General features: G+C 39.4%; 2 protein-coding genes across 10 annotated transcripts; one reads left to right on the top strand and one right to left on the bottom strand.

The window, feature by feature from the left end:
* Positions 1 to 4093: 4093 nt before the first annotated feature.
* GJA3 (gap junction protein alpha 3) lies at positions 4094 to 11949 on the top strand. 2 transcript variants are annotated; one of them, XM_084536190.1, is made up of 3 exons: positions 4094 to 5843; positions 6350 to 6527; positions 10953 to 11949. In XM_084536190.1, the coding sequence occupies exons 1-3, from the start codon at positions 4355 to 4357 to the stop codon at positions 10996 to 10998; spliced, it is 1713 nt and encodes a 570-aa protein (XP_084392316.1). In that variant the 5' UTR covers positions 4094 to 4354; the 3' UTR covers positions 10999 to 11949. The 2 variants fall into 2 exon arrangements, with proteins under 2 accessions (XP_084392316.1, XP_084392317.1); XM_084536191.1 differs by lacking the exon at positions 6350 to 6527.
* A 35837-nt stretch (positions 11950 to 47786) lies between these two features.
* ZMYM2 (zinc finger MYM-type containing 2) lies at positions 47787 to 138488 on the bottom strand. 8 transcript variants are annotated; one of them, XM_084503526.1, is made up of 26 exons: positions 138364 to 138488; positions 137366 to 137425; positions 118741 to 118862; positions 116954 to 117455; positions 116596 to 116689; positions 110549 to 110834; positions 106746 to 106911; positions 105721 to 105933; positions 92536 to 92686; positions 91639 to 91754; positions 85735 to 85851; positions 85213 to 85363; positions 73772 to 73944; positions 67772 to 67937; positions 66766 to 66800; positions 64916 to 65045; positions 64641 to 64756; positions 63625 to 63796; positions 62381 to 62488; positions 60017 to 60111; positions 58711 to 58879; positions 57627 to 57778; positions 53316 to 53430; positions 51994 to 52245; positions 51493 to 51613; positions 47787 to 49528 (listed from the first exon to the last, which is right to left on the bottom strand). In XM_084503526.1, exons 4-26 carry the CDS (start codon positions 117443 to 117445, stop codon positions 49336 to 49338), a joined length of 3783 nt encoding a protein of 1260 aa, XP_084359652.1. In that variant the 5' UTR covers positions 117446 to 117455; positions 118741 to 118862; positions 137366 to 137425; positions 138364 to 138488; the 3' UTR covers positions 47787 to 49335. The 8 variants fall into 8 exon arrangements, with proteins under 8 accessions (XP_084359652.1, XP_084359653.1, XP_084359648.1 ...); XM_084503527.1 differs by having other exon boundaries at positions 116954 to 117452; XM_084503522.1 differs by having other exon boundaries at positions 116596 to 117455.
* Positions 138489 to 144179: the final 5691 nt, after the last annotated feature.

Below are 144179 nucleotides of genomic sequence, written 5' to 3'. Positions count from 1 at the left end.
TTTGTTGGATATGAATTGCCAGAGATACTTGATCTTTTAGTGTAAAAACAAGGAAGTATGGCAAGTTGTGTTCTCTTTTAACAGCATTTTTTTTCTCATACTGGTTTGTAAAGCCTAGATAATTTTGAAGATGAAAACCCAAATTCCAAGATATTACTGACTACCACAAGAAATGAAAGAAAATGTGGGCTGAATTCATATTCTGACAGAGACTTGTTAGGTCTCAAATAATTACTAAAGGACTTTTTTTAGATATATCAGTATTACAAAATCATAAACACTCCAGCTGTCATAATCTGGTAGTATATGCAGCCTAGCTGTGTAATTATTTGTGTGTATGTCTGTATATATATATGCCTATATAAACATACATGTATGAGTAGAATTATAAATAAAATATCATATTTCATACACGTGACAGTGATAAACATCTTCTGTGACAGGGGCAGAAACACAACGAGAAGTAGTAACTGGCAAGTTATAAATGCCAGATGAGAATTATTTCTCTCCTGTAGAGGGGTATATTTGACATCATGGCTTTTAAAATTTATTCTCTGTCTTGCTCATTCTCTTTGTCACACACACAAACAAATGCAACATCCACAAAGCCTGTTTGTACTTGTATTAAACTTGGTAACCAATGGCAGAACATTGATTTTTAAAGATAATTCCATGCCATTTTTTATGAACAGACTATTTTTCAGTTTCTGTCCCAGCAGAATGATTTTTTTAAGTGACACAAACAATATACAGCTCCCAGTTCTTATGACACAAACCCAAGGTGCATGAAATCCTAGCTTTTCATACTATTGAATCAAGTTGCTTTCTGAGACAGATTCTCTGTCATTCTTTTGCAAGTATTTCCCCAATAATTTCATGAAATACAGATAAAGATGTTTCATTTTTTAAACTGTATTTTTTTCCAATCACAGAAAGAAAGAACGTCTCCCTTCACAAACCATATATGAGAATAGGGCTAAGCAATTTCCTGTCTTTTTATTTGAAATTGTGATCAACAGTGCTGGAAGCAGCACTGTACAGCTAAAGTTTAATACTACAAAAGCAAGCTTGAAAATGTTCTCATCTAAAATACTGAGTAGTGTCTGTTTAAATTTAAATGTAGGTGTTTTGTTGTTGAACTCAGTGGTGACTACTCAAATATTCCGTGAGGTCTGTGAGCTCTTGGATTTAGTCTGATGTCATTTAATCATTATTTATATCAAAGCACCCCTTTAAAATGGTTGGTGTTATTTTTGGAAGCATTACATTGGCTTTACGAATTACTCACTGGAGTATTTGTTAATGATGAAGGGAGATAACGGACCTGGATTTCTTCAAATCCTCTAGCCATTGGAACTAAGTATTTTCGCATTGTCTTTGGAAATTGTGTCCTTCCCATATTTTGGTATAGGCGATACAGATCTGTGGTGAAGGCAATGATTGCTGCAGTTGGTACCAAGATGAACACTGAGGTTTTCACCTCTGTGCAGTTTAGATGCTATGAAGTATCCGCTCCCTTCTTAAGGACTTTTTCTCTGTGTACTGCATGGATTTTCAGACTTTGATATAAATCTTTTATTAATGTAAGCAATTAGAATCCCTTTTAAGCGTATCCTTTGAGAAGTGCATCATTGTGTCATACCTTTGGTGTCCTGAATTATCTCAGACTGGGCATTGCTGGCCTGTAGCAAAAAGGGAAAAAAACATCTTCAATAGTATTAGTGGATGGAGAAAGACTGAGAATAAATTTGATTCCTTTGCTTTTTACAAGCTATTATTTTTGTTCTTCCACTAGTCAGTAGATAATTCTTCCAAAAAAAAATCACAAAAAATCCTACTTTAATTGTAGTGAACATTACTTATTGATGTGTCTATATTAAAAAAAAAGGCAATTGCTGTCTGTTCACCTTACACTGCAGGGGTTATATTTTTTTAGGATGGCAGCTTGACTTCATTTTGGGGAAAGTAGTATCTGTTTTTGTCAAGAACAGTTTGCAGCGCCTAGCCCAATGGAAGCAAGGGTGACCATGCTGAAAATGGACCAAATTTTTGAAGATAAAGAAAATTTGGTGTGCTAACTTTTGCCAAACCAGAAGCTTTCTATTACAAATATTACTAACAAAAGAACAAAACTTAATTTTGACTACTTTTTACTTGAGCCATCCACTTTGCTTATCTGGACAGAAAACAAAGAGCGAGACAAATTGAAATGATAGACACAGAATAATGCAAAGGATAGGAGAAAAATGAAGTGCTGAATTTGGTATTATGCTAAATTTCCTTAATCTATCCAATATCACATTATTCCTTTTGTTGTTGCTACACAACAACTTTTGCAGTCAAAATAAGAAAATTGCTGAACAACACTAAGATAGAACTAAAATGATAAACTTTAGATTGAGGATAAAACATAAAAATCATATAAGGATACTAAATTAGTGTTAAAGAAATAGAATATCCTAACAAAGTTTATGCAGCCTTGGGTTAATATTTTGAGGGAGAAAAATACATTCTTTAGAAACACTTTGAATATACTTCCAAAAAAAAAAGAAAGATTAAAAATTGTTTGGGGACCAGAAGCATTCCTGCACAAAGTCAGTGTTTCAGAATCAGTATATTAATACCATAATTTACAATTTATCATGCTGTGGTGGAAAAGGAATTCTATAACATTAAAAGCGATGAGTTTTTGTAGGATATCAAAAGCTATTGTTAGGGAAGTTTATGCTGAATTAACTTTCTGAAGATAAAAAGTGTATTAGCATTCCAGGTTTTCCAAAAATGTTGCTTTTTGCGTGGAAGAATACTGCTCTGCAACTACAGGTACCTCAGTTCCTTGTTGTAAAATCAAGTTATACAAAAAGAACAGTATAGAAAATTAACAAAATGACTACCTTAACTGAGAGCTTCAAACGAGTTCAGTACTGACTTTGGAAATGCTTCCTCTTGAAATTCAGCAACACTGTTGCTGGAAATCACAATAAATTAAATACCAAAAATGATCAGTTTTCTCACTGGTAATTTCCTACATGTAATGATGAACTCTTTTTGGGAATTGTAACACATGCGGGTATCTAGACAAAAAAAAAGATAAGTATAAAGCTAAAAAGAGCAAAGTGCAATTCAGTTATACCAATAAAAGTAAGCTAAAATTTTTAAAGGAGGATAGCAGGATAAGTTTTTTATAGTGATTTTTCTTGCATGTTGATTGTTGCATCTGATTTGTAATTACAATTAATTATTCCTGAAAATATTGAAGACAGATGAAAGTAAAGTTTTGTGGTTTGTTTTCATTTGAAGGTTGACATCTAAAAGGTAGAAGTGTGTTTGTTAGGAGAATGAAATGTACTTCTTATGTATATTCCAGCATGTTCCAACTGAAAACAAGCCAGGGATAACAGAAGCGGTGCTAGCAAATTATAGCTTGTTTCTCAGTTGAAGACAGCTGACAAGGAATCTAATTAAATTAAATTAAAATAAAATAAAATCTTTAAGCCTTTCCAAATCAGAATTGTGTCACTGCCTAGAACTGAACATGGGAAGCCCATCATATATGAATTATTGGAAGCCACTGAAAATATATGCCAGTTTCTCACAGAAGTAAGAAAATGTCGTTTTATTTTTCTTGCACAATTGCTGAAGTGCCCTGAGCTGTGGTGGTTTTTTGAGAAATAATTTTATTGACTTTGCAGTACATTAACCACAAGTGGCAGGACATTAGGGAAAACAGTATAGAAACCTTTCCACTGTTCCTCTCAGAATTTGTCATTTTCTCCAATATTTTTAGAGACTCCAATAATTCTCTTTCCAGAAATAAACAGACTCAAACATGAGTAAGCTTGGAGGACATCAGTGTTGATGGTGTGCTCATAGAATTAAACTGTACTTTGATAGTTTTTGAATAATCATCTGTTTGTATAGGGTTAAAATAGCAGAGACATGAGACGTTACTTGTCCCCTGAATGCTATAACAAATAAATCCTGATAACAAAAAGAGATTGTTAGCCAAACTTTGTATCACACTGTGATACAAGTGCAGTCACTTTACAAGTAAGAATATTCTAATTAATTGAACTAATTTCCATCTGTTCCTTTCTAAAAATAGGCAAGAACAGCTAGAGGCATCTCAGGTGGAAGAAACAGAGAAATGGCATTGTTCAAAGATTTAAATGTAGCAGAAATTCTAGTTCTGAGTGTGCCTTGCCTGCCATTGTGTGTAGACACACCTGCAGTGACTAGTGAGAGCATCCTGTGCTCTCCCAGACCCCTGGCTGCCTGGGACGCAGGGTTTGTAAAGACGAGATGCTTTAACATTGCTCTGCTTGCTCTTATTGTAGGTTAGAAATCTGGAACGATGGGTGACTGGAGCTTTCTGGGGAGGCTGTTGGAGAACGCGCAGGAGCACTCCACGGTTATCGGCAAGGTTTGGCTGACGGTGCTGTTTATCTTCAGGATACTGGTGCTGGGGGCCGCCGCTGAGGAGGTCTGGGGAGACGAGCAGTCAGACTTTACGTGCAACACTCAGCAACCTGGTTGCGAAAACGTGTGCTATGACAAAGCCTTCCCCATCTCTCACATCCGCTTCTGGGTGCTGCAGATCATTTTTGTCTCCACTCCAACCCTCATCTACCTGGGCCATGTGCTGCACATTGTACGCATGGAGGAGAAGAGGAAAGAGAAAGAAGAGGAACTGAAAAAGAAGGGAAGCGTCAAGGACAGCAACTACCCAGGAGCAGCGATGCCTGGCAGTGGTGGTGGAGGCAGCAATAACTCCAAGGATCCTCCTGCCAAAAGGGGGAAGGAGAAGCTCCCAGTCCGTGACGAGCGTGGTAGAATCCGTATGGGGGGCGCCCTGCTCCGTACCTATGTCTTCAACATCATTTTCAAGACACTCTTTGAGGTGGGCTTCATTGTGGGCCAGTACTTCCTATATGGCTTCGAACTAAAGCCAGTCTACCAGTGCAGCCGCCCGCCTTGCCCACACACCGTGGACTGCTTCATCTCGCGGCCCACCGAGAAGACCATCTTCATCATCTTCATGTTGGTGGTGGCCTCTGTCTCCCTGCTGCTCAACATGCTTGAGATATATCACCTGGGGTGGAAGAAGCTCAAGCAGGGCATGACGAGCCAGTACAGCCTGGAGATGCCCATCACAACGCTGACGCCGGTCATGGTCACAGGGGAGACCAAACCCGTGTCCCTGCCGCCGCCGGCACCACCCGTGGTGGTGACGACCACCGCACCCCCTCCCGTTCTGCCGGACACCCGCGCTGTCACGCCGCTGCTGGCCCCGGTGACCATGGCACCGTACTACGCCGCGGCTGCTCCCAGAGCGCGGCCCCCCTCCAACACGGCCTCGGTGGCAAGCTACCCCGTGGCTCCACCAGTTCCCGAGGAGAGGCACCGTGCCGTCACCCCCACGCCCGTCTCCACTCCCGTCACCATCCCGACGCCCATCCCCACGCCTACGCCGGCCGTCGTCAACTACTTCAACAGCAAAAACCACGCGCTGGCGGCCGAGCAGAACTGGGTCAACATGGCAGCCGAGCAGCAGGGGAAGGCTCCCTCCAGCTCGCCGGGCTCCTCCACCCCCAGCAGCATCCGGCGTCCCCTCCCCGAGCAAGAAGAGCCCCTGGAGCAGCTTCTCCCACCCTCCACCGGGCCCCCCGTGGCGGCGGCCAGCAGCGGCAGCAGCACCAGCCTGAGCGGGGCGAGCGGCACCAAGTGGGACGTGGAGGGCGAGGAGGAGCTGGCGGAGGAGCGGCCCGTCTCGGCCGCCTGCACCACGGTGGAGATGCACGAGCCGCCGCTGCTGGTCGACACGCGGCGCTTGAGCAGGGCCAGTAAGTCGAGCAGCAGCAGAGCCAGGTCAGACGACCTGGCCGTGTAGCGCGGTGGCCTCAGCGCAGCGGGGCCGGTGGCTGGAGGCAGAGTGGGCAGGGGAGCTGCCCCCATGGGGGCCAGGCCCGGCGCGGGCGGGGTAAAGGCTTGGGTTTCACACTTTGACGCTTGCTGGTTTTTTTGCACTCTGTTGAGTTGTAGTGGGGAAAAATAGCAACATTTTCTGATAGGTCAGGGGTGGCCGAAGCGCCAGGGGACCAACCCCGCTCTCTTTAATGCCCGTGGCGGATCTCCCAAGGGCAGCCGTAGTGGAGGCCCGCGCAGGTAGCAGGCGGCGATGGGAGCTGGTCTTGTGCCCCGAGGCTGACTTTGATTTGAGAACATTGATACCCTTAGCGCCCATGTGCCCGCCCATCATCTCCTTCACGCCCTTGCCTTCCAGCCTTTTCACACAAGCTGTTCGTGAGCAGACACCATGACTTATTTTCTTCCTCTTAAATCCTAATAGAGCCCGATGGCAAACCCCAGGATGGCATATTGCCTGTTGGCACCCGTCACCTCTATGGAACAACTTGCCATGTTAAAGACCAAGGCGACGGCAGTCTCTTCCGTATAACACAGCTTAATGAAGCCTTTGTGCTCATGGCAAGTTGCCAGTGTGATCCTCTTGGCTGGGCAAAGTTTAGGTAACCCCTGTAATAGATTTTATCATTTTGAAGTTCATCTTTCTCCTTTTTTTTTTTTTTTATTTTTTTTTTCACTCTTGACCTGTTAGGAAGTGTTCGGTTTGACCTTCTATCCAGTGTTTGCCGACCATGATCACACCTTTTTTTTTTAAGCCCACAAACACGTTTCAGCATGTTTGATTACAATTTTAGATGGCTTCTGACATTGCTTAGAAGAGGACAGGAATGTAAACCACACACCTCAGAAATGATTACACAGAACAATTTCTCTTCAGAAAGCAAGGATTATGATTTCAAGACATTGTGGCCCCATACGTTGCCCGTGGACAAACATTAGGATAAAGTACAGCTCTGCATTTTAGACTATTAGATACCAGCTTAAGTTTGTTGGAAAAAAAGCTTTTTAGAAGTAAACTTGAGTGCATATTTTTAAGTATTTAAACATTTTTAGAGTAATTTTGATCTGTAGGTTTAAACTTACTTGGATGTGTACTTACTCATTTTAGTTTGATTTTTGATCTTACAAGAAAATGTAAGGGGAAAGAAACTTAACTAATGGTGAAAGTCCCAAAGCAACATTATTTCCTGTTATGATCTACCCTGTCCTTTAACAGCAATCTGTAGTGTCTGACAAGTCCCTAAAAACAGATTTAGACAACATTGTATTGCAGAAAAGGTGGCTAAAATATCTGGGCAACATGCTAGTGGCTAAAGGGTCTGTTTTGATCCGACTGAAGTCACTTGCAGAATATCCATTCATTTTACCAAGGAGCAAGATTTGGGGATGGATCTTGCAGGCCTTATTCAATCGAAACTAAAATTCACATGGAGTTTTGGGAGCCAGAAGGAGCATAGATTTGGGGCCTTAGATAAAGACATTAAAATCCTGCTTTTGAAAATTGTGCATTTCCCTTAAAAACAGATGGAGGAAACTGCTGGGTACTTTTTTCTAAGGTGCAGCTTTCCTTTTCACTGACTTAGTCCTCCTTTCCTTTGTAACAAGCACTCTCGCAGAAATCAGTCGGAATTTTGCGTGTCTGATGAGGCTGGTGAGAGTTTGGGTACAAAGCAACACGGGATTAGGCCCAACTTCTGTTCTAAGCAAAATCCAAAGGAATTGAAGCTCAGAGTCGGTCCTATGGCTGCTGTCCACTGGAAGCACTGTAACTGGAGCAGAGCAGTCAAACACACTGGGATAGCCCCTCGCGTGGTCAGAGTATTTGGCCTGGCACTGCAGCCCTTCCTCAGGCAAGCAGGGTCACCCTGTAGCAAACACTTACAGTTGCCAGTTACTCTGCTGTTAAATGTTTTCCTCGATGTGTTGATTTTATTCAACAACTAAAATATGTTCCCACCACTCAAGATGAAAGATTTTTTTTTACTCCTTTCGAATAGACAGAAAGAGTTTCTCGTGGTCAGAGGCACTGTTCTGCAACCCTTAGGTGTGCTGTCCCGTGACTTCTTGACCTGCTTCTAGTCAAGTAAACGAGAAGCCTTTCTGCTGCCACTCATCTTGGGGCAGACACTGCATTAAAAGTCAATGTACAGCAGTACAATAAAGATTCCTACTATTAGGTGTTCAGCTTCGGGCATGCTCTTGTGAATTTTCTGTGTTATAAGCCATAAAACCCCTTTCTGCAAGAAAGCTAAAAGCTAAATCCTGCTCTGTGTTGGATCCCTGCAACTGTGCTGAACGTAGAGGTGATGCAGTTGCCTAGACGTAAACAAAGGCAGAATTTAGCTCTCACAAATTTTAGCCTTATTAGCAGCTGTAGTAGCGGTTTTTAAGTTTTGGTAAATGCCAAATAATTCAATTGCTGCAAGAATGCAATATGCATCTCCGTGTTGTAGTACACCAGAACCCATGGGCTGCATTTTCCTTTCCTTTATGCTTCTGAAGAATGAAGCCAAAGTCTCTCTGGAGTGTGTTTCTATAAACCAAACCACCTGCAATATGTGCTTTTTTATATGGAGGCCTGAGAGCAAACCTGACTTTTTGTTTGATGGAGCCCTGCATCTTGCAGTCTGTAACTTACTACAGCCTGTAGCGAGTGTCCCTTGCAGGACTGCATCCATATTGTATATAAAGAATTAAGAGAGAGAGTTTTAACTTAGGATCCATTGATACCTAGTCTGCCTGTTTGAATTAATGTGTGTGGTTAGGCCTGCAGAGAGTTTGGGTGCTTTTGTGGAATATATGGTATTTTCAGGCAGAGTAACTACTGCCAGAAGGCTGTAAAAGTTTTTTTTTTTTCCTTTTTTTTCTTTTCTTTCTTTTTTTTTTTTTTCTTTCTGTTCTGTAAGGTTCAGGGGGAGAAATGCAAGTCTTTTGCAGTCCCTAAGAGAAATCTGACAGGGCAGCCCCCACATCAAAGCGATACTAGTCTGAGAAAGCAAAGCTACAACTCACAGGTTGTGCTTTTAGGATCACCTTGTTTAAGTTCCACCAAATAACTCTACAGTGTCAAGCTTCTTGGTTGCCTACAATTTCATTTGGAGTCCAGTAACTGTTTCTTCGTTTAAGCCCAGGTAACTGTTTTGGCTGAAATCCCCTTTCGTGCTTACCACTCCTTTTAGTTCCTGTGTCACATTTGGGATCTGTTGGAAAAAAATCCCATTGATGTGGCAGATTTTGAATAATTAATCTTTATTCATGAATTATCGCTGAATTCAACATATGTGAGTAAAGCATGAAGACCAAACTCTGGATTTGTCCTAATGCATAGTGTTCCAATAACACTACAGATCTTAATTGGAACTAATGGAAAAATTATGATGAGGCCTAACCCTTTTCACTTTTTTCCTGAGTAAGAATTACAGATAGAAATTATTTAGTGTCTAATAAGATATTTTCAGTACATAGGTATTAGTTAGTACATCAAAAGGTGAGTGTTTCAGTTTCAAAGGTATTTGCCCTGTTTTGGTATTAAAAAAGATTAGTTTGCTATCTTCTGTAATTCTGGAAAAACTGTACAAACACCAACTAACTTGCAGAACAGAGTCTGTTGGCAAAAAGAGCTGTTAATTTTCAAGTTGTTTACTCTTATACATTAGTTAATTCCAAAGAGGGGGCTGGTAGCAAATAGTACTTTGATTTAGCCTGCTCACGTGGCCATTCAAGCCACAGTCCTGAAAGATTGTATTCACACCCCTAACCTGAAGCCAGTTATTGCAGAAGAGGCACAGAATCATGCCTGATCAATCAACTAAACAAAACAACTCTTTTTTTTTTTTTTTTTTTTCTCTTTTAATAGAATGTGGGAAGATTGTCTTAACTAAAGTTAAAAAAAATAATAATCTAAGGTAAACTATGAAGAAGAGAAAAAGAAAGAAACAAAACAAAACAAAAAAAAGAGATATTCTTTGAACAGGCTACCAGGTGTATGATGTGCTACTCTTTTCGCAGTAAGTCATCTCCCTGTTATTAGTTGACCTTGCTTTGAGCAAGGGGGTTGGACTAGATGACTTCCAGAGGTCCCTTCCAATCACAGGGATTCTATGAAACACATTTTCCAAATCACTGATGGCAACATTACATTCTTCATAATAGTTTTACACAGTATACAATATATATCTATATTGCACATAAATACATAGTTTCTTGGCCATGGGCACGTTGATCTGTTTTCTGTCACTGAGCTTTTTTAATTAGTGCAGCTGTCAGTTAATAGAAAAGAAAACCAAGTACAGATGATTTAAAACCACACATTTCTTCCCTTTCTATTTTGATTAAATGAAAACAGCCTGCTAGAACCTTCCCTTTATAAAAGTGGTATATTTTGCCTATGAAAATCAATCTCTTGGTTTTTCATAGATCAAATAAGTGCTCCTTGAATCTGTTGGTCCATGCTGGCATTGAAAAATCCTAAATTCTTGACAATAGGTAGTATCCACTGATGAAGCAGATGAGCTGTGTTCTTCTCTGGTGTAATTTGGAAGCCAGTTGTGTGCAAAGTGGTACCAGGGATTGATTTGGCTCAGTGTATTTGTCACTTACAAAGGCACATGGAGCTAATTAAATGTCTGACATTTTGCAGCTCTTGAGATTATTTTCTGGTATGAATACATAAGTGTAGGATCGGTAAAATAATTAAGGCAAGCTTTAAAACTCAGATGAATACTTGGGTCCTTTTTCGGTGATTCATGGGACCACCCCCTCTGCCGATGCGAATTGTTGCATTCCACTGAGCTCATGTGAGTGATAACAGTCTGCGAAAGGTTGTCTGCAAAAGCAGAGCATTGAGCCCCCAGCTCGTTTTATTTATTTATTTTTGACACATACACTAACACCATGGATTAGAACAGGCTGGCTTTTTTTTTTTTTTTCCCAGTTGTTTTTGTTTCATTTACTTTGATTTTTCTTGTGAAAAGTGTGCTCTTGTAATTTTTGATTTTCTGAAGTTTACATTCAGTTTTTGATTTCAGATTGCACATTTGGATGAAATTGTTTTCCAAGTTTACATTTGTATGAGAAGTAAAAGAACGACTCTGCCAAAATCTTAAACCTAAAAGCGAAATGTCAGAAATGTCTTACTCTAACACAGGAACTTTTCAGACATAAGGCAGTACCATTAAAGAAAAGGAAACCTGATCACTGATCTATAGCATCAGTTTCTCTGTATATTTAAACAATGGGAGCTGGATATATAGGGAGCACACTATGGAAAAAGATGCTTTTCACCATAAACTTAATTATTACCCAGTAAATTCATTATTATTGAATTAAGTTCATTATTATTGATACGCCTTCTTGTGTGTGTAGAGGTTTAATGACAAAAACTAGCTGTGGCATATGTCTTTTAAGAGCTAAATTTACAGCCTGCTTTAAAATCCCAAACAAACTACTCGTGGAGAAACACTGCACTGTTACCTGTAGAAGATTTTTGAAAAAGGTAAATGTTTTGTTTTCCAGCCAACAATATGGTTCTGAGCCTGCAAATGCAATTTCATCCAAGTTATTTTTACTCTTGCAAATAAGATCATTAAAGGTAATGGGACTATTTGCATAAGCAAAAAACACTGATGTGGAAAAGAAATTGTAGATTTGCATTTTAAGTTCATTGTGAGATGCCAATCAAATTCCAGAAGTTTTAGTCCTTGAAGAGTTATGCAAGAAATGTGACCGTACTTTAAGATGGAGAATATATTCCTGTTCCCATTGACGCTGTTTCTCACAATTAAAGGGTTGTAAAGCATTAGAAAGCTTACTCAGAGCTTTCTTGTTGCTTACTGGGTGTTTGTCTTTTACATGACAGAACCTGACAACAAACATAGCAAGTTTTCTGGGCCATCAGGGACTTGTAATAACCATAAAAGCAGTAAACGGTTAAAAAGTGCTGTCTTCAAAGAAGTGCCTTGTGTATTAAACTCTGTAAGAAACAAGTTGATGTAAATGTTAATTTACCTCAAATGTTTACAAAATCTTGACTAAATAAACTTTTTGTACCACGGTATTGTCTCTTCTAGATTAAATTTTCACGGCTGTGTAGATGGTCTTAAAATACTGGGATGACTGAACAGTTAAGCTAGGTCAGTTAGCTCTCTCCCTTTATTTACTTACCTTGCTGCTTCCCTTCTTCATGTGGCGTGCTTGCTGACTTGCAGCTGTCGGAGAACTGGATGTTTGAAACCCACCTCCATGCAGAGCTCCCCGTGCCTTCAAAGGAAGCTCACGGTCCAGAAGACACGGCTGGTCAGGACCCGCACTGGCAAGTGCAAGGGGTGGAAAGCTGGCTGCCTTGAAATTAGCAGGAGGTCTTCCTCTGCCTTCTGCCAGATGCATGTTTACACTTGGCTCTTATTTTGACACACACATTTATCCCATGTTGTTATGGTGTTAGTAGTGACTCCCATCTTTTCCTCAATGACTTTCACTTTTATTATGCATCTAGCTGGTTTGTCTAGCAAGACTCTTACTATAAATGCACAGTGGATTTTAGTGTCCTTACTAGGGATATGCCAGGTACCCACTGTGTTTGAGATTTGCCCCTTGTAGGCAAAGTTCATAGTTTATCACACAGGAGTGTAACCCAGTTTGGTACTGAAAACATATGTACTTGAGTCCAGGCCCAAGTTTCCAAAAAATTTGGTTTGTGAAGAGCAGCAATGTGGGCTAGATTAAGTGACTCTTGTAGAAATGTTATTGCCATGGCAGGAGTGTCTCTATCCTGTGGTATTGGGTGTTTCTCTTGTGTTAGTCCAGTCTAGTGAATTTTTGATGCCTCCTGTGCTCAGGCACTGTGTCTGCTCTACCTGATGTATCCGTATGGTAAAGCAGATTTATCCGCCGTCTTTGAAGATTGGGCAAAGGTGAAACAAACGGACAAGGCTGTAATATGGATAGTTCTAAGATAACGCGCAGCAGTGGGAAGAAGCCAAGGAAGAATGTGAATGAAGTGATAATAGTGATACCAGCTGCATGGGTAAAGAGGACTCCCTTGTCCCTGATGAAGAGCACTTTTTACTACAAATTTATGTGGCCAGAATATGTTGCATTCTTTTTATTTAGATGCAGATTTCACTGCAAAGTTCCACAACCATGCAGTCTGAAGAATGGGCAGAGTACTCCCAAAAGAGCCGAGAGCCCCAGCTGGTACAGAGCGTGGCTGTGCACTGGGCTCTCCCTCCCTTGGGAGGCAGCCACACCGCCTTCACGGGGCAGCCAGGCTCCTAAAGAACTGCTGACAGAAGCACGAAACACGGATGTTGCTGCTTTTAACCTCCCGAGGCCTGTGTGATGGTGGGGATAATGTTTGCTCCTGGGGCTGCCTTGCTACATTGAGCAAGGCGGCTTGATGAGAACTTGTGGAGGGATAACCAAAAACGCCTTTGTTTGTAGGAACAAAAATCTCTATTTGGAAATGGCAAAAAAAAAAAAAACCAACCAACCAACCAACCAACCAACCAACCAACCAACTCCCCCCAAAAAAAAACAAAACACAGAAATAACCACAGAAATTTAATGTTCCCACTGAGCCTCACAGAGTTTAAAAATGAAGTAACACCATGCAATTCTCTACCTCCGTGCAAGGTTTTATAACAAAGATGTGAAAATCTCTTCAGAAGTATCTGTCCTTATTGTCCCTCAGCGACATCTGTGTGAAATGATGTAGATTCAGTCTGCTTCCAAAGCTCTGAATTTGACCTGAGTCCAATTTGGGCTGTGTTCTCACCTCTGGGGCATCAGTCCTGATGCTAACTACAAGCTTCAATCAAGGTGAAAGCCGCACAACAGTACAGTTTCTCCCCCAAAACCGTGGCTGGGCAAAGCAAAGCTTGTGGCAATGAGTGGAGGAGGTGTGTTGGGGGCAGCTCTCCAACCTTCTCCTGTGACCCTGCATTGTACAGCTGTGCTGGAAGCCAAATGAGGAGCAGCATTTTTGGCAACTGGATGTGTCTCAGGTCTAACCATCTTTGTGTCTGTTTTCAGTTGACGATGAAATAAGCAGATGTTTATCCAAAATCATGAAACTGAAGAGAAGCCCTTCTCATAGAGATGGTCTAGGAAGAATTCACTATTCCTGAAGAATCCTAGTCCAGGAAAACAGTGTTTGAGGAAGTGCACATTTTAGAGCTTACAGGTATGTGCAAGAATTTACTGTGCCAGAATTACTGGTGACTTAAAGTACTGCTACTGCGTTAGTAGAGCAGTTGGTTTGCACCACCTGCACTTCATTGTGTAACTGTGGTGGTTGGTTGTTGTTTTTTTCCTTCATATAAAGGAATTAGTGACAGATAGCAACAAAATGCTGCCTGTCATAGTAGTTACCTCCCTTTTTCTCGAAGTAGCTGATCTGCATACCTCTGTGTCACTACTGGTAGTATAAGGTCTACCAGAACTTTTTTCAGGATCAAGAGGAGGGTCTTCAATGAGAGGAACTTTTGCCATACCCCATTTTCAAGGGTGACACTCGGCACTTATGACAGTAGCTACAGGTGTTAAGGTGCCTGGGCTGCAGAGAGCAGGGACAAGTACATTAGCACCAAAATCATGAGATCATGCACAGCTGCAGAGGGGAAAAATAAAATAAAATATCTGCAATTCTTTGTCTTCAGTCCTATTTATTTGTCCTGTGAAAGCATGATAAAACATATACAAATGTCCAGGCTTTGGCTGTTCTGAGTAATGTGAAGCATGGCTTTTTAAAGAGTTCCTGTACTATTTAGAGACTATTTCTAAAAATACAAAGTGCTTAACAAATTCCTGCTCTCTATTCTGTGGTACAGATTTCTCCTGTGTTTATACAAGATCCACCATAGTCAGTGAGTAGCTGGTGGGAAAGTGAAATAAAAACCTTATTTTCCACACTAAAATATGTCTTGTATTTCTGTACTCCTAAATTGAGAACTGAACAGGAGAAAGCAGTTAGCAGCCAGTGTATATTCTCACTTCCAATTTGGCAAGATGAAACTTTCTAAAGACTTTGGCTGTAAGGAATGTTGTGGTCTTCTGAGCAGATATTAAGGGATAAATATGGTTGGGTTATCCAGCCCCACAGGGGAACCTACTGTTTGCTTTGCATGGCTTATCCAGTGCGGTCTGTTATGAAAATTCAGCACAAAATGCAGAAGTAAGCAGCTGAGAATGGTTTGCCTAAGCAAACTTGTTCTTGTTTGAATTAGTCACAGATAATCTGAGAAAGCAGCTTCTTCATTATGAGCGGTGGAAGATGAGGAAAGGCAGAATCACAGAGTAGAGTAGTCACATTTCTTCCTATTTCTTTGTTAAGGGGAGTTTCATGCTGAATATAAATACATTGTACCAGGTCTCTAAAACAGAGGTAGTTTTCATACCCCCATTCACCATCCCTCCTTTCTGTCTCTCTGCTCTCTAGCAGGGATTTAATTTTTTTCTTCAATCATGAAGTTCCTTCTGTCTTTCAGACTGCCTGTACCCGCTGTAGGGCCTGGTATGTATCTTTAAACAGTCCTGTGACTGAGATTGGAATACAGTAAAAACAACAAAATCAGACAACGGAATGAGCAGTAAGGACTGACAGCATCAGTTAAAGTTATTTAAATTAACCACGGTTTAGTGTGGCTGAAGTTTTATCACAAATAGCTATCACAGTGCTGAGCCTGATTTGTCCTAATGTACGTATGACCGTGAAGCAATACTCAGCACTGTCACAGTTAGCAGAAGTGCTTGTGTGTGGTTTGTTCAAACAGAACAGTGATTTTTTTGTAAACCAAACCATCTATTTTCTTGACAAGACGGGCAATACTGGCATGACCTGGACAGGATGGAGAAAATCCTGCAGCAAACCCAGCCTGGCTGGGATACCAGAAACACGCACCACTAACTGTCCTGCTTTGCAGCATCCCGGAGTCTTACTAACTCTCTGCTCCACGTAGTAAAGCCCAATGCTTTGAGAGAGAAATTCTTGGCCAAGAATCTACCAAATGATCCCTGCATTACATTTGCCTGCTCACACAGGTCAGCCCTGCCAGCAGTGCCAGGCAAGCGTCAGGGATCTGCCCGAGGGCCACAGGCTGCCTGTCACTTCCCTGCTATGGAAACCCAAATGTCCAGAGGTCCCAGTTAGTGCAAGGTCCTCTGCAGTGTGCTGCAACCACAGCTTCTGGCCACAGCATAACCAACATTTATTCAAAGGAAAAATACCTGAGCAGTCCTCAGAATGCCAGCAATTTCCTAGAGTTTTGGACTTCTGGGGCTGAAGAGTAAAAACCAAGATTGCTGCCCACCAATCACACTGCTTTTATTAAGTAGCATCTAAAACATTCCCTGTTTGTCATTTATATGTGTATAGGACAACTAAAATACCCAGCATATCTTTCCAAGCCTGTAAAACTTCAGGTACTGATATGGCTATTCCTGTAGTGTGCTTGAACAAATTCGTTTTGAACCCAGAAAAACCTTTGCGCAGTGCACTCAGCTCACTAGATGAGTTCTTTTTCGTTTGGAGCTTGCGTGTCAGGATGATGTGAGAGGAGGCAAGCTGGAGACAAAACCAGTTGTGAGAAGGCAGTAGAGGCAAGCTCCAGGCATATTTTAGGGCTAAAGATCTAGTGCTGAAACCACTCAATGGCTCTTTGGGATTTTTTCAGCTTCCAGCACAGACTGCTGTTCCCTGCCTGGCTTTGTCCTGACACCCATTACTTTTTAAAAGCTTCTTTCTCTTACAGAAAGTTTCTAGTCACCAGAAAAAAAAAATGCTTTCAGGAGAGGACTGTGCCTGCTTCTGTTGGCTTAGTCTGTGAAAGAGGAGCTCATCACTTCAAGATGTAAGTTGCAACTACAGCCAGTTAACATTCAGAATTTCTATTTCATAAGAAAGCCTGAGATTTCAAATCAAGAAGCAATATGTTTTCATGTATCTTTTGTGAATGAAACTCTAAGAAATTCTCTCTAAAGGTTTTTGTATTAGGGAAAAAATCAGATGATCATTTTAGAAGCAAAGTATCATTCTGGAATTCATCTCTTTTTTCCTTCTTTCTTTTTTTTTTTTTTCTTTTTTTTTTTTTTCCTGTTTTGCATTATTTTAAGGTTATTTTGCAACATGTGAAGGGTAACTGCACCTCACGTAGTGTCAAGCCAAACAAAGCAGAGGTGGTGATGACGGGGTGATTTCTGAGCTCTTCCCTGAAGGCACCTCAATTCCATCTATAGTTATTTTAGACACCTAGTTGTTTTGAATCTTATATCTTCATCCTTGAGTTCAAAGCTTTCATATCCAGAGTGCTGAAGAGCCATCTCCATAGAGGATACAGATGGGATAATAATCCCATTGCTGCTGAATAAACTGGAGAGAAGATGGACTGCTCGTCATCCATGTGTAATGGGAAAGCCTAAATGTATTTGCTTAGGTGTGAAAATCTGTTACAAATAAAGCCATGACCCAACTTTCTAACAGTTTTGTGTACCCCTCTGAATTCCTTTTCCCTACGGCTGCTATAGCAAGTCATGCATGACACTGAAATGTGCATTACAAGTTTTTTGGTGTATAGGAGAAGTGCAGTGATCTGCATGTAATGTGGGTAGCTGTCTTTATTTTCAGCTGAAAGAATTCTCTCAGTTGCAACAACGTAAATCCAGTATAACTCCATCACATTGGTGAAACACAGATAAGACTTCCTTTGTGTTTAAATGACTGCCGTGGACAAGATCAATTGCAGAAAGAATAGTTCTTTTTTAAAGAAAGATCTGCAAGTTTAGTACATAATGGGCCAAATTAATCTCCGCTGTAAGTACACTCATTGGTGTTGCAGCAGGAATGAATTAAGCCCAAAGCAACTTTACAATAACTCATATATAACCATGCACAACTAGAAGTGTAATCACTTTGAACAAACTCAGCATTGTCTGGAGCATAGTTGGTCTGCTGAACCTCTGAGGCTAGGAACTGGCCATTGTGTGTTGAGTTTGTTTAGACAGTACCATTTTTGTTCAATTGGCTACGTCTGTGGTATTTTAGTGACAGCAGAAATGTTCACCCTCACTACAGAGTGACATTATAGCTGCTGGACAGGATTTTTTTTTTTTTTCTAGAACATGTATGCTGTAACTCATTTGTACACTTTGAAAGAAAATTATAACCAAATATAGAGAAACAGTGTGTTTGTTTCACCAGTTCTAAAATGTATGACTCTTTGAGTTACATCCTTAATTCAAAAGGGGTTGACATACTCTTACAGAATAGCCTTCAAAAGTGATAAAAGCAGCTGAAGAGAGTGAAGACTGAAACAAATCAGATCCAGAATGTATTAATTCTGCTTTAGAGAAGATAATGTAACAATTTTTCTCTGGCTTCAGGCTTGATTTCTGTGTAGTTTTCAGTTCCAAATGCTGTGTTATAAGTGATACAGCCACTGCTATACCCACGGAGTTCCTCAGCCTTCATCAATGCGGCTCTTTTAGAGATCACCAGCTGTTCAGACCCCATCAGAGGAACACATGGGCTGTGCATTTTAGGCCATCAGTATCAATGTCAGAAACCTCTATGGATGGCAATCCCACAACCTATATCCTCTGTTTTTCTAAATGTCCACTGTGAACATCCCAAACCGCAACCTCTGGCCATTGCCACTTTTTTACACCATCTGCCACAAGCAAGAAGCATTAGGCTCTCTTGTGTTTGTAACTTCCTTCCAAGTGTGTTAGGCTCCTGTTACATCCTCATTTAGCCTTCTATTTGCCATACTAAATAAGCCCATCTCCCACAACATCCCCTTGGGGCTCCAGGCCCCTGGCCATCCTGACTGACCCTTGCTGGATCCTCTCCAGCTTCTCCACATCCCTCTTGAACTGAAACTGGACACACTACCCCAGGTGAGGCCTCACAGGCACTGAGTAAAATCAAGCAAGTTGCCCTCATTTTCCTCCTTGAGAGGATGACTCCCAGGACTTCCACAGTGTGACAGTGAGCAGTCAGAGAGGTACACAGCTAGCTGGGCAGGAGTGAGGTTTCTGATCTGCAGGTAAGTTTGCAATAGCTCTTTTAAAAACTTCAGCAACAAAAAGAGATCAAACAGAGTTGAACAAAGAAGGGAGTAAACTGAAAGCATTGTGAAATGTATTTTGGAAGAACTAGGCAAGAAATTCTCCTGTGCAAGGTGAAGTTAGGATTTTGTTGTGTATTTTGTTTGTTTGTTCATTTAATCTTTGGTATGACCAGATCTGAAGATATTTGACATATTCCTAGCAAGAATCTTTGCAGTTAGAAGAATATCTTCTACATTGTATAACATCTATTTTCTTGCTTTGTCTACCAAATGTCCCATGTCTCCTGTTGGGTTTATTAGCCGTGTGGTGGTCAAAAGCCCAGCTGTCACCTCATCAAATACAGAGATCCAGATCTGGCTGGTGATGTGAGGTCAGGTCCAGCCCTGACAATTTTGTTGTTGTATTGATGGGGTGGGGTGGGAACAGAGGAGGTGGATGAGGAAGTTTCAGCAAGACAAAAGTGATTTCCCTTTTTTCTTAGTTGGCCACTGTTGGAGGAATAAGGGCACACTTATCACTCAGGATATTTATAGAGTTTCCTACAAGAAGATGGTTTATAAATAACTACAGATCTCAGGGCAACTTTCAATTTCTTTATGGAATAGAGGCCTTAGCAGAGAGTAGGAAAGTTTAGTTTTACTCAGAGTTTAAAAAGCTGCTGCTTGTGATACTTACAATTAGAGCTCCAGCCAGTGTGTGTGGTTCAGAAGAGCTGTCGAGGCAACTCACTTATGCTCTCCCCCCTGCATTATCTTTTTTTGTTGTTTTTATGGACTTTCCAGCATCCTAAGGCAATCTTATAGTATCATAGAATCACAGAATCACTTAGGTCTGAGTAGACCTCTAAGATCATCAAGTCCAACCATTAACCTAGCAATACCACGTCTATCACTAAACCTTGCCTCTAAGCACCACATCTACACGTCTTCTGAATCCCTCCAGGGATGGTGACTCAACCACTTCCCTGGGCAGCCTGTTCCAATGCCTCACAACTCTTTCAGTGAATAAATGCTTCCTAATACCCAACCTGAACCTCCCCTGGCGCAGCTTGAGGCCATTCCCTCTGGTCCTATCACTGGTTACCTGTGAGCAGAGGCCGACCCCCAGCTCCCCACAGCTCCTTTCAGGCAGTTGCAGAGAGCAATGAGGTCTCCCCTGAGCCTCCTCTTCCCCAGCCCAAACCCCCCCAGCTCCCTCAGCCGCTCCTCACAGAACTTGTGCTCCAGGCCCTTCACCAGCTCCGTAGCCCTGTTCTGGACACGCTCCAGCACCTCCATGTCCTTCTTGTGCTGAGGGGCCCAAAGCTGAACACAGCACTCAAGGTGCGGCCTCGCCAGAGCCAAGTACAAGGGGACGATCACCTCCCTGCTCCTGCTGGCCGCACCATTCCTGACACAGGCCAGGATGCCGTTGGCCTTCTTGGCCACCTGAGCACACAGCTGGCACACATTCAGCTGGCCAGCAACCAATACCCCAAGATCCCTTTCTGCCGGGCAGCTTTCCAGCCACTCTTCCCCCACCCTACAGTGCAGCACTGGGATTTTCATGCCCCAAGTGCCCCCGGCACTTAGCCCTGTTCATCATCATACAGTTGGCCTTGGCTCATCAGTCCAGCCTGTCCAGATCCCTTTGTAAGCCTTCCTGCACCCAAGCAGATCAACATTCCTGCCCAACCTGATGTTGTCTGTGACAATCTTGTTCATCCTTGCAACATCAGGCAGTATTGCCTTGCACTTTTCAGCCCCTGCTTGCAGCAAGGCTCATGGCCCCACTGACCTGACCTGTTTCAGCTGAACTGCCTCCAGCCTGTGGCACATCTGCAGCTTGACAGACTTCCTCCCATACGGCTGCTGTGACAGCCTGGAGTTCAGGCAGGAATTAAAGTGCTGATGATTCTTGGGAGCTTGGCTGGGTGATGGGGTTTGCTAAAGAGCGCTGGTATTTTGGGGACGGTCTCTTCAATGGAAAGGACCCTGCTGGCAGGGACAGAGGCAACATGCCATTAGAGCTTGGGGCACTGGTCTTAGTGACTGTGATCCTGGCAGCCATGGGAGTCAGGGTTAGTTGGTCTTTCACCTATGGAAGTGGCAGAGCGTTCTGGAGACTGTGTCGACTCTTTTGTCTTGGTCCTATCTCTGGGTGCTAGCATTAGCAGTCTAGGCAGTGAGGTCATTGGGAAAGCACAAAGGCCTCACTGCCAGTATCAGAGCTCTTCGGGATCTCTGGACAGCAAGAAATCTCTTGATTGGATTCCTTAATGGATTTATTTCTACCTAACTTGAAATCACAGGTACAGATGTGACAATTCGGGTGACAAAGCACTGGAACAGGCTGCCCAGAGAAGATATGGAGTCTCCTTCTTTGGAGATATTCAGAACCTGCCTGGATGTCATCCTGTGTAATATGCTCTTGAGCAGGGGGGTTGGACTAGATGATGTCTGGAGGCCCCTTCCAACCTCAGCCATTCTGTGAGTCTGTGATTTGGGGATAACTTCTTATGAATTTACCTGTCATCTTGAGGCACACATTTCCAGAAGAATTTCCAAGCTACAATTGTTCTTTGTCTGACACTTCATCTCGAAGATGTTTATCAGTTCCAGCCCAACACAGACAAGAGACAGTCCATACCCTTCACTTCCAAACATTTTTTGCTTACTAAATGCTGCCATCCTGTTGGTCACTCATGGGCATCACCTTGATGCCATTTCCTATGGATGTCTCTCCACACATTCTTACATCTAGGCTCTGTCTACACCATGGGATATTCAATGACTGCTTAGAGTCTTTCTGTGTAAATATTTCTAATGCATGAGCTGTGTGGAGTGGTAGTGCATTAGTGCTGATTCTCAGGTCTTTCTGTGCCACCATGTAGGATACTGTTAATGGTACTTCCCCTTTCCTCAGAGTCTGGTTGAATGTTGTGCCGGCAGCTGACACTGTTGAGCCATGTCAGCTCCTGGCACCAGCCAGCCCACGTCCCCTGCAGGCCCGGGCACTGTCAGATGGTGTGTAGAACAGATTAACCAGCTGGAGAAGACAGAACCAAATCCCAAGAGTATCTCACCAGGGATGGTCTTCTCAGGACCTTGGGGCCCAGCAGCAGGATGTACCTAAGCTTCAGAAAGGACTCTGGAAATCACTACCTGTGCCAGATGCTGGTGCCTGTATGTCATGAACATTGTACCTACCTGACAGGCAGGAGAACTGTGCCAGCTCCTGGGGCTTGCTCACATAGGCAGGTTGGCAGCATTAACCCTGTAAAAAAAAAAAAAAGTTAAGCAACCTCTTCCACAGACTTTATTTTTTTAAGGAGTTTATAGGATAATAAGGAATTACAGGCTCTGGTGAAAGTCAGTGTTAATTTGTGCTTATGAATCATCTACAGTTGAAATCCCTGTTTTTAAATCTGCTCATCGACACCTAAAAACTGTTTACTTACAAAATTCAGAGACCAGTTTCACTTAGGATCAGGTACTACTCAGAATTTTCCTGAAAATAACCCTAATATGAATGTGCCTATATATTGATTTAGTTTAACTCTATTATGAAACTTCCCTTAGCTTAAGTCTAAGCAGATTCATAAGTGATTTCCTGAGACAGACTTAAAAGATAGCTTAAAAGATAACAGTCTTTAAAGAAACAAAGTTGGAAGGTACATGGGTTGTGCTGTAAAGTTGGTCATGAAAAATTAAACAGGCTCATGCAAATTAAATATCTCACAGATAAATACACATGAAGAGAGCCAGACATAGAAATCTGCATAGTTCTGGGAAAAGTTCCAAGGACAAACAGAGAGTCCTGCCCATTATTTATCATTTTATTATTATTTTTATTTTTATTTTTTTCTGATAGGTTAGCTAGTGTCACCTAGAAATGACAGGCTGAAAGTGTATTTTCCCTTCTTCACAGCTCAGAAATATATATACATTTTTTTCCTTTTATGAACTGTTCTATCAATCCCTTGGTCCTTGGTTTGACTCTTATTGTGGTTCTTGACCCCGGATTATTCATTTTAATGTTCTCAGGCATCTCTGCACTGTGCTACAGTCAACAGCGTTGACATATCTGCACACATTGGAATCTGCTCACTTCAGGATTCTTATCTGCCTGTGGCAGGAGCCCAGTTGCATGGAGACCCTGTACGACAGTCTCTGGTTTTGTTTTCTGCTGACTGTATAATGGGTCTTTCTGCATCTTCCCCCCAGAGCAGCCACCTGTGGAGTGGGTCAGCTGAGATCTTCCTGCCTCCCTGGAGCAAAAAGGGGCTGCTCACAGAATACATCCAAGCTTGACTTATAAACATTTTGTCCTAGAAAAATAACAAATTAATATCTGTGATATGCAAAGGGAACTTGGTTGTGCTTACAGCTATTAGCCAAGAAAGATAACTTTTGGCTACAGAGAGTCCCAGCTGGGCTCCTCACAAGGAACATTCCTCTTCAGCATTGCAGAGACCTTTGTTGTGCATTGTCACCAGCACCTCCACTGTCTGGCTGCTCTTTTGTCCAAGAGTGGTCAAACAAAATTTTAGGGCTCTGCTTTTCAGGCTAAGATGCAAAATATTTACATGTAAGCAACTAACATAAAATTCTGTCTACTGGTGTAAAAGTAGGATGGTCCTTAAGTAGACACCAGACATGGATAACCCTGATGAGTAAAGAGTTAAGTCCAAAATGTAGAGTAGTTACCAAGCAACTATTTTCCCTTCTGTATACAACACTGTGTTATCATTACAGTGCTCAGAGATAGGCATGACTGACACAGTGAAGTGGGCCCAGTAGGCGTAATCAGCTTCATGTCCTGTACTCCTGCAAGCTCGGCTGGTTTGTTTCGAAGAATAATTGCAAAGGGCAGGTCACCAAGCCTGAAAAGCACATACTGAGTTTTCAAAACACAACTGATCTGTCAGCTTGACTGAACATTTTTCAGTATCTCTGAATTTATGTCAGAAAGGTGAGGAATTGCAAACCACGTATGTCAGCCCAGCATCTCTGAGGTGGGCTAGCTGGCTGGACTAACCTTTTATAAAAGTGACCTCCTGCCAAGACAGATTTACAGAGCAGGCAAGCTTTGGCACTCACTGCCCTTCTTGTGTAGTGGCTTACTTTTGTACTGACTCTTCTCCAAAATGTTCCCGCAGCATTTTAGAGCATACTCTTTTTGCTCACTGTTGGTCCAACAGCCAGGAAACCTCAAGTCTCTTAGCGGTGCCTTCGCATTAACCTTGAGAAAGTCCTGCAAGCTCCCAGTACCTCCCTTTCTCCACCTCCAAAAGGGGCACACGACTTTCACCTGCTTTAAGAAGTGCTTTCACTTCTGCAGGTGAGAAGCTTTAAGTTGTACAGATATACTGTCAGCCACTGGAAGGGAGGTACATTTTCAAGAACAGGCTATAGTAATTTGTACAAGCAATACACAATAATAGTTAAAATTCAGCAACCATGATTTAGAAGTTTGTGTATAATAGCCAAACTATGAGTGTTCCAGAAAACAACCTATTTATAATTATTTATTTATAATTATAACACTGTTTATTCTGCATATCATTTTGTTCTTTACTACAGCTCTAAAAATCCCTGCCCTTTCTTAATAGCTTCACTAACTAGCTAAGGACGTTTCAAGCCATCCCATACAGTTCCATGACATTTACCGTGGTCTTCTTTCATCTGAATTCTATGCCACCAAAGCCCTAAAACACAAGCAAGCGTAATTTTAGAGGGAAGCCCCAAAATGAGGAGGAATTTGAAGATCTGCCATTAGTGATGGGGCTTCAGTGTTACATGGCAAGCTCTGATGCATGACTGATGGAAATGTAAATAGTGTCACATGGGGAAACGATCTGAGAGAGGCAAACCATGTACATCTCCAGGCTCTTTTTTGTCTGTCATGAGAAGGCAACTGCACTGTGTTCACTGGTTTTCCATGCACTGGACAACAACAAGAAACTTCCCAAATTTTGAGACGTTACATTTTGTGGGATCCTTCAAGCAGCGATTTTATTTTTGAGGAAGCACATTGTTAGTGGCTAAACCCAAATGCAATGTCTTCACAACACTAGGACAGCTAACAGGCTGGAGGAGCTTACAGTCTTGTCTCGGGAGGCAGCAACTGGAAGTATATTGTGGGATTTCTGCTGCACTAATTAGACAACCATTTTTATAATGCCAAGTAGATCTTAGGAAGTGAAGAGCATGTTTCGGAGTAGGCCTAGATGTGAACTAGACCTTGGCCTGGTGGTGAGGAGGAGCCTCTGTGCTGTGGACGTGACTCCCTCCAGCTTGCAGGACGGAAATGGTGCCTGGCTCTTCGTCTTCCCGTCCTGCGCCGATGTTTACACACTCAAAGCCACTGTCACAAGAGGCAACTTGCTGACAGGGCTAGTGATGGGGTCAAGCACAGACAGTGCACCAGCACTCAGTCCTTCGCCCTTTCTCCTCTGGTACACCAGCACTTGAGATCCCAGCTGGAAGTGCTCAGGACTAGTGTGGAGGCAGCAGGGTGTCTCTGATCTGTTGAAGAAGAGGATTTCAGCATTATCAAACTGATGTTTTCCAAAGACAGTAACTTTCGTCTGTTACACAAAACTTGAAGTAAAATGGTTAATACAAAGAGAGAAATGCTTTTCAGTGTATTGTTAGGGAACTAATTTGGCATTGGATTTGGGTGACAAAAAATCACATTTCCCTTGATGCTGTGCCACACAGAGGGAATTGGAGATGATTTCTGCTAGAATAGTCTTGCTGTAGATATGCAACAGGTATGACATTTGTGTGCTTCAGCTACACGTCAATGTTAAAAATAAAATATGATAATACAAAGAGATAGTGGGAGATGCAAGGACTGATGATGCAAAGACTGAGAGATGCAAAGATTATCGCAGGTGCAATAATGACAGATGCAAAGACAGAGCCAACGACAAATGGGATGTCAGCACATGATGTTGGGAAGTTATGCTGTGGTTACTGCTCAGAAGAGAATATGCTGCTTTCAGTTTTATTTTGAGAGAAAGGGAAAAAACAATCTCAGTGAGGTAAATATAGGATGGATGCTGTAGCATTTTGTCATTTCCTTACCTGAATCTCATTTAAAATTACTGTTTTACTGACATCGCCATCATGCAGGCTGTGAAATATATGTTTAAATCTGATAGAGGCAGTGCAGGCAATGTAATTAGAGAATTTAGCTCAGGCTGCCTGTGGTATTTTGAACTGATTTACTTATGCATCAACACCACCATCTTTTTGTGACTTACCTAACACAGGATATTTACTTCCAGGAAGATACTAAGATGCTCTAAGATGGAACAAGTTACAGCTGCCTTACATACAGTTAGTGGCAAACAAAAGAAAACTGCAATCCATGAGTTTCTGGGTGTAGTGGGTTTACATGGAGAGGTTTTGGTGGTGAAGGGCTGCAGGGGCGGTTTCTGTGAGAAGAGTCCAGGAGCTGCCCCATGGTTACACAAGGGCTAGTTTCAACTGGCTCCAAAGGGACCTGCTGCTGGCCAGAGCTGAGCCAGTAAGTGATGTTGTTTGCACCTCTGTGAAATCAGATTGAGGAAAGGGGGAAAACAAATGCTGTGCTACAGCAGCTGGGAGAGCGAGGAGTGAGAAGCAGCCCTGCAGCCCTCAAGGGGAGTGCAGCAGGAGGGCAGGAGGTGCTCCAGGCACAAGGCAGCACAAGTTCCCCTGCGGCCCCTGGAGAGGCCCCTGGTGGAGCAGGCTGTCCCCCTGCAGCCCATGGGTCCCACGTGGAGCAGATCTCCACGCTGCAGCCCCCCCATGGGTGGAGGAGCCCCCGGTGGAGCAGGTGGATGTGGCCTGGAGGAGGCTGCGGCCCATGGAGAGCCCCCGCAGGAGCAGGCCCCGGGCCGGAGCTGCAGCCCGTGGAGAGGAGCCCACACAGGAGCAGGGGGTCTAGGGGGAGCTGCCGCCCACCCGTGGGGGACCCGTGCTGGAGCAGTTTGGGACTGGGGGATGGACGGAGCCGTGTGGGAGCAGTTCCTGAAGAGCTGCAGCCTGTGGGCAGCCCCCGCAGGCTCAGTTCAGGAAGGACGGCATCCATGGGAGGGACCCCACGGGGAGCAGGGGCAGAGAGGGACCCTGAGCAAGCGGCGGAGGGAAAGCGCTAGGGACTGACCGCAGCCCCCATTCCCCCAAATTTAATTCTGAAAGGGCTTTGGCTTTCCTAACTTGATCCCTCTGGCTTTCCTAACTTGATCCCTGGCCGTTTGGACAATGTTTCTGTATCCCTCCCAGTCTATCTGCACTTGCTTCCACTCTCTGTAGGCTACAGAAAATGGGCCTATTTAAATAGGAAATAACTTACAGCTTAATGGTTTGATATAGAAGTCTCAAAACCTTTTCTCCCATTTCTACAAGCCTGGGCTCAAACCTAATAGTGACATCCTAAAGAACGAAACTCCTTTTAATATACAGCCAGAAGATGCTATTCCACACTCTGATTTCAACTTCTATAGACACTGTTCTGATGCTATGTATTTATTCATATCACTAGTAAAAAAAAAAAGATTCTTAATTTCAGAAGTGCCTACCTGCTGGAGAACTGAACAAGCCTTCCTCTGGTGGGAAAATAAGACAGTTCTGTCTGGTTTGATCCTACCTGACTATTTTGTATGCACATACCAGAAGTGTGTGTTGTTCATATTTTCAGACCTCAGAAATACAGTTATGAATTTTCTGATATTTCAGTTTCTGTATGCCTGTATTCCCACGTGGACTGTTTATGCTGCTGCTTTTCTCAGAAAATGGCAAGGAAAAACAATAGTCTTTCTCCTGGAAGTTTTTGTGCGCTCTGCTCCTCCCTTCCCCACATTGCTGATAACCCCTGCTGTGACTTCTAAAGGGCTCACTCAGCAGTCCAAGGGTACTTAATGGTAAAGCCTGGAGCAGCTCACCAAATGCAAAGGCTGCCTGGATCAGGGAATGGAAATTCCCTTTCTAAATGGCCCAGCTATGACAGACAAAACAAGTGCTGCACAGCTGGTCCATCCCATCAACGTAAACTCAACCAGTAGGCAATGAGGTGACAGTGGTGTCTCCGGGCAGTGATTTACCCCCTAGTCCTCAGGTGTGTTTCTTCTAGGAGTATTTTCCATGGGGAAAGGCTTGTCTCTCTGCAGAGACAGCCAAGGCAGCTACCTTAGATACATCATCCTACATCATCCTACACATGATTACTTAGCTGGATCAGAGAATAAATGAAGATATTTAGCTGTGTCCCATGGAGACACAGTACTCCTCCATGTCCCAGTGGGATCGCCACACTCGTGTCTAGTGTTGGACTTTGCCATTAAACACCATGACCCTGGGAGGGATAGACTCAACCCAGCCAACTCGGGTTGAGTCCTGTTGTCCATCCTGTGGTTTCTGGGACCTGGAACAAATTAAGGCACATGAAAAATCAAGGAAAGACTGTCTGCAATGAGGAAGACAGGTGCAGAAACAAGAACAGTTGTCTCTGCTGACATAAATTATCACAGTGTCATACAATCATAGAATGGTTTGGATAGGAAGGGACCTTTTAAGATTATCTAGTCCAAACCCCCTGCCGCAGGCAGGGACTTCTTTCATGAGACCAGGTTGCTCAAAGCCACATCCAACCTGGCCTTAAACACTTTCACGGATGGGGCATCCACAACTTCAGGAGGAGGGGGCTCAGACCAGGGGCTGAGTAGGTTGCTTCAAGTCTGTGGCTGTGCATCTTTCCATGGGGAAGGACCTCTGACTTCTCAGTGCTTGACAAACTCTGTTTCTCCCATGTTTTATTCTGGTGAGTGCTTTTGTAAAGGCAGGGCAGAGGTGGGCAGGGAAGTCCTGGGGTTGGTGAGCCACAGGCAGGAACTTACCTGGCTCCCAGCACAAGGGTGTGGGATCTCAGCATCCTACAGGAGAATTGAAATGCTTTTCTAAGGACAAATTTGTGCAACTAAAAAAATCACTTTTCTGGTGTGCTTGTTTGCTTACAGTGACCCCTGTTTTAGTGCTTTGTTTTTTCACAAGTTTTTATGAAAAGGTGTTCTTCCTGCCATTTAAGCTGTTGATAAAGATTTTGTTAATTGCTGTTCTACAAATGTCAAGGTTGAAAAGACACTGAGGTCATGTAATGTCCACACCCAACATAAGCAAAACAGAGCTAGCAGGAGAGATCTAGCTGGATGTGGAAACCATGGCCACCTTACAGACATACTTGTGAAGTTACCTATGGAAAAATGAGAGGTTTTTCTCTAAGAACAGCCAAGAAAATGCCAGTGTTAAATAACCAGGCCAGGCTCTACTGGTTTCCTAGGGAGGATCTGGGTATGTGAACTTCTGAATCCTGTGATTCTACTCACATGAAAAACATAACCCTGGAGAAGGTAGCAAGGATAAATAGCCAGGTGTCCTCTGACATTTCTCTTCCTGCAGCTTCAGAGGGCAACATCCTGCCTTGAACATTAATTCTCCTGGGAATGCTGGAGAAAGACAATACACTGTGCTCATTACCTGGTGAAGAACAAACTGTTGCTGTGATCTGAATGAATTTTGAGTTGATTAGGGATGTTTTTCTGTTGCTGACAACTGGTCCTTCTAATGTTGTGCTGCAGTCCCAGCCTAAATCTTTTCCAGCATGCTTTTCCTTGACTGATCTTCTCTTTAGCAGACAGTCCTTTTTAACTTTGTATATTAAAATATAAAAAAATCCATGCTGATCATTTAGATGACGCACTGTATTGCAATGTTCTAGCATTATTGTGTTAGTTCAGCAGTAAATCATGCAGCTCCAGGACATGGGAAATTTTGGACATGATTTCTGATAACACCCAGTGGCATTTCTTTCTTGTTGACCTTAATTTCCCTTTCCTTCCAGCAAAGCTGTGTGAAAGGGTTTCTGATCCAATGGCCACTTTTTGAACTCCTGTTACTTTCGTCAGTAAAGGAAGACAGAAACCGACTGAGCAGAGAAAGTACTGTGGCCACGGCAGTCAGCAGCTGCCTTCGTCATTTCACCTGTGATTTTTGCAGTGCCTTGCCCTGTTCCTTAAGCACAGAGCAGTTCATTGGGCTCTTGCCAGATATTCAGGGACAGAAATAATGGTAGAAAAGGGTTCAAATCAAGAAAAAGTCTGTCTGACAAAGCAAATGATGCATAGCTGATGTGTGAATCTTACTTCCTGGCTGCAGTCACCCCACTGGTGTCAGGACTACAGAAAAAATGGCTTTCTGACATACAGCCAAGTCTACATCCATCTTCTCCAGTATTTAATTTATTATAAATTAAATTTAATATATATATTTATATATAAATAATTTATATATTTATATATATAATATATATATTTAATATAAATTTCTGTTTCCCCATGGACATTAGCAACTCCCTGTCTCCATGGAAGACAGTTTTTGCCTTGGGCTACAGAGATTTCATATGCTAACCAAAGAGGTGATATAGTGATTTCTCTGTGAATTTTGGCACACGTGAATTCTAATGAGATGCAAACTTTGTAACATATAGAGATAATTTGATTCTAATCAAATAATTTGATTCTAATCAACATCAGAGACATCCTTTACCAAGAAATTAAGGGAGATCTTCCACATATATTAAAAAAAAATAGTAATGATTTTATGGTTGAGGAACCAGAAAAAAAACTAAGACACAGCTTTATATTCCAACTCTGCTGCAGATTTCCTATCCAACCTGGGCTGAGCCATTCACTCTCTGCTTGTGGTTTGGAAATAAGCAGTTCCTTCCTTCCTTCCTTCCTTCCTTCCTTCCTTCCTTCCTTCCTTCCTTCCTTCCTTCCTTCCTTCCTTCCTTCCTTCCTTCCTTCCTTCCTTCCTTCCTTCCTTCCTTCCTTCCTTCCTTCCTTCCTTTCTTTTTTTCTTTCTTTCTTTCTTATCCTTTTGTAAGCCTTGAACATGACTGGACATGGGTGCAGCTGTGTTACTCATAGTTACTTTGTCACCCTTACGCTTCATTTGAAGAGGGAGTTAGTGCTGCAGAATGCCCAATTATACACTTCTTTAATTTGTTTTATTTATAACTCTTCACCAGGCCTGGAACAGAGTGATTCAGCAGCAGCATGCAGGCAATCTCTTTTTCTGAAGTTGTCTACCCATGCACCACGTCCGAAGGAGCGTGCCTGCTGCACTAAAAAGTTCTTAGTTTCAAGGGGAAGTCATGCTTCACCAACTTAATCTGCGATGACATGACTGGCCTGGTAGGTGAGAGGAGAACAGTGGATATTGTCTGGGCTGCCACAACTTTTAATACATGATGAGCAGTGGCTTAGCAACTACATCCGCCAGTTCTCTCAGGACCTGTGGGTGTATCTCATCAGGTCCCATGCATTTGTGCACATTGAGGTTCCTTAGCTGGTCATCCAGTTCAAGAAAGTTGAAGAATCAGAGTTGCCATGCAGCCTGGAGGGCAGCATGACAGCCTGTTTTGGGTTGGCAGAAGGCACCAGAAAGCCCAGCAGTACCTTCATGCTTCTGACAGGGACTTACAAGCAATTTAAAAGGCCACTCAGAGAGATTGTGTCTCCAGTTTTAGGATCAAACAAGCTTACCTGGCTGCTGGCAGCTTAAGTGGCTGCTTCCCCCTGATAGTCTCAGTACACCCTGCCTGGATTTACTGCCCTGTCCTGGCTCTGTGAATTAAACTAGATAAAGAATTAACTCAATTACTCATATATAGCAGAATATATTCAACAGGTCAACTCTAGGATCTGGAGCGAGCAGGGATGTCTGCACAGGCTGGCTCCTAGGTCATAGAGGTCCCTGTTGTCCCTTCAGGTGCAACACCTCTTGATTGTCTTGAGCACTAGAAATATTTTGTGATATTTTTACCTAGAAGATTGGATGGAGAGTTGTTGATGTGTCAAAATGGATGGTATTAATTTCAGAGTTTTTCTACATCTTGGCATGAACCAAAGTCTTAAGAAATGATAATAAAGCAAGAAATAAAAGTAATTTTAGAACAGAATTGCACTTGAACTTCTCGTATTTACATTTTTAATAACACATCATGAATTCATTAAATATTTAATTAATATTTTTTCTTAATGACAAATTTTAATTTCCACTTGAGTTGAGAGAAGGAGGTGGATACTGGCTGCACATGAGAGTCATAAAGAGTACTGAATCCTCATCCCCTGAAAAGATACTTGTTCTAACTGAAACAGGCTGGAAATGCAATTACTTTAACTTCAGTTTTTCCTAGTTGCCTAAAAAGATCACATTGTACTTGCTTAAACAAAGCATTTAAAAATGCAGTTGTCATCCATTCTATTCCTCCTGTAGCTGGACACTTTGTTGTTTTATAATAAACGGTGACATTTGTTCATATCATGTGATTAAAAAGGATTCATCACACATTAGAGCCCATAATCGCAGCCTATAGTCTCATTTTAACATTTCTCACTGGCATATCCTACTTGACCCCGCTTACTGCAGCACTTCTATTATGCTGTCTAAAAGGACAAGAGGATTGAACAGAAACAAAAATGCAGGGGTGAAAATTGCTTTCACACTCACAGCTATGTGTTCAGTACTGTTATAGCTCTAGATGAATAGAAGAAATCTGGAGTCTGGCCAACATCGCTTGATAAAAATCTCCATCTTCCAAAAAAAACGTCCTGATGCATTTAAAATAAATTGGAACAGCTAGAACAGTGAGCAAGAACCTTCTTTCACAGAAATACAGGACATCACTCAAGACAACCTGATTTAACATGATATCAGCTTCATACTTCATGCACTAACACTACTTTGTGGTGTTTTTTTTTGTTTTTTTTTTTTTTGTTTGTTTGTTTTTTGTTTGTTTGTTTGTTTTTGTTTTTTTTTTGTTTTTTTTTTTCTTGGCATGCTGGCAATATATGATGAGTATTCATATCAAAAGGTTGAAGGATAGTGATTAGATAGGTTTATGATAGGTAATGCAGTGTTGGCATATTCCTTATGAAATAAATCAAGCTATAACAGAGCAAAAGTATTTTATTCCAAAAAATTTGCGGTTGAAATTTGTTGCAGACTGCTTACTGATAACACCATGTAAATAGCTTTCATGTTTAGAATGAGTGACAAAGCCAGCCCAAAATCTTGCTTTTCTGTTTCTTTCCCTTTCTCTTACTTTAAAGAGCTCTGCGTATAAAAATGATGTGAAATTAAAAGGTAGCGAGGCACTGCCTGAAGCTGAGCCAAAGAAGAGCACACTGTGCTTGAGCTGGGCAGCGGGTGGGAGGGAGGACATCCCTTCCAGCCCATAGGGGTTGGGCACTTGGTGGTGCAGTGCCGGGGTAAGCTTGTCTTGTGTTTTGCCCCTGGGCCAGGATTTGGTCTGGACCTTATTTTATTTATCAGTTTAAGTAGCGTTGTGGAGAGCAGCAGGGCCAAATGAAAGCTCTTGGGCTGGTGCTTGGTGTCGTTGGGGTGAGGCTGGAAACATCCCTGTGCTTGTAACCCTGCTCCTGGGCCCCACACACATACACCTGCACACTTCTAAGGTACACCCATAACTAAGCCATTTTACCTCATCTCCTAAACCAAATTTTCTCCAGCTTTGCTGAAACCCAGGTGTGGAATGAGGAGAGGTTTCCACCCAGTAGCAGCCCTTTCCTTCTGGGGGAAACAAGCAGACAAACAAACACACACACACACACACACACACACACACACAAATATATGACAGTATGACTAAAGCAACCTGTTTCTCCATTTTAAAGCCCTCTTCCACAGTGCGTATAGCTCTTCTTTTGGTTTCTCATGTTGTCTTCTCAGACACAATCTGTTCCAGTAGACTCTTCTGTTCACAAAATAGCCTTAAGAAATATCTTCCCATGTCTCAGCTGTTCTATCTCCCCAGTACTCAAAGGGCTATTGTGCATGTCATTAAATGAAGCTGATAAAACACTCTGAAGAGCTGCAGTGGTATATGTATATTCTAAGAGAAATTATTATGGTAGTGTTAGTACTATATGAAATCTGAAACAAATCTGTGAACTACAGCATCAGTTACAATTCTTTAGAATAAACAATAAAGATACTAAGTGTTATAAATAGTTGACTACTTTAGAACATAGTTCTGTAAAAACTTTATTCAGGAACAATGCACTCCAACAAAGATGAAGTTGGGCCTGCATGGATGAACAAGGAGCTCCTGGCCAAACTCAGAAAAAGGAGGCTGACAGAGGGTAGAAGCAAGGACAGATAGCCTGGGAGGGATACAGAGAAATTGTCCAAGCAGACAGGGATCAGGTTAGGAAAGCCAAAGCCCATTTAGAATTAAATTTGGTCAGGCCAGATTGTGCCTGACAGAGCTGGTGGCCTGCTATGACAAGGTTACAGCATTGGTGGATAGGGGAAGATCAACTGATATCATCTACTTGGACATGTGCGAAGCATTTGAATTTGTCATGCATGACATCCGTGTATCTAAATTGGAGAGACAAGGATTTGATGAATGAACCATTCAGTGGGTAAGGAATTGGCTGGATGTTCACACTGAAAGAGTTGCAGTCAGTGGCTCAGTGTCCAGGTGGAGATCAGTGACAGGTGGTGTTCCTCAGGGACCAGCCCTGTTTAACACCTTTGTTGGTGACATGGACAGTGGGATCGGGTGCACCCTCAGAAAGTTTGCTGATGACACCAAGCTGAATGGTGTGGTCAATACGCTGGACGGAAGGGCTGCCATCCAGAGAGAACTCAACAGGGAACCACATGAACCTCACAAAGCTGATGATCTTTTAGGTCCCTTCCAGCCCAAAGCATTCTGTATGTGACTCTGTGTGATCTTTCTTCCAGTGTGATGTCCTGATCTTCTTCAAGATCTTCTTGATGATGTCCTGTCTTTTCAGAGCTGTCCTCCTAGCTGGGTTCAGCCCTGTGGACACCAGTCTGCTCCTGTCCCTTCCTGTTTGCAGTCTTGCTGTACATCTCTAACATGTGAACGGGGTCCAGTATGGGAACTGGTATGACCGTTCCTGCAGCTGTCTGAGGCTATCTTCCCACAGGATGGGAGTATCCAGACCAGACCCTTTTGCTGGCTCCCACAGTCTTCCATTTCTTCCAGAATCCACTGCATGGTGGTGTTACTTTGCCATTAAATCTGGATTTACTCAGCAAAAATAGTAGTTAAATAGCCAAATGACTATTTCAAGCAGTTTCTAAGCACATATGTGGTGGTAGTTATGGTAGTATCCAACCTCCTCATACTCTGTAGCAGCTGGGTGAGGAAGGGAAATTTCATCACTTGCTTTCCAGCTGTGGGTTTGCCCACAGACAGCTCAGGGCTCCCGAGTGCGTGCAGGCTATGAAAATACCCAGATGTAATAAGGCTATTAACACGGAAATGTTCCTCTAACAGCTCTCTGCCATAGCTTCTTGATTTTTGACGGGTCGGGATATTGCACCTTTACATCTAGAAAATTAAATAGAGAATGTAAAAGACCCTGAGAGTTATTTGGGTTACTAATAGTATGTGGGATGTGATTCACCTCGTGCAAGTTTAGATGAGATTAAATTTGTGTTGCCTTAGAGGCAATGGTGGGAAGCAGTCACTTGTGCAATGTGATTCTCCAGTTTTGCTTTATGTCACACTGGGATTTCCATAAGGAGTTGTGCCCTAAAGCTGCCTGTACTCGTACTGAATGTGGAGGTACCAAGGGGAGTTCTAACAGGAAAAGCTGCAATAATGTTTTTGTGTATCTTCAGGTCAAGGAAAATGTCTGTAATCCCTGCATCTGACCACAGGACGCATGGAGCACATGAGGCAGAAAACAGTCTGGAGTTAGAGACGCTTTATAACCTCCTCCCATATAATTTTATTTTTTTTCTGGAAAGACCCAGTTATGCTGGCTGTGGGGCTCAGAGCAGAAATGACCGAAGACACCGAACACCACACAGCTCCAGGAGGGATCCCAGCAGCAGGCATGTCATTTTTATAGTGATAAAGCTTATTTTTCTTGATGAAAAGCATTCCCCAACAAGGTTTGCTCTCCATAAAACATAGAAGGAAACATGGATAAGGCCTCTGTTGGCCTGCAAATGTTACCTGCTGTCAGCCCCAGGCCTTTGGGCATCCGTGGCATGGCTGGCTTAGGCCGGTGCTTTCTCTCAGAAATAATCCAATAGCTTTCTATGTGAAGGAGGATGTGGTGACCTTGTGCACAGCTCATCCTGACTCACCTCCAAACATTTCCCAAAACTGCCACAAAAACTGCAGCTGCCATCTAAACCCAAGGAGTGTGATCTTCACTTATATGTGGCACGTGGCCCTCCTGTGTACATAGTGCATGGTCTTCACTGCATTGCTCTGCTGTACATGCTGCATGGTCCTCAGCGTGGTGCTCCTGCATACGTGGTGCATGGTCTTCAGTGCTGAGCTCCTGTGTGCATGGTGCGAGGTCTTCAGCATGGTGCTGCTCACAAAGCAGGTGTCAGGATAAGCGCAGGTACTTTCACTGGAGGTGGGACAGGAGGACCCTGTGAGGCTGCAGCCTCTCTCCTCTCAGACCCAGCCACCTCTCCCAGGCTGCCCGGTCACAGTGCTGTCTCCTAACACCTCTCCTTCCATTCTGAGAGAATCAGATGTTAAATCATTGCTGTCTGGGGCAGCTCTCCTCCAGGCCTTGTACCTACACACCCAGGGTTACATCTCCTCTCTGTCAGCCAAAGGGCCACAGGACCCCTCTATTGTCCTGGGAGAGTAAATCCCATCTGTCATCATACCCTCAGGGAGGACCCATCACTGATGGTGTCTCTCACTCTGCCCTGAGCATCCAGGAGCCCAGAGGACTATTCTTGTTGCATGCTTGATGGTTGTGACTGGGCTGGATTTAAATCAGCACATCCCAAAGATGCCAGGAAGGCCGTGACTGATTTGACAGCCCTTCACTTCAAGAAAGACATCAAGGCCCTGGAACGTGTCCAGAGAATGGCTATGAAGCTGGTGAAGGGCCTGGAGCACAAGTCCTGTGAGGAGCAGCCAAGCGAACTGGGGTTGTTGTGTCTGGGGAAGAGGAGGCTCAGGGGAGACCTCATTGCTCTCTGCAACGACCTGAAAAGAAAATGTAGGGAGCTGGGGGTCAGCCTCTTCTCACAGGTAACTAATGATAGGACTAGAGGGAAAGGCCTCAAGTTGCACCAGGGGAGTTTTAGGTTAGAAATGAGGAGACATTTCTGCTCAGAAAGAGCAGTCAGGCACTGGGACGGGTTGCCCAGGGAGGTGGTGGAGTCACCGTCCCTGGGGGTGTTCAAGGAGAGGTTGGACGCGGTGCTTAGGGACGTGGGTTAGTGGGTGACAGTGGTGGTAGGGGATGGTTGGACCAGATGATCTTAGAGGGCTTTTCCAACCTTAATGATTCTACGATTGTATGCTTCTGTGACATCTATATCTTGCTTCCTCTTCCAAGAGCAGAAGATACCCTGAGGCAGCATTTGATCTGTTTTGCTGGCCAAGATGTCACAACCACAGCAGTGGCATTTTGCAGCAGGCAGCCCCCCAATGATGAATTAGAGCCAGTAAGAAAATGAGACTGCACAGAAGTCTGCTTTTCTCCATCTTTTCAGTCTTCAAATGCCATCTGTGGGTGGCAATCACAAGACATCCCAGTCTGCATGGTTAAGAGAGTTTTTTGTGTGTGTGTGTGTGTGTTTTGTTTTTGTTTTGTTTTTGTTTTTGTTTTTGTTTCTCAGATATGTTAAGATAAGCTTCCCTGCAGATGTTGATGTCTACCACAGACTTGATGCCTACTGGGCACTTACACTAGCAGTTGGCCAGTGAGTTCAGCATGTCCCAGAAATGGTGTGGTGTTCTTGTTTCTGTCATCCCAAAGTTTCACATGGCTGTGGTGCTCTCCTGAGGGGAACAAGGAGAATAGACTGTCCTAAAGACACCTGTGGGGATATTTTTGTCCTCCCCACGAGGTGTCATCCTGGCTGGGCAGATGGCTGGATGCCATCTGGTTGTGTATGGAGTGAGTGAGATTGGCTCTGCAGGCACATCTGGGCTGGAAGGGTGGAAACATCTGCATTGAGGGGCTTGGGAGGTGTGGGTCTGCTGCTGTGCTCTGTGGCCTCACTTAATTTATCCCTGGTCTATCAAATAATGACAAAATAATGTGCACTGTGAAATTTCTTCTGACTGTTTTTTAACTGTACATTTTTGTTTGAATGTTTCTGGTTAGCAGTGGCTCTTTCTTGCCCTGCTTCGCTGTAGCACATCTTTCCCAGGTACGTAGCACATATTCCCCAAACCCAGCGGTAAGAGCACACTATTTACCATATAGCAGGAGCAAGTCAATGCTTCAGTAATGCCAGCTTGCTGCTGTTTGGACGCATAGCACACTGAAATGGAAGCTCAGGAAAAAAAAAAGAGAATTGAAACTAGGGTACTGTTTTCCATATCATTCTTTAAAAAAAAATAAATAATAAAATGGAATTATGAAAATCCTTTTGCTTGTTAACAGTAATGTGTAATTAATGTGTTTCATTTCACCCTAACACAAAACCCTGTGAAACCCACATTGCTAATGTGCCTGATTTTTCACAGAGTTAACAGAAATGTGGTTACATCAACCTTTCATTGTATGTGGTGTCAGTTATGCACGGCACTCTTTGTTATGCATTGACTGCGCTCTCGCGCACGTGATCGTCTCAGAAACCTCGCACAATGGCATAAAAAGGCTCTCTTCTTGTCAGCAACACCAAATTTGGAGAAAAAAAAAAAAAGAAAGAAAGAAAGAAAGAAAAAGATTTCAAATGATTACATCCTGTTGCAAGAGGACGTATTTTAGTAGAAATAGCTCTGATGTATCATTTATCTTTGCTTGCCATTAATACAACGTTAATTTATGGGCTGACATCATTGGGTACTATTTAAGGAACTGATTTTGATCACCTATTTTAAAATAAATTAATCACCAATTACCACAGACTTCTGTAATTCTGAAATTTTTCCAATCTGCTCTTGATCGTACTTTTTTGCCCCATTGGGAAGTGTGCAATAGCTGCACTGTGGTCTGCCTTCACTTATATATACACGAGTTGTTTTACCCAGCACAGCTAGTGAGATTTCTGTTTAGCCAGAAAGCTTTTTACAGCACCTACAAGATGGAACAGTTGAAAATTATATTGAAAATGAGTACAAGTAATGGATTAGGGTAATATATAAGGTACTTGCCTGCAGACATGTATTGTTCCTTCCATGAGGATGACTGTTGTACTCCTTCTGACTCAAACCATGTGGAAGTCAAACTGGGCAGGTATTACAGCAATATACAGTAAATGGAGTTAACGATCCCATTTACAGGGAAAAAAAAAAAAAAAAGAAAAAAAAGAAAAAAAAAAAAAAAAAGAAAACACTAATTTAAGTCTTATTGTAATTGAGAAATGTAATCACCGTAACATGTCCACTGATCTGTGTCCAAAGCTCCCTGAAAGCAATGTCACCACTTTCATTTCCTGCAGCCACTACTGGATCAGGCCCTACTAGCGGCAGGTAGTACAGCAGCTATGAGATGAGATTTTTGCAAAGATTAAAATGCAAGTAGCATTTTTGTGTTAAGGAAATATTGCTTGATACTCGGGAAAAATAGCAGGAAAATGCTTAGTATTGAATGAACATTTTCTGTTAAAAGAAGTTATTTGTGTCCAGTGTCTTACATGTGCTCAGAGATCACTGATGAATGTAAACCCAATGGGAGACACTGCTTGTACAGAGATTTCCTTTGTGCCTTTTGCTGGATTCATGTATGCAGTCATCACAAGCTCTTCTTGTAACTAGCAAATGATCAGCGTTGTGGCAAGAACAGACCTCTGTTTCCTCTATCTTGCAAATAATCCCTGCCTTGCCCAATAAGCAAAGGCAATTTGAGGAATTTGTACTGCTGTTCAAGCAAAAGCTCCCTGCTTCTCCCTTGTGAAATGTTTTCTTTTGCCAGGTTTCCACCACTTGTATCACACATTTGGTAATCTGCAAAAGGGACCTGTTCCATATTCCCAGTGTTCATAGCTATTACTATCAGGTGATTTTTTGTGCTGTCTTTTTTAATCAGACAGAGAAACAGATCTTTTACAGAGTCCAAACAGTGACTTGTTATAGCTTGCACTGTGTCATGATATCAATTTATGAAAACATTAAAGCTGTTTCAAAGGTGTTCGCTACTGTGCGGTTACATTCCTGAAACAACAAGCTTGGCTCTATTGATTCCTCTAGCAACTGTTCAACAAAGTGATTGTCATGAACTAGAAGTGTTGTGCTATAAAAGCTCACCTTCAAAATCTCTCCAAAGAAAAAGCTCTGCAAGGCAGTCTAAGTTTTTGGAAGATTCCTGACATTCTCCTTGGTACCTGCATTTTCTGTAAGGTACAGTTTGGGCACCCGAGTGCTGATTTCCCATGGAAGTTGAGAATCAAATAAAAATAGATTTTAGCAGAGCTTCAAACAAGCCAGCTTACATCTAATTCCCTATCCCTCACATCACATCACAGAATGCTGGAGGTGGGAAGGCACCTCTGGGTCCATCTGGTGCCAGCTCTGCTCAAGCAGGGACACCCAGAGCAGGCTGCCCAGGACCACGTCCAGGTGTCTTTTGGAGATCCCCAACGAGGAAACCCCACAGCCTCTCTGGGCAGCCTGTGCCAGTGTTCACATGCACCTCTACAGTCTACCAGGAACACCACAGCAGGGAAAGTTTATGTTGGAAATTTTAAAGATCAAAAAAGGAGTTTTGGTGTGATACCAATCCACCATAAACCCTGCAAGATCTGTAGTGAGGTGAGTCTCCTGGTGGATGCTTCCACCACATGAACCCTGCACAGCACTGGGGTGATACTAGACACCTTTTGCTCATGGTTCTTCACAATAACATTTTTTTTTTTTTTTGAAACTAAACTCAGATTTAATTTTTCAGTCTGAAGTCTTGCTGCAGTCATACTCCTTTTTCATCATCTGGTCACTTTTGCTTGGATCTTTAAATCCTAGCAGACATCCTCTTCTATTTCTATGAAATGTTACACACATTGAAAAATGTTTCTACAAAAACAAAAGACAAAACGACAAAAAACACACAAACAACTGAGTACATCCATCTTTCGTTTTCTTTTTTTTTTTTTTTTCTTTTTCCCACATATGTAATTTCATAACTTGTCCTAGTTTTGTAGGGAGGAGGTCTGTATTAAGAGAAAACATACATATCTGATACTACCACATCTTCTGAAACATATATTCTAAAAATGTGAAAACATTTTTATGTTCTGCAGCAGAACTGCCACTGCTTTGCTCCTTGTGACTGATGAACTTCTCCAGCAGGTCAACTGAATTTCTCCATTAGTGAGAAGGAAAGGAGAGACAGGAGCAGCCAAACACAAGAGTGAACACAAGAGTGGGCTGGAGATGCTTTTCCCAGGAACAGCACCTCCATTGCCACCAGCAGCTCCAGGCCTCACTCCTCAGACCAAATGCATCCCACACCAGTGCACCTCTGTCCTGCAGTGGCTATGGGCACGTTGCTGGGACCAGGAAACCTTTTTCCTCCTGGTAACTCATCTCAGACGACAGTAGCATGAGGCAGCTCCCCTCTAACTCAGGAACGTCTTCCCTTGTGTTGGGAACTGCTGTGCCTCTGGGAAGGCAGGGCATAATACAGCCCATAAGTGGTCTTATTTCTCTGAGGCTTTTTTGTTCACCTGTTTCTCCCTGTACTGCAGCCATCTGTCCCAGGGTGCTGCTGAAGGAACAGGAGGAGCAAGGATACTTCCTTAAATATACAGGCCAGAGAATTCACTTTCTAATATTTGAAAAAAAAAAATATATATATATATATATATATATATAAAACTATAAACCGTTCTTGTGATTGCTCTCAAAAATACAAGTCTTGCTCTCAAAAAATAAGTCTTACCTGGGAGACTTAGCACTGCTCCCGCCCTGAGATCACACCCCAGTGGGTTTATGTGGACTAACAATGTGCTGTGAACGGGTGGCTCTTTTCATGTTAAATTTTAATTATTTTGCTTGACACTTTATATTGACATCCCATTATTCACTTCCTCCCTTCTGAGCTTAAACAGTCTGAATATTTTAGTCCTTCTCCCATAAAAATCATTTTTACATCGTTGCCAGGCTTCCATTCCCCAGAAAGGTCAATGATTGCACCACAGATTCTGGTCCCTTGTTAAACTCTTGACCACATTGTTACTAAGGAATTTTATAGGATCCTCTTTTATTTTGGCAAAGTACCAAAACCTAACTAACCCAAGCTGTTCCTCATGGTTCAGGGGATTTAGCTGATGTGAAGAGTTAGCTTGCTGCTCTGTACCTCCTCTCCAGGGGGTTTCCTTTATGGGATTCTCCAGTCAAGCTGGAGGAGAAATCACATTATTTTGCCATGATGATGACACCAACAAGAATGTCCTCCTTGGGGAGTTAGCAGACAGTGTTTTTTTAAATGTGACAATGAATGTTGGACCTTGTCCTTGTGGATGAGGTGAGACTTTAGAATAAAAAACACTTATTACCTGAGGGTCAGAGGAAATAATGGCTGCAGTGCAACATGGTCACTTCTCCAGGTGAACATACATACACACACATATAAATATACATTAACAGACAGTGCAATCCATAGTTATTTCTCTGAAGTATACCCTTTCAAGAACATTGTCTATAGAAACTACTCAAGATATAAGAAAATGTATATGAACAAGTCTGTACATTGCAAGACACCTGGGTTTTTGTCCTCCAACAAACCTGAAGGACACACTCATAGAGAATTTATTTATTTTTTAGCTGCCTCAGCTGATGTTAAGCCCATCAAATAACGCTCTTCCTCCCGCTCTCTTTTAAAACTTTTTTTAAACAACTTTCACCTTCCGCTTTAATCTTAATAAATAAATAAACAAATAAAATAAGGCTTTATTTTTTAAGTTAATGGAAATAAGACTGTAGATCTTTCGGTATCTATTATTTTGATTACGATCATTGATTTGTTATGTACTAGCATAGATTTCCTTTCTGGCATTAGAGAAAAAACAAATAGAAGATGTTTTCAGATGTAATGAGGAGGGAAGACCTTCCGGAATTATTTTTGTCCAGGTCGATCATTTGGCAGTGGTGGTGGGTACCTTTGTTTGCCACGGTGACACAGCTTTGTCCTGAGCTGAAAAACTTCCTTTCAGCTTCAAGTAGGGTATTCCAACAATTCTTAATTAAAGACTAGAAATGCAAATACTACATTTACATCACCTGCATAATGTATGCTGAAAACAGAAAACATCATCTTGATGACAGTTGGAAGCATATTGCTTACTCAGAAACATAACAAGAAATAAAATACATCTTTTTTTTTTTTTTTTTTTTAAACCAGAAAAGCACTTTTAGTGATTTGTCACAAAAGAAACAACAGCAGTTTAAATTATACAGATGACAAGGATGTTCCTGTTCATTTCTAAGACAGAACATGGGGGTTTAATATTTTATGAAACAAAATTTTAGTGCAATAGCAAAATAGAGGACTTAAACTATCTAGGCACAGGCTTTCAAGACTTAGCTGTACATGACACAACCAATAATGCCCTGAGCACTTCCCTCCCCTGTGACTGAACCAAAGCACTAATAAAAAAGGAAAAAGGGAAAACAAATGCTAACAAACCTAACCTCTCCTTGTACCTGGCAGAACACCCATTCTTGAGGACCTCTTCTGAGAGAAACCAAACCAGCCTGCTTGTGCTGGGGAAACGGCAGGTCAGAATGAGCCACCAATTCATCATTTGCTTATTTTCCTCAAAGTAAGGCAACAGCTGAAAAAGTGGAGGCAGTTCAATGCTAGGTCTTGTTCTCTCCAGACCTCTTGAACACAAACCGCTGGCTCCTCTTCCTGGCACACCTGGGCCTTGTTGCAAATAGCTTTCACCTCCTGCACAACCTGCACGCACCACTGAGGGAGATTCATTTTCAGCATTTGCCCTCCAGTCACATTGTCATTTTCATAGTTTTGGGCCAAGATGGGTACAACCAGTAAAGTAAAGACTTCAGCTTGGCACGCAGTTCTGGGAAGCTCTCAGCACTGATGTGACTGGCTTTGATAGTGCAAAACTGGATGGCAGGCAGGAGCAGGCCTCGTCCAGGGCCACGTGCCACTTCTCCAAAAATCTCCACGCCATGGGGAAAGCAAAACTCAGGTCCTGTCCAAGTCCCACTTACACTCACATCCACAAAGTCTGAGAGTACACAAATCGCTTGAATTAGAAATGAAAGTTCAGATCCACCTTCTTGTTTTCTTTCTGTATTTGTTTTTAGTTTGCAGAAATTTGCTTCCAGGACTGCCACTGGTTTGCCTGGATAATGCTGTGGTTCATGAGGGGAGCAGAGTCTGGGCTGCTTTTCCTAGCTGTGACAAACGTGAGGACCACCTCAGCCAGCTCGCACATCTGACTGCCAGCAGCAGAGGAAACCCAACTGACGCTGTCCTTAAGAGCTGATTCCAAGGACTCAACTTTCTTTACAGATTTTCTCAAAAGAAAAAAAAAATAAAGAGGGTAGAGATAGAAAAATATTTGATTTAACACTTAAAGTTTTGTGACTTCTTGCTGGTACCTGGTACACCATACAGTGATTTAACAGCATCCTTCCCTGCTTAAATTATGCAGAAGCAAATATGCCATGACTGCTATATCAATGGCTTTACTCTATGAAAACAAATGATTCTTAGGTGACAAAATACAAAAATTTTCCAGTTGTATGAAATAAATGCATTTTGAAACACCAAGATACTGATATCCTGAAAACAGAATTTGTTATGAAAAATGATTTTAATTATCTACCTCGTTTCTATGCCCACTAGCAGCATAGAGCAGTAGCTGGGCGAAATCCTTTGAGACAGGCTATGCAGCAAGTTTGAATAGGGATGGAAGCCTGGAAGGGACTGTGGGAACACAAATTAAGCCTACACTTCTAAACCCTGTAATCTGTTCAACATGGATACAACCAATCTTTTCTGTCCCTTCTCTGCATTTGCTCACTCTTCTCACCCACCAACACCAGCTTCTCCACCCACTGCCGCATACCCCTGAAGATGCTTACCACAGAAGTGTCTCACTCAAATCCTTTCTGGTATTCTGCCTGTGAGAATTGCCTTGAGGACGGTGAGGACTTTAGTAAAGCTAACAAGAGGTGAAATTATGCCTTACTGAAGAATAAGGAAGAAGTGGAATTATCATTACAGCTCTCTCTCCGGCCATGGCCTAATTCGGGGCCACCCACAGCAAGCTGGGGCCCTGCCAAGGCAGAGCCGCTCTCCCAGGGCTGCCAGCTCCGGTTGGAGCAGTGCAAAGAACACACACACAACCCCACATCATCTTTTTATGCCTGTGAGATGCCTGCTGTGCTTGCGGATGTCCAAAGAGACAGGCAATTACCACTACTAACACTAGCATGAGCCTAGATGTTGAAACACTTGTCCCATTACATTGTGGTTTCAAGCACCTGTGCTGTGGCTCATGTTCTAGGGCTTTCAGATTTCAACATTTCAAATTAAAAAGCTGCTACAGGAAAGATTTCTGACTTGACAAATCCCCAAGGCCATGGGCAGAGTACAGTCTGTGCTGTTGGCCATGATCAGGCTCTTCAGGAGACACACGCAAACCCTACGGCTTCGATCTAGCCCTAAACGGAGGGTAAGTCAAACTTCAAGGTAAACTTCAAAACATTTCCAAAACATCATTAGCATTTGTTGTTGTAACCCAGACAGTCTTGTTTCACTTATGAGGGTCTCATACTATTTTAAATCTTGGTAACTCCTTGGCTTTAAAATATTCTGAATTTCAGTTTCATTGAAAGTCCTGGTGCCCTCGGTGCAAGAGGAAGTTGAAAAGCTCCCACTCAGCTTACTCCAGGCCATACTCCCTTCTACTTGTAATGGAAAGAAAATACTTAATTGCCCTTCCTAACAGCAACAGACCAAAATGGGAAAGTGAGTATTAGAACAAGAAGGAACTTCTATACACCCTCCCCCAAAAGAACAAAGTCTGCTGAAATGGCAATATGGTGTGCATGCCCATTACCACTCCCATCTTTTCTCTTCTATCCCAAAGACATTTCTGCCAGCTTTCAGGGCTGCCAGCTTTGTTGGCCACCTCTCCTATTTTACACAGCCTCTCATAGGACAAAGTCGTAGATAATAAGAAAACAAATTTTGTTACATTATAGATTCACACAGTGGCATTTTAAAGGCAAATAACATTGTACACTTTAAAATTACTCCACAATAACCACCTTTTTTTCAGTAATTTATGCTTAGTTCAGTAATTACAAAAATACCTAGGCTGCATTTTTCTCATACTCCCAAAATTACTGCACAATTATACACGGAAAAAATGTGACTGACAAAGCAAATTACTTTTCTGAAGATTGCATGAGTTTTTCAGTTTTTCATAATGAGGCATATTTTCTATGTAATTTGCTTACAACTGCCTTCTCATTTTCCCAGTATCTTGAGGCTACAACTTCACCAATGAATTGTTCAAGACAAGGTCTCCAGCTGAGGAGAAGTAGAGCACTTCCCACATGCACTTTGCAGGTGAGCTGTGCCAGAGCTTACAGAGATGGCCAGAATATCCAGGTTACCACTTCACAATTCCTTCTCAAGGGGGAAAGAGAGGGTAGGATTCAGATGCATATCGTTAGGTTGGGAGCTCTGTGTAGGACACAGCATTGCACATTTTGCTGTACAACAATCATTACCACTCAAATTTAGGAAAAGCACGTTTACATTGAGCCTTGATGCAATCTTGACCACAGTATCTCAGAAGTTTACAATGTTTGGCCTTGACACACTACACCCATGAAAAACATTATGGTTGATGATGGAATAGCTCCATCTTCTGGAATAAAACTTACTTTTTTGTCAAACCTTTTTGCTTCCAATGTGGATCTGTACATAAAAGTTATTTCAAATCCTAACTTTAATATTTTTACTGATGAAAGGTGACTCCTGTGTAGTAAATGTGATGAATTCAGGATAATATGATTTCTGATAAAATTAAAGAGAGCATTCATTATTTTCTAATGACATTGAAAATGTACATGCATTGTTCAGTATACCATGTTACAAACTAACCTTATTATTTAATAGGCATAATCTGATTTTGCTAATACCAATTCAGATTCTGTTTGAGACTAACACTCAACATACACACACCTTAGTCCTGATTCAGGGTACTTCAGTTTCGTGATAAAAGTCTGTAGTTTTACAAAAGTGTGTTTGCAGTTAAATACTTGTCTGAAACTCAGTGAGACTGAAGCCCATGCTGAAGTAACTGAAGTCTGAAACTATACAGAAGGGTGATTCTTATTACCATTTTTCAAAGCATTTGAATGAATGTTTTAAATAAATATTTCATGTTAAGCACAACACATTTTAGGTGGGTAAATAGCAGTGAAGGCTTAAAATTTAACACATGGTCAAGTCAGGTGTTCAACCAGAGTGGCCAGAATAAAACTGTGGTTACGATTCCCAATTTCATCTTTCACATACCACGGACAAATCGTATTGCTGTTGCTTGAAAAACAAACAAAACAACAAAAAACTGTTAGAGAACTAGAGCACTGAAGCTATAAGTTACCTACTGGGTGTTGCTGTGTATTATTTCTTGATTTCACGGGAAGGATAGAGCCACGAGAAAAAAATGAAAAAAATATATGAATATATACACTACATCTACTTTTGAAATAGTGATATCTAAAGTTAATATGTAATCATGGACACACAAGAATAGCAGAAATTTAAATAAACTTGCTTACCAAAACAAAGCAACTGAAGCTTTATTTCTCTATATAGAAAGATGAGTCCTTATGTGCATTCTTTTAATCTAAGGAAAATGAAAAAGCCATGCAGCCCTTGCAAGAAATGAGTCCTAAGGTGGTGTATATATATACGTACATACACGCACACAATGTTTCCCTTTAACAGATGATTCCTCTCAACATATTTCAAGTCACTTAAGAAAGCAAAAGTCATGACTATTACTTCATAGTAGAATATTCTACTACAATTTTTTCAGTACAATAGCAAAATCATTGTATCAGCCACCATATTGCTCACATCAGTTAAACAAGAGCAAGGAACAAAACTTGAGCAGATAAACATGTATCTGGAAATCAGACTCCTTATGCAAAATACGCACAATGAAAAGATATAGAACACATGAAAGGAGTTTTCTTCAAAAAAATTATCTTTCAACTTTCTGCAACATCATGTGTCATATGGCTTTTGAATGGAGGCATTAGTTAAAAGAATTTTCCCACCCATAGTCAAGTATTCACTGTATTTAAGTACAGCAATGCAAGGACAAACAAGTTCAGATTTAGTAAACTGTATTACTTTATGTAATACAGTATTAAAATTCCTTTCTCTAAGGCTACAAAGACAGATTTACAGTAATATGAGGTACCAGCATTTATGGCAGGAAAAGTAATGGAAAAGAATTATACAGCATTGTCATCAGACATTTTTTTTAATCTTTCCCTTTTCTTTGTTTTTGCCTTTTTTTTTTTGCTTTTTTTTTTTTTTATTTAAACAAAATACATGTCTTGATGATCACATGCTTTAAGCTTATGCTCATTTATTTATTTATATATATATATATATATATATATTATTTGTAGGGGCAATTGAGAGAGAGTCACAAATAAGGAAAGGACACTAAGGTTTTAATAAGGGCAACAAAAAAAATGTTTTCACCAGAATAGATTCACATTACAGTACACCAATATTGACAGCATTCTCTTTTGTCTATTTTTGGTACATAAGATGGAATCTCTCTACATAACCTCATAAGGCTTCAGTAACTAAAAAGTAAAAAACCTATTAGTTTACAATTTATTTAAAAATTCTGAAAGACACAGCAAGTTCTAAACTTTAGTAGTGCTACCCATACACAACCATCTGGTTTAAGAACCCAGTAAAAGAGTGTCCTTTCAAGGGAGCTTGCAACAGCAGAGTTGTGCAATATGGATGTCTCTTACTACAAGAAAAAAAAATTACACATGGCACATTCTCATTCATATTTTTGCAATGTAAAAAGTTACAAACATACCTAATCAAATAAATAATAATAAAAAAAAAAGAATCTGAAATGTGTTTGTTATGTGTCCTAAAATCACTATGCAGAATAATGGAAACTTTCACTCACAGATTATTTACATGGTAATACCCAGGTGAGGGTACACACTGCTACAAAACTCATAAAACAAAGGGTAAACTTGAAATGTTCTCCATAATAAAGGTCTAGCAGCATGACTATATCTAATGCTGTTTGTTTTCTTGAATGTTTTTGGAAGTTTGTTTTAATCAATGTCCTCATCCAGTTCATAATTGTCCTTTTCATAAATATCTTTTACTAAAAGAACCCGTACGAGCATATTTTCCAAAGTGTTGCGGTCCAGTGAGGTGGAAGTGTACCAGATAGGACTATCCGAGGAGACAGAGCATTCTGGTTGCAAATAGAACATGTCCGTCCTCTGATTCAGATTCTGTGGGCTACAAGGTGGAAAACAAGGGGAGTTAGAATAACAGTTTCACAGAACGTATTAATACATTAATATTTCTGACATTGTGTTAACGAAATCCTACGTGTATTTAGGCAAGTTATTAAATGAAGATTAATGTGGAAAAATACTAAAATTCCTTCTATTTTACTCAGAGGGTTGGTCACTAAGCCTTAAAATCCCTTAACACCTGACCTGATATATTTTGGAGTTCACACACATGCTTAATCCAACTCAGATATACCCTCTAAACCACTAGGAAATTCTAGTATTTTGTTCTTTTAAGCAAGTCTTCGGAAATAATTTTCAATCCTGCATATACAAGTGCTCATTCATGCTCTATCCTTCATAAATGGATGCCCCACTTCTACAGGCATTCAAGACCAGGCTGGACTTGGCCAACCTGATCTAGTGGGTGGCATCCCTGTCTATGGCAGGGGGTTGGAGTTAGATGATCTTTAAGGCTTCCCACTTCTCCTTCCCACTTTCTGGAAAAGCCAGCATTTTTATAGGAACAAGCAATGGTATATTGTGCACAACTGTGAATGAGAGTATCCCTCAGGTATCAGTTGCAATTGTCAACTGTTTAGCAAGTATATTTCAACCACAGTTTGGCAAATATATTTCAAAAAGCTGACATTACCTTAAATTTTGCAATATTTCACGTACAATAGATTTTAAAGTGTTAAATATGTTAATTACATGATTTCATCAAAGATGCAAAGTACATGTTGTTAGAATTGGAACCAGGAAAAGCAGCCTGCTGCTCTAGATAGCAGTGGTGACCAATATTTCAATATCTGCAAGACAGTGGGACCCTAAACAATGTTCCAAATGGACGTACTTGAGTTCTTTTTCACAAACTTGAGAGTTTTCTATAGAAAAGTGATTTGATCCCCACTAACCCACTACTAGAAGTTGAGTATCAGTTTTTTTTTTAAAAAAAAAAAAAAACAACAACAACAACAAACATGTTCCACAGTGTAATAATACACCCTCTTCAGATCATGACAGTAGATAGTGGAAAGGTGAAAAAAACAACAATACACCTCACAACACTCACAACTGAATTAATGAAAAATGAGGTGCTTGCATTAACAGACAACCACAAGTTTCTCTTTATAACATCATATACTTTACTTCTGTCTACATCTTTCTTCAGTTTTAAGAGTAAAACATTGTTTCCAAACACGTCAAGTGTTACATTTCCTTTGATCTACTGTGTACTTTTTCTTCTCCTGTATCACTTGCCTATTCCACTTACAGTTACATAAAAACTCCACTAAAATCCATTGCTGTGGTGGCTGGTCCAATTAATGAAAAATATTTTCCATGAAATCCTGTTTTCAAACACTTCCAAAACATTCAGCTGCTAAATTAATTTATTTTTTTTTTAATTTTCCGTATTTCTTTTAATGTATTAATTTCTGAGTGGACTGGAAGGAAACAAGCTATTTATAAATAATGGGTCACTGTCAGTAATATTTTTTCTACTACAAAAATACTTTAACTTACTTTAAGGTACCTCAGAAGTATCTACATTTCAAATTTCTGATGATTTAACATGAAGCAAATCCATTGTCTTGACCAACTTCTTACTGAAGAGACACTGACCTCACAAACACCCTCAGCAGCAAAACCTATCAGATTCCTTGTTGAATCTGCAGAGATGCTTGATGTTGCTTGGTTAAGAAGACAATCATATTATCATTCCCAGATGGAGCCCTTAACAACCAATACTGAAGTACTCCACTGCTCTTTTGCAGGTATTGTCTGTTTACAGGAGTGGAAATTTCCATGCCTTCATTTCATATTTTTTAGAAGAATTCAATTCATTTCTTTTGCTTGAGCATATTTCATCATCAAAAAGTATCCCTTTTCTACTCTGGTATTACCATTCATTTCTACTCTGGTATTACCACTCAGATCTACTCTGCATTACCATTTCATACATACCTTTTAGACAAATAGCACTCAAACATTTTCACAGGGCACCTAGCTGGATCAGACGTGTTTTCAATTTGTTCAAATATTGGTTCGTCGTCTTCATGTTTCCTTTTTCCAGTAGTAATTTTATCTTTAAGAAGAAAACAAAGAACATCTAAGCCATAACTTGAGGTTACTGCACATTTTTCAATAAAACCCACCAGGTACTGCAATTCAATCACCAGACCTATGTATATCTGCACACTGGAAATGCAACCCATAGCCACAACAATGTCCCAGATGTAGCATGTAGACCAGTGAGCTGAAAGGCATCATTTACTGCAGATTACTACTGTAGTCTCCACAGACAACACACTCCCATTAAAGATCCAGGAGCCAAGAGCTGCTAAACTCTACGCAATGGCAGACCTCTGGCTCCTGGCAAGGTGCCCAGATGTCCCTCAGATGAGCAAAACGTGGATGCAATACTTATATACTCGTACAATACTTATTCTGAAACTGTCATAGTACCTTCACTATCAGCTCTGCATAGGGAAGACACTTGATATCGAAGACAAGCTTTGCTTTCCATTGTTAAAGGATTTTTCTTCCACTGTCTAAAAACAGTGCCAAAAGAAAGTCTTAAGTGCTGCTCCACTGTTTTCAGACCAAAATACTTGGTGTTAAAGTAGAACAGTGTATTCAGAAGAGCAACTGGTGAATGTGATCCTAGCTGTTTAATCCTCCATAGATAATCTTCTTCAACTCGAGAGAATATCGACCCTTCAGGAAAAAAAAATATTAGAGAAAATGGATTAGCCCATAAACTGTCCAGATGTAAAAGAATAAAGTTCTTGTTTGATGTAAAATTTAATAAAATGCTCATGAGAGAAGCCTCTCATATTTCATCATACACCCAAGCCCACAAAAACCACCCAGTAAGCACACAAGCATCCATTGTTTCAGGAAGAGACAGTTGATAAGGAATATAAGTATATGCAATTTTATACAGAATACATTTCTTTAATTATTTCAACAGTATTTCTTACATGTGACTCCCTCACGTTATCATATAAAAGCAGATGTTCAAGGGGCTAATCTTAGTCCCTTCAAAAAAAACATATTTTTTAGTTCTCTATATTCTGCTCATACATGGTTTCTGAATAGCTGCACCTTCATTCTTATTGCTCATGGATATCTCACTTGGAAATTACTTCCAGGGCATATGTTTGCATAGGGAGGGCCAGAAACAGAGCCCTCCAAATCTATACAGAAAAAGAAGACAATGTCAAGTAGAGAGAGGAAAGGGGTTGGTAAGGAGGAGCCCTCACTCACAAGAAGATTGTGGCAGAGATGGAAGAATGGATTCTGCAGTTCAGCACCAAAATTGATCTGCTGGGAAAATTTTCCTAGAATACCACACTTCTGTTTCCTCCATGAACCAACAATCTTCCTGAGCAAAAGGCTCAAAACTGAGAGTTCTCCCAGTCTAGTTAATCCTTAATATATAGTTCATTAGCCCAGTGCCCACCTGCCTGTTTCCCATTTGAGAACTCACTTGGGCAAAAATAAATCCAGCTCATGTAAAAAGTCGAAAACAAGCTGCTTTTTCTGGTTTCTCTCTCCTGAAGATGGATAGCCAATTTAAAATTAACAGGTGGTGGCAAAATCAACTCTTGCAACATGGATTACCAAGAAAAAAGATAAGAATTACAGGCACAGTCTTAACTGAAATCTTAGATGAAATCTTGGTGATTTTTAATCAATGCACAAAATGTTTCTATGTAACTACATGCTTAAGAAAATAGAGCTATTAAGAGAGAAAAAACATACATGACCAAAAAGAAAATTACCATCTGGAAGTATGCTTGGTTGCCAACTTCTAAGGATTTTACTCAATTCCTGTTCAAACGTCTGGTAGACTGGATCAATAAATATGTTGTCTTTTCGATTACTTCCATATAAATACTACAGAGAAGAGAGTAACAGACAATATTTACAATGTCAGATTAGGCCAAATCCTGTGCACTACAGGGTTGTTTGTCAGTACAATATTTGCACTCTTAAAAAAAAAAAAAAAAACAGTATCTGAAAATAAAATGAAAACCTACTAAATACTGGAAAAGTTTTAAACTCCAGTGCAATGTATATTGTAAATTTTTAACTAGATATGAATCATAGATTAATTACAACTCTAACATTTTTCTCTAAAATGTTCTTGTATTCAACATTGTATCAGTGAACGGTGAGTCACTGAAAAAAAAATAATAATAATAATTTATCTTTTCCTCCAGCTATGTCTTCAAAGAAAAAACACATTTAGCAAGAAACTGCCATTTTATTCATGAAGTCTGGTCAACCACAAAAGCATCTCCAACACAGACATCAGAGAAAAAAAAAAAATCAGCAGTGCAAGAAAAATGATAGGTTGATGCAAGGCACCTGCCTATTCTGCTGTCTATCTTCACCCTCCTGACCTTACAAACAGAAACTCTTTTGAACCTTTACCAAGAACTCATGGCTGAAGGCTATGCTAGTGTTTGACATTATCCTCTCTGGAGACATTTCTAAGAAATAGAGGATTGGATTCTTAAAATTTCCACTCCAGTGTTATCTTTGTGTGAACAAGCCTGTTAGTGAACACAATAAACGTGACAGACAAAAAATGTACTCAGTTCTGGCAATGGCATCTATTTCTGTACACATACTTGAGATAATATTAAACAGCACTCATTTTTATTAAACAGTTCAGCATATCTTGATTTGCTTATCTTTGCACTTTACTTTTATAATAAGGAAAAATGAATTAACACACTTCTTAGAAGCTTCCAGCACATCTTCCTTCAGGTAGGTATTCTTCAAAGTACAATATTCCCCAAAATGTGATTGTTTCTATACACATTGGTTTTGATTTTATAATGCAGTTCCAAAGCAGACAGTACTGCTTACTATAAGCATCACAGGGTTTGCTCCTCTCTCCCTTGAACATTTTTCCTCCATGAGTTTCCCTTTTCTCTGTATTAAACACTCCCATAGGTCTCTATCAAACACTGGCAGCAATACTGAAATCAGAGCGAAAACTCATTTGAAACCAACTCCCACTCAAACCCAGTGACAGTTCAACTAAAAATGTTTCTGTTTTCTGTTTCAGAATATGTTTGGCTAAACCCTGACATCCCCTGTAAAAATCAGTGAGACCATTAATGCTGCAGGGTCTATGCAATAATGCCACATTAGGGTCTTCCCTGCTACACAACTACCAAATGCACATCATCACACCTTCATTTCTATACTATAGTGCTGTGCTCTGCTACACTGCAAGCTCTGGAGGGGGCAGGATTAGCATTAGCAGCTTCCAAGTGAGATGGTGGTAAGGTGATGGTTGGACCAGATGATCTTGAAGGTCTTTTCCAACCCTTATGATTTTATGAGCTCTAAGGAAACCAGAGCCACCAGGAAGGCACTATGGGGCATGCTGCTTTCTGCAATGGAAAACAGCCTTAATTACAGCCCAAAGCACATTCAAATACCTGCTTAGCAATATCAGCCTGAATTTTGCCCAAACCACCCCATTATTAGACTTACTATTAGATTATGTACTCTTGTTTCACTAGCATTTTGCTGAGAGTATGCAGACATAGATTTATTAAGGGGTGGAAGAAAAGGTGACCAACTGAACTGGCTTTAATTCCACCTCTCCCAGTGCACATTTTTATGCATCTGCTGCAAATACCACACGCTTCCCCTCAGTGCCACACGTGCAAAAAATCATCTTACACTGGGACAAAGAATGAGGGCCATGATGCAGCAGGAGTGCAAGGCAGGCTAACACCTTTTCCACAGGACTCCTTTCTGCAAGATGCCCACCCCATCACGTGACAACCTTTACTTTGAAGTGTTGTATTTTTCAAGAACGGTACTTCAAAGATGCCAAAACCTCACTGAACCAGCTCTGACCATAAGCAGAACAACTTCAGCTGCAAATGAACCAGAACTGAGAAAATGTACTGGTTTGATTCAAGGACTAGTACACTGTGACAGATTTTTCAAGTGCTTCCTTTAAGAAAATAAATAAATAAATTACACAGTCAGAAAGACAGCTGAAGACTTGATGGACTCCTTAGCACTTCCACTGTGCTACAACCATGCCACTGCCAAGAGGAAAAGCTCCAGCCTGAGCCAGTGCCTCACCATAGTGAGTTTGGTAACTTTGATGGAGGAGGAGAGTGCTCTATTTCTGACTCACGTCTTCCCCATTCTCTTTCTTTGATGTATTACTCCAAGTTAGTAAACTATTGCTGGTCTCTGGCATAATTTTATCCTTATCTGGCATCATTTAATGTTCTGAGCCCCTTCTGAGTTAAACAGAGCAAATAACTTTTACACAGTAACAGGCAATTTCTCCAGTCTTTCATGGGTAACCATAAAGGGGTTGTCAGATGGAAAGAAGGGGTAAGGACATACTAGAAGGCAATGTGTTTTGTGGTAACTACACTGCATTTAGAGTACTACTAACTTGTTTAAACGTCTTTCTTCAAAAGGCTAATGCATACCCACATACATAAAATTTGCATTAGCACACAAATGTTGGCTGCAACCTTTGCCAGATCACATGCTTACATGTTTCTGCTCCTCTTGCCTCTGTGAAATGCAAACTCTTCAGAAAAAGGGCAAATATGCCTATCATTCTGAATACCAGTGGCACAATTGGGCCAGACAATGAAATGGGGCTGTTAACACCACCTATATTAAATACTGGATGCTAAATATAAGCAATAATTACATAGTCGTATGAGTACTAGTTATTCCTTTAATGTTTCAGCATTGTACGTGTGTTAGAGCTCCTGATATTTGTGTTGTACAACACAAGCAACTGGTTCTGATGAACTAAAAAAGAAAAAAACTTATTCTACGTATAATTAGCTTTCACAATAGGCAAAATAAACATTGTCAGTGGCACAAAGACAAATTGAAAAAGATAAAAGCTATTAGTCAAGTTCCATTTTATAAACACATCGCTCCTCTATGTTTATCAGCTCAATATGAGTATTTTCTATTCAACAGAAAGATACAGAGAGACAGTAGATCATGCAAGTGCAGTGGCAGAAAGCTAGCTGAATTTGAAACATGCTTTGTAGCAATATTGACTAAAATGCCAATGAAGGCTCACTTCTGAAATTTCAACCATGAGGGAACGATATCAACTAACTCTTTAATTTTGTATAGTCTTAATATGGAAAAGTTACTGGAAGCACTAGTTCTTTTAAAAGATTTTGATTAAAATATTTGATTGAAAGATTTGTTGAATATTTGTTATTCAAGTACTTTGCTTTAAATGTAAAAAAAAGTTTAAGCAGGATGACAAAGTTTGTGAACATCTTGCTTTCTACATCATATGCATTTTTATTGCCTTTTAAATTAAATGAAATTTTCTGTGTTCTCAGCTCTGAACATGGTTTATTTTATCTATGATTTGACTTATATACCAAAAAAATAAGACATTCTCTGCTTAAATGATAAGCTGTGGAATAGTTTTTTTTCCATATCTAGTGATGTGTTATTGCCTTCACATAAAATACATCTAAACTGACTCCCTTTTGCTTTGAAATATGATGTAATTGCAATTTGGGGGTGGAAGGCAAAAAAATACAGCACAGTTTCTTGCATTCCAGAAAAGAAAACTGCCTGCCCCCATCTTCAATATTCAGTAAATTAGGCTCTCCCAGAACAACACTTCAAATAGCTTGTTTCCACTATCTGCCAAGTAACTGAATTAGTAAAACCTTTACAGCTCATTCCTAAATTTCATTCTTCTTTTACATTAAGCCATCTTTAACAGTCAAATGAAGCACAGCATTTGGAAAAATTATGTCATTTTAGATTGCAAATTCCTTGCTTCACCCCAGCAAAAAGCTTAAAATTATACCATACCAGCTTACATTTGAGTTTTCTGCATGGGTCTGCAAACTCATTTTCTATACAGACAGCTTTCTATAATGTGATATATACGGCAGCCTCTCTGTGTTCCAGATCATAGCCATTATATTAAGAATAGCTCCTAGCCTCTTCTCAGCCAATAAATCCACATTATCTCCATTCTCCCACTGAAATGGATTAGAGTGAAATCAACAGCTCCATTTCCCATCTCTACAGCCTCTACTAACCTCCTGAATCCCAAGACACAGATAATAGATGCTGTCAGGTGCATAGTTCTCTCCATTTGGCCTTCGAATTTCATTGACAAAATGTGCCAACCCATAGTTTAACTCAGCTGAAGTATGTGATAATAGATCTTCCTTTAATTTCACAGACTTTGCTGTAAAATAAAGAAAAAACGCTACATTATACAACAGTATTATTACATGCTTGGGGTGGGATGGGGTATTTTTGGACTGAAGGGGGGAAAACTGGCTTGTTGTCCTCTACACTAACAAATGAATGAGTCTGGATGTAACAAGTAGTTCAAGTGTTAGGTCTATATTGAAATAGGCAAGGCTACCAGAGTAAAGTCTAATTAACTAAGTGCAGCATCACCCACTGAAGAATTTACAGTCATGCACAGCTGAGGATGACACAGAAGCAGAAGTAGCCCAAGATGCTGAAGTGAACACAGTGTTGTAGAGGGAGACCTTCAGGGGAAATGACAGTTTCAAAAGATCCAACAGCATAACACAACAGTGCTAAGATGCATGTAGGAACTGAAGAACAGCAAGAGTACCAGCAGTCCCTCTTTCTCCCCTCAATGTAAATAAATGTCCATACAGCAGAGCTTTGCAGAAAGAGAAGCAGCACTCCACAGGAGTGAAGGCCACACCATGTCAGAACTCCAAAACCTTGTAATGTCAGCCTCTGATGAAGATCTCTTCATCCTACAAAAAGTAGGATGCCCCCCCCTTGCAACTCAGAAGAAGCACAGAAAAGGTACAAACTCTAAAGCAAGTTAGAATACAGGGAAAATCAGGATGCAAACAAAAAATCTAAATGGTCACAAAGAAAAGGTGAAAGGTTCTAGAAAGGTTCTGTCCTGGCTTGCACTAGAAGTGTAAGTCACAGAACATTGAGCCAAGTAGGGAAAATTTCTTTACTAAAAAGAGTGTGGCAACTCTGTGGTAAAATAATCCCAGTTATTGTAGGAACATTAGGGACATGTGAAAATTTCTAATAATAATTCCAGCTGAAAATCGGACATTATCAACAGTTCTCACTACCACATTAAAATCTGGATGCCAGATTTTTGGAAATACTTACTTGATTTCAGTTCCTCTAATTCTGGCAGCTCTTCGTTTAAGTGCCGAGACTTCACCCAGTGCTTCCACGCGTTTACACCATATGCATATTTAAATGGAAAACTACACTCTGAGTTTTCAGAGCTATCATCATGAGACTGGTACTCTGACACCGCTTTCCTCTTCACTCCCTGCCATTGAAACAAAGTGGTTAATGCTACTAATAGCTTCTAACAGGAATAACAGAAGCTGGGCAGAATAAGCAAGCTGCAGGCCAAATTATAAACTAAAGGTTCAGTATAAAGGAACATACGTTTCCTTCAGCTAGAGCCAGCAGGTAGTTTCTGTGTTGAATATACTTCTAAGAGGAGTGTTTACTTAAGCTGACAGTCATTTCTAATTCACCTTTCAAACTGATTTCTAAAACAGACAAAAGATTTTTGATAATGGATTTGCTGCATTGGTTATATCATATTAAGCAACAAACATAAGGCACCCAATAATTCAGTGTGTTTTTAGGATTTCATTTTGTCAATGCATAGGATGTTAAAAGATACTATCAATCTGTCAGGTCAACTTTTAGGCTTAGCTGAACTCATCAATAGGGCCAACACGGGCCCAAAATTAAAGCATGCCTAACAGTTAAAGGGATAGTACCGTTAGTACAGACTCCAAATCTAAAACCAGATCCATTCATTCTTAGTAAGTTTTATTATCAGCTTTGCGCCAGGCATCAGAAACTCTATTGCCTCTTGGCTTCCTTCTAAATAAAAGAATAGGGCTAATTCGTTTGCAATGTCTAAACTAGGATTTTAACTGAAAATAAAATCTAGGAAAATTACAAGCAAATAAAAAAGTAACTTCTTTTAACCATTTTATACAGTAGGTGCTACTGTCTCGCTATAAGCCATGGTAATGCCAACATTCTTCTATTTGACTATCAAATTAAATCATGAGAGTTTTGTTTAAATTCAAGGTAGAAAAACATTGAGAATACAGTAAGTATATAAAACAACAGGTGAAGCACTAACTATATCCACAGATCTATCGATGTGAATCCTTTATAGCAAAATTTAGAAAGCAATTTTAAATTCTTTACAGCAGAATATAGAAACTGCACCCCTATTAAATCTAATAGTTAACTGTAACAGTCGAGGACTAAAATAAAATGCTTACTTTCAGTATCAATTTACATCAAAAAGATAGGGTACTACATACCCTAGGTACATACGCAGTAAAAGCCTACAAGCAGTATGAAAATTGAAAAAATCATGGCATATTTTTGCCCACTAAAATTTTGTGCCTTTTTAATAGTATTATATGATTACCTTCTTTTTGGAGCGCGGCCTTGGCTGTTCCTCATATTCTTCCCCAAAAACGGGAGGCAGTAAAAATTCATTTTCTGTATCAAGCTCCTCAGTTGCTGAAAATATATTAACAGAAACTTAATTTTTAACTCCTTTTGGAAAATACTGGTTTGAAAAGACAATTACCTATACCAGCATGCATTAATATATGGGGTCTACAAAAGGCCACATGAAACGTTAACAAGGACAGGATTTTACTAAGAAGGAATAAGCCTATTCTTACTTTAAAGGTAAGGCAAAACTACCAAAATGCTTTTTCTAAATAAATTGCAAAGTACACAATGCTGAATATTTTTCAAAAACTATCTCACATCACTATGTCAGCATTTCTTCATACTCTGGTCTTTCACACAATTTTTCCTGCCTAGGCAGTCTTTGGTATTAAGAAGTTTAAGTTATGGTGAAAATGAGCAACTATGAATGGAAAAATACAAATTAACTTAATACAAGCGCTATGTTCATTGACTGCTGTCTTTTGTATTCATGTTTTGTATTTTATATAGCTACTGTATGTGATTAAAAATGCGTCAAGAATGTCAGTTCTTTCAGAGAAACTGGTTTTAGTCTATATTTACAAGGTGGAGGCCTAGCTTGTGACAGATGATATTATAATACATGTAAACAGATAAAAATGCATTACAGTATAATACTACTTATTTAACGTTTCTGGGTTAGGATGAAGGTCTATTATTTCAGGCAACACAGCACAATGAGAGAACATACAAATAGATTTAATGGTGTAAGTTCCAAATTTATTTACTTTACTGAAGATGGTTCGTCTCTCATGCAACTATCAGACAATGACTTCATTCAAAGCAATGTTCTTCTGAGAATTATTCCAATTTTACCACCTTACTAGTCAAGAACTTATTCAAACTATCACCAAATGTATCACCACAATTAGGAAAACTGGTCCAAATTAAAATATCATTGGCATTCAAAGATTTAAGAACTCTACCCCCACACTAAACACCAGCCTTTCTCCTGCTATCAAAAATAATTGAATATCAGAAGCACTCCAAGAAGATTAACATCTACTATAAACTGCTATTGTTTACTATTCCACTTTGGTTTTTACTTCCATGATTTTTTCCTTCCTTATGTAAAAAAAGCCTTTCTTGTACGGAGGGTTAAAAAATAAAGAGGGTACATATTGCTAATAATACTTCCTCAGATTAATGTCAATCTGTTTTCCTTACTCCAAGACTTGATCTTCAAATCAGACATGTAGCAAACTGAGAAATTCAGTTTGGGCAAGTAGCGTGGATATCTACGGCACAAGGCAGAAGGAGACTTTCAACAGCAGATATAGAAACTCCCCAGGGAAGGTATGAGTTATATGCCCTAAGAAGCTACATCTAAGGAGTTCTACCTATAACCAGGAGCTTTCTTGGATTGAATAGTACACAGTGTAAGGAAATAAAGACTGTTTGCCTGCATTCTGTAGAAAACAGTAGAAATTGTAAAATTTAAAACCAAGACCTTCTTTCAAGAAAGGTCTCAAATTAGTGATTTTCCTGTTAATTCAAATTTAAACTTTTTCAAATATACGTATGGATATGAATAAGATACTAAAAGGTAACATTAAAAGGATATTTGTCCTTTTGTCATAGAATCATGGAATGGCCTGGATTGGAAGGGACTTCAAGCATCATCTAGTTCCAACCCCCCTGCCATAGGCAAGGACACCACCCACTAGATCAGGTTGATCAGGGCCTCATCTAACCTGGTCTTAAACATCTCCAGGGATGGGGCATCCACAACCTCTCTGGGCAACTTGTGCCAGTGCCTCACCACCCTGAGGGAAAAACTTCCTTCTAACCTCTAATCTAAATCTCCCCTCTTTAGTTTAAAACCATTCCCCCTTGTCCTATCGTTATCTATCCGAGTAAAGTATCTACTTGTCATCTCCACTCTAAACCAGCATTTCACTTCACATGTAAATATCTGGTGATTCAGGATGAATTCATTATTGTTTTCCACGATCCATGCTATTTGAAACTTCAAGCCTTCAAAGTATCCTTCCAAAATCCATGTCCAAAAAAAAAAAAACATACATCCATATAAGCCATAACCTTATGAAAGATTAACTCCTTAATTAATTCCTTATCTTTGCATGTTGCTTAAAATACCATGTTTAGAAAGATGGTTAAAGTCCTTTGGAAGTCCCCAGTCCTGCAACAGCATGGCAAAGTTTTACTAAGAGAGTCAGCCAAGTAGATTTTGCAATCAAATTAAGCTCCCATGAAAGGATGATAAAACAAATTGTAATAGCTGTCCATAATGTCTGTTTCACAATATATATTAAAATTACAGAAAAAATACCTCTTGGAAAGTCTATTTCAATATCAAGGTCTCGTTCATATGGAACATCTGGCAAGCTTCTCTGTGCCTCTGTTTCTGAGTTTAGTATATTTGACTCAACTATCATACCTGTAAATAAACAAAAATGGAAAAAAAAAAAAAAACATTTTAACTAACATGGATTAGTCAAAACTGGACAGATTTAGACTGTTATAACCTGCTTGGTTCTAAAACTGCTTTTTCTGCTCATCACAAAGTCCTAGATTTTGTTGGTTTGGGGATCTTAGATTTACGTCTTCAATCTGATTTCCTTTAAACAGGAAAGATACTTATGATCCCATCTGTCCCTCTTCATTAAGATGAGTCTCAGTGTATAGAATACCAGATACTGGGGAATCTGGATCTTATCAACCAATCACAGAACACAGATAGGCTTGAAATATGTAACTACTTTTCTACATACTTTGGCCAGCAAACAGAACAGACTTTCAAGTCTGTGAAAGATATCCTTCAAAAGCAAACAAGGAAGGCAGGCTGAGAGAAACAAAAGCTTGACACAGAAGTGCTGTCTGGTGCTGATGTGCCACTATCTTCAGAGAGGTGATACTTGCATGTGAGGATCAATCAAGAGCCAAACCATCATTAGGTAATCTGGTTTTGTTGACGACAGTTCCACCTCTGAAATGTATGTTTCTTTAAGTTTTAGCAGCCCCCTGCTTCCCCACACACAACGTAAAATGTGCCTAGTAAAGTATTACCACAAAGAGAATGGGCCCCTGCTGTATCCCACCATGTTCAGAGGAAGCTGTTCACACCCGTGTGAGGTGTGAACCTCAAAGACACAAGTATGGAGAACACTTCCCCTGAAGCTTTGACTTGAGCGTGTCTGGAAGGAAGAGTGGTCTGGTTATGACTTGTTTTGAGTTACACTGAGAAGAAAGCCTGTGAGTGCAAACATAGATGACTGCTTGCTATCAGCTGGGATGTTGGCATAAGCAAAGAGAATGTTTATATTTTTAAAGACAAAAGTAAGACAAATGACTTTGTCCACCAAAGTCACGCAAGAGACTTCAGAAAGTTTTTTGTACTTTACATGTATTAAATGTTCTAAAGTATTTAAATAATTAAGATTTCAATTTAATATAAGAACTCAATAATAGCACTGTTGCAGTGAAAGTATGTTCCCCTACCATCAAAAAAACCCTCCTCTTTATTTAAATATACCCCATCACTCCAAAGAGTCAAATATATGGTAACTAACTCACTGGCCATGTCAGAAACTTCTGTTTTTCCATCATGTTCAGGCAACATCCCCGACAAAGTCAGTAGCTCAGATTCCAGAGGATTTGAGGGCACTTTTCCCCTCAGCTCTTCTATTGCTGCAAGGATTTTCTCTGTGCTATCCAGAGTAGTGGGCAAGAAAACTGGAACTGGCACCTGTGTAGACAGGAAGGAAGAGATGACTAGAAAAAAAATTCCTGCAACAAAGCAACAGCAGCAACCAGCACAGGAACGCCAACTCTACACCCTTCTAGAAGACCGAATTAAAGTGGATTAGAAAAATATCATTTCAGTGTGAGATAAAAAAAAATTGCTGACAGGTTAAAAAAAATTAATACAAATGATTCAGAATGGAAGGGCGAACAGGAAAGGACACAAAAGTAGATACAACAAACTATAGTGTGTCAAAATCTGAACAGAAGGAATTTTGGAGCTCTACACCTCATTCTGACTGTAACTTCAGACTAACCGTTTGGACAAATCAACATCCTCTTTTCATGACTTGTTTGTGAAAGATGGAATTTCAGGAATTCCTTTTTTTTTTTTTTAACCACTGTTTGGATGAGATTTGGTACATAAATGATAACAAATTTAACTTACAGTTATTTTCTTTTCCCAGTACAAGATTCTTTTTTTGTTGTTGTTTTCTTTCTTGCTTATCCTGCTCTGCCATCCCTCCCTAACACAATCTTTCAGTTTCTCTATCACAAACAACAAATCTAGTTGTTTAATGGTTATTCAGCAAACAAAAACATCACTCAGAATTGTTTCTAAAATGTTCAGCAGTGCAAGATTTTTACACAAGCAGGCAGATGGGTCCTAAAGAACAATCAGGAAATTACATGCCACTGTCAGATTTCTGATCCCAATTCAATAAATAGTGCAGCAATATCCTGCAGTCATTTAGATGGAGCAGAATGATAACAGTCAGCAGTACAAAGTGGTCCCTTGCATGCATGTGAATGGATGCCAATTTAAACGTAAAGCTGGTCTGACTTACCGGAACAGGAACTGTTGTAGGAACAGGAACATTTTGACTATACATGTTCATAGGCACCGGAACATAGACAGGTACAGGAATAGGCACTGGGACATACTCTTTTTTCCAATCATCTTCTATTAAAAGAAAAAAGAAAAAGGCAAACACTGCCAGGTACTTAAATATATTTTACACCTGCAGGTTAGGGAAAAAAATCAAAATATTTGCCATATGTTCCAAGAGAATAACATTTTTTTAAAAGCCTGTAACAAAGAAAAGAGAGGTTCAAGAGTTACCTGTCTGACAAGATTTTGTCTGCATATGAGGTTTACAGTATGTGGCTTTTGTCATTGTCAAAGGTTTGCAAAGAACTGCCTTGTTCTTCATTTCTCTGTTAGGCGTTGGAGAAGGTGGTGGTGCTGAGCCCTACAGGCAAGCAAATACAAGAAAACATATTGAAGTCAACATAGTGCAACAACACGAAGTTTTTTGATGTAATCTATCAGTTGATGCTTTCCATGCACAAGATACTGAAGAGAAAGCTCAAGCACACAACAGCATTAATTATTATTCTTTAACTGTGTGTTATTCTGCATTTGTAGTAATGAGCTGCCACTAAAATGGATGTAACACAGCAGTGTTTTGCTCATTCTGGGCTAGCACTTCAACTTTTTTTTTTTTCTTTCTTGTATACATGGAAGTAAAATGTAAGCTATTTTATAACTTTAAAATAATTTTAGCTGTTAAAAATAATTCAAAATGAATAGCAAAACTATTTTTTGGCGCAAGGTCTGATCTTCTTGAAGTATGCTATAATCCAAAAATCACTTTAAAAATGAGCATTTCTAGATAAAACATTATCTCTAAACAATTTTAATACTTAAAGTATAAACTTTGAGCTCCCCCTGCTGGCTCTATAATAGCGTCAACAAATACTTGGGCATATCACAATGCTCAAATTGCATTCTTACAGTCAACAAGGAAAAAAAAATCTTGCTCCAAACATGTTTTTTTTTTGTCCCCTGGCACCTGTTTTAGAACCTGATTTAAGAAACAGAGACTGTCACTTTTACTTGGCCGTATGTTGTAAGACTAGCCCCACATGTCCTTTTAGATATGGAAAGAAGGTAAAATCATAACAGAAGAAGGCAGAACACCTTCTAAAGTGTAAAAACTAATTGTATCACATTTATTTATTATTATCATAGCTTTTATATGATCTTTTAAAAAGTTATAGACCATATTAATATATTTGGAAGCTATTAAACATAAAATACCAGATGTTTTTAATGCGATGGTTTAGCTTGCTGGTATCTCCAGTTACCCAAGCTCCAGTTAATTATTCCAATTATTATTACCCAGATATTCAGTTATTTTCTGTGTTTTTCATTAATGTGTTTTATAATGCCATCAAAGTACTTTCAATTAAAACTAAGAATTGCCTTACATAACCATATTTTCATTAAGTTACTTCTTTCACAGAAAAGTGAGAACTTCTGACAAAGCAAAACCACGTTTCAAATCAAATACACTAAGTTCAATGAAAAAAATATTATTAATAATGGTATTTAAGACTAGTTGACAAAAAGTGATAAACTCAAAGTAAAGGCTACTGCTCTGCTCATGATGTCCACCCTCACAGACAGCAATCCTGCAAAAGGTGGTGCTTCCATACTCTACCACTTGTAGCAAAGTCAGTCAGGCCCTGTGTACCAATTATTCTACTCTTAGCACTTAGAATTTAAGAACTGATGCTTTGTTTTCAGCCCTTCAAAGCTGAAATAAAACCTTAATATTCTAACTGATCAAGGAAATGCTCTACCCATTCTGTACTCAATAATACACCTAATCAGTCTAAACACAAAAAAATAAGACACACTTATGGAGTAACTACACTTTCATGCAGCACAGATGTGAAATCAAAGGTTTCAATGTCAGAAGACATTGAAAAGATAAAATACGAATATTTAAAAGTTAGTTTCAACTACTGATGTGACAAAGACTAAAAAATAACCACAAATTTAGATTGGTGTCATTCAAAGATACTAGTTTGTGGTATTTTTAACATTATCATCTTTAGCCACCAGGATCTCACATTTTAAATGCCTCCAATTAGGTTACATGTATGTTAAAAATATGTACTTACTGTTATTTTTGTTCGAGGAGTTTGACAGCCCTGATCTAAAAATGCAAAAAAACATTTTTAGATATTTTCGCCCTTTTTCATGATTATAACAGATTTCAGTAAGCAATGCAGACAACACATATCATCAGGGTAATGTCAAATTAACAGCACTGCTTAGCGCTGTACCACAGGTGAGAACTGTACTAAACTCTGCTTCGTCACAAACACTGCACAACTCTGGCATCAAACCTTACACAAAGCCAAAAGCCAAATCAGTCTGCTGCAGTCAGATGTGACTACGACCTCATTCATAAAAGTATATATTGAAAAGTTCAAATATGAAAACGGCCATACAAAGAAGCTGTGTTGGTATAGTTACATTAATTGAAAAGGTGATTCACTTGCATGCTGATGTGCAATTTAGATCACTATAAACCATGTGAACATGCATTCTGCCCCCATCAGAAAACATATAAGGTACCTATTGCCAACAGGGGAAAAAAAAAAAAAAAAGCAGTGCATTGCTCACATCTGCATACTTCTCATTTTCTTTGAGTTTCCATCTCATTTGTTTCCTTTTAATTCAATTTCTTCATTTCCTTTTAATTCTGAATGCATTTATCTGGTCTCTTTGACCAAAACATGTTTTGAAAAGAAATGCTTCCACAGAGCCAGTAACAAAACACTGGAGCACAATGAAAGAGGAAGCCACTTTCTATCCCCGTAAAGGCAAAACACTAAAATTATGCTTAACCTAAAAAGATTTAGTTTTTGAAAAAAAGTGATTGCAAAAGCATTTGATTAGCTGAAAATGTTTCAGCTCTCAAAAGAGCATTAAAATACAGAGTTAAGATTAAAAAAAATACCTAGCAACTCAATAAATTATGTATCTGGTGATAAAATAAAAAAGGGCAGTCTCTAACACAAGCCAGTTTATTACAACAAATAAATAATTCAAGTAGCTTTGAATTTTTCACTTAAAAGCAACATTTTGTTTGCCATTTAGCAAGGGTAAGGCAGCACGTACCGTATTGTAAGTTCTCAGGTCCTTTTTGGGTTGCCAGATTTGGTTCATTTTGTTGACAGTAGAAACGGAGCAAACAGTGCTGATCACAGAAGTGTTTCATTTCTCCACGCCACTGCACCTTCTCTTTGAGATTTCCTTGAGACTTACAACAGTCACATCGCGCAGCCTTAATGCAAAGAAAGATTGTGACATTTTAAATAAGCCTTGGAAAAAAATTACTTTTACATTTTAAAAGGTTACATTTTTGAAAGTACTGAAAAATCGTTACTGCTACACAGTTAAGTCTCACTCATGTAGGCTCTATATTTATACAACCCTCTAACCCACATTTATACACATATTAGTCACTTTACTTTCAAGTGTTTGCTGAGGGTTAATGCCCAGAATTAATATAATTAACATGCTGTGTTTCAATTAAACTCTAAGTCCTTTAAAATTGCTCGTTTTTGCACGTTCAGAAAAAAAAAAAAATCCAACAATTTTCATTAATTCCACTAAAATCTTCTGCAAACAAGAGCAAAAAGCGACACTCCTTAATGACTTGCTTGAACCCAGGACAAGTACGATACTTCCCTCCCCCCCTCCCCCCAAGTTTGGTGTGTTATTTTTTCTTTTTCCTTCTGTTTGTGACTTAAAGAAAACAAAATCACTTCTCTAGGTGTCAGATCAAGGCCCTTTGGTGTAGATAACTTTTCTATTTTCATTATTGTGGTAGTTTGACAACAATTTTAGATTCCGATTATTAATTAGTTCCTTCAAATTTCTTCTCTCACTATGATTTAAAAGCAGCAAAACTAGCTCTCAACCTAAAGAGGATTCCAGTTAGCACACAACTTGAAACTCAAGACTTCGTTATTCACCAGACTACAGGATAACTTCACGAGGCATCACTAATAAAGACATTTTTCTACTAAATTGGTTCCACAGAATTTAATCAGCCATGCTATAAAATATTATCTGAAGAGTACTAGCCCCGGCTTCAGATCTTTAGTAAGTGAAGAATTGTTTGCAATGTTGTTCCCCTTAATATTTTCTTGTAATCTCCATCCCAAAGTGGTCTTTAAAAATAAGCCAAAAAAATAAAAAACAATTTATGGATGCTTAGGAATCTCAAATAACTCAATCTAATAGTATAGCCTGAGGAGGAGGAGGGAAATTATGATAGTGTGCAACATAAAACATTAATATACAAAACCATACACAACACTGCACTTATACACAAGGCTCTGATGGCTGAAAAAAAATGGTCCAACTGTAGTTCTTACAATTCCAAAAAACATACCAAAAGGCCAATTAGTTCAAATGTAAAAGGTAATTAAATGTTAAGTCCCTTCACCGTACTTGACCAGTCCAGCACCATTCTCTGGCAGTGCAGGAAATTCAGCTGTTAGCTGCAATTTTCAAATATTCAGAATGATATATTGAGAGAGTTGATTCTAACAGTATAACCAGCTTTAAGTATATATACATATGCATGTATTTTCTTTAAATAAACGTGTTTCAACCTGCCTGGGAGCAATTAAGGCAAAGAAAGCAATTAAAGGTGCCACGGAAAGGGCAGGTACTTCCCTTCCCTGGTGCAGGTGCCAGCAGTAGTGCTCATGCACCTGCCTGGCACACAAGCAAGGGCAGGGGCATTGCAGCACTGCATTACCCCCCCATCCCTTCCTTTTGGTTACATTTGTCACTTTGACTTTCTGCTGATGATGGTCCACAATTCATTTTGCAACATAAATGTTCTCAGAGGGACAAAAGAGCAAGTAAATTGTATTCTTGTAAGTGAGTGGGGAAGCAGACGAAGCATGGAGTGTTGTCAAAATAGCCTAGGTGTTACCGGTTTAGGGAAACTGTGAATTCACAACTTCAGTGCAAATGCATCTTTACAAAACCACCAAAAGGCCGAAATGCCAGTAGGAAAAAATAAAATACAATTGTGTAATTCACTCTAATTTTAAATCTCAAGCCCCTCTAACAATGGTCATTAAGAACGACAGCTGACCCCCACACAGAAAAGCCCACCTACTCTCACCTACTGCACACAGCTTGGCTACCAAAGTGCCATTTTCTTCTGTTTTCTCTGTCCTTCAAAGCAAGAAGGTGCTAAATCTTGTAAAAAGCAGCAACTACAGTCTTCCTGCTACTAATTGCTTTCTCCCTCTATTTTCTGCTCTTTCATTTAAGCCTTTGAATAAGTGAATTAATGCCTCCCCTGGACTGCTACTATGGTATTTAGCTGAAAAAAAAAAAAAAAAAATCAGTTTCCTCAGACATGGTAAGCCACCACTCCTTAGCAAACCTGAAATTCCTCTGTATGGATGTTTCAGTTCTCATCTCTGCATTTATTACATTAATTCTAAATATTTCCATAACCATACCCGCAGTCAATTCTATAAACCTTCCCATGCACTTAAGCTTCCTACGACCTGCTTACTCTCCCACTTCCCTGACCATGAAATTAGTGAAAGGAAAAACCAGAAATCATGATTTTCTGCTTTTTCCTTCCTTCCCATCTGTTTTCATTTAAGATACTGGAACTACTCATGAACTGAATCACCAAAATCCTTGCCTTTGAGTCTGTTCTAACACTGTATGTCTAAAAGATCCACCTATACCCTTAGTGCTCCATTTGCACGTAACTCCTTTTCCACTCATGACTGCTTTTTGGTCCAATTCCTTCCCCAGGTCTGACTTCAACATGCTCAAATCGCTAGCACCCACCTAAAAATGTATCAAACAATTCTGTTTGCCCCAAAGTTGGTTTGAAATATAAGTTTCCACATGTGGGGCTTTTTATTTACATTTTTACTCCTCCATTGACCTGTTCCCAATGTTCTCCAAAGATCTGGGCTACCGTTAATTTGGCCTTATCTTGGCTGTCTATTCCAAGCTACTTTGGTTCCATCTGCAAAAGTAGAAAGCAAGAGATGTTTCCAGAGAGTGCCTGATTATACAAGGGTAACTGCTTAAAATTGAGATGTTTAGCTATACAATGGCTAAATTTGGACGAGATAAATTTCAGAACGGTGTCTTGCTGCCTTTACCATCTAGATTAATGTTGGATCCATCATCTCAGATTTTACCATGTCTGACAATCATTGTTATTTGCTTATGCCTCAGACTATAGCTCCTCACCTCCAACTTCGTTTTGGCTGTAGACATCTGACCTCCTCTGAATACACAATTATTACCATACATGTTCAATCCAATCACTATTCCACTGCAGGATGGAATGACCTATATTTGCTCTTGAGCTGTGGTATTTTCGACAATGCTTCACAATGTATATTTTAAGAAACCAATTTCTGTACTGTTCTCAAAACTGTATAATCTTTGTCAAGATACTTTCAGTTCGCTAGTATGAGAAACATCAAATGATTGAAACTGTCATCAAACAGGCTACTAAAATATTTATATTGAAATCTGAAAAATGACTGTGAAATTATGATCCAAACCACAGCATGCAATTAAAGTTTACGAGGAGGAGCTCTAATAACATAGGGAGCTAGCCTCAAGACACCAAATTTTTTGCTTCTCTTCTTAGAAGTGCATTGGACACCATACTACAAAAACGTCCTCAGAACTTAGCACCAACTAATTTCAGCTGTCATTCACCAGATGATGATGACTGAACTACTCTTTCACATTTCAATCCCTTGCATTAGGTTTGAGGAATACTTCTAGATAAGCCTGATGTGCTTCTACCTCTGCTATCTTTTTCTAGCTTTCCATAAAGAGAACTTTTGCGTTCAGGTAAACTCTCCCATAAATACTTAATTATTTTTTAAATGTTAAGATGTTTTCCAGATAAAACTACATGAGAAAAATGTGTCCATAAAAGAAAGTAGACAAAGAAATGGAGACATACATTTGTTTAATGAGCACAATGCTGATGTTAAAACATTACTAGGTTATTACTACTTATTTCTCTTTATGTATACATTTAATTGAAACTCCAAAATAACACTAGACGTTACATAAATGAGACAAAGCTCAAACATATGTATCTATTCTTTCAAGAAGCTAACAGACAAAACAAGAAATGAAGTACAAATCAAGGGAGGGGCCCATATCTGTTCTGTCTTTCTGTATTTTGATCACCTATTTATGACTAGGTAAGAATGTTCACTAACAATGTGCTACCAGACCTAGGATACCTGGAATGACTTTTATAAAAAGAGGGAGAAGTTACCAGCAAGAACGTAAAGGAAAAAAAAAAAGTCAATTTTAGCAAAATACACATACCCCAAACTTAACCTAGTACTTGTCTTCTCTATGTAGTAAATCCCAAACTTCTATAACCAGAACTTTAAAAAACACCAGCTTCTTTAACCTGAACTTTAGGCAAAGGCTTTAAGAAGTATTTGGAAAAAAATGACAATCAACAATTCAACATCATCTAACACTAGTTCCACTGGCAAGCACAAGATTCAGCAAGTAAAAATATCTAACAATTCAGCGTCATCAAAAGTCACTAGTTGCCAGTAAGTCTGCGTGAATTACTTTTTCATGGCATCATATCTTATTTTCCCATACCACAGTATCAACACCATTTCTTAAGCAGACTTAATGGGCTAATTCAGTTATTGCTTTATCCCATGGATCAGAAGGATAAACTGAAGTCAGAGTTTTCAAGTGTTTCCCAAATCTGAATCATAGTACAAACTTCCACAGAAGTTTACTATATGACACTAGTTTGGTACACTCATCCCCAGACTATTATTTGCTGAATCATCAAGAGGTTTCTAAAGCACACCAAAGCTTTATTGAATTCTCTATTAGGAGGCATTTTTTAATAAGGGATAAACTTCATCCTATACCTCAAGTTTTAAGGCATATTGATATAATATTATTGTATGAAATAACATTTTAAGTCTAAGAACTTTGCAGCCAAGCTTCATCACCCTATTATCACAAGAGACATAAGAAACTGATACTGGTCTTCAGTAGTTTTCTTCCAGAAAATTCAAAAAGGACCCTATGTACATTATTCAAAATAAAGACAGTGTTGGGCTGTAACACTTCTGGAAACAGACATTCCAAAATATCAGATATTTCTTCAGGTCTTTTATGGTAGGCATATCATCTTGAATTACAGGACTTTGATCTAGCCCTCTAGCATTTCAAGCTTTTTATTGCCTTCCAGGCTCTGAACAGAGTTTTGCTAAGGTGACGAATTTTGTATTGTCGTTTTTTTACAATTGCATCCACTAGTCCTTATTTTGGTATTATCAGTGTAGCTTTCCAGGATGTTCACAGAGACCAAATATTTTATCTGTGGTACTAATCGCAGGTTAAACCCAGTCCAATTGCACCTTTACTTCTTTCAAAAAAATGAAAACAAAAAAAAAAAACTCTTAACGTGAACTCTTTGCTGGTTGTGCTTCACAAGGTAGTTAAGCTTCCAGAGATTTAGAAACAGATGCCATCACATTTGATTTAAACTTTTATTAGACATCCATTTGGTCTTGCTTTTCCCTTTGGCATCCTTTCCATTGAGAAATAATCAACAGTGAAAGCCTCTGCAGTTCAAACTGTGGGAGAAGGGAAAAGGCAAAAAAGGAGGCAAAAGCAGGAACAGGATAAACTCTGCCAACCTAGTTTATCATCAGTAAACTTAAAGTATCATCCAGCTGCTAACTAACAGTGTTTTCAACATTCTGAATACATACGTAAGTAATTTTGATAAGAAAAATATAGTATCAATTGAGGGGGGGGGGGATTAGAATTGTAAAGTAACAAATACACAATAGGTTTTTTCTTTTTTTTTTTTTCCTGTGACTCAAGACTGCTTTGCCAAATGAATTAATAAATCAGATCATAGAAATGCTGCTCTATGTTCTAAGAAAATTCAAATGATGAAATTAATACGTTTGCTTTTCGTGTAGCAAATGCTTTGCTGAAGTAAGCCATATTTGCTGCACAGTCCTTGAGATATCCTCACATGTGCATTTTTGTTTTGTTAAACTCTGGAGCTCTTGTCAAAAATTCTGAGTTACTTGCCTTGTAGTACCAGTCCTGAAATTTTTTACAGCACTCTTCACTGCAGAAATCTCTCACTACACCATCAAGTTCCTTAGTTGCTCCCTTTTTGCACAGCTGCGAGCAGTAATTACAAGTAACACATCTCAGTCCTAACCGTCTTGCAAAGTCTTGTTTATATAGCAGCTTGCAGCCTGGAAACAGATTTTAAATATTAGGAACAAAGTAATTTTTACAGAGAGATATCACAATTAAGAGTTAAATATCGAAAACTAAATGAATACAACAACAGCTAACAATCGGGGCTTCAGACAAATTCAGGTTGCATAATACACTATATTTCAAGACATTTTTACCTGAATACCTTTCCTTCACAACCCTATGGTTTATGTGGTGTCTGCACCTCTCTCAAAACACTATGCTTAAATCTGTACTTATCAAATCCCTGAATAAACAGACAAAAAAAATGCATAATTTGTTTTTCATATAGACCCCTGCAGAAGCATTGACTTGGAATTACATATCCTCAGAATGCTAGATAGCCAGATAATGACAAGCAGAAATTGTAAGCCAGGCAGCACTGTTCTCTAAAGCAATAGCTATCTTCAAGGATAAACCTACTTCTATTACTACTTTCATTCATTTAAGTACAACAAACTACTTAGATAACTCTTTCATTTTTAAGAACGCTAATAAGTACAAGATCTAAGAACTGAAGAGTTTCCTAAAAAAAAAAAAAAAAAAAAGAAACAACTACAAAGTAAGCAATGAAGCAAGCAGTTCTGAGAATGATTATGCAATGATAGGAGCTTACATATGAAATCTGTGTAAGATCTCTATCTTAGATCTGTATCATATTTTTTTCCCCATTCACATAAGGTGGGTTATTTTTTAATTTGTGTTCACTATGCAGTCATAACACCAAGGTCATCATAATGAGAGCTATATTCTTCAATAATCTGATCTTCCCTCAAGCAAATTAGAGAAGATATTCTAATGTATTAAATGCATTAAAAAATGAATACTCTAGCTATTACATAGGCTATTTTGAGAATATAATGTATTTAAACTATCTCAAATCCAGTGTCTATTCAAGCTGATGCCTAAATCATATTCCATACATCTTTATAATTGTGCTAATTTTACAGAAAAGAACAGTATGAGTAGATGAAGCAAATGTCCATATAAAACACTGAAGAGACAAGATAACATCTACACAGACTATTAATCTAAGATACTGCAGCTGTTTTTACGATTTCCCAAATACCACAGTAGCACCAAGACCTGAACTCAAGTCTTCCTAGTACTTGCCCTGCTTGGGTATATTGCCTAGTATGTGCAGACTTCTATACTTCTGGTAAGTTAGGAAACAGTATGCAATATATACTTCCTCTGGAATACATAATATGGAAATAATATAATTGTAATAGACCCAGTAATTTCAATTAACTGTCTTGTGCTGTTGTCTATTAGGGAAGAATTTGGTATTCTGAATTTCAGTTAAACAGACTCTAATTTTAAAACAACTAAAAGCACACAAATACAAGTGGAAGCTGCAGCAGACAGCATCTTCCAAAAACAAAAGGTTATTAAGAAATTTTAACTTGCAACATTACAAGTTCTGCTAAGAAATTAAATTTCCTAACAATGTCAAAACAATACAATTACAGGATATCATACAAATGAAATACATGTAGGTAATAACTGCTTTCAACTTTATTTTTCTTTTAGTCTTATCTCTCTGATTCTTTAACAACAGAATAAAGAAAATTACTAATACAAAGCACAGAGTGCAAAAGGTAAGGGCCAAGTGAAGCAAACGTCCTTGGAGTGCAACTAATTTGGATGCAAAATACATTGCTCTGGAGGAAGTAATAATCCTGAAGGTACCAGTGCGTGCAAGCTTCAAAGTACTGGTTAAAGCACTGAAAATTTCTTGCCAGTATTTTTTCTGATGGACATATTTCTCATTATTGTATGTGGCTTTGGATTCTTTTGACTTCTTCACAGTTCCAAAGACAGGTCAGCACCACAACATATCCTCCTCTTGAGCTGTGCCTTAGAAGAACCATTCATTGCTGTGTCCATCTTTTAAGACCAAAGCTAGTAAAAGTAGTCTATCACCAATCAGGTAAGCTAACTGGCTAAATAGCCTACGAAATAAACTGTTAAAATTTACATTTTTCTTGGCTGATAAAAGAGTAAAACTGAAGAAGATACTGCTGTTACATAAAAAAATCAAATAAGAAGTTTTCCATTCTACAGTCAAACATCTCCCACATCTCTGTGACTCACAGAAAATAATGAGCAGTGAAAAATAAGAAGGGAGAGAAAAAGTCCAAAATTCAGAATCCAGAATCCAGCCCTTGAGAGCAAGTGCCTGAAAAACATATTTGTTTGTATTTTATAAATCACTGACTGCAGAACTTCTTGCTGAAGGATGCCTCTACAGAGGATTCAGAATCCATCTTCATAAAACTTCAGATGTTGATAGAAGACTGTTATATCCCTGAAGACTTTTATAATGGAAATACAGGTTTTTCTTTCTGCATCATCATGAGAAAAAATCTTCAGAAATAGATGTCTGATGCTTTTTGATGCTTTTTTTTTTTTTGGTAATGTCTTCGTAATATGTAACATAATCCACTTGACCAGGGAACCTTTGGTTGCTTCAAGATCATGTTTCAGACAAAGGGAAACAGAATGCCTATTTATAGGGCTATAAATACTTTTTACAGGATGTATTTTAATTAGGTCCTTGGTACTGTGTACATACCTAGGATATAACTTCATGGTAAGAAGTTATGGTTTTGATTGGAATGGTAAGACTTTCTTTAAAGCACAGAGAAAGGTGTTCACCTTTGGCAAACATATCGAGTTCATTCAAATAACTTGGTCTTCACAGTACACAATGCAAACCCCAAATCAACAAAGCAGTAGCTCCCTTGCTAATTTTGTGGATGTGACCAAGAAGTGGGCTCTAACTGACAGAACACTGTAGGTGAGTAATACAAAAAGCATTGGTTGTCTGTCATTCCAATATCAACACTAGAAACCTAAGGGCTTGGCCAACGTATCCACCCTACAGATTTGGGCTTCATGAATAAGCATTGTCTGAGACCAACAGCTGTCAGCCCCGTAATTTTGAATGAAGATACACAAGTAATTCCTAAACTCTTCAGAATTTTTGCTATTACAACACATATACCAGCTAAAGTGTGACCAGATAGAAACCTCTACTGCTTTAAGTGATTCTAAGAGATTAGCTGCTGGTCAGTGTAAAGAAAATTGTACATGTAGATCATTTGGTTCTAGCTACACAGGTAACTGAATATATTCTTTAGTGAGGTTTTAACACAGGACCACCCTGTGAGTCCATTACCTCAAAGAGATCACTAAGAAGCATTTTAGGATGAGATCTCTCCAATGCAAAATTTGAACCAGGCAAAAAAGAAGTTGCTAATATCTGCTAAATCAACCTAACACATCCTCAACTAGGCTATTGAAATTCTGGCTTCCAAACAAAAACCATTCCAAAACTCATCCCTTCTTGCAACCCTAGGCCTTCCCACATCAACTAGAGAGAGAATAAGCCTCTGAACATATGCAACACAGACTTACTGACAGGATGACACAGAAGCAGTTCAAACAAGCTAAAGGTCAAAAGAGTTTCCTTTCTTTCAGCAGCCTCTAGAACTGCCAGATCCAGCCCTGCAGAGCTATCTGTGACAGAAAACATGTTTCACTTGATGTCTGTAAACTAATGCAAGCAAGCTACCAAGAACCTGGTCCTATTCTACCAGCAGCACCTACCTGAATTACTAGAAGTTCAGTACACTCACACATGCAAAAAGCCACAAAAAAAGAAATGCTGAACTAGAAACACTTCCTGAGTCATTGCCAGTTTCTTATTATCACAGACAATAACATCTTTTATACAACACAATTATTCCATCCTAAAAGCAATTTTTTTTTTTAATTGCTGAAAGGCTGTATTTATTAGATTATCTTTCTCCTTCTTCAAGCTACATACCCAGACTCACTGTTCTCTCATCCTGTAGTAACTTCAACAGTTATTTGTAACAACTTCATCTAGAGAAGAATAGCGACAGGCCTTTAACATCACAAACCTGTAATATCAATAGGTCTGCAACATCACAAGCAAGGTCTTGATGAATTCTGGAATTATGTTCCAATTCACATCATTCTGCTGTCATCTTCTGTTCTCTCTGTATTGATTCAAATATAATAGCCACCTTTTCCATACCCTTGCTCCTACCGTTCTCTCTGTCTCTGGCTTCACAATAAACATCACTATCCTTACAAAACCAGATGCAAAGCATCCAGCGTTGAGTCCTGGTTGGATTACCTTTAAAGTAGATCCCATTTTCTCTGTGTAATAGGGAGGTCGTGTATCTCACTTCCTTCCTTGTCTTCTGCTGAGGAATCTTTTACTACTTTACTATGCTGATTCAACTCATCTTCTTACACATCCTAAGTTTATCCTGATAAAAATTTCAGATCTCTAGGTACTAGCTCTTTCCCTTCTCTCCTCTTACCTACCCACAATCCAGTTACCCAGTTTCTTCTTGTTCTTATTCTCCAGTTGATTATTCTCTCAGGTTAATAAGAAGCATCTTTATAAGCTTTCTTCATCTTGTGACCATAATTTTAGCACCTTAAGTTGTCATCACCCCTTATCTGCAACAGCCCAACACAGTCTTTGCATAAAGAACTGGTTCAAACCTCTTCAAAAACATAGAAGGGAAATTAACACTGAAAAAAGCAAATTTAATGAAGACTGCTGTAGGCAACCAATGGCTAGGGTTTCAGGTTTCACTTCTATATTCTTTGCCATTTTAGAAATTATATGATCTAAAAATTTCAGACTCTGCACAACTTGTACTCAAAATTCAAATGGCTGTAACAGTATCAGTGTTTTCCCTCTGAAGAGCGATAGAAGATTACAGAATCATAAATGTTGAAAAAGACCTCCAAGATCACCTGGTCCAACCACTCCCTGTAGTGGGTTTACATGGCAAGGTTTTGGTAGCAGGGAGACATAGGGGTGGCTTCTGTGAGAAGAATATAGAAGCTGCCCCATGTTAGATAAGAGCCCCGCTGCTGGCCAGAGCTGAGCCAATGAACGATGTTGTTTGCAACTCTGGGAGAACAGATTTAAAAAAGGAAAAAAAAAAAAAAAAACAACCTGCTGCTACCTGCTGCTATACAGCAGCTGGGAGAGTGAGGAGTGAGAGACAGCCTTGCAGGCGCCGAGGTCAGTGAAGAAAGAAGGGGAGAGGTGCTCCAGATGCTGGAGCAGCAGTTCCCCTGCGGCCCCTGGAGAGGCCCCTGGTGGAGCAGGCTGTCCCCCTGCAGCCCATGGGTCCCACATGGAGCAGATCTCCACGCTGCAGCCCCTCCATGGGTGGAGGAGCCCCCGGTGGAGCAGGTGGATGTGGCCTGGAGGAGGCTGCGGCCCATGGAGAGCCCCCGCAGGAGCAGGCCCCGGGCCGGAGCTGCAGCCCATGGAGAGGAGCCCACACAGGAGCAGGGGGTCTGAGGGGAGCTGCCGCCCACCCGTGGGGGACCCGTGCTGGAGCAGTTTGGGACTGGGGGATGGACGGAGCCGTGTGGGAGCAGTTCCTGAAGAGCTGCAACCTGTGGGCAGCCCCCGCAGGCTCAGTTCAGGAAGGACGGCATCCATGGGAGGGACCCCACGGGGAGCAGGGGCAGAGAGGGACCCTGAGGGAGTGGCGGAGACGAAGCACCAGGGACTGACCGCAGCCCCCATTGCCCTGTGCCGCTTGGGGGGAGTGGATGGAAGAGGGTGGACAGGGGGAAGGCGTTTTTGGTTTCTTCTTTGTTTCTCACTTCTCTAGCTTGTTGGTAATAGGCAATAAATTTTAGTATCTTCCTACTCTGTTACAGTAGTTGTTGAGCGATCTCCCTGTCCTTATCTCAACCCTTGAGCCTTTTGTGTTGTATTTTCTCCTCCTTTTCCTTTGAGGAGGGGGAGTGAGAGAGCAGCTGTGGTGCAACTCAGCTGTCCACCTGAGTAAAACCACCACACCCCCCTACCACCAACCATGTCCAAGATAAACATAATAATCTCCTCCTCAACATATCTCTAGCATTCAGCATTTTTGACTATAAGAATACTGTCAGAACAATCAAAATCCATGGCAATATGTTAAAATTGTCAGGTCATTCCAGAAGCTATGCACACAGCCAAGCACTAATTGGAAACTACATCTACACAACCAGACTCTCCCACTTGTGGCATACCACAAGAAACAAGCCTTCAGCTTTTCTGCATGCATTTTTCTAGAATGTGCAGATCTGCTTTCCTTCAACACAGCCAAGAGCCTTTACCTGCTGCTTCTGCAGTGAGAGCACTTGTTAAATATTTCATAAGGGACTTCTCTGATTTCAATATGCTGTCTTTCCTATCTTAACTCTTTTTTTTATTATTATTATTTCAATCAGCTGAATAGTATCTTAGAGCTTTTACAATAATAAAATCTGTAATAGTTGTCTGCAAATTAAAGATATAATACCAGACGACTAAATAAGACAACATGGCCTCAACAACCACACTGTGCCCATCAGAGCTCTTTAGCAAAAGCTGCCATGACTCAATTAGGGACGTTCCATTACAACTTATGTCCATAAACGTCAAAGCACATTGTATTCTTTCAGGGTAACTCAGGCACTACAAAATCCCTCTGAAGATGGCTTCCACTTTTCTATTAACCTGATTTGTTGGAAAGAAACATTTTCCCTCATTAACAACACGATTTGTACAATTGTAAAAGGGGATTTTTGTGCATCATACTTTTTACAGCATTTAAGATGTTAAGCTTTTCATTTTTTCCATTTTGCCATGATATTCCAATTCATCACTGAAGAAGTCCTCAAAAGCAAGCCACAAGGAAACCAATATTTCAGGTTCGAATTTATCTTAGAGGGGTACATTGTACATTGCCAAAGGAAGCAGCCAAAAGTAAAAGCAAACTAACGTGGCTGGCTAAAGATGAAAAGGCACCACACTGAGCACAAGTTATTTTGGTATGGTAGGACACTGTCAGAGCTGCAGAGAGGGAGATAACAGCTCTATGAAGCACAAACCTGAGAGCTTGCAAAAGAAAATTTTTATTATACAAAGTAGTTAACTGTGATATAAAATTTTACATATGCTAAATAAATATCACTTTTTTTTTCTGTCACTACAATCTATACTACTCAGCAGTGCTTGATAACCTTATGAGGTCCTATTGCCAAATAGCATGCAATTAGGAAGTCAAAATTTTGTCATAAAAACGTGTGCTTTACTACCGCCTGAACAATTTTCTATACATTAGTCCAAATTCCATACATTGTACTTTTTAAGAGGTGTATCTATATCTCTAAAATAGATAGCTGATAACGTAAACTATTTTTAAAAAATCCTTTAAAATAGTTTCTGTATGTTTAAGAATTAAAGCAAACATCAGCAAAGAAAGGGGCACAAGCAGGCTTGACCCACCTAGGGTATGATGTTCTGCTGTGCAAGAGCATCATATCAACTGCTCCTCAGTGCAGCTTCCCACCTACTGGGGAAGCCCAGCAACTCTAAGCAAGTCTCCGTGATGTTTCATATCACTTAACATTTTGGAAATCCAATTGTTAATGTTTCCAGCAATAACAGGAATCTCTGTAATTTCAGGTTAATTTCTAAATTGGTGGTGAAACATTCGACTGTAAGCACTTGTAAGTAGTTTAAAACACTTGTGTTTAGGCTGTTCCCAGTATCTACAATGTTTTCTTATAAATCTAAAAATCAGCTAAGCATTTAACAGTATACTTTATCTAACGATCTACTGTCCAGAAATGATTGAAAAGATGTCAATCTACAATACGCAATGCTTTAACTAAATACTTATCTTTCCTAGACATACTAAGATTGAAATTCATGTAATTTCCTAAATTCTTTTTCTACTTGTCAGCTCTATAATATTTCAAAAAGGGTTAGATTCTACTTAGATGAAATATCAGAACTGTTTAAATTTAATTTACAGCATCTTGTACTTAGACCCACATTTCTAGAAGCATGTAAGCATCCTGTCAAGATCATAATATAGTTGCTGCTTTCATAGTTGAACTTTCTGTATTATCCATTTGAAAGGAACTTCCAAGTTACTTCCAAGTATCAAATAACTGAGTTACTCCACAGCTTACTGACCTTCTTCCAAGAAGCAGACTACTGCAGCATATGAATCAACGTTACTAAAATTCATACTACAAAATCATTACAATGCCTGTATTATTTAAATTATAGCACTTACTTCTATTGGGAAAGATTAATTATATGCCAAATGAAGAAAAAAAGTGATGGAGATACTATTCTAGAACAGTTCCATTGCTGGATTCCCAAAGACTGACTACTTTTGTACATGAGACATGAAAAATCCCAAACTCAGGATCTCAGGAATAGCAGCTCGCACAGCCTATCCTCAGTTGTCACTCATGTGAGTGCATATATCTAAAATTTCACAAGCAACTCTGACTATCTTGTTTTAGCATACATGACATACATTTTATTTAATTTAAATATTGGTATTTTGGTATGCCTCCCTAGTCATAAAATGCCAGCACAGTATAATTTCCTAAGTCTCAGCACCAGGGGGACAGATGAACTAGTCAGTTCAGGTTGCTCATCTTCCACATAGGATCTGAGTTTTGGACAAAAACAGAAAAAGCATACTGTATCCCATGAAATAATTAATAGCCAGCTTTAGCATGAATCATTTCTAATTATACATTATTGCAACAGGAATTTCAGCTGTTCACTGCACATGTTTTCAAATAGCTCAATAGACATACTAAGAAACAGAGTTGGAATGAAACTCCACAGAAATACTAATCCCAGAGACTTCAGTGTGGGTGTCAGGGTTCGTCAATTTTATGTGTTTTTAGAAGTGCGTGCATGTGTAAAAAAAAATAAAAAATAAATCGAAACAACAAAAAAAACTCAGGTCTGAAAAATGTGAGCAGAAGAATGATGGCATCTTCATTACTCCAACTGTAGGTGGGCGTAAGTAGTCAAGGGGTATTTGTAGTTGATCTTATATATGTTATCCATAAGTTTCCTTGAAGATGAACAAATAAGCATTCTTTCTGAAATTTTAATACCTGTTTAATTTCTATTGATTTTTACTCAGGAGCCTTCATTTATAAATAGACACCTGAAATTTGCCAGTATTTTCCACAAAGAGTTTTATTTCTTCCAGAAATGACAGTATCTTTTGTAACTTAACACCTCTGGTATTACTTCTCAAATCATAATATATTGTCTCCTGGTGAAGAAAAACTACATCCTCACCAAAATGGTCTATGTTGGTAGAATTTCTTGAAGAACAGTTTGCAATATCAAAACCAGCATGACCTCCATATCAAATTAGTTTCTTCCTACATCTACTAGCTTTTCTACTTTATAAACAGTTGGGCAGGTATTTCTGGAAAAAGGCTATGAGATCAAAGAAAAATTAGGGTTGTTTGGGTGCCTGGAAAGTGGGGAAGAGGAATTTATCACCTCTGATGATGGAACCTTTAATTTGTTTACCTCCACTCAGTCCAGCTACAGACCTTGACCCCTTTCACCCACATCACATTCCCACTTCTAACTCCTGGATTCCAAAATTTCTGGAGTAATCTGTAACAATTGTTATTTCTCCTTTAAAAAAAACAGGACCTAGGACCTGTTTCTACAGAGCTTCTGTGCAGATCAGCAAGTCATTTTCATCAGGTAACAAAGATTTTTTTTTTTTCATATGCATCACAAAGCAGGCCTAACCTTCTGCTAGCAGATGTGTGCCATACTTATTCAAGCTACATCTTATTTAATGGTGCTTTTCACTACCGTCTTTCTGTTATTCAGTGGTTCAGACCATCATACTAAGACCATAAAATTCATTTTAACAGTAAAATTTGATGTATTCACCCTTACAAAGATCACCTCTGCTCTCAAACTGGAATTCCAACACATGCAAGCTTGGGACCCACACTAAGACTTTTAGCAATGTATCTCTCCCACTCAGTAACTGTATTCATGCAGGAAAGAGCATCTCCTTTCCTTCCTCAAATTTTCCAATAGGAATTACAAATCCCCTCATTCCAAGCCTCCTCATGAAGAATTGTCTCTGTAATGTAATATGGTATAGTTTACATTATGAATCTTATTGATTTCATTGTGACAGCAGCCAGGATTTGAAATGAGGACATCCGAAGTATCCACAGTAATACCAGCATACACTGCAATCTCCAGCCTCAAAGAAGTTTGCTCTTGTCTTTGAACATATTCTGTGGAATTGTTTATTCACAGAAACAGCATCTAGCTAGATGTTACTGAGTGTTGCAATATACTGTAAAAACTCTCCACCTATCACTTTGCAGTCCAGAACACAAATAAGTAATGATGGTGGAAAAATCTACGCCACCACACTCCATTCATCAGAAACAAGAAATTCCAAAGTCCAGAGCTACAAAGGAATATTGTGGAAGAAAGGATGCCTCCAGCCACACACTTCACTCCTCTTCAAGCAAACAGGACCCTGATTTAAGTACATTGGTACATTTGCTGTTTAATCTGCTTGAAAGCAGATTAAACATTTATCAAATGATAGTGAAAGCATTATCATATGAACTAATAAAGAAAAAATACATATATATATTCAGTACAACCCCCAAATATAGATCATCCAAACTGGTAGTTAAACTTCTAAGACTGGGATTAAATATCAGTTATCAAAGGATAGCTCACCAGAAGTGGAAGACAAGACCGTACTTTTCTGTTTCTATTAAGATGTTCAATATTTTAATGCAACTTAAAAGAATACTATGCCAATATACCACTTTGCATAGCTTGTTGTTTTTTTTTTTGTTTTGTTTTGAAAATTCTAATCATTGATCAGGAAAATTACAATGACTTTAAGCAACATATATCAACAGGCATCACTGGAGCTATTCCTTGAATGACCTTTTTAAGCTAAAATAGAAAGAATTTCCATTGTTGTATTAAATTTTGAAAATACTAACCAAACAGAAAGCTTGGTATTCCTCAATGCAGGTAGTGTAGGAATAGGCTTAGCTGCATTTTTTTTTATTTTTTTTTTTAAAGAAGAAAATATGTAAAAAATTTGTGCATATGCATACACGTGTATGTATTTACACACACACATTGAAGAGAGATGTCTAGTTCTCCTAACCAGAAGTAAGTGGTCAAAAACTCAACAGAAGACCAGAAAAGCAACTCTGATGAATTAACAGGCATATGCATTAATGATGAAGAAACTTGTGTTTCAGCATCAAATACAACAGAATGAATGGGTACCTTAAGCTCTAACATGAAATATGAACACAGTATGTCAGCTGCAGTAAAGCTACAATGACCAAGACCTCAGAAAAAACAAACACATACATACCTTCACTACAAAATGGTCTTTTGATGCCAGAGAAATTCACCGTCTCATGCAGCGTTTTTTCCTCTTGACAGTATTCACAGTATGTAACTATGCAGTGCAGTTTCTTATAATCATCAGAACATGCTCTGCTGCAGAACTGATACACTTTGTTCTAAATGCAAAATTGCAAAGCATCATGAAGAGGGTTAACATTAAATTTTAACATCTGGGAATTGCAACTTTAAATAATAGTTTGCCTTTAGGACAAAACTGTTATGTGCCATGTAAATAGATGAGCAAGCACACAATTAAAGTATGACTTCTGCTGCTAAAAACAAGTAACTCTTTCTCAGGCTCATAGTGAGTCCTACAAATGTGCTGACAAAAAGTCAGCATTTCATATGAAAATGCAAAATAGGAAAATATGCCAATTGACTTATCCAGAAAAATTATATTGCAGTTATAGGTTTAAACTTTTGTAAACACTTCACCATTCTAAAAATAGTGGGGGAAAAACAAAACAAAACAAACAAAAAAACTTACCTCCCATTCCAGTACTTCTGGCTTTGAACAAAAAGAACTTTTGCAATAATTGCATTTCAACTGAATATCAGTGGGAGAGACAAACTGACCATTTGTTGAAGACTGCACACTGAGAGTCTGAAAAACAAAAATATATACATATACATCACAAAAAAATAGTTACTTTTAAATTGTGGGTTTTTTTCATTTAACCCACATTGTTTGAAAATCTAGGAGTTTATAAATAAAAGTCAGCAGCATTTCTAGGCAAAAGCACAGCAGGTTAGTCTCTTCCCTTGACATCTTAGATTCTCCAGTCTTGAAACTTCACCCTCTCTTTCTCAGTATTTCTTTTATCTTACCTTTCTAATGTCTGCCATTTGAGACTATAATGCATAAATAGAAAAAAAAAAAAAAAATCTCCCAAAATTGAACACCTGTTAATCACAAAAGATGTATTTTCAGAAAACTATAATTCACAGCTTGCCTTATTTTGGTCACAGAATTTCAAACAAAGACCTACAAAAAATATTTTCAAATCCAAACCTGACCAAAACAGATTATCATCACCTTACCTAATCATATCACTTCAAAATACAAATACTACAGTGAAAGGCCTTCAGCAATAATTTGAGTAAATGCAGGGTTTAAGATTAAGAAAAAAACTAGCTAACAGTCCTAGCTGGCCCTCAATCATTGTGGCTGGAAGATGCAGCCATTTAAATACCTAAGCCCTAAACAAAGGTTTTCAGATCAAGAAAAATAATATAGATTTCATGCAGGAATGAGAATTTAATTCTGTAACTGAATAATTCACTTAATGTGTTTCTGCAGCAATCAATAGAACACAATTTTATTGCACTTGCAATCTTCCAGTAGTTTTTTTATAAATCTCCCAAGACAATCTTTTGCATATCCTTAGATCAACCGACTACTGGAATATTATCCATGCAACTTTCAAGACAAAGTCTGAATAAGCAGTGATCACGGATGCCCAAAGAATCCAGAATATAAATTTCTTATATCCATCTTCTCTGCAAGCTTTGCAACAAGACATATTTTTAGAGACATTCTCTTCACATGAGATGAAGAGGTAGTAACAAATCTATATTAGTGAAAATATAAAACATTTCTGTTACAGGGTACTTTGCTTCAGGCTGCTGTGTTACTAAATCTTCATCTATACTAAAAAAATAAATTGTGTGAAGACTGGTTATTGATGTAAACCTTCACATAAGCAGGCCAATACTGCTGAGTGTTAGCCTGCAGAGCCAACAGTATTGGTTTATGCAGATGCACCACTTCTGCATCAGTTTACAGATGTTAAGTAGTCATACACATTTCCCAATCATGGCCAGAACCCTAGAACCAAACAGCAGAAAACACGTCACATTTATCCCAATGGTCCATTATCCTATAACAGCTTGAAGTCTGATGCCTACATACTGCATTTACCCGTTTTATCCCTCTATATCCTGCAAACCTCTCTGCTGTTGAGAGAGATTTACTAGATTTTGGCTGCTCTAAACAGGTTGCTGAAGACTTGTACTAACATAGAAGCCACAAAGGCATTTTGACATCAAAAGTCCAACCTCTATATTTCTCCATTTGTAGGTTTCCCCAAAAAGCAAACACCATTCTCAACACATGCTGCCATATGGATTATGTAATTGCAATGAAAGCCCTAGAAGCTCTAGTTGAAAACAAAGGGAAATCAATAAGCAAGTACACCCATCACACCAGTTTAGATACGAAGGAAATATTTAAGAACTAGCAGTTGTGACGACCTGTAGCACACTAAAGATAAAGGGAAGAATGAAGATGAAATATATCAAGCGCTCACAACAAGAACAGCAACTGTATTTTTCCATGTCTATAGTTGCGATTAAATGTGGTACTGCAAAACCCTATCTTGAGGGTTACAGCATAAAATACTGGGTTTTGCTGTTTTCTGATGTATGGCACTTTCAACTTCTTTTCCCTTTTGCTGTGGTAGAAATGTAGGCCCTACCAAGTCTAGGAGACTGGTAACTGAAGAAAAACAAAAGCTGAAGATAAGAGAAAATGGAATTTTAGACTGTTAAAAATTCAAACTTGTTTTAAAGAATATTTACACCTAATTATAGATAAAAGCTAGCTATGTCATTAAGCATTACTGCTTCTAAAACAAAACCAGGTTTGTTGGTTGTTGTTTTTTTAATCATAAACTTCTATGGTCAAGTAAACATTTTCTACATAAATCAGTAAAGAACTGAATTCACATTACTGATAGCTATAAAACAAGCAAAAAATAGCTGTTAAACCAAGAGTTAATCACAACATGATTTAGTTGCCTTCTTAAAGTTCCCATTATGCTGCAATTAAAGGCTGCTTCTGCATAGTATTTTAATGAGTCAAGATGTCATGCATGTAGCATCATCCTGTCTTGCCTCTAAATTACAAAATGCTTAGAATAGAGAATATCTTTAGGAATTATCTGGAAGCATTCTTACACGAAAGAATCGATGAGATCACAAATTTGTTAAAGTCTTTCACAGATCACCTTGAACATCAAGGATTTATTGATGTTATGCTTTACTAAAGATATATTTGAGATCATGTGTGCGCGTATGTGCACATATGCACATACATCCTTAAATGGAATCTTAAATTCAATCCCCAAATAGTTATCTTTAATTTGGCTTTTCTTGAGCCTGAACAACAAGAGCATGGAAAGTGCCAAGCAAGATTAAATATCATTATAAAGCCGTTTTCAGGCTTCAATGCAACCACCACAAACTGCTCTAAGCTGTCAAATTACAGCTGAACGATAGACAGGCACAGCTCAGAAGTCTTCTGAGCAGACCAGTGTAGAAGCACAGATTCTGGCCTGCCCCTGTCATTACCTGCAGCAATAAGTGACAGAGGTGGTATCCTTGCTCATAGCAATACAAAATCAAATTGTGGAAACATTTCTGTGTGTAAAGGTCTAATAGGCAGCCAAACGTTTTTCTTTTACTAGTTCAGGAAAAATAATTTTGTAAGAATTAAATTGTTCTTTGTTAATATGAAGAAGAAGCAAATATATATGAGGCAGGCACCCATATGGACTGTATAGACACCCATATGGCATCACATAAACTGTGCCACGGGGAAAGTTAGGGGCAATAAATTAAATAGGGAGGGAACTACACACTCCCCTTGCCCTCACACATACAGAACTTCAACCACCGCACGGAACCCTCAAATATTTGTTATTACGATCAGATCTGAAACATTATTTCTCTAAAAAGCATGCCAAGCATCCCCCACATGCTTCCCATTTCAGAGAGACAGAGAGTGAGACAGAGATGTAAGGAATCTGAGAAAGAACACTTACAGACATCATAATGATGGTAAGGGAGAGATCAACACAACCATGGAAAAACAGAGAATAACCTGCTAAAAAATGTACTTTTAATTCTTACACATACTGGTTCTGAAACTCTTCAGATATATCCATAAATTGAAAAATAAAAGCTTTAACAATAGTATTCTGAGAACTTTGTATAGACTTGTGGTTTGGCAAGATAGCTTGCGTTTTAAGACATTTATACTTGTACTTTTGCTAACTTGGGTAAGACACTTGTACCACAGCCTCCATGTTCACAAGAAATAAATTAGCAGTTTTATTTTTCCTTAAGAGACAAGTTCAGCACAAGATCTTCAACTGACCCAGTAAAGTTACTGACAGCAAAACTGGATTTAAACAATACAGTTTTGGAGCAGTTCTGTACTTGAATCTCCAATAACATCTTCCAACATGAGCATAAAAGAAGACAAGATAAAGTCCCACTGCTCTAATACCAACTACCAAACAGCAATCACATTGGCCAGGCTATTTTCCCTTTTTTACCCTCTTTATTACAGGGATGAATGCGTTGTTTGCACAACGAGGAATACAGATATAGATATAAGTTGCACAACAAGTAACTCTGCTGAATCTCTCAAGCGTTTGAATAGATTAAAGCAACAATTATCTATAAACATAAGGTTATGCATAAGGTAAAACAACAACCAACCCTAAAACACTGCAACCAAATTAGGCATTTAAACGTTCCAACCCATCTGTAAACCAAAAGGAAGCTTTTGCAGAAGGAAGACACAGAGCTTGAACAGCAATTATTCCGCTGTGAGAAAGGCAACTTCTAACAAAGAAAAAAGTACAGGAAAAACAGGCACAGTAAGAGAAAGGGATGAATACAATGCCAGAAAAAGTACAAGAAAAAGTATCTTCATTAGTAAAAAGTGAAAAACGTGGAGAATCATGATAAAGCAGTTTCTGTTGTTGCTGTTGTTTTGTTTTGTTTTCCTTTTTTCAAAAAGATCATTGCAGAAAGCATTCCAATGTGACTAAATGGAATAAATTGTGATCTCAGTTTAGGTCCAGTTCCTATGTGTCACTCAGGTATAAGCCCCCCCCATGGGAACACAGAGTCCAAAGCACACGTTGCAGTATACTGTCCTCTCCATCTAAATACTAAACAAACAGAAGCAGCAGTTCTTATATTACCAACTTTTATCTAATGGTGAATATAATTTTATTCTTCTAGACAGTGAACACATGAAAACCATCAAAAATCAGAATCGAATAGAGAAGATTAGCCGAGCGACCACCTAGCTGTCCTTGGTGCTGCTGAGGACTCACGGATTGTACGCTACAACTTTGAGGAGAGACTTCCACATCTTACTGAAACTATAAAAAAAAGTATTAGCCAGGTCTCAATAAGACCAAGAACCCACAAAGGCATCACTGATCTGCTGTTATATTCAACAGTGTTGCTAAATATTGATTTATCTGCAAATCCAAGAAGGCCCAGGTTGTACTTGTCATTCACTACCTTTATTTTTCTGCCTCATAGTTTTCATTTTGAGCACTCTTGGGGCTGCAATCAATTGTAAGACCACGTAGAATGAAGTAGATGCTGAATGAGTTTGCAAGAAGTCCAACAGATTTGTCATTACCTACTAACAATCCACATCTATTTTGTTAATCAGTTCCATTTAGATCGCACTGACAGACATCTACTAAGTTGGTTAGGACGAAAGCACAAGAACAGGGCAACATGTTGGAGGTCCCATCCAGGGAATGTTAAGGAAGCAATTAAGAGACTGACTTGCTTTCCAGTAAACTTAAAAGTTTCATGACAAATGGGTTAACCCTACATGGGTGTAACTGCTTCCTCACATGGTGTTGAACAATTATCAATCAAACAGCACACATTTGGGGAAGCTCTTTTTACATACACAAATTGAAACAGTGTATTTGAAACATTCTTTGATCATCTACACATTAATCGCTACAACTCATTTTGCAAATGCTTTAACTAAGTCATATTAAAAAGATGACATTTTTAAAAAGTGTATCAGCCTCTTACAGCATGCCTACCATAAGGCTTGCAACAATCCAATTTCTGGACGTAATTTAAACAGCTGGTTTCATCCATAAAAGTTGTAATGACTTAGAATATAATTTTCCATTTCAGAGAGTCACTATTCCCCATGTCACAAACCTTTTTCAGCACAATATCCAACATGAGAATGTTGTTACTGTATTTAGCATAAAAGAGATGAAAATTGATGGTTATCAATGCACAGCAGCAAAACTCATCTCTGTATTGAGGCTGGCATGGGAAAAATAAGATGAGTAGTGGTATTGCTTTGGGTTCACTTACAGCATCAAGGAGAAATGGGTTATTATTATCCTGTAAGTTTAAGATAGTAACTAGTGTTATTATTATGAAACAGCACTTTCTAAAGAAATGGTTACGAGCCAGAAGCATCTGCTATGTTAATCGTAAGTCATAAGCACATACGTAAAAGCAAGCTTGCTTAATACGCAAATATTTAACACAAAGACAGGTACACAGATATTTAGGGAGGAAAATATTTAACACAACAGCTAACCTGAAATTTAGCTACACAACTGGAACTGCAAAAGTTGTACAGTTTTCCATCAGGCATTGTGGCTTGATACTGAGGTAAAGAGTTTCGTTTACAAAAGTGGCAAATAATTTCCATACCTAAAAGAAAAACGTAGTTTACAAATAAAATAAGTATAAAATAGTAACACAAAAAAATACTGGGTTACAGGTCAGCTTTTCAATGTAAAAAGCTAAAATTTTTCTGTTTTCCAGCCAGCTTCAGTAAGTCACATAAAACAAAAGAAATTTATTTTTTTTTTAATTCTGCCATTAAAGCTAAGCACTGCATGTGAAACAGCAACTTCTACAACGTTCAGTAGAGCATTTTCATCTTAAGTTTGATGAATTAAGATCTATGTCTGCTTTGCATACTGAAGAACATAAGTTTTGAATTGATTTACTCATTCCTTTCACCCAGATTAAACAGTTTACCTAGAGAATGTTTCTATACAGTATAACTACCTCTATCCTTCTGCAAAAGAAAAAGTTATCAATTATTGTTTGAGGAGATAAAATGGGGTGGCACAAAGACAATAAAATATTATTTCACGTGTGTGGAAGTTGCATTGCCATTCTGTGGCAGAGAGCACTTTATGTTGCAACATTTTTTTCCCCCCTCCGGAGACCTTAAGACAGATGAACTGTTTCAGAAATCAAGCAAAAATACTCGTGGGGAAAATGACCCCTCATGGATCCATCTACTAATGTTCAATATACGATAATCTTTTCGAAATCTACATTTAAAAACCTATTAAGACTCTAAAACTCTGCAGAGATTCATTCTAAAACAAGTTAACCCACCCCCACTGTTCAATCTTGGAAAAAAAAAAATCAGGTCTACTCTTATCAGTGACGAAAATCCAACATCCTTGTCACTTACTTTGTGATTTTGGATATTTTGATTTTTGTGTGTTCATGCATGCAGTTGAGCAGTATGGCTCCATATATCCATTAGGTCCTATGCACTGAGTCATGTCAAAAAACCTGCACTGAGCTCTGCAGCCAGTACAAGATGTTAATTTGCCATATTTCTAAAACATAAAACAAAGCAAAACAATGCATTAGTTAAAACCATGTTCGGCTTTTGTTTTTAAATTAGAGTATAACAAACAGAAACTTATTTATTTCTGCAGTTCTCTCCCCCATCAGAACCTTCCTATACTGTCATTTTCTCAAGTGTAGTCAGCACTTGTTTCTCCCTCCTGGGACCTGGCTAAAACTACATTTCTGTGTAAAACCAAAAATAAATAAATATTTTAAAACTACCCACCACCTACAAACTGTGATAAGAGTATATGACAAGTTCTGCTGAGTTGGAGGGCTTGAAACGATGTTGTTTCTCTCTCCTTCATGGTTATATGGACAATGGTTTTATGACAAGAAATGGGAGTTTGGCATGAGGAAGGATAAATAATGGTGCTAAACTTGGAAGAAACAAAGTTGCACTCTCCCCCAAATAACATCCTTAATGTTATCACGTATGAGTTAGTTGCAGCAGTTTCTTGGTAACAGCACTATTTGGAGAACTTCTCTAGCTTCTGCAGTCTTCTAGTTCTAGTCTACCAGGCAGGGGAAATACACTGCAGAGTTCCTATACTCCTCATTTGACCCAGTGAGGAACCATGACTCCCATTAACCTGAAAACAGACTCAGTTCTGACATCTCTCAACACAGCAGTCAGTCAGTCAACAGTGTCCCACAAAACAGAATAATTGTTATATAAAAAGCATGGAGAAGTTGCACTGAGCAGAAATACCAGTGACAAAGTGAGTAAACAAAAATTAGTAGTTTTGACCTGCCACATCTATTATTTACCTAACAGTGAAGTATGTAGCCCATACACCATAAAGCCAGTTTCAGTAAAAATATCGAAACATCCTCCCTGGCCACAGAAATTTATAAAGGCTTTGATAGCAATCACAATAATTCTCAAATTTGAACAATCACGAGTCTCAGATCAGACAATCTCTTCTTATTGGGTATTAGAAAATACCCTTCTGACTCTTTGGCATGAAAGATTTCTTCCTGCCTTCTGTTCAGGAATGATTTTGGCATTGCCTCTCCTCTTTTTCAAGGTTTAAGGGGAAAAGAAATGCAAAGAATCTTTCACATCTGCTCCACCTTGATTGAAGTAACAGAAGCTTAAGTGGCTATCTTTAGTCTTCCCACCTCTACACATTTGAGAACTAGCTAAATCCAGTCTCACAAACACAGAAGACACTTAGGGTAGCATAAGATGACATCTTCCCTATATTAAAAATGCATACATGTAAACATACAAGCTTATGCCACAGATTGGGTGTAGCATCTTGCACAGACTAGCAAATTTTCAAGATACCTCAACAACTTCAAAATTTGCACAACACTTTGATGAAATCTTTGCTGTGTATTTCCTCCAAAAAGGAATCTGTGCCAAGCTAGCAAGCTTCTACCTAGAGAAAAATATTTTATATGGGTCCAGGATCCTTCTTTCCCATTTTTTTTTTCTTTAAAAATGTTCCCCAGTACCTGCTAATCAATCCTCCTAATGAGCCACAATATTGGAAAAAATCACACTAGGTACCAAGAGCTAAATGCACTAAATGCAACCATTGTACTGTTCTATGAGCTGCAGCTATTCCACCACTATTCACTCATCTCCTCTGGCATGCTGAGAAGACAAAAGTAGAAAATTGAGAATCCTTCAAGTTATACCATGTATATAGGAGATCACACTTTATATAAGACTTCTCTTGAAAAAAGTTCAATGAACAACAACTGTCAAAAAATCTGCACACACATATAGCCTTGGTACCTCTAGAACAGAACAAAATATAAATCTAGAAGCACTGGTACAAATATGCTGACATAGCTTAACGAAGAGCATCAAGGAATATGATCAAAAAACAACGTACAGGCAGGTGGAGCTCTCACAAGTTCTTGGTCTGAAATAAAAATCAAAGCCATAACAACTTTATATCAAGATGAAAATATAATATATTATAAAAGAATTTATAGTAAGCTGAACAGAGTGCAACTGGACACAATTCACTGTATCAAAGTACTTCATGTTTGGACAAAACCCCTTGGAAGTAGAAAAAGCATTTGCTAACCAACATCTCAATACATCAGAATTTAACTGGTATCAAGGAAGGCTCATGCACATGAAGTACAGTGCACTACCCCGTCCATTATTTCTGCATTTCAAACATCCTTGTAATACTGGAGTTTACTGATTTGACACTAGATCTTTCAGATGCTTGTTGCTTTTAAGTCTATTTTACTATCTGTTAAAGCTACCAAATCTAGATCCAAAGTATCAATTTGCTTATAAATATTCCAAAATTAGAAAGGCAGGTTTTTTTTTTTAACTTTTTTTTTTTTTTTTTATCTGCTGAGTATCCATTGAACCTTAAACTACGCTAGCAGTACAAAGACCATGAGTTTCAGCAAAAGAAAAAATCAAGGATGCAGAAGATTCTCTCACGCTTATTGTTACAGCACTTAAGAGAATTTAAGCATTTCTGTATTACTAGCAACTTCAACATACGTTGTTACAGGAGTGAAGGGGGGACAGCTGTTAAGGAAAAAATAAAACTTAAAAGGCTCCAAACCTCTTCAAATTTATCGCTCCCAAGGACTCGTCATCGTGTCCTTCAAGCTGAACTTTCGGTGTATTCTTTTCAGCATTCCTCAAACTTCTAAATTTGAATATTAAAACCATTCAAAAACTAAAAAGTACAACACTGCTATAAAAGAAATTAAAGCAATGATAAAATACCTGAAAGTACTAATCAATCACCATTATACAGCTGCATTGCACTTTTTTTTTTTTTTTAGTAGTCCAACAGAAAGGCTTTCCCCATTGACAATATCAACAGGCATCCTTGTATTGTCCCATGTTTTTAGACAGCCATAACGCGAAACAAGAATTTTCTCCTGTTCTCAAGTGTGAAAAGTCAAGATGAGACTCTCCCCACAGTTTTGTACTCTCACATTCATCTCAATAGAATCACAGAATGGCTTGGGTTAGAAGGGACCTCAAAGATCACCCAGTTCCAACCCCCCTGCCATTGGCAGGGACACCTCACACCAGACCAGGTTGCTCAGAGCCTCATCTAACTTGGTCTTGAACACCTCCAGGGATGGGGCATCCACAGCTTCTCTGAGCAACCTGCGCCAGTGCCTTACTAACCTCTGAGTGAAGAATTCTTCCTATCCTCTAATCTAAATCTCCCCTCTTTTGGTTTAAAACCATTCCCCCTCATCCTGTCATCATCTGACAGACATAGGTTGTCTTCCATCTCTAAGAATTTGTAGTATTAATTTTAACCCATAGAAAAAGTAAAATTTGAGAATCCTTTCTCTGGAAGTATTCTTGAAGCTGGACTAAAGCAAACAGAAGCTTCATGGAAACTAAGTAGAACTACATTAACATCTTGGGTAGAAGAGCAATCACGAGGCATGGATTTATGGCCTGGATGCAAGACAAATTATGGTAACGACAGATCCACAGAACCAAGAATGGTATGAGGGTCACTACGACTCAGCTGCTGTCTTGTCCAAGATGAGAACTACAGGAAGTCATATGAAGCTCAACAGAACAATAGTAACACAAACAGAAGGAGGTTGTTCTTCACCTAACAAGGTCAGCAGAACTTCTTACTGAAGAGTGTCATGGATGTTAACACTGTACGTGTGCTAACTGCAGAAGCACTCAGATTCATTTTAAAAAGTGAATGGAAAGTTATTCAAGTTTTAAGTGATCCCTCGATCTAAAATCAGAAGTAAAAAAAAACAACATCATTTAGGACAAAATATCATAAATACACCCATCCTGTTCTTACTGTTCCCTGTATGCCCACCTACATACACTGCAGGCATTGCAATTCCTGCTCTGAACCAGTAGTTGTTTTCATTCTCTTACTACGTAAGATTTTTCTTTTTAGTTCAACTTGAATATTTTAACTCTTCATAAGGAAAAATGTGTTCAGAAAAAAGAAAAAGAAGAAAAATGTAAAGCTGTGTCAATGCTGTTAATGTATCATAGTCATGAGACAAAAAAACTTTACTGGTAGAAAGAAAAATGAAACAAGGAATACCAAAATCTTCATTATTGACTAAGAGGGAAGGAAACACAAAACACAAGACTTCATGATTTTATTTTAAACATCATTGCTTCATTCCAGAAACACAGCATCATGAACAGACCTCCAAAGGTCAAGTCCAACCTCCATCTCCAGATGGAGTCCCCAGAGCTGGCTGCCCAGTTCTTGTCAAATTTGAGTATGTCCAAGGATGGGCATTCCAAAACCTCTCTGGACAACCTCTGAGTATTTCACCACTGCCACAAATTTAAAAAATAAAATAAAAAATTAAAAAAAAAAAACTTGCATGTAATCAAATCCTTTGTGTTTTCAAATTGTGACTGTTGCTTTTCAACCTCCCACTATGCACTTCCATGAACATTCCAACTCCAACCTCCATATAATCCCCTAGATCTCCCTTTAGCCTCCCAAGGCTAACCAAACTAATCTTACCCAAGCCTGTCCTCCCATGCCATGTGCTTCTGTCTTCCGAAACATCTTGGTAGCTCTCCACCAGACTTACTTTATTCTGTCAATCTTTTTCATCTAGGTTGATCCAAAACTGCATATCTTGCTCCACCATCAGTTTCTGGAGTACAGAACAGAAGGAAAAAAAACCTTCCTCTCCCTTGACCTGATGACTACCCTCTTGCTAATACAGCAACAGGTTGTCTAGAGAGGCTTGTGGAGTCTTCATCCTTCAAGATACTGAAATCCCAAATGGATATGGTCTTTGACAAGCTGGCTCCAAGTGGCCTGCTTGAGCAGGGCAGTGGACACAACTAGAGGTGCCCTCCAACTTAGACATCTTTGCTGCAAGGGCACACTGCTAACTCCTGTTCATCTTGTCATCCATATGGACACCCAAATCTTTTTTTCCATAGATGCTTGTTCGGCAGTCACACTTCCATTCCAGATGAAAGACTGACTTGCACTCTCCACGATACTTGTACTCTCCATGATACTTCAAGAGTAAACAAGAATGATTACAGACAAAAGCATGCACATTTTAAACTAGTCTCTGCTTCAGTTCCAGAGCTTCAAAGATGGAATGAGCTCAGAACCAACTAGCAAGAGAAAATATCCAACATTTTCCTTCCATACACCTCTTCTTGAAAATTCAAAATCCTTTATCTCCAGCCTATCCCTAAGAGATTTTGCAGAGTCCTATGACACTATGAGTACATTTATGGCCTGCAATTTTAAGAAAATTTAAAGAAAAATACTGCTATAGAATTAGCAAATAGAATCACAGAATCATAGAATATCCTGAGTTGGAAGGGACCCTTAAGGATCATCAAGTCCAACTCTTGACACCGCACAGGTCTACCCAAAAGTTCAGACCATGTGACTAAGTGCACAGTCCAATCTCTTCTTAAATTCAGACAGGCTCGGTGCAGTGACCACTTCCCTGGGGAGCCTGTTCCAGTGATAGCTGGAATAGCTATCACTATAGCAGAAATAGCACCAATTAGGTTACTAATACCAAAAAAAAAAGTTAATCTACAGGCAAAATTTATAGAAAACAACAGCATAATACCCTCTGATGAGGGGAAGCTTAATGTCTGACTACATTTCCCTTACTCCTCCTCCTAGATTCTGCACTGAGATGACCTAATTTTAGTTAGAACACATTCATATTTGACTTCTTCCAAAGCATGAAGTCCAAAGCAAAAGTGGAAGCCTGAACATTCTTGTCTTCTTCCACTTGATTCCAAAATCACTCACCCTTTCGTGACATTTTTAAACCCTATAACAGGCTTAATCCTATAAATCAGGTCTACTTCTCATGGTAAGTAACTAACAATAGAAATACGATAAAATACTTCAATTCTTAGGAGTCATTAATTCAGCATACATTTCAAGTCTTCATTCTGTCTGCTACGATAGTATTAAACTCCAACTGCCAACTACAAAAATGGCTATCAAGACACAAGACAAAACAGTAGAATTAGATATATTCCAGAAATAATGGTACTGTGGCAACAGAAATCCAAATTCCTAGAAATAAGAGGAAATTCATTTGGAGGCTTTCTGAGGAATTTGCTCATGTCATTATTAGCAAAGGTGTCTACTGAAGGTATGATGAAAGCTGAAGTCTGGAGCTCTTCTTGTACATACCATAACTAAGAATAAAGATCAAGCCCCAAAACAAGTATCAGACCAATACTACAAATCCATGGTACTTCAGAAATAATGTTCACTTCTGTTTGCAAACTAGAACTTATTACGGTCTCCTTTCTTGAACCTTCCAGTTGCAGGAATATCTTAATGAAGCTATTAGTGCCTAAGATCTAGGCACCTGCATTACTAGCTTTTATTCGCCACTGAGAAGAGCAGTATGGCCTCTTTCACGTTCCTTCAAAAGGACGAAGGACACATCTGCAGCCTAAGAGCATTCTTGCTACAATCTCTCCCATACAAAGACCAGTTGATTAAGAACATGAGACCAGCTGATTGCTACAATGCTATACAGCAGCCCAAAGATCTGTTTAGAGCTGGAGGAAGTCCCTTGCAATTCAACTTATACAGTCCACATAAGAGACCTGTACATACTTCTCGATCCAGGCAAAAGCTTCTCTCCACTATCTTTACAGAGTAACAGTTTAGAATTAGAAATAAGATAAAAATAGGGAAAACTTCCAGAAAATATTCACTGACAGACACACAGACAACCTGTGTTCAAACAGAAAGGTAAATGAGAAAGAAAATGGAAAATTTCTGGAAGTAGAAAAGCAGAGGTATTCACTACATGGAATTCTACAGTAACGAAGATGCACTAGAAAGGCAATCAAGCAAGCAGCAGCTAAACTGTTTCAGATTTATTTGAAAGAAGGATGGTCCAGATGGATCCAGAAGCAACACACGTCTAAGAAAAGAACCAGATGTCAGCAGAATCTGTAACAGCAAAGAAAGAAGAAACCATATTATTTATTGAGCCTTCTGAAATACCACACCCATACCGTCTCTAACCCGAAGAATAAACTCTTCCCTGCTCCAACTTAAGGTTAAGATTAGTGATGCGTCAAAAGCATTTGCCCATGTCTTAAGAGCAAAGGCTCTTAATAGCTGCTTTTGTGGTTCTTGAACACCAAGTAATTGGTGTTTCAGCTGAACTACACAAACAACCAAATCATTAACACGTCCACTAACTTTCCTCTGGCATCTCCAACTTCCAGTGCTCCCTCTTCTTGCCAGTTTCATTCCCACTCCCCAGACATTTATCTTCATGAATTTAAGGAAGGAAGAGATTAAGAATCCCTTCTTCCCTTACCTCATAAAGGTTACTCTAACTATATAAAACTTTTTCCTTCCGTTTCATGTTTATTTTGCCTTTTGTTTTTTCCCCTCTACCTCCAATCATTCGAGGTGCAGCAGTGCACTGACGTGGTTACATCTATGTCAACTCCAATACCTACTCATATCCCCTCCTTGCTTCCTCTTCATAACCACTTCCTGTGCTCCCATACAGATTACACCTCACAATTATGCCTTAAGTATTTTTCTTCAGAAGTACATGGCTGTTTTAACATTTCTGATGAACCTACCTCATTCTATCTACTAAAATAGGAGTGAGACAGAATGGGAATATCCCTAACAGTTACTACTAACAACTCTGGTGCTTCAGTAGCCTGGTTATATAGTTGTAAGGGTTTGTTTATTTTTTTAATTGGAGAGCAACAGGTTCTACATGTGGGGAAAAAAAAAAAAAAAAGCAGAAATGGTAAAATAAATGGTTCCAGAAACTCAAGTAAATAAGATTTACTTATTTCTAGAGGGATTTGGTTTGCATCTGAGACACGAGAAACTGGAGGTATAAATATTAAGAGGCTTCAAAGAGAAACCTCACCCCATACAGATCAAGAATGAAAGGAAGTGGACTGTCTTAGTCTGGTACTAAGACATAGTACGTGAAGTAAGACAGCAGTAGTTTACTACATGAGGAAGAAGTTCTGTTATCAAATCACAGTTCAGTTGAACTGGCTGAAACCTCAACACTGTCTCTTTGGAGAGACCAGAAATAAAAATTTAAATTGAAATATTAGAAATACTGACTTTTTTTTTTTTTTTTTTTTTTTAAAGAGGCTGCTCAGACCTCACAGTTACTGCTTTTATCAGCTGTGTTTATTGAAACACAGACACTTGCAAAGAGTTTAAAAAGCAGTAACTACTGCAGGAAGCAGGAGATTTCATAGCTAATTGTACTACCAAAAAAAAAAGAAAATAGGACAGATTCATCTTAATAACAAGAGCACAGGGAAAGAACAGACACTGCATGGGACAAGTTAAAAACCCTGAACACTTCCACTGAAGCATCATGCAATAAGACATTCTAGCACAGCATTCTGTATGAATTTATACTAGTAGATAAGATACTTCTTGTGAGAGTAAATCCAAGCTCTATAAATAGTAACCCTAAATTGCAGAACTCACATGCATGTCATCGTATACAACAAAGGTTCCTAAACCTCTGCACCCAGGCAAAAACGCAATTTCACAAAAGAAATTGCTAAGCAAGGAGTAGAATGTGAAACATCACATTTGAGTCACAGCTGCCTATGTTGGGCTTTTTCTATTGCCTGTCTGTGAGCAAAGAGTTTGTAGGGATGGCATAGCCTTGTTAGTCTTGAAGGACATTCAAGGAGTCTTCATCTAATCAAGGAAGACAACCAAATGGCCTTTTTCATAGAATAATTAGAATCACAGAATTATTAAAGTTGGAAGAAACCTCCAAGATCATCTGGTCCAACCATCCCCCTACCACCAACATCACCCACTAAACCATGTCCCCAGGCACCACGTCCAACCTTTCCTTGAACACCCCCAGGGACAGTGATGCCACCACTTTTTTTTTTTTTTTTTTTTTTTTTTTTAAGTGCAGAAGGAAAATTAACACTAGATGAAAAGACACTGCAGCATCCTCTCCAACCAGGAAAATACCCATTTGGTTTGCATTCACCTGGTATTCAACTTCATTCCAAAACTATTAAGAAATCATTAAAGGGAAGGAGCTCTAGCCGTTTCTTTTTTGACGGCACATGAAGACCATTGCTTTTAAGAAGAACCCAAAGGAATCAAGGTCAAGGACATTCTAGCAATTATTTTGTTGAGGAATCAAAAAAGACAAAAAAGGTGAAGCATAAAAAAAAAAATTCAACTAGTCAAGTGTTAAACACGTTTCATGCCAGAATCAAGAAAACTGTGGACTGATCAGGCCAGTAGGCAAAACAGTTCAAAGACTTATCTATAGAAGAAGACACAACCAGACTCAGCCTTATCTTAGTTGAAGAGCTGAAAATTAAAACTTATGGCTGGTAGCACAAGTCAAGTCACATTCACTTGATCCTTCAAACAAGGTTGTCAGGAATGTACCCAGCTCATTGTACCCAACCAGGGTACAACAAACATCGTAACTGCCTTGAAAAGGAAATCGGCTAGTTTTGTGGATATGGAAAATATCCAATATTAAGTGGAGCAAAAACTTTGAAATGATGGTTGTAGCTGCTTTGGATAATATCTTCATGGCAGGCATACATGGGGTTTCTTTCAATTTGTTGCATATATACTGTTTTTTTATGTGTAAATTCTCATTTTAATTATGAGATGCCTACACAAAGAAATCAAAATATTCTAGGATTTCCAAAATTACATAGGCAATATGGTATGTGACAAAGACATGACTACCTAATTCACCTCTAGAGTTGTGTTTTCTTTACTTCTTTTATTCAGCATCATTCTTCAAGTCCTTCTTGCCCCCTTAGATGTGAAGATTTCGAACTGCCGTGCAATAGGTAAAGAATTTACAATCTAGAAGTAGTAGTCACCTTCAGGTTTAAAAATACCTACTTCTTGTATGAATTTTCTTCTGATATCTTTTTATCTGAACTGTCACAATGACTTTGGTTTTGGAGGAAGGTTTTAATGTTATTTTCTCATTTTTTAAGAGCTTCATTTGCACTTAGCTGTCTTGATGAATGGCTGTTGTACTATCAGGATAACTAATTTTTTTCTTCAGAGGCTACGCCTATGTAGATTTTTTTTCTTAAATTCTAACAATTTATTAGTCTATTTATCTTTCATAAGTTTCTTTTACTATGACAAATTTAAGCTCTGTAATTGTATCAGTTGTAGATAAGAACGAACAACCATTAGGAAAGCAGAACACAGGACATAATATTCAGGATCATTTGTCTCAGTTTTAGAGCAGGTTCTGAAAATAGTCCATAGAAAGCTATGTGCATCCATCACTTTCAAGTGTGACTTAGGCACTTCAGAAGAAGGCCTACTCCCCATGCACACCCATATCCCATAACACTTGCTTATTTCCCTGCCTCCCACCAATGCAGTCTAGAGCAGAGGAAAGAAACCCTTCATCAACAGTGGATTATTTGCGCTCGGTGGCCATTCCAAGAGCCACAGTAATTTTTATTGTGCACAATTTTCATTTCTCATTCCAGGAAGAAAAAATGTCCATGATAAGTTAATGAAAATTAATTGTTCAAATCAGCGTAATATTTATTTAAAAAATACGGATGAAGTATATAGATAGGTACAAGTAATAAAAATCAGTTTTCATTTATTACTTACTACTACAAATGTATAGTGATAAGCTTATGACATTTACAAAATAAACTGCTTAATACAAAGCTCGTACCAGTAAGACCTATTTATTTTACAATTTTTTGTAAGAAAACATTTGCTAAAACTGTTATGTCACACATGGTAATCAGTTGCACAACACAATGTTGTAATCAAATGACACATCAACTTTTCCTGTATTATTGGCTCCCGTGTGTTTATTTCAGCATGTAAAGTCTCCCGTATTGTCTCCTTCACTAGTTCTCCTTTAACAGCCAGATCTGAATCAAAGATTTCCAAGAAAACATTGTTACTACTGAATAAAGCAACCTGTGATTTACCAATTGTTGCCCAATGATTTACCAGTGACATTTTCCAAAGTCTAAACTTCTTTTCAAAAATAGAATTCCTTGAATATGTTCGGTTCAAAAACCTTAATGAAAATGCAAGTTCAAATCTGAATAAATCTTGCTAGACAACTAGTTACTCTGAAATAATTGTACCCTGAGCAACTTTGACACCTACAACAACATACACTAAAAAAGCTCCTAATTTTATAGTTCTCTTAATATCAAAAATACTCCCCAAACCCACAGAACTCCAGGAACATTTGAAATCTGCCAGCTATGAATTACATTTAATCACCAGTCCAAACTAGATGCCCATGAGCACTAGAGTTAAGCTTCTCACAGCCTATTACAGTTCCCCAGTACCAAATATTTCCAAAAAACTTGTTTGAATAAAAACTGCAAACTGCTATCAGAACTGAATACACCAAAACAATGCATGTTTCTCAATTTGAAAGGTTCTCTTAAGGATCCGCACAATAATGTACAACATCCACTTACTATTTATGAAGATTTCCTGGTACTGCAAACTGCTCCTCTCCCCCAAATCAAACTAGCATATACAACTTGCTACCCATACCTTTCTCAAGTACATATCTAAACACAAAATACAGAAATATCTAAACAAATAGAGTACAGTCTGTAATGAGAGTTAAGTACAGATTTATCATTCAACCTCTCAAAATTCCATGTTCATTTCTTAATTCCATATGCAGTGCATGTTATACTGGTTGTGTGGGAATGTCTCAAGTTCAAAGTTAATCTCATGCCTTTTTGTTTCTTCGAGAGACAGTATTCAACGTTTCTTCAAGTCTTGCCATGGCTTCTGGGCATGCCTATGTTTTTAGTATCTTGGAAACCTATCCTGTCCCTTTTGGTTTCGCTGTGACAAAAGAACAACGCTTAAGTTATGTTTTCAGTTACGCTATTTACATATGCACGTTTCCAGAATTGCTCTTTGCACATTGCATATACACAAGAACAGCCAACCCCAAAAGTAGCAAAACTGAATGTCCAAAGAGAAAAAACAAACAAAAATAATGTTAACATTAAGAAACTTATATAAACATTCAGTGCTGGGCTCCCTTTTTCTCTTAAGTCATTGGTTTCTCAAAAATGGAAAGAGATGAAGGAAGAACCCAAAGCAATATTCAGCACTGGGGCAACAAAAAAAAAAAAAAAGCAAGGAAATTCCTTGCTAGTAAAATAGTGATTTTGCATTTCATAACACTATCCCTGAAAACTCAAAGCAATGTGGACCAAACAATAAAACTAACAAAATCCCCAAATTGCTCATTTCCCAAAACATTTAACATTTCACAACTATGAAATTGTTATCATAGCATAAATACTGTGATTAATGTTTAAACCTTCCAACCAGCATTAGGAATGAATAGTACTATGTAAAGTGCATCACTACCCGCCATCAGATTCTTGATTTGGAACCATTTTGAACCACAACGAGTATTAGTATCTTAACAATGTTAAGAATAAATAGAACCCAAACCAAGTAAAGAACACAAAAACACAAAATTTAAGACATGAAAGAATGAAAGTAACTATCATTTTCAAAATCATATGCTGTACAGTGAAAAGACATAGTACAGGTACATAGGCAACGTGTAAGCATATTCTCACAGCAATGTCCTACCTACACATCCTGTGTATGTTTGGATGTTTTAATTGTGTAAAAGTGAGCTTCTAAATCCAAAAAAGTTATCACTTATGAACCAGTAAACTTGTGTGTCAGTCTTGATTTTACCATACTCCTAAATGATGTACCCATTACAAATGATGCACCCATTAAAAAAAAGAAATTATTAACAGAAATGTTAATTGCAATGATATTTGGTTCATAACCAATAAGTATTGTTATTACAGTAACAACAACAAAAAAAAAACAATCATAAAAGGCCCATTTGGGTTAGTTTGCCCACACTTGCATTAACGCCATATTTTTAGAAGTCTTTGTTACTTAAGACTTCTAATAAAGAATAAAACCACATTATGAGTAAGAGGATAAATTTAAAGAGTATTAATGCTTATTTAATTTATAGATTAAGAAATAATTACCTGCTTGTATTCACCAACGCAGTTCTGACAGCAGAATCTCTTCTGCTGACCATCAATAGTAAGAATATTGTTTCCAGCTCCTTTACTGGGTAAATACTCCCCACAATGCTCACAGCAATTCATTATTAAACCATTTGCCATCCTGTATCTATTGAAGCAGTGGTCACTGCACAGCTTATGAGTCATATTTTTAAAGCTAACTTCATGACGAATCTGAAAAATAAGAATAAAAGCATTCCATCACCACAAAAATACCAACTTGCCTAAGACTACTAGAGAAGTCAAAAATCTTGCATTCAAACACAAAACTATATAAAAAACACCAGCCATTTTACTAGCTGAGTAATTCAAGGACAAATCATGTAGTATAGAAATTTCTTCTGTTTCCAAAGTTATAAGCAAAATCTTGGACCCATTTGTTCTTGCAGCCTAGAAGCCAAGAACACAGGGAAGGATGTAATAATTGGGTACTAGAACAGAAGGTCAATTTATGCAACTGTACAAAATAAACATGCAAAGACTGTCCAGACACACACATACCAAAAAATGTGTACATTAGCCTGAACTATAGTGTCCCCAGTAATGGCATCAAGAGGAAATACATTAATGAGAATTTAGAATGAAGTATATGGTATGCATCTCAAAATGTTGGTGTAATATTTCAAAACATACAGTAAAAACTAATTATGTAAATTGTGACTTTTTAATGGTAATTTTTCTGCTCAGGAGATCCATGTTATAATTACAAGAAGCAATGCTCAACAAAATTCTTGACAGTAGCTACAAAAATATCAGCAAAGGCACTTTCTTAGAAGTCTAATAAAGTCAACAAGAGTAATTTTTCTCTCTTAAATCATTTCTTTCTTTATTTGCTCTTCATGTATATTAAGCCTATCTCAGTGTACATAAAATGCTGCATCATTTTAAATTTCCTTTTTTTTTCAGTTCTCTTAGAATATTTATAAACCAAGATTATTCTATTTTCATTAAGGAGAACAAGATGGAAAAAACAAAATCAACCAGACCTCAGTTAGTTTACCACAGATAGTGCATCTTGATTTATTCAAAGCTCCTTTTGAGGGATTCTGTTTATCTTCATAGAATGATAGACACGATGTACTGCAAAACTCCTGGAAAGACTCACTTGAATCAACTTGAGCAACAATGGTACCTTTCATTGTTGTTATATCTCTGAAATAGAAAAAAACATCTAGAGTGTATGTGTATAATTATATATTTAAACAAGAACACTTTACAGCTTGTAACATGCATTCTTCCTTTAAATGCTTGTATTTCATATTTCAAAACAGCTTTGTGGGTGTAGAATTGTTAGTCACATGTCAAACACTAAGTTTAATAAATTTTTCTATGACTAATGTCAGCACTCCAAATACAATGTTTCCTGTATAAAAACATATTCCCCTCCACCCCCCACCTGGTGTTATTTATTTATTTTTTTTATTACATCATTCTAGAACTAGGTAACTAATGCATCATTGAGCTTGCCACAACTGGTACTTAATCTTAAACCAAAAATGAATATGGTGAATTTAAACTAGCTCTTTGGCAACTTCACACAAAAGCTGTTCTTAAATTTCATACAAGAAATTCAGAGCTACATATAATAGAGAAGGTTGTTTTCTCGTATTTATAAATGTAATCAAAATTATTAGAACTACACCACTATAAAACCTAGTTTTATCACTATTTTAAATGTTAACACCATTAATGTCCCAAAGCACCTTAACAGTTAACATAGCTGCCCACGAAGAATTAGGATATAAGCAACCTAATGCATAAAACCTGACAAGTAACAACCAATAAAATTAATTAGAAGTAGAGCAAATCCTCTTCTTTTTCCACTGAAGTGGAAACTTTAACTTTCCTGATCAAACTTTCTAAACTTCTCTGATCTTCAACTGAGTGCTGCACACAGAGGAAACTGAAGATAGCTACCACCACACTCATCAGTCAGCCCTTGGATTCAGGTCTTCCAAATTTGTAAGACCATCTCACTGGTGGTTTCACTCAATCCCAAACTATCATAGGCCGTAAATTAAAAGCACTAAGGAGAAGAAATAGAAGTCTCCCTGTCTGCCTATTAAGTAAATAAATAGTCAACATCCAGGAAGTGCTATTAGACAGAATAAATAAAAAACTGATTGGACAACTCTGGCTCTTCACTGATATTATGATCGATCATCAGCTGGAAAAGACATCTCCCAGACACTCATACATCGGAGCTCTGAAACTAGGATGAGTGGGAAAATGCTGTATGGTCCCTAAACAGGAGGAAATTCTTCAGATGGTGGTGAGGCCCTGGCACAGGCTGCCCAGGGAAGCTGTGGATGCCCCATCCCTGGAGGTGCTCAAGGCCAGGCTGGATGGGGCTTTGGGCAGCCTGGTCTGGTGTGAGGTGTCCCTGCCCACGGCAGGGGGTTGGGACTGGGTGACCTTTAAGGTCCCTTCCAAACAAAGTCATTTGATGACTCTACAAAAATAAACTTGTACCACCCCTGTATATTATTAACATTTGCAAGCCTGTATCCCATCAAAGGAAAGTCAGCAGATTTTGGCTTGCCTTTTGGCAAGATAGAAGGGATTTAGGCTTGGGACTGCTATCATTTCTGATCTGCAAAACAAAGGCAGAGCTCCTGCCCTGAGCAGCTTACAGTTTCTGGCTGGATTCCATAAGGACTTACAAACACTTGTAATTTTCAAAGCGTAGGAGTCTAAGGTCAAAAAGAAGTAACAAAGTCAATAAAATTTGAGTTTTATAAACACTAAGGAGAATGCCAGGCATTTCTTACACTTTTCTTCTTACTAACATTCCTATGCTATTTATCTAGTTTCAAAAGGGTTTATTTCTATAGAGTGTTATTTTAAAAAAGATTTACAATAAAAAATGTAGAAGCTTTATTTCCGATGACAGTGTGTATCTATATATCTATTTTTTCTTCAAGTTATCTTAAGCTTCACATTTTCCACTTACTCTACACATTTGAAGATAAAATTGAGCATTACCTCTGAAAGTCACCTGTGACATACCAACTACTATCATTGCTCCAGTCTACATTCCACATCTCCTACATTTTGCTAGAGTTGCCATATTCTTTCACTAAACTGCAATCTGATAATACCATTTCTGCATTAGTAGGAAAGGAACGCAAACGCAAATTCAGAACAGAGTACCTGGTTTGCTACAATGGGCTAGCAAAAACTCAGCAATAAAGCAAAAAAGCTGGGTAAGATTGGCCTTCATAATAAAGCCATACTAGTGAGGAACCATTTAGTTCATGTTCCATCTTCCATCTATGAGCAGCTGAATGCTAATGGAAGAGTGAAGATCAACATCACCTCAAAAACAGTCTGAAGATGACTTCACAGATGTTCTCTAGAAATCAAACACTATACAAACTATTTTATAAGCAATGAAGCTAGAAATACTTTCTCATCATTTTCATTTGTATGTATCCACTTAAAACTCACTGGCAAGCACATCCAAAGACACAGTTATAAGAAAAGCATTGATTTATCCATAAGCTTTCAAGATTTCAGTCAGAAAAAAAAATATTAATCTTCATCTTCACATATGATACAGCTAGTGGAGCATTTACCATGCCAGATCACTTCTAATAAAAAGAAACAGGCATACAAACTGACAGAAAGAGTACAGAGTGCTCTTAACTAGCACTACAGAGGTAAAGGGTTGAGGGAATTTGAGGTTTTATGCATGTTTAAGAAGAGCTAACATGGTAGATTTGAGATATTTACAGTGTACCAAGGTAAGAAAATGCAGGATATAAATACTTTCTATAGTTTAATTTTACCGAGTCTCAAGAGAAAGAAAAAAAAGAGAGATCTGGATACAAGCCATTCATCCACCTCATTGCATATTAATGTAAAACTTTTACTAGCTTAAATCTGTGATTAAGCAGAAATAATCCTCTCCAAAACATGCATTAATAAAGGCAGTCCTTAGCGCAAGGTATTTTTTTTTTGGTTCAGTAAGAATTCATCATCTAATTAGTGTCAGTGCAGGGTGTATTAGACTGAGGGACTTTTCTGGAAAAAAAAAAAACACTCACACACAAGAAAACCAAATACCTCAGTTATCAGTATGCCGAAAAAAACAAGATAGCATAGCTAGTTTGTACACCTAACACTATAAGAGTGATATCATGGAAGGTATTTCTTTGGCAATTTTAAGTTTTGGAAATAATGAAAAATTACAAGTCAAACCTACCCAATAATTCAGAGTAAGCCTCTTAAAAGTATGCTTATTTCTCTTCTACTATCTGCTCAAGTTATTTTCAACTTCCAATGCTGCCATAGTTGCACCTATTCTATGGGACAAGCCCAAAGCACCTCTTCCCTCCAGACTACCAACAGTGGAAGAACTCCCATGAGCTCCAGCTGCTTTCAGTTCCTACTCCATTTTAGATGTCTTGATTTTATATCTTTTGCTATCAAAATGAAAGCTTTTTATGTTAACATAAGGTCCACTTTTTAAATGAAGAATACTGTATCTAAGGAATCTATCTTGGCATGGTATACAACTAGACACCTCGTCTTAAAAAAAGATATGCAATTTTCGGATTTTACCTTTCATAGAAAATCTGCCCTACTCTGAACTTGAGCACTGATAGACTTGTTTTGTTACAGTGTACACAGTGAATTCATTTCCAAACATTAAACTGACACTATATAAAGCACTTGAATAGACAGATTTTATATCATTAATAGAGCGATTCTCATAAATGCATGAGAATCTCAAGTATTACTGGATTTAGCTGCTAATATGAAACAAAATAAAAAAATCCCTTACTTTCTGCACATAACACAAAGTTTCTTTGGAGTGGGTTTGTGTGAGAATGATGAGAGGCAGGTAGTAGAACAAAAAAGGTGAGCTGATCCTTTCCGCTGATACGCAGTCTGTCCCTTTTGTAAAGGCTTTTTGCAGTTTGCACATGTGACTTTAACCTGTTTAGAAGGCTGCTGCTGAGCAGAAGGCTGGAAAATCTGTTTAGGAAGTGATGCTACTGGTGACAAAGAATCCACACCTGGTTGCTTCTGATTCCTAGGGAATGAAGCTGACTGGGATATCCAAGAATCTTCAGGTGAAAAAAAAAAAAAAAAAAAAAAAAAGAAAGAAAGGTTAAGTGAACAAACATGTACATTATATATAGAGAGAATAATATCCATAGATTTTTTTCTTATTGGAACTGACAACAGAAGATAAACAGTATTTTAGAATTTGAAGTTTAAAATAAAATGCACTTTCATTGTACCACTCTCCACTGTTGCAGAAAGCTTCAGAACACCCATTAAGTCTCAGGATGGTCCCATTCTACACCTTGAAGCAGGTTTTGAAGACCTCAATTCACTTGCACTGTGTTTGCAAACTGGTAATTGTATCTCCAGACAAACAAAACTGCAATTACCAACTGCAATTAAAAAGAGAGACCAACAGAGAACATGGAATTTCAAAACCAACGTTTGAGATACAAACTTTTCAAATGTATCTATAAAACCATGAAACGTTAGGAATTTCATTAGTTATTTTGTACTAAAGCAAGCTTTTAGCAACTGATGTGTTTAGCCTCAGGTATAAGTCCTAGATTTGGGGTTCCCCCCTACTTGTCTTTTAGTCTTGTCTCCAGACAAGAGAACTGTGCTGCAAAGCCAAGCAGAGTGGGTCCACATCTGGGATCTGCATCTACGTCACTGGTTATTTCAGGAGTTTGTTTTTAACCTTTTCAATGCAGTGAGTACCACTTAATCTACGAGATGGCAAAGTCGTGACTGTTTCACATCTTCCTCAGAAGAAACCAATGCACCTAAAAAATGAGTCTACATTACATTCACAATTCCATGTCCTTTTGCTCCAGACCTGATTAGCCCTCTACTTGCATTTTTGTACAATAGACTACTACGGAACCATGTCACATTTAGCCAATCTTTTATGGCATAACATTTTGCAGAACAACTTGCATAACAAGAACTTAAGTAAAATTTGCTATTGAAAAAGCAATGCATCTAGAAACATCACATGCGTCTGTTAGATTACATGTTCAATAACCTGGTTTGGACCAGAAAATACAGTTCTAATGAAAAAGAAAACAAACAATACAGCCCTTCAATAAAATCGAATTTCTAGGCTTTTTGTTGGAAATGTAAACTTTCATTTTAAATAATTGCCACCACAATTCAGGAACTTTTAGCTTCTGAAGGATGCCAAGAGTGATACATTATGTAAGAATGAAAGAAAACCTGAATAAAAACTTCTTTCCACTACAACAAACCATTTCACACATTTCCAAAAGCATGTATCAGCTATCCCAAGTACCATCAAAGCACTTGGGACTTACCTTTCAAGCCTGTTACTCCAAACATTTACAATAATATTTCACAACTGCATACTATTTCACCTCATAGCTACAACTGTATTTGGTAGTAGTTGTGCTACTATTTTTAAGTTTACACTGAATTTACTGTAAATAAATGTAGATAAATAAAAAGTCTGAAGCCTTTAATGTCCTACTGCAGCAACTACTTTAATGTCCTACTTCAGTATGTTCCTGCAATGTTATTAAACTAGTATTGACAATGAAATAACAAAAATTATTTCAAATCCTACAACTTCAGACAACAAAACCTTAACCTACAGACTCTAGTAACTGCCCATAGCTTGTAATTAAGGGACATTATCTCAGTCCGTAATCATTCATTAAACTGTATGAGAAGGTGTCTTCTATTTTTTGAAGTATTTTTTTCACAAAGGGTTTTATTAAAGTTATTTTACTGCATAGCTTTAAAAAAATTGCGACAAACTTTCAAGAACTCATTACAGCAACAAGCAGACATTCTTGAACAAGTGGAAGATCACTTCCCAGCGTGACTTTGCAGCTGTCAAGGCTGTCTTATTTCTCAGACAGGTAATACAAGTTGGAAATCAACTTGTTGCAATGCTTGAGGGTAAAGAGAAGGGGCTACAACAAAGAGGTGGGGAGAAGAGGGAACGGAAAGAGAACAAAACACATTCCTCTTTAAACCATTAAACATGTTTACTTTTTAAAGCACAAGTCTTTACACTGACTATCTAAGTTATGCTAGCACAGTGCTCAAGGTAAAATTCACCTGAGTGCGCTCTTCAAATTTTTCTATACTGTTACGTGAACTACCTCAGACAGCTGATTATATCCTGACAGCACCTTAATACCTCACAATATTTTCAGATCCTCCTCATAGAAAGAGGTTTCAGGTGGGAGCACGTAGTTTGTATCTCCTCTATCAGGAACACGTAGCATGTGCTGTAAAATTACATGTGCTTGTAGTTCTAGTAAGCACTCAACTTCCACTCACCAAAACATAAGCTTGCTAGGCCCATTTGGGTTTGAAACTTTTAATCATGATTTCCTAGTACCTCTTTAAGATGATTTTAGTATTTGCTTATTATCTTACCCTTCAAAAGGCCTCCCCTAGTTGACATCTTGTTGCATTCCTCCTTCCACAAGCATGTCACAAGAACAGGTATCTTATTGCTTTCTCTTTTCTTACTTTCACTTTTTCCATATCACTCCTTCATACGTAACATTTTTGTCTTGTGACTTTTCCTCACGTTTCATTTTAACCACGTTTCCTCCTCCACTTTGCATGCTCTACAAAAGACCTCTAAAATCTTTCATGTCCTTGAACTGAGAAGCGTCACACTTCCCTACCTGATTCCTGATCAGTTTCCATGCCCCATTGCCCTTATGTCTTCATCCTTCAGGTTTCTATCTGCAGCTCTCTCCTCTAATGGTCACGTTTATGAGACCGTACAGTTTCATGTTCAATTTCTTAACTATAATGGCTGTTCAGGGTGTTCCCATTCTTCTTCATTTGTTCCTGCTCTAAATTGCAATAAAATTACTCCTTACCCTCACTCACACCCAATACGTTCATCTGTAGAGCCATCTTGAAAGAAAAAAGGCTCAATGAAATGCCTTTAAATTTCTATTTATTTATTTATTTTAGAAAGCAGAAGAAACTCTATCGGCACAACTTGGGGCAGGGGTGAAGGGGAAAGTAGTTACAAAGCTTTGTAGAGGTACGCAGCTCTTGAAACATACTCAACTACCTCTGCACTGGTTCAGATAAGGATGATTCTAAACTGCAGCCCTCAACTTGCTGTGTTGGTTCTGTTTCTGGAGCAGTTTTGATCCACAAAAACAAAGTTCTGTTTCTCTGAATGGAATCCAAATTTCATCCTAGAAGGATATGAAATATATACTATAGTCTTTACTGGGGACATTAGGATCCGAATTAACGTGTGGGACACAAAGTTCTCTGTTATTTACCTACCTCTTCTCACATAGTGGAGGCACTTAGCTCAGGGAAACAGACTAACACTAATCCAGAAGAAATCTTCCAAACAACCTATAGTGCATTTGTCACCACATACAGTGTTTTTTTGAGGACCCTCATTAGCAATAAATTTGATCTACTATTTTTCTAATATGTAGATGTCACATGTCCTTGTTCCTTTGCTAATAAGGATCAGGAAAAATAATGCTCTTGGTTTTCATCTTCAAGACTTCAAATCCTCCATACAGGAAGCAAACAAAAATCACAAAATCACAGAATGGCTGAGGTTGGAAGAGACCTCAGGAGCCCATCTCGTGCCACCCCTGCCCAGGCAGGGACACCCAGAGCAGGCTGCCCAGGCCCACGTCCAGGCGGCTTTTGGGGATCCCCAAGGAGGAGACCCCACAGCCTCTCTGGGCAGCCTGTGCCAGGGCTCCGTCACCCGCCCAGCACAGCAGTGCTGCCTGGTGCTCAGAGGGAGCCTCCTGGGTGCCCGGCTGTGCCCATGGCCTCCTGTCCTGGCACTGGGCACCACTGAGCAGAGCCTGGCTCCGGCCTCTCTGCACCCTCCTGTCAGGGATTTGCACACATTGATACTTCTGCTGACAAGCACACACTCAGTCCCTAGAAGAAAAGAAGGCAACTTCTGGGAAAAAAAAATAAAATTGAAATACGTATCTTGAAAATCTTTCCTGTACATGTCTGTAAGTATGTAAAAACTGTAAATGCTCCAAACCTACCATTTTCCAGGCTTTTTCTTGAATAAAAGCCATTCCTACTATAGCTGTCTTCCCTCTTCTCTCCTTTTTTTCCATGTTCCTGGTCATTTTTCTCATTTCTCTCGCGCGTTGCATTTTTCTCCTTCCTTTTTACCTGTGCCAGCCCTTCCTTTCCAGTTTCCTTTTGAGCCTACTACTCTTTATAAATATTCACATACAGAGACCACAGGCATAAGAAATAAAATCCTGCATTTACACACCTTGAAATAAATCACTCCTACCCTTTCTCAGGAAAAGTACATGCTAATTTTCTTAATAAGTACTTTCCCTAAAAAAAAAAAAAAAAAAGGGGGGGGGGGGGGCAGGACACTATTTTAAGGTAACAAAAACTACAAAAACTTTAAGTTCTCATCCACAACTACTTGACCATCTGCTGTGTCATAATAATCATACCCCATGTCTGAGGAATCAACTATCAATAGTGAGAGTATTAGTTTTCAAAGATGAATTTTTAAATTACTCAGTGAGACATCCAAACTACAAAACTTTCCCAAATTTCATCTTCAAAAGTCAAATCTTGAAGTTAGTTTTAAGATGAATACAACAAAAAGAACACAATGTAACATCTGATTTAAAGGTTTAGTTTCAATACTGGCATTTCCATAGTACAACACAGAAGATATTAACACTTTTGCAAAAGTGTATTTGGTGATTTATCACCAAACTGAAGATCTATATGATTTAAATATTTCTTGAAAAGTAGGTAGGAAGTCCGTATCAGCATATTAATTCACAATTTCTTAACTTGCTAATAAGTGCCTCTTGCATCTGGATTCTAATTGTTTTAAATTTTCCTTTTAAGATGACCCTGACTAGTCTGAAGCCAGATCTTTTGCAGAAGTGGTAATTCTCCCTCCTCACTCCCACTTCTAGCCCAATGGGCCAGTGGAGTATCAGTATACAAACTTGAAAGATTTTAAGTTAAAAGCTTAAATGTGCAAGCTTAAGTTCTATAGAATAGCAATTCAAGAAAACAATTTACAACTGCCCCATGTTATTTTTTTTTTTTTTTATCAAAACCTGTTTACTCACTAAAACAAGAGACAATATACTGTAATTTACAGAGATACAGAACAAAACCAGCCAACTCATAAACATAATTAATAGTGTATAAAACAAACGCATATTACCACAGGTGACAAAATAGCAATTATGATGTGCGTATAACTTATTGGAGAAATATGAAAGACTACAAGTTGTATCCCATTTTGTTAAGCACTGTAAATACTGAGAACTGCTCAGTATGCAATGAATTATGACAGTTAACTACTTTTGACATAACATCAGACTTTCAAATTTGTTTTTTTTGCATTTCAAATTATATTCAGATGGCACAACAACAGATCAGTAAAATAAATCTTATTTAAATAATTTTGATGCATTATACTTGTTATAGAACCACACAAAAAGGTGTAGAAGTCCTATAGATACACTTACCTTTTTTGTGTGAATTAAAGGACACTGAAGTCATAAAGAAAACTTTGCTCTTTAAATATTTACATCTCAAGACATCTAAAAGCATCACTACCTGCTAAACTGGGATACTGTACCTACGCAACATATCATGTTATCAAGCATGTTTTATTCTAGAGTCACAGATAAGGTTGTCATAGGGATGAAGAGAACCAAGATCTTTCACAAGAATTAAACTAAAACTAAAGCAGATCAACTGCCAAAAAAAATAAAGAAGAAAAGATTCTATTATGTATTTTCAGATTTGAAGGAAATAATCAGAATTATAACTTACCAGGATTATGATGAGTCACAGATTCTCCATTTTGAAATACATCTCCAGCCACACTCATTCTACCAGGATTGAAAGGTCCTACACCAGTCTTGGTCTGTGAAGTTAAAGATGGGGTGTATGTTTGCATATTAACACCAAAATTACTTGACTGCAGTCCGTTAGAAACATCTCCCAAGTTGGCATTCTGCAGTGATGTTACATGTGTAATCATTAAGTTCATGTCACGCCCTTCAGTATTTTCTAAATGACCATCACTCACAGAGCTCATAGCACGTGTTTCTAATGTGGTAACATTAGCAATCTGAATTTCAGAGTCTGGTTCTGTGGTTATACCACTACCACCTATTCCTGAATTTACCTTACTTCTTGAAAAACTGGAAGCTGAGAAATCCATATCGTTGGTTCTATTTTTACACTCTGGAAGTCTTCGCTCATTAAAACTGGAAGCATTCTTCTCTTGTCCTTGATTTGTTTCAATATCTTCTTCATCATCAATAATAATAGTTTCACTTATGCTCCCCTTTTGTGAATTTAAGTCTTTTGGAGGAGGAAGCATTTTGCAATCTTCCCCTTGAAGTTCATCATTTTTGGATGATGTAAACGCAGTGTTCCTTTGTTCTGTTATCAGTGATGTAGAATTTTGAGGAGGTTGTATAGGTTCAATAAAAACTACATCATCATCATCTTCTATAGGCGAGTTTTGGAATTTACTAGGTCTAGAAACTAAAGAACTAGGTGGACCTCCAAATGTATTTCCTACATTTGCAAGGCCAGCTGCCATGGCGGTATTCCCTAGTAGACCAGGAGTATGTTCAGACAGTTCTAATCCTCCCAGAGAACTTGTGTCCATTCCAGATCTGCTGTTTGAGGAAAAACAAAACAAGACAAAACATACCCAGCTTCAGAGTAAGATATAACTTTCCAGTAACAGTTAAAAAAAAAAAAAAAAAAAACCTACAGCATTAATAGTTTCAGCTTTTACTTTGTTTTCTTCCTATATGGGATCACACAAATGAAAAAAAAAAGTTTATCTATGCTCTTCGGAGTATCTTAACTTTCTAATCCTGTACTAGCAAGAGATACTGCCATTCCTAAGATCTCGCACTAATAGCTACATGCTGTTATGTTTAACAGAAAATGCACACACACACCAGAAACTGAATTTTTGTTGGTATTTATTATAAAATCTTCATTTCTCGGTCCCTCTCCTGAGGGACTCCTTCCACCCACACATACACACAGTGATCCCGTAACACTGTTTTTGCTAGACTGCAAAAACAAAATCAAGATCTAGACAAGCAGAAAGAAAATTTAAATTCCTATTAAATTTCATTGCTATTAGAAATGTTACAAAGTTACAACATTAACAGATTTATACAATAAAAGACTGAAGCCAGATCAACACAAAACAAGCGCCTAGCCAATAAAAAGAAAAAAAAAAAAAAAAAAGCAGAAGCAAAATCATTTTGCATATTAACAACTTTGAAAATCAACTGATGTTTCCCCACCACCATACACACAGAGCTTATTACAGGCCTCAGCGTAAGGGGCAGAAAAGGAAAAGAGATATGGAACTGCTGCACACAATGAGAATAGACACATTACTGAGGGTGCACAGCAACTACTCCTTTCTAGCCACTATCAGAGGTGGCTCATCTGAGGTCCTGACTTACTACCTCAAGTTCCACTGCAGCTTTCAACAGCTTTTATCTCCTTTCTCTCTAGCAGCAAGCAATGTTTCTTCAGGCTCCCTCCCAACAGCTACTTTGCTCATGGGTTTCTGTTTGCATTTAGTGATTGTTCAGTCTGGGGAATCTCCTGTTTATAATTGTCTATTTTACCATGAGTTCAAAACTGATAAAAGGCAGCCTGGATATTTAATTTCTGTACCTGTAACTCCAAGTAAGCGTTAAAAGAATTAAGATCTCTGTAAAAAACATGTGTATACCAAAGTGATCTTGATATATATGAGAAACACAAAAATAACATGACAGAGCATGTCTGAGAGTATATACTAATGCATGATATCACTGAGCTTTTGTGAAAAGCTAGACGTAGCTTTCCATGATTTTTTTTTTTTTATAAATCCTTTATAAAAGGAAGGCATATAGAGGAAGTTGAAATATCCCACTCATCAATACTTACCCATCCAGAAATCCACTGCAATCTCTTTACCTTAATAAGTTGCTCCAAGACCTTTTATTTCCTTTCTTGTGAGGAACCTGCACTTCTTGTATCAACTTGCTGCCTTCTGCAAAAGCAGTTTTCTGAAATAGGGTTGAAACAAATATTAGATACCTCAAACAGTTTCTGCATCTCAGACCTCTTGTACTGAGCTCTGATTCATTGATGAACTCTGTTCATTAAGCTGAATTTGCAGTTTAAGTTCAAAACTGACTTTTAGCACTGTTGTTCCAAGCCAACAGAGAATGTTAGTCTAGACAAATATTGCCATGAGCAAAGCAGCAACAGGACTGTTTATTCTACATTTTCTAATCTATGGCGCTACATTTCCAGAATCTTTGGTTCGATGTTTTATAGGTACATGAAAAAAGTATGTCTCTTAAGAAACAGACAGACACAGCTCCAATTACATAATCAAACGCTGGAATTAAGAAGTCTATCTGTAAAGGAACATAAAAAGAAATAAATGGTTCAAGTAAACCAAGCTATTGACAAAATAACTGATAAGTTTCTTTGCTTTTTATGGTGTCAACTTTCCCAATGCCTGTAGCAGAATATACAACATTAAAATTCAGACATGGCAAAAGGAAAATTACAGAATGCATACTGCAAATCAATCTTACAGTGCAATACAAACCCTACATTGCTAATCATTTTCAAATTGTATATACGCACTGCAGTAGTACTGAGCACAAGTTCAGGCATCCATAGCTTATATTAACACATATGCCCATTTACAAGGGACTGAAAATGTTCATAGCTCAAGTCTGAATTTATTCCTCAAGTTTTGCAACAGTCATTAGGTTTACCAAGCTTGGCAGCATTTTTACAATGCAGTATCAACTTGTATACTGTTTGAGGACAGCCCTTAAAATCCCCAGAAAGCAAAGAGGCCTGAGGGAACCAAGCACAAAAATTCTTCTAAGCATGTACAGCGTTATTCAAGCCCTCGTGTCCATTAGCTGAAGCTGGCAAAGCAGAATCCAAACAGCAAAGCTGTGAACCAGATTAATCCTAGAAGAGTGGCAACCACCTTTTAATTCCTTCATATGTTAGCCTTACAGCCAAATGCCATTATGTAAGAGCATTTGAACTGTAATAAAGGTAACATTCAATTGCAATGAAGAGTTTTCTTACAAAAAAAAAATTATCAATGCAGTTGGCTTGTACCTCCCTGGAAATCCGTCAGTTACACTGAAGATTAATTTAATCCAATATTCTCTTTTACCTATCATTTTTTCCCTCTAGGGCTGAATAATTCAAAAGTTAGATTTCCCTACATCTAAGCTTTTGCTGAAAAGCATGTATTCAGTTCATTGACTCTTTAAGTTTCCCAGTTTTATTTCATATATTTTCTTTCTCAACAAGGAGAAAAGCCTATCAAGCATATAAAAGCTTTCAATAAAGTTTTACATATACCTGAACAGATGGGAGCGAAGAGGAAATGAGAATATGCCAAGACTACACCTCAGGTCTGACTCAAACCTTTGCTATTCCAGTAAATAGCAAAGTAAAGATGCTCAGTAAAAAGATAGATTTGCACATAATATACTGCAAAGGTAAGCCCATGTATTATAACATAGCCTGAAAGATATCTTTTTGCCTAAACATACTTGTTTTTTCCACACAGGCTCTTTAAAGGGTTTTGTGACCTGTACTATTTGGTATGACATAAAAGAAAGAAAAACTTACGAGCTTAATCGTTTGTGGACAGTAATACCTGCAGGTATTTCCTCACAAATATCATCTTTTAACTCTGCAAGACTCAGAAAAAAAATCAAAAAAAAGTTTTAAAAAACTTGGAAAGTGAGATAGCTAGTGCTCTAAAAATGCCAATACTGAGGAGAAACTCAGAGACTACACAGGCAATGTTGTGGTCAATTATTTCTAAATGAAAAATACCAAAAAAGTAATAATCTACCAGGTGAAAAGTATAGGCTTAGAATGGGAAAACAGGAAAAACTCCACACTCCGTAACTTGTTAAGCATCTCCCACTGCTACCATAGAAGCATGACTGCTAAAAACCTCTAAGATTCATTAGAGTGATGACTGCATGAACTGTTAAGACTCTATAGAGAAGGATAAAAAATAAAAACAAAAAAAAAGTAACAGAGAGCCTGGTGAGGCCTAGTCTGCAGGCAGTGTGCAGTCAATTCTGCTGTGCCATGAGCTCAAGGCTTTGTGGCAGTGCACAGGCACCACGACTATAGCTGGATGGGAACACGGGCACTACCAACACACACCAGCCCTTCCTGAGCCAGGTTTTGCATGTCCTCCTTTTAAATTAGGTTACATCACTCACATATAGAAGTGTTCGTGCTGAAATAAATTACAATCCCGTGGCTACATTCAAGACTTAATTGCTGAAGAAATAAAAGGCAAAATTTGGGCATTTCTCCAGAAAGAAGTGACAGATATGACAGCTTTTAAGCCAGCGAGCCAGGCAATGCTTCATAAGCCAAGTCTTAATTCCACAGTTGAATAATTAAATAGTTTTAAATTTATTAGAAATTGAAGAAATTTTGGAATGGGAGGAGGGTATACCTAGAAGTGATTAACTAACCAAAATCTGGAGTTTAAAAGCCTTTACTGGGTGGCTTTGATAACAGTTGGGATGCAGGTGACAGGTATGGAAGAACACAGCCATGGTTATGCAGCCCTGGATCAAAGTCAGAGCAATCAAAAGTGATCACTGAAACCACACCAAACCAACATCAAAGCACTTGAAACAGACACCCAAACCAAGACCAGCATGTGCAAGTGCTTCCATATAGAAGGCTAGAAGCCTAGAAAGGTAAAAAAGAAAGTTTTTCCTTTCTAGGCTTCTAAACTTTGTAAAGGAAAAGAGAGCACATAACTAAGAGATCTTCAACACTGAATGGATGAATAAAATCCTAGGGGTAGCGCTCTACCTGGGTACAAACACCACAGGAACAACAACAGAATGACTCATTTGCCCCCATGAAGGAATACTACTTTCTGTTAGGAAAACCACAGGATCTTAACTGAATTATTTACCTCAACAGGTGCTGTGCTAACATTTACATTCTATACCCAAAATAGAAGAAACAGCGTATTAATGCCGTAATATCAATCACTTCCACTTGACGGCACGTGTGAGATAAGAGGCACAAGAAAGACTGCAACAGCCAGACATGAAGTGAATGGAAGAATTCAAGCACTGTTGTGTAGACTATGGGAAAAGGGCAGACAAAAACCAGAAATGGAGATGCAATGCTGCCAACTGCAACCAGCTAGGAGACCAACAAAAGGAAAAACAACACGTGGTAATTCTGAGCCATGCAACATGGTCAAGATGCAATTATCTGAACAGCACATTTAAACTCCCAAGGGAATGAAGAAATAATGTTACTTCATTGCTTTTCTTCAAAAGGAAGAACAACCTAGAGTATGAGGAACCCAGTAGAAGGAAATGAAATGGAGCAGCTAGAAGAACAAAAAGCTTTTTGACAGCATGAAGGCTATTTAAGAACTCACCATATTAAGCATACAACCAATCTAAAACGACCCCCAAAGCCATAAGGACTACTATCAAAAAGTCTCTGAGATAAGAAGATGCTGTAATTGTACTAGGGGGAAGTCTCACACAATTGTCCAATTCGTTACCTTGTGCTAGGCATGGCTTAAGACAGGCCACTGAGCTATGTCAGAGCAAAGGTTTGCCTAACACACCTCTTCTTGTACAACAGTACAGTTTTCCAGAACAGAAGTACCCAAGAAACCTGAACCACAGCAGAAAACACAGAATAAGGTGTTAGCACTGATGTTCGTGAAGGAAAAGATCAGGGAAGACCACATCAAAGCTGTCTTTCTAGGGGTCAAGTCAGAGGAAAAACATCCTATCAAAGTGCTACCAGAAGAGACTTTCAGAACAAATCACTAGGGCCGCATGACATTCACTTACGACTTCCAAAGACAGTCAGGAATTTTGTATTTACGTATCTGCAAGCAATTACTTAAACAGAAGGCGATAATTACCCAGATAATTACAGATTACAATCCTATATCCATCACTAGACAGATTGATGGAAACTACGGCTGAATAAATACACTAAGGAAAAAATATAATGAAGGGGGAAAGAATTAACAGGGATTTTGTGAGAGGAAGTTAACACCTCACAGGACTACTATAGAGGTCTTCTGCAGGGTTCACATGCTCATTGACCAAGCCTAATTAAACCAGTATACAGCACTCAAGATTTCCAAAGACATTCAAACACACTTCTCACTGAAGACTGCAGTAGAAATTATCCATAATTAGATTCAAGATAGGGTCCTCACGAGGATTTGCAATTATTTGAAGAGAAAGAAGTATTATGTATCGCTTGCTGTTATCTCAATAAAGGAGTTATTAATGGGATCCCAATATAAAATAATACAGGTCAACATTCATAAATCAACCATAAGAGATGGAGACTACCACAGGGACGTTTTCCTAATCGTGCAAAATTATTCACATGATCTGAAAGCAGAAGAATATCACAGTGCTGAACGATCAGACAGTGCGATAGGCAAAATTCACTTGTGATAAAAATATGACAGTGAACAGGGAGAAAAGGGTAACAACACACACAGTGATTCCTCTGAATTGGAAGTCAAAGATCCACTCCTTCAAACCAAATCTACTCAACCACCAAAGAGGAAAAACCAAGTATGTTCAGACTTTCTAAGCAAAGAATCAACAATACAGATATCTGTATTGAGATATTTGTTGCTATAAGGAAAATGCTGGTGAACTATGGTTGGGGGTGGGAGGTGTTTTTGTTTGTTTTGTTTGTTTGTTTGTTGTTGTTGTTGTTGTTGTTGTTATTGTTTTTTAATTATGAGATTTTCAGGTCACCCCTTTTCAGAGAAATAGAAAAACAGGTGAGATGCTGAAGAGTTTATACTAAAGAAGAGTTTTCTCTTTGGAAGACACAAACAAAGGAAGATAACTCAGGAAAAAAAAAAAAGTAAAAAAAACATGGAGAAGATTGAGAGCTACACCCAGTGTCTCATAACACACAAACAAAAAGACACCCTGTGAAATAATTATGTAGATTTAATAATCTATAGTGCATGAAACATTTTTTTCTCCTCAACTGTGAGAACCGCCATCATATAATGATGGAGGCCAGAAGCACAAGCAGTTAAAATAAGGATTGGGCAAACCTGGAAATAAATACACTGGTGACCATCAAACACAGTAGTTGAAAGACAACTACAGAAGTACTTAGCCAGGCAGATACTGAAAATCAGGAGAACTCACCTGCAGAAAAACTGTGCTGTAACTGCCAAGTTTCCATCCCTAGACATTGCTGCTGTAACCAGGTTACCAAACTGTCTACTACCCTAGTACAGTAATTACTTTAACCTAGTAGAGGAGTAATTCACTATTAGATCATTATTAGATGTACAGGAGATGTCACTAGCTCTCATGGAAGTCTTAACCACTTATCCACATCTGAATTTTGACCTATGGCTGTTAGGTTGACTTCAGCTTGAATGGAGGGGAAAAAAATTAAAAAAAAAAAAAAAAAAATCAATATTTAAGCAAAATAAGGAGCTACAAGACTAATCTGAACACATCTCAATGCTCTGTGACACTGTATGGTTCTACTGATTAATTCCTCACCTTGGTGCTTGTTTGACCATAACTTCATTTGAATTCCTCAACTCAACTACTTCCTGGAGTTCATACCCTTCCTTCCAACCACAACACCACAGAAATTCATTTTTCATTACCACTTGACTTTTTGTAAGTCTAATTATCAAAACCTCAGCCTATTGTGAGGACTGACTGCATACAGCTACAAGGAAGCTATTTCACTGGCTTAGCACAATGCTGTAACTTCTTGCTGTAACTCAGGACCACTACATCCCCTACACAAACAGGTGCAACCTACACCCCATAGTACGAACCATCATCTGACCAAGTGTGTGCCAACAATCACCCCAAAACAAAGTAAAACATCCCAATTAAAAAAATCACTTCTAAGTGGCTGTTTTACTCTGCAACCAAGACAGTCTGGCCCAACTATACCCAGACAGGAAGACTGAAAGCACTAGAAGAGCAGCAATAATCCAATATACTTTAAAGGGTTGCAATTTAAACCAGCTGTAGGCTAAATCTGAATGCTGCTACTACAGACCAGTCTCAATTTATGCAGTGAATAAAAGGCAGCATGTATGGACAGCCAGCCACCTATGTGAGCAGAGTTGGGGAGGGTTGAAGGGCCCTTCTGAGTCATCGGATATAGGGCTCCGTTACCGCAGACAACCACAATAAGATCATTTCTGTGGAACAGCCCTACTATAAACATTCAGCATTTTTGTGTTTTCTCCTTACATCCTTCCTGAGGGCTATCCAGCCAACAATCCTAGCATATTAAGCAAAGACAGGCCTCATACACAGTGGCCCTGAGTTACTGTCAACTTTTACATGTTTGATCTTACCAAAAACTGTAACATTACTGAAGGTCCACAGGCTCATTTCATGATGCTACCACACTCATAACAAGACAAAAGCTGATCCAGCTAACAAAGACTTTCCTCCAGAAGTCCTTTCCAGCCACATCAGTTCCCCAAAACAAATTCTCTGCACACCACCACTAGCAGCTGTGCCAGACTGTAACAAGGTTGGTCAAGGCCACTTCAGCGGATAGGATAGGGAGAGGAAATTGAAAGCCACAACTGCATGACTCTGACAGCAAACACATCCCATACTGAGTGAAACACGCTTGCTCCGAAATGCACATGCCATTTGACGATTGAGTGAGTGAATACTAAATTAAAACATGTGTATCTACTGATAGCAATCACTAGGGTACTGGAAATTTGTAAGCAAGCCTAACATACTACGCCGAGGCCACAATGACAACTGTTTAATTAGTCAACCAGCTTCACACACAAATCAGGCTACTGAGTTCAACATACTTGCGTACTTTGAGCTAAACTAAAGTGCAAATATACCTAACACCAAAGCAAAACAAGGTCTTTCTTAAAATATTATTCAAGTTGGTTATAAAGATTAACCAAGAGTCCGAACAACATTTTACAGTAACCCATCAATGCGTTCATGTTGCTGTTTCTCGACCACAGGTAAGAATTTTCAGGGACAGGATACTCAGTTTTGACAGATTGTATTTACAAGCCCTACAGTCCAAGTATCATCATTACAAAAGCCTAAGATCTCATTTCTTCAGCCTAAAGATGGTATTTCAGATGAATTTATTTTCCAGTGGGTTTAGAGCTGCCTGAAGTTCCATTTTTTCTTACAAATCTGAAAATTTGAGGGAAACTTACTGAAATTCATTATATAACATCCACAATGTGTTTGTTACACGTTTCAAGAAATTGAGGAGAAAAGCATATGCATGCGGAGACCTGCATTCCAGCAGAGACAGCAACTAAAAACAGTAAGATGGCAAGAGTTATGCAGTGAAAGAAACATTTTGAAGCAGCTGAATCAGTAAGTTGTTTTTCTTCAGAGGAGAAAGTATTTAAACACAAACTAAAGCTTACTGAGAAGTGACAGGTAGGGACATGCAAACTTCAGTACCTTCTGAATATCTTAACTGTACTGCAGCCATCAACGTCAAGTGTGAATGCTGATATCTGGTTTCCATCTGACACTTCCAGGAACATCTGAATACCTTTATTTAACACAGCCTCTTCCCTTGGTCTTACTAATCAACCAGTGCTGAGAATTGCTCCCTCATATGGATGAACAGCATCAAAATTCTGGATCAATCTCAAACTTGATCCTATTTAACATCAATCTTGAATGGAAGAGTATCCACACCAAGCACCTCGCATTTTCAAGATTACTCACAGGGGAATAAGCAGCACTTGGCATAGCTATTCATGGCAAATCAAAATCATACTGTTGACAGTGTAGAAGTTTTAGGACAGCCATACTGACACGTATCCCACACACACTCGATGTATTTCATACCTGTTTAATCCTGAAAAGGTGCTAATCAGCAAGAACCCAGTACTGCTTCTAGCCTTAAAAGCCATGATGTGCAATGTGGCAGACAATAAATTCTCTCTCTCTACTAAAGCAGCAACATGCTACTTGGGGATATATGTTGTTATAAATGGAATAGAAAGGTGAAACAAGACAACCCAAGGACCCACAAAAGGAGGTATATCTAAATGCTTATCTATTACTTACATCCAAATACGTATCTCTTTCCAAGAAAGTCAGTAACACTAGACCACAGCAGCAGACTTCAAAGATGACCTAAGTCAAAGGGAACGTTACAGTAACAGAAGAGAAACACTAAAGATATGAAAATAGCAAAAGGACAAGCACAGCGCACACACAAAAGAGTAGAAGTGTACCATGTCAATTGACATAAATTAATTTTAAAAGTACACATAATCTAGTTGGGTAAAATACATACTCAATGTCTAGATCAGAAACAGACCTGAGATTAATAAAATTATTTAGATGCCTAGACTAGGACATGGCATATAGGCTACTGATTACTAAGGATGAGTGGGTCACAGCACTCATTTCAAAACCAAGCCTCACACTTGCTCCACAGGTACCAATAAAGATGATTAATCCAGATTTTAAATCTGCCATGTCCCTGTATTTTACTAGCATTCAAAAAAATAAATTGAGTTTGTAACACACAAAGTGTATAATTAATTATTACAGGTTTGAGGAAGCAGAGTGGGAAGTACTTGGGTAACATTATGTTATATTCGGTTAACAGAGACATTACAGCAAATGCTACAGATTTAAATGTAATATAGATACTAATGAGAAAAGGCTCCAAGTAATAATCTATTTCAATATATTTCATACGAAGTATAGTCTCCTTCCAGCCTCCTCTTCTCTAGGGTGAATAAACCAAGTGATTTCAGACATTCCTCATACATCTTGTCCTCCAGACCCTTCATCATCTTCGTAGCCCTCCTTTGGGCGCTCTCTAGTAGTTTTCTGTCCTTCTTACACTGTGGTGCCCAAAATCGCACATAGTACTTGAGGTGAGGCTCAAGTAGAGACTGCTCTCCAGCCTCTCATCCCCCAGTCTGTATATATAGCTAGGGCTGCTCCTTCCTAGGTGCAGAGTCTGGCTCTTGCTCCTGTTTAAACTTCATATTGTTGGTGATTGCCCAGCCCTCTAATTTGTTGAGATCTCTCTGCAAGGCCTCTCTACCCCTGAGGGAATCAACAGCTCCTCCCAGTTTAGTGTTGTCCACAAACTTGCTAAGTATGCACTTGAGTCCCGCATCCAAGTCATTCATAGAAACACTGAAGTTGGCCAAGTTCGTAACATTAAAAAGAATTGGGGGTACAATCAGTCATGTATAAACCACTGAAATCTGAAAAAACAACAAGGGATGGGAAACAGGAAAAGAAATCTCAGCTGTGGAAGGGTGAGATCTAGTAGATTACTGTATCCTGTAGAACTACGCATTCAGAAACAGACCGATTTAATAGAGCAATGTTAATTCTCATAACAAGTTAACCTTCCCTGTATTTTTTTTTTTAATTTAGTACATTTAAGATGATTTTAATAAGTTTTTAAACCATGCTTCACACATTTACGTTATCGATTTTTATCTTAACAGCATCATTTTTTGTTATAAAAAAAATAAATGTCCAATATAACTTACAATAAAGCACCGCTTATCAGTTGAGAGCATTTTTTGTCTCTAAATGATATCAGACTTCGCTTAAACGCTTCAAGTTTAATAGAATTATAGAACAGCAGATTTCAAAAGGAGATGATGGATATCACCTTTGCACATTCACTCCAGCTCAGAAGGGTGTCAAATTAGAAACAAGACCCACATCTGAAGTTAAGTTGGGTTTTTAGGGTTATATACAACATAGTCCGGAGTATCTACAGAGATTTTTCAAGCCGTTTGGAGACCCTCTTCTAGTGCTGTCATCTTAGCTATTCACAATTTTCTGGTTGCAGCCTGTACCCATTACTGGCCATCCTACCAGCGCGTATCTAGCTTCATCTTTACACTTTGCCACTAAATAGCTGCAGACAGTTACATGTCCCTCTAGCCTTCTCTTCTTATGGCTCAATACACCCCATCCCTCTTGGCCCCTGTTTGTTACGTGCTCCAACTCTAAGCATCCTGGTGGCCCTCCATTGGACTCATCCCAATCTATCACCACCTTTTATTATACTATGTTCAACCCCAAACTTGAATGAACACTCTAGATGTCATCTCAAGTATCAAACCGTGTGGAACAATCACGATCCTCAACCTGCTGGCTATAGCCTTGCTTCATTCAGCCCAATATGCTGTTTGCGTTCATCCCTGCCAGAGCACGTTACTCGTGTTCAACTTAGTGTCCATCACGACTCCCAGCTTCTTCTCTGCAAGCTGCTTCCTCTTAGGTTTTTTTTTTTTCCCTTTTTATAATTATTTAAAAACTAGCATGCAATCTACACTTACATATGTATTGCCCATGATACAAATAACTCTGGACGGATAACTGATAAACATCATATCTAATGGCATGCCCAGTTTCTCAGAGCCTGGGCTCACAAATATTTTTTACTACAGCTTTTAAAATTCATTTTTATTTTTGTATGTGCTCAGGATGAAAAAGTGCCATTCAATATAGCTTATAAATGAACAAGAAGTTTACAGATAACCTATTTTCCTCCTGTCTTTAGCAAAAAGATCAACTAGGAGTCTTGAACAGATTTTTTTTCATCTGAGAAATACCCAAGTTCAACTAATAACCTACTGCTTTTTGGCTGGGTATGGACAAGCCTCTTCAACACATTACCTTCAATGATTAGCATTCAACATATCTAAGCAATTCAGAAAAAGGAAAAATTGAAATTGAGGTTATATGAATGCTACACTAAATATAGCAAAAGAAACCCACTATGGACAAAGCGCCAATTAAGCCAGTGTTACAAAAGAAAGAAAATCTTAACATTATGCAAGATTAAAAAAGAAACATGAGGAAAAAAGTAGTTCAAGTTTGATGCAGAGGTAAGGTTGATTGGAAATGGGATCCAAGGCAAGAATGGATATGGTGAGCATGGCTAGCATGGTAAGTTTTTCACAGCTGCACTCCCTGACTGCTTGTAAATTACATTATGCAGTCAAGACTCCAGTATATTGGGCACAAAAATTCAACTGGTTTTAAGAAGTTGAATGTAGCCTTATTTTTAACAACAACAAAATGCATACTATATTTGCCATGGTTGCTGTTCCACAACAAAGAAACATATCCAGAACAGGACAAGAAACGCATCCAGATTAGGACAGGACTGCCGTGATCTTGGCTTCCAACTCCTCTCTCCCACTTTCTCCCCTTCTTGCTCTTGTACTAGGTAATCACAGGTCCCAGCAGTCAGTCACTCACGGGGACTAAAGCGATAGAAAGCTGGAAAACTCGAAGCAGAACAAAACCCAACAACTGCACAGCTCCCCTTAGGAAGAAACTTCACTGTGAGTATTCATGGAGCTGAACTGATTCCCCAGAAGAGACAGAAAAGGCCGCTGTTGGTAAAACTGAAGAGGACAACAGCCCTAAATTTGGGTGGCTCACACAGTCATGCAAACAAACAATATATGTTTATTTGAATGAACCCAATTCAAAATAATAAAATACTGGTTCTAAACCAGTATTTTGTCTTTTGAGTCCAAACCTGTAACTTGAATAAAGACCTGTATAAAGTATATTCAAAGTCTCATAAAAAAAAAAAAAAAAAAAAAAAAAAGCTTTGCTAATGGAGAGCTTTACAAGTCCTCTTTAAACTTTTGCCTAAACAGGTTAAAGCAGTGCCTCAATCAGTTATTCCTACTCTCCGTTATCCTAGATGCTGACAGGCTACCTACCCACTGTTCCCCGAGTTTGTGTTGCTTAGCCAATAACCAGCCCTCAGGAATGGGGGCTTTAACACAGATGGCAGGAAAAGCACCCAATTATCTCATATGCTCTTGGGTGCAGAGTCTGGCTCAGACCAGGATTAAGACACACCCTAACCTATCTTCTCCTAATTGAGAGAAAGACTACATTTCTAAAATCTGTTAATACAAAGCGTATCTTCCACTCCTCCCTAAGTCATTCTTGTAGGTCTTCTCTGACCTCTCAATTTCTTTTTAATTATTAAAAAATGCTGGACTTCATTCAGATCATAGTTGCAGTCCTACACACAATATTAGGCAGACCATCTCAGTGTTTCTATTTGTTAATTCTTTGGATAGAAGTGTACATAGTGCTAGCCAAACACAGTGGCAATGGCAGTAATTTCAAAATATATCCAACATTTGCATCTGATAAATTAAAAAAAAATAAAAATCAAAAAACACCTTTGTTGTACTCTCCATTTTCTGTCATTTCCAAATAGCATTTTGCCTTTTTTGTATGTATTGCAGGGAACCTCTTACCTGGACTTTCTAGATAACATTTGGCTTCTTTAATGAAGAACTATCTACCAGAATAAAATGTTACCTTCTGTATTAAATAAATAAATAAATGGAACTAACCACCGTGAACACAGATATATCGGCTAATAATTCAGGAGATGTCTGATAAATTCTTCCAGCTTAGTAGCGGTTCATGAACATATACAGGCTGACATACTAGTCATTAATTCTTGGTGAAATAAAATTGTGCCGTGGTTTCAGGTATCACAGAACACTAGGTCTTCCTTCCCTAGCTACAAAAGAAAAGGAAAGAAAAAAGACACTGATACCACACCCATATATTACAGCTCATATCACGGGTTCCTAGGAGCCAAAGTTACAGACCCCGTTATGCCAGCCACTGTACAAACACAGAATAGGAATGTCTGTTCAAAGAGCAAACAACCTAAACATAAGGGACAACAGATGGAGAGAGACAAAAAAGAGAATCCAAGGAAAGAGCACCACCATAAACAACGGTTTGAATTAGCTCTTGTTCCAAGGATGGAGCGTTTGGGTCCCAGGGTAATGGGAAAGGTGCTGGCTTGTTTTTTTTAGTAGGCTTTGTTTGTTTAAGTTTGCTTCCTCTGCATTACTAGATTGCACCTGCTTTAAATGATGCACACAGGGAACCTCCCTGAGCACGAGGAGCATCACAGGAGAATGGACAAAGATGTTCAACTGCCCCTGGTGTCACTGTCTGGAAAGCCCTTAAAAAATCTCTTTAACAGAAAATATACATATAATACTGGTAATACCTTTCACAGCTAACCCCCAACTTTAAATTAAAGGCTGGTAACCTGTTACTTTTACATCCATAAACTGTAAGATGCAAAGATCCGACAGTCAAAGCCAAGGACTATGGAATCACTCTTGAGGATTCTGAATCCAGATCGACAGATCGGGATCATTTTTACTCAAACTGTAAGAAAAAATGTTACTGTAAGATACAGGAGATCAAAAACGAGGTATGAGAGGTATGTGTTAATGGATCACATAACTAAATAAGTAACAACCATTTACGTGTTTATTAGCAATTAAGATAGAGCATATTATCTGTTGGAAGAACAGTGTGCTCTGGGTCTAAAACAATAGCTAGATCACGGGCTTAAACCAGAGGTCCCGTGACAACACAGCCCACAAGTGACAGACAGCCCGGAGAGCTTTCCTTCTGGGGAGGAAGGATTGCCTTTGCGATAGCAGCCCGAGCTAAAGGTCAAACATCCACAAAGGGATGTCAGCGGCACACACCACGATACCGCGGGTAGGAAAAGCAGCAAGTCTGGAAGAGAGAGATTGGAAAACCCTCCACAGAGAGATGACAGCTGACTTCGTGAATGAGATTAGCGAGATAACTTTTAGAGGAATTGGGTGTTGTACTAGGGGCAAACACCGAACCAGAGAGGTCTTACAGAGATGCAAAGAAAAGGAACTCAGAAAGATCTTCACTGAGTCTAAATTTTATTTTATGTTTTGGGGGGTGGGCGTACTTGCTTCATGAGTGGACTTTTGTCTAGAGCAAAAGTCCAAAAACAAAACAGGTCCACGTTTCTAGTGACCGAGGCCCAATGGTGTTAAATCAGAAAATCTTGTGTATATTGCTATTCTATGGGTTATACCCAATTTGACTTTCTTCTTCCAATGCTATAACAACAAAAGAAATAAGGAAACTATATAGAAAGCTGAATGAGCTCTTCCATAACGCCACTGTCCTCTCTCCAGTAGAGGACAATGACCTACTATATTGCCACCCCCCAAGAGTTAGATTGGTAAGCTACAGTGCAAATATCTGATCAGTTATCATCAAGTAATCATCAATATCTAATTAGTTCTCCAATTAATTAACAGCTCATGTAAACAAGTGAATATCAGTATTTTACACCCTTTTCCAAAAAGGTGGAATTAAGATGACTTCCTGCTCAGCACTTGTCAGTAAGCGTTAAAGCTAACAGTTCAGGGCTGTGTTTCGATAGCTTTGTACAGTATGAGGTACACAAATTTAGGCATTATGGATTTTAGGTGCAACAATAACACAAACAAAAGAATTCTGATAACTCTTCTAGGAGTTAAAAGATAGAGTTTATGAACCTTAACACGGTTAACTACAGACTGCCTAATTCATTTATTTATTTTAGGTAAAGCATTAACATTTTATGTGTTAAGTATTCCAGAGATCCAGAACTATCCATTCTGCCCAACAGCAATGCATGCTTATGTAATCTCATCTCAGAAAAAGCTTAAAATCCACAATCCTCTTGTGTTACTGATGCTCAGTGTGGTTGCGGAGAGCACCAGTAATGTCCAAGTGCATTTCAAGACTCTACTCCATCTACTCTATTCAAAGAGTTGAGCACTTGCCTCTGAGCCCCCTGCCCCAGGGCTGATCCCAACACCCCCATCAGATTATGCTCCCGTGGCCAACAGCAGCAGTGGAAAATGAAGTTATGGTGAAAGGTTGCTCCGAAAAGCTTGGAGGAAGATGGAGTGCTCATGCATTAGCAGACACACAGAAAGCATTAACGCCCTTCAGACAGTAATTGCAAAAACACGCTGGTGGCAACCATGTCACCAGAGGCTCCCGTTTGACCACAACATTGAATAATCTCTGTTCATTTTGAGTTCATTGTCTGTATCATAACCACTGACTGAAATAACAACTGTTTTCTTACTCTAGTGTGCTATCAGAACAAAACTTGAATCACTGACGTGCCCAATTCATGAAATACTTCAGGGGAAGACTCCTTGAATGGACAGGAACGGGTTATGACCTAACCCATCCATAAAGGACAGGCACCAACCCCTACACAACTGCTGATGTTCTCATCCAGACAGATGTGCAATCTTATTTTGTGTGCGTATCAATCGTACCAGAGTCCAGTGGCATAGAATTACACAGAACAATTATGGCTTTTGTCTTAAAATTGATGATTTCTGGAAACTTAGGAAAGACAGAAGTCTTAAACTGCCAAAACAACGTAAGCACAAATACGTGGAGTTTCAAGCCAAGCAGCCCACATGTTTAGTTAACTTAAGGGGACACGCCAGGGAACTGCATTTCAGAAGTCTCACACTTCTCTCTTCTATCCAAAAATTTTCTCACAAGTACCAAACACTGACAAGGTCACTAATCCTGCTCCAAAATGAAGAACTTTAATACTAGCAACTAAATTGAGTAGATCGTTTTACCAGGGTCTGCAGTAATACGACAAAGGGTAATGGTTTTAACCTAAAGCAGGTTAGATTAGACACAAGGAAGAAATTCTTCACTATGAGGGTGAAACCTCACCCAAACCATCCTGTGATTCACATATCAAGCTAACGCCTACTGCCAGCCATATCCTCCAGCAGCATGTAGGGTAAGCTGCAAGTATGGAAGAAAAGTTTCTTCTGAACTCTACCCTCTCAGAAACCCAGTTATTTTCCTGAAGCACTCACCCTGTAAGATTAAATCATAGAAACAAAGTTCAAAGAAGTTGAAAAAAGCGCTTCTAACTGCAGAGATAAACCCCACAGTTTCAGCAGACAACAAAATTCCTATTGCATACAGGGTTTTAACAACCTCATGAGACAATCATTCGTTATCTTCAACTTCTCAGAAGGGATAGCTTACTTCTCAAGTTCCCAAACTTTCAATCTCAATCTCTTTCTACAGATAGGTAGAGTTTATTATTATTTGTGATGTACATGCCTCCTAGAGTAACAAAGCAGTTCTCCATGAACAATGGATTTTCCATCAGTAATAATACTTTATATAAATTATTCACAGAACTCCTCATTCTGCTTTTGTTGCTGAGTGTACTGATTCGTTGTGAACTCCAATATACACAGACAGAACTTCAGTAATACCTTATTTACTCCTTGAAACCAAAATGAAAGCTCCTGTAACAGTTCAGGGCTGTTCATGGTGCTGCTGGACAAAAACACAAAGAAAGCCAGCAAAAGTCTCTGAGTTTGTATCAGTTTTGGTCCCACATCCCTCTGCATACTTGAACGAGCTCCACAGAAGACAGTACACTTGCTTTCATTTTTTCACTAGCATTTGTACATTCTTGCCAATGCAAATCCCTCTTAGCATATTATTTCAGAGTAAGCAAGAGTGGAATGGAATCATATTTAGGGTCAAAGAGGGTCAGTAACAATCCACAGCAAATTTAGTAGATACTCTAATTAAGACAATCTTTTATTAAATTCAAAAAATAAGTGATTTGTTCTACCTATGTGTCATCATCACCTTCATTTCACAAATTATGGCCGAGGAGCCTGGAGTGCTCATGCAGCAGCAGGCAGGGAACAGACTCCCATCACACAACAGCCTGGCCTATCCATGCCATGGGACACACTGCTTTCCTCCAGCCACCTAACAGAGAGAATGCTGTACCATCACCACCACAGTTGGTGGAGAACAATGTGCCATCTAGTAGGATGCTTTCGTGCAAGACGTTTGTGTAATTCACAAGCCAGATGGCAACTACTCATTGAGTTTTGCTGAATCTTCGCTATACAGCTGTTCTTGGCAGTGTTCTCATCTTTTCATAGGCAGCCACACAAAGCTGCAATATTTTTTTCATACCAGCTCCAGCACAAACCTTTTCCGCTCCCTTCCAACACAACAGTCTCCCTCCTTCCAAAGCATTACTTGCCTGGATCAATCTTAGAAGTTACTTTTTTAACATGAAGAAACATCATAAAAAGCAGAACAGCTGTTAGACTGAACTGTATAATGGATCAGAAGTAAAATTAGATGGTAGCCTTCCTCCCAAGGCATGGTGAAAATAAAAGAGCTACAATTAAAATTATACATTAGTAAGTCAAGGTTTAGAACAGACCACTTTATTAATGATAACAAACCATACAAACTCCTAAGAGTCTTTCACAAAGTTGTTAGTTTTAGAAGCTCAGAATGAATTCAGATCTCATGTGTTCCTCTTTAGCAGTGGCATTTCTGCAGAGAACCATGTATTCCTTCCACATGTAAGCCATCAAAAGTACCGAAGTGGCAACCTATGTAAATCTGGGCAATCTACTACCTAGAATGGTAAGGGGAAAATAACAAGAAGACTTCAAGATACAAGCGGTGGAGAGGACCTGAATTCCTCCTGTGCCCAACTCAAGAACCTAGAGCACAAGACACACGCTCCCTTTTTGTTTTGTTCTCTGTGCTGCACGTTATCAACCAGACCTCCCAAGGCAAGGCTACGCTTTTTGCAGTGGCCTCTAGCGGCGAGAGCCTGCAGACAACAGTCGCATCCAAACTCATGAGCTCCTAAAACGTGCATCCGTACACGCCAGGTTACTTTCTCCTTCACTGTGCTACTTTGCAATTTCAGAATCACCGTTTTCCACGGTATACAGTAAAAAATGATATTAAAAGCATATAAACTAGAGTCAAATTACACCGATCTTACACAGAAGGTTTGGTAACGAGCCTCCCCTTAGGTGGCCTATCACTCAGCAGAGAACACAGTCTGCTTTGAAAATCCCAGAGATACAGCACTGAAACTGGTCATTATTAAGAAGCTGAGGGTTTTTTCCCTAGTGACCTTTAGATTTTTGGGGAAGGAGCAAAGCAGATGGTTCAGGAGCACTGCCAAGGCACACAAAACACCAAAAGCACCCAACGAAATCACCCAAGCAAATCCAGAGGCGCTAAGACCCAACCTGACCGCACAAAGACCAGACACCGGCGCACGCTCCGCAAACTGCTGGCTTATCTCAAAACCTCCCGTACCTCTCCTTATCTTCGAGACGCGCAGCACGCGGGCTTGGAGGAAGAGGAAGCAAATAAAGATGGCCAAAGGCGCCTCGTTACGGATTCCCATTCTCGCTTTGAGACTCTAGAGGGCACCCGAAATATGCCCTCCCCCTCCCTCCGGAGCCGGGTAAGGCGAGCGGCGGCGGCAGCCCGTCGTCTGCTTGCCGGAGTTGGTATTGCAGGAGCGATGTCTGCAGCAGCAGCAGCGCCCACCCCGAGGAGGAGCCGCCTCACAGCCATTACCGGGGCTTCGCCCCAGGGCAGCAGCTGCTGGACCCAGGAATTTCCCCACCCCAGCCCCTTCCTTTTTACCCCCGGAGGAGAAGGAAGGAAGGAAGGAGGAAGGAAGGAAGGAAGGAAGGAAGGGGGGGTCAAGCCCTCGGTGAGCAGGTCTAGCCGACAGATACATAAATAGCACTCACAATGGAGCTCCCTCTCCTCCTCGCTCTCTTTGCCAAGGCTGCACCAAACCGGGCTGGAGCCTAAGGGAAAGACACGGGGTTAACACGGGGCACCGAGCAGCGCCCCCAGGCAGCGTCTCCTCAGCCCGAGCAGGGCAGCAGGTTATCTCCCGCATCCCTTTCGACCCCAAACCCAACACACCGAGACACAGAGGGGACAGGAGGAGGGGGGGGGACCCTTCCTACACCCCCCCCCCCCCCGAGAGCCGGGCCCCACCCGGGGCTCAGCAGCGGCGGGGGCTCCCCGGGGCGAGCGTGGGGACGAGGAATCAGCCCCCAGGAGCCGATAACTCGGCCGAGGCGGCCCCGAAGCGGCCCCCCGAGGTGTGTGTGGGGTGGTCCGGGAACGGGGGGGGTCCTACAACCCCACGGGGGTTTGCTCCCGGTGCGGGCTCTGCCCCCCTGCAGTCGGCCGGCAGCACCGCCGCCTCCTGTCCGCCATTAGAGGGACCCAGCCGAACAATACGGGAGGAGCCGCGCCGGGCACGGGGGAGGGAGGCACCCGGGGGGGCTGGGGGGGAAGGAAATTTGGGGAGGGGGCTGCAGCGGTGGCGGTGAGGGAGGGAGGGGGGCACGGCAAGGCAGCGGGGCACACAACAGCCGGCGGCCACCGGGGGGAGGGAGTTAAAATAGGAGGCGCTAACCCAGACCCGGCCCTTCCCCCAAATACCCCCAAACCCCCCCCCCGACCCCACAGCGCTGCCCCCGGGCTCCCCCCGCCGCCCACCCCCGGGCTGGACCCGCGGGGCTCCCCCCCCTCCTCCCACCGCCGCCGCCGCCGCCACCACCCCGGGAGCGGTGGCACCGACGACGCCACCGCGGGGCACTTGGCCCGGGGAAGCTGCGAGGCACGGCGGCGGCGGAGCCCCCCCCACCCCCCCAGCCCTCACCCAGCCCCCCGGGGCTCAGCGGGCACCCCAAAACCCACAGCACCCCCCCACACCTCAACCCGCACGCACTCTGCGCTACTCCTCCGGCGTCTCAACTCTAACTCGGTCCAGTCCCGGGCTCAGCGCAGCTGCTAACGGAGGGGAGGAGGAACCGGGCCGAGCCCGCCTCTTCCAGCCCGGCATTGGCTCGCCCCGAGGGCGGGCGCTGGCGCTGGGAGAGCGGAGTGGGCGGCGGGGCCGCCCGTCAGGGCTGCCCGCAGCCGGTTGCCCCCGCGGGCTGCCAATCTTTGCCGCTGGCCGTGCCTCGAGTGCTTCCCACTCCGCTCCATCAGGCTTCAGGAGCCCGACTCGGTGCCCACCGGCCGGGCTGAGCCGCCTCCCCTTCCCCCTCCTTATCGCCCTTCCCCGCCGCCGTCTGACAGCGGCAACTCGCACAAGTTGGCCGCCCCTTCCCACACCCGTCCCCGCCTTGCGCCCGCTCCCTGCGGGCTCCACAGCCCCCGGGCACGGGCTCAGCTCCCCCGTGAAAAGGGGGGGATTTTGGGGGGCTGGCGGGGCTCGCCTCCAGCCTTCCCCAACCCATCCCCAAGGAGATACCGCCCCCCGGTGGTGCTGCGAGCCCGGGGCCACCTCCATGAGTGGAGGAGGGACGGAGGGTGGATAATGGAAGCTGCTCCCCTAGGGGACAGCCAGGTTGCGCCCGAAGCCCCGGGGAAGGAGCCTGCCCCCGGGCAGCCGCAGCCCTTGCGCCGCCGAGCAGCGCCGCCCCGGCTGCGGGCACCCTCCTGCCCCATGGGGGAGGGAGCCGTGTCAGCAGCCGACATGGCTCCTGGAGGAGCTGCTGCTGGTAGTGGTGGTGGTGGTGGTGGTGGTGGTGGTGGTGGTAGCAGTGGTGGCGTCCTCCATTTTGTCGGCAGCCGCTGCGGGGAGCTGGGGACCAATTCAAACCAAGGGGAGGCGCAGCGGGGCGTCCATTTGAGGCGCCCCTGCACGGCTCCCGGAGGGAAGGGGAGCCCGGGGGCCCCCCTCCGTGGGGTGGGGAGGAGAGCTCCGGGGCTAGCGACGGCAGCCGGGCGCCCGGAGCCAAGCCGCCCGCCCGCCCTCTGCCAAAATGGAGGCTGCGCACTTCCCCTGCGCGCCGCCGTGCCCCCTCTCCGGCCATGGCACCCACGCCCGCTTGGTCGAGGACCTGGCGAGCCGGCCCCGCTCTGCCCCATCCCTTCGTCCTCCCCTTGCCCAGAAGAAGGAGGAAGAAGGAGCGAGCACCCGCCCTCGTCCTCGCCAGCCCGGATCGATGGGCGGCGCGGTGTTGTCCCCTGGAGAGAGCCTCCTGCGGGGCTATGGGGACGGGTTCAACCTGCCGGCGCCATTTCCATGGCGGAGCCGCGGCCTCCCGCGGGGCCGGCCCGGGCAACCGGCGGAGGAGCGAGCCCACCGACGGCGCTCCAAGTCGCCGAAGGGCGTGCTTCTCCCTCGCCACCCTTGGTGTGCTCGGTTAATAATTTTCATGTGTGGGAGAGACGAGAAATGTTCTATCTTCTATTGTCACAACAATACATCTAATTCCTTCCCAACCGTCCCACCCGGAGACACATACTGAAGTCAACAGCTCAAGCCAAAGGCTTGCCCAATGCTGTTACTGTAAGTTGTTGACAGGAATTTATGAATTTTCACACCATCCTACCTCTCTGATGAAATTTGGAGGGCTGCTTGGTGTTGGAGTGACAGTTACCTGAGGGCTAGTGGCAGCTTGTGCCACCATTGCTCATTCCTTGATGAAGGAGGTGAGATGATTGTGGGACATGCCAAGGAGAGTTATTGCCACTCATTTTGAAGGTCTCTTCAAAAAATTCATAAGCATTGTTCTACATGACAACACTGTCCAACTAACTATGTTCATAGTAGCCATACAATCATTGAAATCTCAACACTAAATCTCATATGGCACTTAGGTACATGGTTTAGTGGGTGACATTGGTAGTAGAGTGATGGTTGGACCAGATGATCTTGAAGGTCTTTTCCAACCCTAATGATTCTATGATTCTACATGTTCAATCAGGTCAGCTGGTTCCTAAGCATTTCCTTTATTAGCCTTGAAAACCTTCTAGGTTTGTAAAAGTCAAAAACATGTTAAGTCATCCTCTGCATTACACGTTTTCCCACCTTTCCGGTTGCATACCTCTGGAAAATATCTTTGGTCTACTATAGTGAAGTTCAGAAAGAAATTCCAGAAGACTTAAGTCCCAGGTTTTGAGAGCTTTGATGCACAAAGATAGGTGGTAGAAAACAAGGGGTTTTCTCATTTAGAACACATTAAGTGAAACTCACTCAATCTTAGTTATTCTAAACAAGTAACCAAAGAACACCTTCCTTTTACTAATGCCCTTGCAATAAACATTACCTAACAAAGTTATCTAGGACTTTTATATAGGAATGTAGACCCTTTCCATTAATGCTTTAGCTTATTCTGTTCTAACAGAAATTGTAATGATTTTGCTTGCAATTTTGGAACTGGACTGAAATGTATTTATATATAAAAGTCTATAACTCTAGAGGACCGTAGTCCCCATGTAGACATATAGCACCATTTTTGAATTTGTGTGTTCAAAAGTAGACAAAAATAATGAGATACAGCACATATTTTTCTATTATTTTTACGTGTGACATCAGGAGAAAGGAGAAATACGTTCAGACACCTAGTAAGCTCTTCCTCATCTTTAAAAACATGATAATTCAGATTATTTTTAACAACAACATAGATCAAGTAATTCTTCTTTATAGTGAGAAAGCTAGCATTAGCTCAAACACTAAGCAGTAAAATCTCTTCATAAACTCCACAGATCCAAAATGGTTGTACTTACAGGCTCCACACCACTGCTTTCATGGACAGGCCTGATGTCAGCAACTTCACTAAAAAATGTTTAACGTATTGGCTGGTAGTAGACAAATTCAAGAAAGCTGAACCAACGGTACGCTCAATGACTTACACAAGTGACATCCTTCTATCTGTCACAGAGTAAAATTGTCTTTAAAAGCAGTCAACAGTATTTGATCTGAGAAGGAGTAATGTGATATATTTTGAAAAGTTTATATTTCAGCAGGAACCTTAGGAACACTACCACGCCAGCCTTCAAGTGATGCATAGTAAATTGCAAGATCAGAATGTACATAGTTTAAAGCTACCTCCTGCCATCAGCAGTGTTTATCTATGATTATAAATAGTGGGATTTGTTCCAGAAGTAGAAGTAAACATATTCCGTTTCCTGAAGGACTTCTTCTTCAGCCTGAACACTGTTTAGGTTTGCATCAATATAATTGTCCCAGTGTCTAGAACAGAGTTCTGAGGACGGAAGAGGAAGTACTTGAACAAGATGTCTTTCACCACTTCATATATGTAACACTTCAAAAGCAGTGGTTCATGGAACCCTTCAAAACACAGACTATTACAGCTGATTTGAAGATCGGCTTGGAAAAAACTTGTGGTTGAACAGCAAATAAATCTTGGGTTTGTAAAAATGTCTGTGTGTTTCCACCACATGTGAAGCGAAAGTGGAGACTAATCCTTTGTAAAACGTGACCCCAAATTTTCTCTTATATCGTTTGCTTCCATACTGTACTGTCCCACAAACCACGTTTTTACTGCTTTTTACAGTTTTATTTACCCTCTATGCTTTCTTCCCCTACCATTTCTGGCAATATTTATTTTTCTTTTGTCCTTAATCTCACTTATTTGCCTCTATATAGTCTCAATTCCCTTTGGCATTTTCCTTCACCATCAGAAAGAAAGATGTGGAAAAACTGTAGTTGTTGATGGAACATGTCATGTTTTCATGGTCATGGTATCATGGTCCACTAGCTGGTTCATCAACATAACTTCAAGAAATAGTATTGTAAGGAAAAAGATTAAAAAACAAGAACAAAACCGCACAACAACAACAACAAAGAATTTTTTAAAATACCTGTGATCAGTAACATCTTGATCATTCTATTTTTATTCTATAATATTCCCCCTAATTGTCCTCCAATTTTGGAGTTTCATTAGGTATTTCAGCTACTCTTTATAGACTAAAACTCTTAAAAGAAAGACCATATGTGTGTATATGTTTGTTCAGTACATAACATACCCCACACCATATAAAATTGAAAAAAATTTGCTTTCTACAAAATATTGCCTATGGTTTTCATTATGGTTTTTGAGGTATGTATACTTCTCATAATATTTATAAACAAGTCAATATGTATCTATAAATAAATTGCATTCAGATGTTTAATTTGCAGCTTATTTGTCCAAAAGTGGTCTTTCAAAAGGTCAAATAGTGAGAGAATATACACTATCCTATAAGATTACTCTTCATTGCATGATATAATATGTCTTGAAATGACCCTTTTGCCACATCCCATATTTCAGTTTTGAAGAAGTAAAGGATGACAAACTGGGAAACCTCCACACAGAAGTCATCCCAATTGTCCATGAATGTATTGCCCAATGGTGTTATTCTGAAATCACTTTTTTTTTTTTTTTTTTTTTTTTACAATAATCAACATTATTTTTACTTGCAAAATATTTTTATTCTTTTTTATACATCTGAAGGGTTTAGTTGGATAAATGTCTTTATGGATAAGAAATGACAGTGTAAAACAGAATACAGGACCTTAAGACTGGAAGAGACTTCCTAGGTCACTGAATCCAGTTCTTTGCTATTACAGGAAACTGTGTCATATAATCCCTTCCAGAAACTTTTCAAGCTCCATCTTAATGGTAGTTTGATATGTTTACCCCCTACTCCTGTTGCAAATCTGTTCCAGAATTTCATTGTTCTGGTGGTTAGAAACCTTCTTCTAATTTCCAGACAAATTTTATTCAAGAACCCATTTGTTTTTGTGCCAGCGTTTGTCCTCTGGCTTAAATAGCTCTTCTCCCTCCCCAGTGTTTACCCCGATATATTTATAGACAGTAATCATATTCCTGCTCAGCCTTCCTTTTGCAAGACTAAACAAAGATCTTTTCGTCTCTTCTTGCTCAACAGATCTTCATTCCCCTGATCATTCCACTAGCCTGAGCAGAACCCCCAGTCTGAACTCATCTGTCTTAAATATGGGTTCAAATTCCCATTATGTTGCATTTTAAATTGAACTAGTACACTGTACAATACATTAATATTTCCATATCTGCAGAAAATATCTCAGACTTGGGTGCACACTTTCTTTTTTGCACAACTGCATTAGGTAACCACCATCTATTCTAGCAATACCCATGTTATTTTCTACCCCGCTAGTTTATTGGAAGAGTTCTCAGTTAACAGCAATATTTTTATTATTCTCCAGGTGCATGACCTTGCATTTTGTATCATGGCAGTTTTGTTTCCATTAGTTCAATCTTCAGGGTCATTCATTGTTTTTCCATACGACATCCGACTGCAGCTCTCGTGTTGGTGCTGCTGCCTGACTCTGTGAAACCAGCCAATGCGATAAGCTTATTTTCTCTTCTTTGACAAACAAGTAAGATCAATCCCAAGAATAAATCCTGAAGAAATCTACTAGCAGACACCATTCCATCTGACACTTCCCTGTTCGGTACTTCCAGCTGCCATTTCCTTCATTCTGCTCTGGCAAATAACATCTTATCTCTGTGCCTCTTTATGTTATCTTAAAACATGCTGATTTAGTATGGACCCGCAAGGATCACCAAATCCAACTCCTGGCTCCACACAGGACCACCCAAAAGCCAAGCCTAGCAAAGCGAAGCAGTCCTCCTTTCCATGAAAGCTCTCTACACATTCTCAATTATCCTTTAATGTGTTGTGTTTGTACCTTCCTCTTCAAGTAACAGCAAACTATGTCCATTTCAAATTCCCAATCTCCTCAGTCCAGTTGACTTGATTATC

This window comes from Aythya ferina, assembly GCF_964211825.1.
Source record: "Aythya ferina genome assembly, chromosome: 1".
Lineage (NCBI taxonomy): Eukaryota > Metazoa > Chordata > Aves > Anseriformes > Anatidae > Aythya > Aythya ferina.
This window is presented reverse-complemented; position numbering and strand designations above follow the sequence as displayed.

Bases quoted from the DNA above. Each gene is read 5' to 3' on its own strand.
- ZMYM2 (XM_084503522.1), bottom strand. From the start codon at position 117,445: ATGGACACAAGTTCTCTGGGAGGATTAGAACTGTCTGAACATACTCCT. The intron at 110,835-116,595 runs GTAAGTTATAAT...TTTCACCTGAAG, and splicing joins TGTGACTCATCATAATCCTG to ATTCTTGGATATCCCAGTCA. The intron at 67,938-73,771 runs GCAAGTAACTCA...CTTTGCATTAAG, and splicing joins TTCAGGACTGGTACTACAAG to GCTGCGCGATGTGACTGTTG.
- GJA3 (XM_084536190.1), top strand. From the start codon at position 4,355: ATGGGTGACTGGAGCTTTCTGGGGAGGCTGTTGGAGAACGCGCAGGAG. The intron at 5,844-6,349 runs GTAAGTCGAGCA...AAATCCTAATAG, and splicing joins GCGGCGCTTGAGCAGGGCCA to AGCCCGATGGCAAACCCCAG. The intron at 6,528-10,952 runs GTAACCCCTGTA...TTTTGATTTCAG, and splicing joins CTTGGCTGGGCAAAGTTTAG to ATTGCACATTTGGATGAAAT.